Consider the following 123,644-nt stretch of genomic DNA (forward strand, 5'->3'; position numbering starts at 1 on the left):
TTAACACTCCAGCTGGCGATACTTGGCATTACTTAGACTCAGTGGGTTATGGGGGGGGGGGTGTTTCATGAAGGCTGGAGGGGGATTCCTGGTGGTACCTGCGGGAAGTGGGTAGAGCTGGGGTGAATATGGTCAAGATAACAGTGTATGCTGCCAAAGAACAAATTACGTGTGCGAGGATGTGTGTGTGTGTGTGTGTGTGACAGAGAGAGAGAGAGAGAGAGAGAGAGAGAGAGAGAGAGAGAGAGAGAGAGAGAGAGAGGCAGGAGCTTGAAAACTGCTTGTGTTTAGGAGGCTGTCCTTTCCTGCTGCTTGCAGGCACCTTTGGACCACCATCACTGAATGAGCATTATTCCAAGAGGATTTGAGGCGGTTGGCAGAACGGGTAAGTAAGCACGGATAAGACTCGTAGTGGTGAGTGAACACGTTTTTCTGTTTGTTTTTGTTTTTTTTACAGTAATGAATTTTATTGAGCTGCTCCCCACTTCCTCTCCCTCCCCTTCTACCCTCTCCCGTGTCCCCCACACTCCCAATTTACTGGGTAGATCTTTACTTTTTCTCCTTCCTATGTAGTTTAAGTATGTCTCTCTTAAGGTCCTTTTTGTTGTCTAGATGTAGACACTAATTTGTTTTTAAAGAAATGCTCACATACATCTCAAGGACCATAGCTAAAGATTGTTTTTAATCTAAAATTAGAAAATATAGGTTTTATATGATTGGGGCTGAGAAACACTACCAACACATCTAAACAACAAAATGTTTGAGCTATCCTAAGTTTTTTCTAAACTCCTTTGTAAGCAGAGAAGTTGGAAAATCAGGCAGTGGAGAGGGTAATGTGTAAACCCAGCAGCATCCGGGTGAATCTGCTATTTTCCCTCATCCCAGATTGGTGTGTGAGCACCGAAAACAAGCCACGGTCCACAGAGCAGCATGCTTCTTCTCACCGTTTGAACGAATCTATTTTAAGCAGAAACTCTATTTCAGTGCCCCGGCAAAGAAAACAGTCCTCACATGAAACCCAAAGCGTTTCAGTAACCAAATACCTCAGAGAGGTCTGAGGAGCCGTGACTTAAGAGGAGGGGCATGTCGAAGGCCCATATGCTTTTCTGCATAGGTTTCTAACTTCAGCGAGAACTCCCCAGACCCTGGGCCCTACTAGAGGCAAAAGGAATTCTAAATTGCTCTTCGGTAATTCTCAACCTTGAGTGTACACCAAAGTCGTCTAAAAAGATCTTTTTTCACTTTTAATACCATTGCCTGGACCTCACCCAAGGTCAATTAAACCAGAATCCCTGGTATGTAGCCCAGGCATTAGCTCTTTCTGAAGCCCCCTAAGGGTCTACTGTGCAGCAAGGGGGGTGACCTGCTAAATAACCTTAAACATTGCTCGGAAAGGCAAACGGTGACTATAATTGCTGTGTGTGTGAATTTCAGTGGTGACAGAAAAGACTAGTGGAGGAAGGTAAATTTTTGTTTGAGAATATAATAAATGCATTTGTAATGTTTTGAAAGTCTGCCCCCCACCCCATTTCATCTCCAGTTCCTTCCCCACTGGGCCAACCAGTCTCTCTCAATCCCTGTGTTTCTGTTGTTTTAAACCCACTGGTCCACTTAGTGTTGCTCTGTCCACTGAGTGCAGGCAGCCTCTTGGGGACCGCATCCTTGAAGAAAACTGATTCTTGCTCTCCCAGCAACCATCAACTGCCAACAGCTCCACAGCTACGGTGGCCTTTGTGTCCACCACTCCCCTCCATGCTGGGATTTTGTCTGGCTTTATTTTGCACACGTCTTGCACATGCAGTAGTCACAACCACTGTGAGTTCATTTGTGTGAATGCCTCGCCCTGTCTGGAACACACCATTTCACTTTGGTCGTCCACTGCAGCAGACTCTTAGAATCTTTCCACCCTCTGCTCCGTGATGACCCCTAAACCTTCGAAAGAGGAGGTATGATACAGGTATTAGGGAGATAAGAGGGATACCATTTACTGCACACCCATCCGGCACCACGTACTGTGTTGGGCAATGCCTGCTTGGCCCAACCCTGTTGTAAGGAGGCTGATTATTGGTTCCCGGATGCTCAGCCCCCAAATAACCACACAGAAACTATATTATTTAAATCACTGCTTGGCCAATTACTTAAGTGTATTGCTAGCTACTCTTACATCTAGAATTAACCTATCTCCATTATTTTATAGTTTACCATGAGGCTAGTGGCCTACCAGAAAGGTTTCAGCATGTCTGTCTCTGGTGGGGCTCCATGGCTTCTCCCTGACTCTGCTTCCTTTCTCCCAGCATTCAGTTTAGCTTTCCTTGCCTACCTAAGTTCTGCCCTATCAACAGGTCAAGGCAGTTTCTTTAATCACCAACGGTATTCACAGCATACAGAGGGGAATCCCATATCACAACCCCCAATACTTACCACCCCAACAAATGCATTATCACAAATCATTTATTCTTCAAAAATAATTATTAAATGTATTAACTCAAGGCAACTGACAAAAACTGGCTCATTTACCTATCACAGAACCAGCAGGTATGGGAACAAGAATTAAACCTAATTACAAAGCTTTTTATTTATTTATTTATTTATTTATTTTTTGAGACAGGGTTTCTCTGCAGCTTTGGAGCCTGTCCTGGAACTAGCTCTTGCAGACCAGGATGACCTCAAACTCACACAGATCTGCCTCTGCCTTCCAAGTGCAGCGATTAAAGGTGTGTGCCACCACCGCCTGGCACTTTTTCACTCTCTTTTAGTTGTGCACCGATGTTTTGAAAGATAACAGCACAGGAGTAACCAAGTTTGAACAGTATAAAGGTGCACAGAGCAGACGTAAGGCACACACAGAACAGCTTCATTTACCATTACTTTTCCTGCGGTGGATGAAGCACACCTATGGTCATCCTTGACTCCTGCTTCTTAGCCATCAGTCACTTCCCCTGGAGACAAAAATGAGTAGTTTTCCTATTCCAGAAAGATCTGAGGTGGATGGCAGAACAATGCATAGGAGTAAACCTGGACAGAACTACTTACAACGCGGTTGTGGTGGACAGACATCAATTTTTATAGAGATGCCTAAGTACATCATAAGAACCGTTAAGACTTTATTTTTATTCAAAAATTAGAAAAACGTAGGTTTCTCCTTTTGAGAGGAATTCCATATCAATATACACACATCTGAAAATTCTTTTTAGAACTACATTGCACAATATGCAAATGTGTCATCACTTCATCTAGGCCCTGGTGGACAGACATTAAATTACCCTGAATTGCTATAAAAATGTTAGGATGGATAACCTTGGACTTTGTAAGTTTACAGACAATCACACCTACAAGATAAATTCTCAGAGTCAAAAGCTATGCTCTTTTAACTGTTCCATGCTACCCCTGGCTTCTGAGAAACAACTCGTAGCCAGACTCAGTGAATTACATTTACTTTATTCAAAAGCCTTACCAAATATTTAAAGAACACTTTCATTTTAATAAAATATTAGAAATTTTTTTCTCCAAAAAAATATGCTCAAAGGCAAACCAAGAGTCTAGGTGAATGATCTGAAGCAAAGTGACGTGTGTTCATCAACGCTGTGCTGGCTCCCTCCTGCTCAGAAGGTATCTGTCCCCGAGGACTCCTCGTCGCCCTGTACAATGCTGGTGCTCGGGGACTGAGAGCAATTGTCAAGGTTCGCAGAGGGCAGAGTCACAGACATCTTGGCAGGTGACGTGTGCGCAGTGAAGAGTGGGACTGTCTCACCACCTGCACAAAGGAAAAAGGCATTCAGCAACACCAGCACTCTGTGACCACAGATGGTGTTCTCTTTCCAAACAGAACAGGAGACAGGAAAATAAGGACTGCCCACAGGAAATGTCTCTTCTCATGTTGTTCAAAATGTCAGCGATAAAACATGCTTTTCCTTTTACTGTGGATCTCTTAGACGCAATATTTTACAAAAGAAATAGGCACTAAAAATTGTGGTACCATACATAAGATTGAGATTTTTTTTTCCCCACTAAGTTTAAATAGGGGGATGAGCTGGGAAGAAGAAAGTGGTCAGCAGGAATGAAAAAGAGATAAAAGGGTGATGGGTGTATTGTCACAAATCTATGTGTGAAATTGTCAAAAAGTTAATAAAATATTGTAGTACTAAGTCAGATTGCTACTTGTTGACCTTGCCATTTGTGGTGAGTCACCTGACCACTCTAAAATTCAGTGTCTTCATGTAAAATAGAGGGGCAGAGAGCAATGGAAGAACAGCCGCAACAACAGAGTTCAGCACTGCTGGCATCATTCCAAACCGCTACATCCCACTATGGTGAGTGCTAAGACAGCCACTGTCTCCGTAACAGCCTGTTGTCCCTACTGAGCCCATAACAGAGCCTGCTGTCCCTGTTGACGATGAGTGACTGGAAGCCACTGTCACAGCTTGCAGTAAGATGGACTTCAAAAGAAGCATTTGAACCCAGGTGTCATGGCAGTGGCCTATAACCCTAGCTCTTGGGAAAGCTGAAGGAAGAGGGTGGTGAATTTGAAGCACCAAATCCAAGTCCATCTTTGTCAAAGTTCTTTGCTTTTCCTCTTTCTTCTATCAACCGACTCTCGGCTCAGGATGTACTGTAAGCGACTGCTTACTGACGGTGCCAGCAGTGCTACACTATTAGTTACCATTTGCACACGCTGTCCAAGAGATATGCTGAGTGGTCATTCAAATAGTAGTGACATTTGACTAGTAAGCACTCATTCTGTAAAGTGATTCTCCCCTTCTCTGTATATCTAATTAAATATGGGGGAAAGCAGTCTACTCGATGGATTGCAAACAGTATTAGACCTATAAGAATAGAACATCAAAATGAAGAAATGTTAAAAATTGCATTTAAAACCATTTATAGGGGCCAGGTGGTGGTGGCACACTCCTTTAATCCCAGAACTTGGAAGGCAAAGGCAGGTGAATTCCTGTGAGTTCGAGGCCAGCCTGGTCTACAAGGGCTAGTTCTAGGACAGCTAGGACTGTTACACAGGGAAACCAACTTATATATCCGGTAGCACAGTGTAGTGACGTCACAAGTTAGCACAGCACTGACGAGTCTACAGCTCTACTGCTCCACTCAACCTTAGTTCCCCAAGCAGCCTGAAGAGGAACTCCATTCCTTGAATCACTCAGCTATCCCAAACTATAGTTTGTTATCTTGAATAAAACCGCTTTATATGCATACCTTGTTCTTATCTATATGCTTAAAATTGCTTGTTAAATTGTTCAATAATGACTTTTTAAAAATTCTAAATTGCCAAGTGACAAGTCATGTTTCTTGCAGTTGTGGCTTTATACTTAAATACCAACACAGAATTTTCTAAGAACCTTTCTCTCATCATCTGATTCTAACAAAGATTCTGTGGGACAAACAAGATGAACAAGACAGACGTTAAGCTGACCTTGTCATATGTGTATGCTGACCTAAACAGCTGTATGACCCTGCTGCATATACGGAACTAAGATGGCAAAGGGCGGATGCAAGGATGAAAAGATAACTCCCGTTCTCAAAATGCTCCTAACGTCATGGTAGAGATAGGGGCTTAGTTAAAATGATGTGCGAGCTGGTGGTGGTGGCGCACACCTTTAATCCCAGCACTCAGGAGGCAGAGACAGGCGGATCTCTGTGAGTTCAAGGCCAGCCTGGTCTACAGAGTGAGTTCCAGAACAGCCAGGGCTACACAGAGAAACCCTGTCTTAAAAAAAAATAAAAATAAGAAAACAAAACATCATGTGCAAGGGGCAGCTGAGCTGGGACTTAAGAGAAGCTGGGAAGGCAATAAAACAAAGGAGAAGAAAAGAACAGATTTAAGTTTGTGTCCAAGGGGCACTGTGTGTGTGTCCTGGGGTCAACTATAGACTGGGCTGAAAGAATGGTGAACTCTGAAGTCCTGCAGAGGGCAGGGTCAACTCCTGTTTAAAAAAAGAGCCGGGGAATTGTGGTGCAGGCCACCTTTAATCCCAGTACTCAGGAGGTGGAGGCAGGCAGATCTGAGCTCCGGGCCAGTCTTGTTTACAGAGTGTCCCAGGACAGCCAAGGCTGCACAGAGAGACCCTGTCTTAAAAACAAAACAAAACAAAATTACTCAGCTATCCCAAACTAATGCCAAATAGTTTGTTATCTGAACAAAACTGCTTTATATACACATCAATTTTCTGACCCTAGCTCTTAACTATGACAGAGCCTCAAAGAGTTTGGTGAGCATTAAGCAGGGTTATCTCAGGTGTTATATATGCTAATGGAACATAGAAACCACATTCAGTTAAGTTAGTTTACTCCTGGGTAACTGACCAGGGGCCATTCCAACAGACACTAGTCCCATGGGGAGGGCTATAGAAGGAACTCTGCGTTAGGGAAAATGATAGGAATGTCACATGGAAACTAGTGAGAAAACAAAACAGAGGATTGGGGCGGTCGCTCAGTCTGGTACAGTGCTTGTCCAGCACGCACAGATCCTGGGTTTCACACACTGGCTATGCTGCTGAACCCTGTAATCCTAGCACTCAGGAGCTGGGGCTGGGGCTAGAGTGCAGCCTGGGCTACGAGACCCTGCGTGAAAAGTACTCTGGGACACCATCACTTTAAATAAAGATTGCATCAATAAAATGTGCCATTTTATTTGTTAATAAACATCTTCAGAAGATTATTTCAAGTTCATAAGTTTTTAAATAATCACTTTTTAGGACTTTAAAAGAGAACTTTAAATTGGAATGTTTTTAAAAGCACCACTTGATTATTGCTAACAGACAAAAGGTTAACATTCAACCCCGGTAACGGCGGTCAGAGAGCCTACTACATCACCATTAGAGCACATGCCCATGTTCTACCGATATTACCTGTAGTTTGGTGCTTTCAAGTTTAACTTAAAGCTTCCAGCTGTGTCATTATTACACTATGATGTCACTGTTTCAACAGCTGTTTCTAGGCCTGACTACAAGATGACTCCTTGATCCCAGGACTAGGCAGTGTCTCATTAGGGCCAGGCGTGCATCTGAGCTCAAGATGCCAGAATCAGACCTTAGATTTGACACATCCAGAGACATAATTTAATATACTTATAAAATTCAAAATACTAAAATTTTGCTTTGAAATATTAAAAATTCATAAATATTTTCCATTCTCTGTTGCTGGATTTTTAGGACTAATGAACACAAAAATAACTATTTATTTGTTTGTTTTTTCAGAACAGGGTTTCTCTGTGTAGCCCTGGCTGTTTTGGAACTCGCTATGCAGATCAGGCTGGCCTCGAACTCAGAGATTCATCTGCCTCCCAGGTACTGGGTGTGTGCCACCCACCCGGGCTCAATACAGGATTTTTAATGCATATTAGATATACATGTATCTAGTGCATGTACTTCTGGGTAGAGAACCCACTTCATCAACAGGTCGTGGATGATGGGTCTAAATGTTAGCGCTTTGGTGACCCATTATTAGATCTTTCCTGAAAGCTAGGAGGACCCCAAACAAAGCACTGCCTTCACAAACAACTGAGGTAAAGAGCCTTTTTCTTGGCAGTTCAAAGAGGACAACAGCCTCACGGACGCCTCATCCTGGCACGTTTATGAATGATGGTCACCTACAAGACGACTGTGCCATGGAAGATTCTGACTGCCACCATCTGGGCTTTTTCTAGTTGTGAATAAAGACTAGTTTCTTATAAACTGGCCATTAAAAATAAAGTTTAAAAGAAGCAACTGTAAGAATCTTTAATCCAGGTCCACGGAGGATCCTAATTAGCCCAGGGGAATGAACACCATATAACTATGAAAATTATTTCACCTAGGCACTGTTTGGGGAGGAGAAAGGCACAGTGTTCAGTATCTTAAAAGGGTCTGTGACCACCCAATTAAAAGGTCTTTTTTATTAATTCTTTGAACATTTCATATAATGTATTTTGACCATAGTCACCCCAAAATTCTCCCAGATCTCCCTACCTCCTATAACTTCAACTTCACGTTTTTCTTTTTCCGTTTTATTTTATTCCTTTAAGCCATTCATTCACTGCCCCCATGCAGGAGCAACTGAATCCACCCTCTGCACTTTTCCCAGCACGAATGGTAAAACCTCAGGAGCTGTCTCTCTGATCAATACTGGGTGCAACTTGACTGCACCATTTACCAGCTGTACTGTCATTAGTCCTTATGTGTCTGTCACCTCCTCAAGAGCTAGGAGAGGGACTAAGAGTCCTTGTTGCCTGAGTGACTAGCACAGCAGGTTCACAAGCTTCTTTTGTTTTTTGGGCATTTGAGACAGGGTCTTTCTACATAGCCCTGGCTGTCCTGGGGCTCACTATATAGATCAGGCTGGCCTTAAACTCACAGAGATCGCCTGCCTCTGCCTCCCCAGTGCGCCACTACACCCAGACCAACTAGCTTTTGAGTCTACCATTCTATTAAATGCGTGCTCCACTGGGCCAAGGGCTGCCGCATTTGGGTCTGCTTTCTACTAAGTTCTAGCATGATGCTAGACATATACTGGATCTTGAAATCAAGTAGACTTCTTCCTCGAGGACCTATGGGCTCTTCTAGCAGTGTTTTTGCATTCATACTCCAGATCTTGTTTTCAAAATTAGCAACTATTCCCAGCAACGCAGTGGCTTCCCAGTTGTCTGAAAATGTTACAGCATTTGAGCAGTGTTTTATTAGGCTCTGGAAGCATTTTCCTGTTCACCTTGGTCTCAACTGCTCCTCCTTCAATCCCTTGTGTAAAGCAGCTGCTAAACTCTCCTGCTGCATTAAATTCTCCTCACATACTTAACCCAGCCTGCAGGTTTTACAACGCCCTATCAGTGCTTGAGAACAAATGTTACATGTGCTGACGGGCTGGCTGGTTATATGACACTCCGTGTCATGGCTAATGTTTGCTTTGCTCTCACTATCCAGAATCACTAGTCACATTTTATCTCTCACCCTTAAAGGGGTATTTTAATAGTTATGATATCTTATTGTGTCTACTTGGTTGTGAGCCTCAGCCTCTAAAGGCTGAGCTACCTGACTAGCATTCAGTATCTTATTCTAAAGTATGTTTCAGACATACAAGCTCTACTATTCTTGAATTTATTACTGCTTCTGTTTTTCAAATGAATTGACAAATGCTTATCCCAAAATTTATAATGTGAGATAAAATAAGGTAGCTCAGATAGGAAAAATGAACGCCCAGGCACCTGTGGAAACAACTCCGATCCCTTTTCTGACAGCAACAGTTAACGTGAAGGGTTTGTTTCTTCTTATGCCAGCTTCCAGCTGCTTCATGTTGTTTAAAACTGACTTCAAAGTTTAAACACTATCCTGTCCCAACAAATAACCTGCCCCAGATGGAATTCTCCTGAGCACTGCCCTCACTGCTCTGGCCACCACACCTGCGGCTTTGAATTCAGCATTTTACAAACTTTCAAACGGATAAAGGCTTCCTTCCCTGTCCCCTAATGTACCTCAGAGAGCTAAGGTTCCTAATTCTGGGTGACTCTGCACACACCGTAGAAGAGTAAAAAACGGGCGCCAGCATTTCTACTGTGTTCATTATGAGAGAGAAGCCTTGGTAAGAAAGTGGAAAAAGCCTTAAGAGCCCCAAATTGTAGGCTTTTAGCATAGCAATCTCACCCGTACATACAGAGACAAGACACAAACTGGGCCCACCCTGTGGCCTGCCTGCAGCGTCCGTGAAGCTATGTTAAAACACCGTTTTAACCTTTTTCCCAGTAAAAAACCAGCTAAGCATAGAAATAACCACAATTCCTACTCATAAAAAAAGAATTCAGGCCAAATCATTCATTCCCATAGTTCCTTTCATAAAACTGGGTCAACAGAAGCCTGATCAGGTGCCCTCAAAGTAAAGAAGGAAGTCAAACACATGAATGTAATGACTGTCAGCAGATAGGGCCTTGCCTGACAGATGTTTATCTTTATAAAAGGACGGAAGAGGAAGCAGAGAGCCACGCATCAAACTGTAGTCACACACAAAATTAACCCAATTTTTAAAAAAGGAAAGAAACTCATGAGCTGTTTCTTAGGAGGTTATAGTTCACATTCCCTTACCTAAAGACTTCACAAAAAAAAGTTTAGACTCTCCCCTTGCCCTAGCCAGCTTAGGCCACCCTGCTAGAAACAACCTGTTCTAAGACAGCAAAGGGAAACAGTACCATTGAGCCAAGGGAAGAGCAATTCAAAAAATCCACGGGGTCTCTTTTCATGGTAAGGAAGGAAAGCAGAGAAAAGTGAAACAATTTGGATTTCCTAATCCAAGCTCTGAAAACCAAAATGCTCCAAAAATAAGCAAAATCTGACAGCATGTCGTGACCAAGGCCATGGTACATGTGCACTAAAAATATTGTGTAAAATAATCTCCAATCTCTGAGGTAAGTAAGGTACGTGAGAAATACAAGTGAATTTCATTTCAAAATACAGCCAGTCGACAACCACCAACTGTTGCTTCAAACAAACCCTTGGAACTGAGCAGTAACGAAGAAAATGTGTCATAGAGTACAATCAGTATTCCTTTCATCATCTCCTCTAGGATTCAAAAAAGCTGCCACTCAGCCGGGCGGTGGTGGCGCACGCCTTTAATCCCAGCACTTGGGAGGCAGAGGCAGGTGGATCTCTGTGAGTTCGAGGCCAGCCTGGTCTACAAGAGCTAGTTCCAGGACAGGAACCAAAAAGCTACGGAGAAACCCTGTCTCGAAAAACCAAAAAAAAAAAAAAAAAAAAAAGCTGCCACTCAAGCTTCTTTGAAAATTTTGGCGTGTGTGTGTGTGTTGGGGGCATGTGTGGAGGTCAGAGGACAGCTTTTGGTAGTCATTTCTCTCCTTCCTCCCCATGGTCCCGGAGACTGAACTCAGGTCACCAGCAGGGAGCAGCCTCAGTCACTAAGCCATCCTGCTGCTGCTTAAGCTTTCAGTCCACACGAATTCCAGGTGGACGTTATGCACACCACCATACTCCCCGCCATGATGATAATGGAATGAACCTCTGAAACTGTAAATGGGCCCCCTCAATGAAATACTTTCTTTATAAGAGTTGTCACGGTCATGGCGTCTCTTCACAGCAATAAAAACCCAAACTATGACAGAAGTTGGTACCAGGGACTGGAATATTGCTGTAATAGGCCTGACCATTTGTTTGTTTAGAAGAATTTAGATTTTGATACTTTGGATTTGGAAAGCGGCAAATGCGTTAGGCACTGATAGATGGGCTATGCTAGTAGGAGCATGAAGACAGTGGGGTTAAGAGTTATTTGAACTATGGTGGGCTGACTCAAGAAGTTTCAGAGGAGAAGAATTTTAGTATGTTCCTAGAGATCATTCTTGTAATATTTTGGTGAAGAAAGTGGTTGCTTTTTGCTCGTGTCCAAAGAGTCTGCCTGAGGCAGAAGAGTTTTGGATTAATTCTGTTAATATAGGAAACCTTAAAACAGCCTAGTAGAGACTCTGTTATGTGGTTATTAGCCGTAACTCTAATGAAGATTCATAATGAAAAGAAGCAAGCTGCTGGGCGGTGGTGGCGCATGCCTTTAATCCCAGCACTTGGGAGGCAGAGGCAGGCGGATCTCTGTTAGTTCGAGACCAGCCTGTTCTACAAGAGATAGTTCCAGGACAGGAACCAAAAAGCTACGGAGAAACCCTGTCTTGAAAAATCAAAAAAATAAAAAAAAAAAAAAAAGAAAGAAAAGAAAAGAAGCAAGCTGAGCAGGGTAAATTCCAGAGAGTAACTTTTGAGGAGAAAAGAGCACCAGGAGGGGAATGGGGCTAAATCCTGTGTTCAGGGAGAAAAATGGATTAAGAAATGGAATAAAGGGAGTGGTGATATCAGGCCAATTGCCCATCCAGCTAAGTTTTCAACTTGTGGAAAGGAATTAAAGAAAAGCTAGGAGCTGCGTGTGGTGGGGCACACCTTTAATCCCAGCACTGGCAAGGCAGAAGCTGGTGGATCTCTGGGTCTGAGGCCAGCCTGGTCTATAGAGCAAGTTTCAGGACAGCCAAGTTTAGAGAGAGAAGGAAAGAAAGCTCGTGAAGATGTAACCGAATGAAGGGGCCATGTTCACAAGCAGCAGGACTTGGACATTTTGGCCACAGTACTCTGACTTTAGGGGTAAGGACAGAAGAAAGGAGTTATGGAATAAAGCTGCTGTATAGGGGTAGGGGTGTCCCTGAATGGAGGCCCAGTAGAGAGGTCACTGTGTGAAGCTGTGAAATTGAAGTCTGGACTGCCTTACAGAACCCAAGATGTTAGAGATGCATGGGATACCTGCCAAGGAGAGCTGCTAACAGGGAGTGGAACCAGCTTAAGAGAAAGAAGTGTGTTGCAGTCAACAAAGCTGAAGCACATTCTGACGTCATACCTGGAGATGCGGAGTTTAGAGCTTGCCCATTTGGTTTTCGGTCCTGTTTTGGTCCACTATTTTCTTGTTATGCTCCCCTCCCAGAATTATAGAATGGTAGTGCAAATCCTGTGACATATATGTTGGAAGTATGTGATCTGCCTTTTGATTTTGATTTTATAGGGGATTACAGTTAAGAGATTGCCAGGTGTCTCAGAAGAGACTGGACTTTGAAACAAGTTTGTGACTGTTATAGACTATGGGGACTTTTGAAGTTGAACTGCATACATTTTTTTTTTCTTACACTGTGATATGGTTATAAGCCTTTAGGGAATTTAGTGGAATGTAGTGGTTTAAAAAAAAAAAAAAAAGACCCCCAAATGGAGTGGCACTATTAGGAGGTGTGGCCTTGTTGGAGGAAGTGTGTCGCTATGGAGGCAGGCTTTGAGGTCTCTTTTGCTCAAGCTTCCCTTGGTGTCATAGTCAGTTGATTTCCTGTTGTCTCTAAGTAAAGGAGGACTCTCAGTTCCAGCATGTCTGCCTGCATGCCACCACGCTCTCCACTATGATGATAATGGATGAACTAAATCTCTGAAACTGTGATCCCCCTCAACTAAATGTGTTTCCTTATCAGAGTTGCCGTGGTCATGGTGTCTCTTTGAAGCAATAAACACAAACTAAGACATACGGTTAAGAGCACTTGCTACACATGACCTTCAAAGGGTCTCCTACTACACCTCATGAGGCTCAACAAACATCTGCAACTCTTCTTCCAGGAGCTCTGGCACCCTCTCTGGCCTCTGAGGGCACCAGGCATATACACTGCACTTACACATACTGACAAAATACACATACACATAAAATATAAAAATAAATAAAAAACTTTAATATTAGAAAGAATGAGAGAATTCTTTTTTAAAAAAATACAAAATACCTCTCCACTCAAACTAAGGAAGAATCCATTAAATAATAATGATAATAATAATAATACCACCAACAATAAGATAATCCATCGTGTCAGTGCTGGAGTTGACTGCAATCTATTCTGACAAGTAGTTTTACAGCTCTTATGTGTTAGGAGCTGGCATCCTGGAGAGATTACTGTGCTTTACAGCTCAAGATTACAAGAGGAAAGATAACCTAACAGTCAGGTCTGTGCAATCTGAGAGCCAGTGCCAGGCTTGTAGGCGCCTTATCTTGCTGCTCAAAATGGAAAAAAATCAACATGTCCTGGTATTGTAGTCAAAGGATGAATGACATGTTTATTTGATCCATACATTTCTATAGGAATTTTCAGTGGGTAGTACTGACTGGAAAGTGAGTTATATAATGCATAAGTGCATCTATACCGTGAGTATAACTTGGAACAGACTTGCTAGCTTCTATATAGAGGACTGAAGCTAGCATGGAATAGAGCTAGTGACCTTACATTGGGAAATGGAACTCTGGGCTAGGGAAGCCAGCATCTTGTTGAAGTGCTTCATCAAGGCACACAGGGGTCTCCTGGGATGGACCACTTGTCTGTACTTGGCTTCTCCCAAACACCTTATTTCAGAACTTTAGTCTTTTAAGTAATCAGTCAGTCTTGTAGCCTTACAATATTAATTAAAAGTAAGGTAAAGTATGAGGTACAAATATGTATAGTTCAGTAGTATGGGGCTTGCCTACCACATTTCCAGCATCACAAGACCCACCCACCAACTCTCTCTCTCTCTTTCTTTAAAAATTAAAAGGAGCTGGAAAGGTGGCTCAGTCGTTAAAAGCACTTGCTGCTCTTGGAGAGCAGCCAGGTTTGATTCCCCGCACCACATGGTGGTTTACAACTATCCACAACTCCAATTCCAGGGGACCTAATGTCTTCTGGACAGCCAACAGGCACATGGTGCACACACATATATATGGGCAAAACAACCACACAAAAACAGTTTTTAAAACCTAAAACAAAACAATCTATCATACAATACTGTTAAACAAAATTGCAGGGCTGTGTGTTGTGGAACAATCTTTTTGTACACCGTGAAGATGTGCTGCTCTCATTGATTTAATAAAGAGCTAAATGGCCAATAACTGGGCAGGAAGAGGTTAAGTGGGACTTGTGGACGGGGGGGGGGGGGGGCGGGAGTGCAGGGATGGAAAAGGGCAGAATCAACAGAAGCCGCAGGGAGAAGCAAGATGAACACGCAGTGTTGGGAAAAAAAAAAGGTACTTTGTGAGCCATGTGGTAGAACTTAGATAAGAAATAAGGGCTAATTTAAGTTGTAAGAGCTAGTCAGTAACCAGAGTAAGCTACAGATTAAGCATTTATAACTGATAAGTCCTTGTGTGGTTATTTGGTTCACAGGACAAAAATTACGCCTACAAGTCTTAACTATATAACAGGGATATATGGAAGAAGCCTCTCAAAACACAAACTTTTTCATTCCTAAAACAAAGCATGGATTTTGAAATGAATGTTCAGAATTTAAAACAAATAAGGAGACAAAATTAAAGACACTCAAGAAAGATTAATTTTTAATACAAATTTGAGTTTGCACACACACAAAAAATCTAAGACTATTAATACGGTATTTAAAAATACATTAAAAATGTTAGTGTTTTAAAACAAGCAATCTTTTGAATTAAGTTGCTTGCTGGCTCTGTGTCTAAGTAGGTACATCTGGTAACACAAAAGCTTTTATCCAACTGCCAAGAAGTCGCTGGTTAATTCAGGAAATTGACGACTCACCATCTACTCTCAATACAGACCATGATTTACTTTAATAATGTACATTTAATTATTGGAACTCATTAAAAAGTAGTTAAGTACGTAAATACATTACTCTGCATTGTTATGACACGGTCTGCCTGCCTTTTAGGGGCAAGAATGTCTAGAGGGACATTCCATCATTAAAATCTGGTTGGGAACTGAGAAACCATGTTTTAGTAGACAGCTTTATCTACGGCGGACTTCCTGTTGGCTCAAGAGCCTGTGAGACAGCTCCTAAAACAAATTCCTCCTAGACAACTCTTTAGAAAAAAAGCATGCCATAACAGTTTTAAAAAGAAAAGACTCTTTAAAAGTTTACAATAGATTTGCCTATGTGTTGGGGAATATTATTTTCAGGTGTGTGACTTTTGTTTACGCTGCATTTGTTTAACTCTGTGAAGCTGTGTTACTGTGCCTGTCTAAAACACCTGATGGTTTAATAAAGAGCTGAACGACCAATAACGAGGCAGGAGCAAGGGTAGTCAGGGCTGACAGGCAGAGAGGATAAATAGAAGAACTCTGAGAAAACAAGGAGAGAAGGATGCCAGGGGCCAGTCACCCAGCTACACCACAAGCTACAGAGAAAGAAGCAAAGGAAAGGTATACAGAAATAGAGGAAGATAAAAGCCCACAGGCAAAAGGTAGACGGAATAATTAAAGTTAAGAAAAGTGGTCAAGAAACAAGCCGAGCTAAGGCCACAAGTCTTTAACTGAGAGAAGTATTCGCATGGGATGTGTCTGGGAGCCGGGTAGTGGCCCAAAGAAAACCAAGAGTAGAACATCACATAACACCCGTGAAAGATGCCACCCACACTGTGTTATTTCATTTACATAAAGTGCAAAATCAAAAAAGTAACAGAAGTCAGAACAGTGGTTGCATCCTTGTGGGTGGAAGATACGACAGAGAGGGAACTAAGGACCCTGGGGCCATACGCGGCTCTCTGCAGTGGGACCCTGGCTGCGCAAGTGTGGTCTGCTGGGCTGTTTTCTCGAGCTACAGTACTCTTTCTCTGTGCATATATGTCATTCATACAGAAAAAATTAAAACTGGGAAAAACCAAGAGGTTAGCTTCAGCAATTAGGGGGAATACAATTGCGTTTTTAACTGTTTCTAATGATGACTTAACATTGTTACTGCTAAACTGAATACAAACAGGAGCTTCTGCCAGGCAGTGGTGCACGCCTTTGATCCCAGCACTCAGGAGGCAGAGGGATGTGGATCTCTGAGTTCGAGGCCAGCCTGGTGTACAGTGCGAGTTCCGGGATAGATACTGCTACACAGAGAAACCCTGTTTAAAAACAACAAACCAACCAACCAACCAAATGCTCCCTTAAACTCTAACGTAGTATGCACAAGCCCTTCAGAAGCAAAGAGGAGTTATTACTTTTGCCATATTGATTCTCACACAATTTACTATCCATTAAACTTTGACAACTAGCTACTTGACGTAATTAAAAACAAACTATAAAAGAAAAAAGACAAGAAGGAAATAAAAACAAACTAATTTTAACTAATCCAGAAATATTTCTGAAATCTTAATATGTTCTGTACACATGCTTTACTTTTTGTGCAAAACATTTTGCTGGGGGATGATACTGTAACTACACTCGAACATAACTGTCACTGTTACTCTACACTAATTCCTGTGATTTCAACTGACAATACTAAACCCGGTCACAGACTGCAGGAAAACGTCTCTATTGCAATGTTCTTTTTTTTTTTTTAATATTTATCTCTTTATTATGTATACAATATTCTTTCTGTGTGTATGCCTGCAGGCCAGAAGAGGGCACCAGACCTCATTACAGATGGTTGTGAGCCACCATATGGTTGCTGGGAATTGAACTCAGGACCTTTGGAAGAGCAGGCAATGCTCTTACCCTCTGAGCCATCTCTCCAGCCCCAATTGCAATGTTCTTATAAGTGACATTTGGCAGCTACAGGGGCTGAAGGCAAAATGACTAACATTTACAAAGCAAAGTTAGAGCTAAAGCTTATATAATCTACAGACAGAAAACCTATTTTCTGAGATGCAGCCCCTTCCTAAATATGAAAATTTCTCACCAACTATGGCTTGCGATTATCACTAAAACTCCATGGCATCATCTGTGCTGTCTTAATGGTGATTTCTGCGACACTAACCACTTCTCACTAAATTTGAGAACAAAAATTAAATCTGACACCGTGACCAGTATCTCCTCCCTAGGGCTGGACCTGGTAACTTTTAGAGGAGTCAAAGAATGAAAAATGAGCTTTCACACACAGGAAGCCACTAGAAAATAAGAACAACATTCCACGTCCTAAAACGGGAGCTTGCCATTGTTGTAAGCTTCAGGCACGGGGAAGGAGGCTGAGTTTCTGCTCCTGCACATGACACCAATGGGAATAAGGCCCGTCCAGGCTCTGCATCACCAGTCCTCTGATAACAGCTCCAAGCTGTGAGGCCCCGCTGCACGGGCCCTGCTGGCACGGCTGTCCGCCGCACACAGCCCCAGAGTGCAGGGTAAGGGAAGGCAGCACTTGCTGGCCGTGAAAACAGTCTGATACAAACCAGATGGGCACTTACAAGATGGGCAACACAAAGGAAAACAATCGGCTCATTCAACAAAGCCAGACCCCTGCCCCAGAGAATTCACAGAAAGCAGACACAGTCACCCTCAGTTGACACAAACAAGAAGCTGTGTGGATACAGTTGAGAGAATGGTTTTTCCTCACACTAAACAAAGTTTTCATTTCCAAATTCTTATATTCATTAATTGCAGTTTGAAGTGGTGTTGACCTTGGTGGGGGATTTGTTGTTGTTTGGCAAAAATAAATATTTCAATTGCAGAATATACATATTTTGCAGTACCACAGAAATAATGGGTATACAGAAACTAATTCTGTGCTCTTCTTTAAGAGGAATACAAACTACACTCTCTCAGGAAACTGGCACAGTCAGATGATTGAGCACGCTGACACAGTAATTAGAAAATACCCAACACAGACTTCCAGGGCCGCCTAAGTTAGGATGGCATGAAAGGCTCCCGAGAGAACTAACCTGCTACCTAAGTACTTTCCTGGGTTCATAGATAATAAAGCATCACTGCAATTACAGTAACAGGAAGACGTGCTCGTGTCCCCCCTGTGGCTTCTGAGCTGACAATCGGACTTAGTGTAACCTTGGGTGGTTCAGCTCCCTCCCACCCTTCTGCTCGCATAGTCCCACCCCACATGTGTACACATATGCACGCACTTGCACCCCACCCCACGCGTGTACACATATGCACGCACTCAGTTTCACTGCTCTAGTATGAATTTTACAAGCAACTGGTGCTCCAGCTTAAAGTAATTTACGTATAACTGTGGTTCCATGCTAACATCTTTTAAGAAAGAACTTTTTATTAAAGACATTTCCTGTGTTGCCTTTTGTCATTAGAACTTTGAGGTGGTTTTTCTGAGAAATGTCGTAGTTCTTCAATGTTTTCCTGTGTACTCACCTGCAGTCTGAAACAGGGCGCACTCACCTGCGGTCTGAACCAGGGTGCCACAGTCTACACATGCCTGCTCAGCCTTGAATGATCCCTTTCTCTTTGGATTTAAAAACCTGAGAGTTGGGACTAGAGGATGGCTCAGTTCTCGCTGCACACGCTGAGTTCCCAGCACCTACAGAAAGGCTGGATGTGGCCAATGATGCCAGAGACAGGGTGGAGATGGGCGGATCCTGAGAGCTCTCTAACCAGTTAGCCTAGCTGAAGTAAGGACACCTGAGGGCATTTTCTAGTCTCCCCATGGAGCCTCCCTCATGCACTCACGTGTATAAAATATGTACACACAGGAGAATTGCTGACAGAATACAATTTACTAAAAATAGTGCCTGCCAACAGATATGATTATAGCATGAAAGGCATCCTTGCTAGTCAACTTTGCGAGATCTAACTATACACTGTACAAGTCAAAGGGGAACTGTGAAGAATCCAGTATGTATATATAGCAATATAAATTTAAACATGCTAGCCATGACTTAAAATCACTCATGAAGAACAAATGTGCCATGGAAAGTCAATGTACCTGCCTAAAGTCACACAGAACACAGATCCTGCTGGCACTCTGGCACCAACATTAGAGCTCAGAACTAGCACAGGTTCAATTCCGACCTGTTAAAGGAGCAGCTGACATTGTAAGTGGGGAAAAGAGGAGCAATTTCCTCCACACAGTCATGCTAATTATAGCTACTACTTCCTTAGTTCCTAATATGTGTCTTCTATATTGTCTTATAACAAGAGAATCTGTTCTCTAATGACCATACCAACCTAATGAAGCATGTATGATACTCTAGATCAGAAAAGCAGAGAGGTTAAGCTGTGGTGTGAACCTAGGTGGCCTGACTCCTGACTGCACTGCCTCTATTCTGTGTCTACAACAGAAGCACAGAAGTCACAGAAACCAACGGAGTCAGTCAGCTGCTCCACTTCTGAATCAGAACTGGGAGCACCAGCAAAGCTGGCCTCCACATTAGGCAGTGTCAAGGTGAAGCCTGGAATCTGTGTTTTAAATAATTAGAAAAGTTCACATCTGTTCAGATTAGAAGCACTGTCCTCAGACACCAAAGACCAACCCAGAAGTGCCTAGCACTGCAAGCAGAGTCCACGCCCACTGCTGCCTTGCTGCTCTGCTGCTGAACTGAAGGAAACAACCCTCCTGGTTCCCAGTGTGCAAACAGGCAGTCATGGACTGCTATCCTGGCTGAAGTGCAGACTGTTATCCAGGACAGCCAGAGATGTTAACAAAGAGAAATCCTGTCTCAAAAATCCAGAAAACTAAAGAAGCATTGGTAACATGTTAAATTGTAACTGTAGTTAATCTCTGTGGAGGAAGGCTATGCTGTGTAAGAGACCCTGACACACTTGGAGAGTAGTTACCAGCAGTGACAATTCCAACCCTTGGTTTAGGTGCCCTAGAGACAGTTTTCTCTAGGGCTGTTTACTTCGTTAATTACACACACACACACACAGAGAGAGAGAGAGAGAGAGAGAGAGAGAGAGAGAGAGAGAGAGAGAGAGAGAGAGAGAGAGAGAGAGAGGAGAGAGAGAGAGATGCTGTCAATCTATACACAGTTACGTCAGTGGTTTTGGAGAGCTTGCAAGATGGCTCCGCAGGGAAAGGTTCTTGCCGTCAAACTGCTGACCAGAGTCTAATCCTGGGACCACACAGTAGGAGAAAACTGATTTCTGAAAACTGTCCTCTGACCTCCACCTGCATGGCTTATTATATTCTCATGTAATCCTTTATGCACTCTGTCCATTTTAAAGGACATAATCATGCTCACTTCTATCCTAGATAATATATTATGCATGCTCTCCACCCCTCCTTAAATCTTTTTATTATACACTCATTTGCTGTGTGTGTGCAAACAACACACACATATTGAGGGCAAAGGACAAATTTCGGGAGTTGGTTCTCTCCTTCCACCATGCAGGTCCTGAGGACTGAACTCAAGAGGCCAGGCTTAGTGATGGCTGGGCCATCTCTCTGGCCTTCTATTTAGTTCATTCTTTAAAGAACTGACTTACTGTATATTTTTTCCCTAGATGATCTGTATTTCCCCCTCTTTAAATCAAAGGCATAAATTTTCATACAGAAACTGAAGTTAAAATAATCGTCTATGGGCTAGAGAGATAGTTCAGCACTGGGCTGCTCTTCCAGAGGTCCTGAGTTCAATTCCCAGCAACCACATGGTGGCTCACAACCATCTGTAATGAGACCTGGTGTTTTCTTCTTGTCTGCAGGCATACTGCAGAACACTATATACATAATAAATAAATCTTTAACTTCCTTTAAAAACAAAACAAAAAAAATCATCTGTTTTAAAACCGATGAATGTTCCAGAGAAGAGTGTCTTTCCTCATAAGGCTACACTCCAGCTTGTATGCAGATATCCTCACATAAACTGAAACACAAAGATGATGTGGTGGTTTGAATAGGAATGACTCCATAAGAGCATAGTCATGGGGGAGTAACACTATTAGGAGGGGTGTCCTTTTCTGGGGTAGGTGTGGCCTTGGAGGAAGTGTGTCACTGGGGATGGACTTTGAGATTTCAAATGTTTAAGTAAAATACATGGTAACTCCACTGTTAAATAGCCATAATTAGGATTTGAGTAATCTAAGAAACATTTACTGCCAGAAAAGATGTGGTTTTGATTCCTTTGTGATGGGGCAAATTCCTTGTCTTCAAGACTTCTGTGCACAAGAGGTAGGACTGAATTCCTTCAAGGTCACAAGGTTGTAAGGGCCCCAGGGAATATTTTGGCCCTCTGCCTCTCCTATTCTCTGAAATGTCTGGAAATGTTTTAGAATTTCAGAAGAGGGGGAAAATAAACCAAGTGCACACATTTTATGGGAAAAGGTTCTGACTATGTGCCAAGACAATGATGTTCACTCAAGAATACTCTGTACAGAGATAGATATCAACTGTGGAGTGATACTTTATATCTATGGAAATGACTTACTTAAAGCCTACTGGGTTTTGTCTTAGTCAAAGTTCAAACAGACCTATTTACCTAACCTTTTCTTTCCTTCTTTTTTTTTTCTTCCAAGACGGGGTCCTACTATGTATCTCCGAATGTCTTAGAAGTCACTATATAGACCAGGCTGGCCTCAAACTCACAGAGATCTCCCTGTCTCTACCTCCTGAATACTGGAATTAAAGGCATGCACCACTGCGTCTGGCTATCTTTTCTTATTAGATATAAAGTTTGATGCAAAAACACTAAGCTCACCTTTGGTAACTTCTAAGTAAAACTTCTTCCTGGCCTGGGCATGGTGGCAGACTCCTTTAATCCCAGCACTCAGAAGATAGACACAGGTGCATCTCCACTAGTTCAAAGCCAGCCTGGTCTACATAGCAACTTCCAGGCCAGCCAGGGATATAAAGTGAAACTGTATTGTAAAACAACAGTTTCCTATTAGCAAATATTTTGGTTTCTCTTGTTTTTATAGTGAAATTTACTGACATATTAAATGTCAGCTAGTTATTACTGAATAACATAGCAATAAGTCAACAAAAATATAACTGCTATGCTCTGGTCACACACATACATTGTAGTTGAAAACAATGTCACATTACCTGGGATGCAGGCCCAAAATCTTACCAAAGACATTTCCCTATGGAAATGATTGCTTGTTATAGATAAGATCCATCAAGAAAACAAAATTTTCAATTTTAAGACATTAAAAATTAAAAAAAAAACTTGCTGCATTATATTGACCACAAATGATCACAATATGCAATAGGGCTCTGAGTCAGTCTTTTTTTTTTTAATATTTATTTATTTATTTATTTATTATGTATACAATATTCTGTCTGTGTGTATGCCTGCAGGCCAGAAGAGGGCACCAGACCCCATTACAGATGGTTGTGAGCCACCATATGGTTGCTCAGGACCTTTGGAAAAGCAGGCAGTGCTCTTAACCACTGAGCCATCTCTCCAGCCCGTGAGTCAAGTCTTACTATCTTAGGAATGTTTATTTGCTCATATCTATAAATGCCATAATTTTAAAATCATCATCAGAAGAGTTTTATTAACAACATTTTGTTGTTGTGTTTTGAGACAGGATCTTGCTATATGGCTTAACCAAACCTTAAATTCTTCATGTAACCCCAGGTTGGCTTTAAATTTATGATCTTCCAAAATAGGTCACTTTTCATTAGATTCTAAAATATAATTTAACACTAGTGTGGTACATAAAAAAAATATTCAATGGGATTAGAGAGATAGCTCAGTAGTTAAGAGACTTGCTTTCTTCCAGCAGATCTAGGTTTGATTCTTAATACCAATACTGCAGCTCAATGATTTGTAACTCCAGTTCCAGGGGATTAACACCCTGATGCCCTCTTCTGGGCTCAAGGGGTCACCAGGCACAAACATGATACACAGATTTACATGTAGGTAAAACATTCATAACATAAAAAAAATTCAAAATGTAAATATATATACACATACTGTGGTGGTTTGAATGTGAATGGTCCCTGTAGGCCCCTAAGTTTAAAATGTTTGAGCCCCTATTAGTGGAACTATTTAAAAAGGATTAGGGGTGTAACCTTATTGGAGGAGGTGTGTCACTAGGGTAAGCTTTGAGGTTTCAGAAGCTCAGGCCAGCCCAGTGTCTTCCTCTCTGCCTGTGGATCAGAAGGCAGCTCTCAGTTCCTTCCCCAGGACCACACCTGCTCTCCTGCTCTCCTGCTGCCAAGCCTCCTGCCATGATGATAACGGGCTAACTCCAATTAAGTGCTTTCTTCTGTGAGTTGTCTTGGTCATGGTGTCTTTTTACAGCAATACAACAGTAATTGAGACATATATAAAATCGTGATCTATGCAAGTGCACCGCTCGCCTGCACTGCGTGACAGTACAGCACTACTCCTGTATTGCAGCATCTGCACTACAGCACCATTCGCGAGCTGGGCAAGGGCTTGGAGATTGAAACACACCAAGACTCACAGACAGAGACACAGGTCATCCTTGAAACAGGAATGCCTCCCGATATTGTGTACCAGAGCTGCTTATATAGAGATCCTTAACAGATAGCCACGCCCCAACCAAACACACCAGAAACCATTCCCCTGCCATCAGGAACTCCTGAGGGTCTCCTGCTCAGAGCAGCTGCAAGCATAACACGTTGTTTACAAGAAATTCAGGATCTGGGGGTTCACAGCTCCCAACATGGGAGAAAACATAGAGTATGTGTCTGGGTCACTTCATTTAGTAAGGTCCAGCTCTGTCCACTCTGCTGCAAACGTCATGATTTCATTTTTCTCTGTAGTGTGTGTAGGACAGGGAGTGAGTGTGCTGGTGTGAACTGGTGTGTATTTGTGGGGAAGGCCAGAAACTGACATGGTCAGAATGTTTTCCTTAAATCTCTCCTCTGCCTTATTTTCTGAGGCTGGGCCGTCTAGGGTGACTTGCTAATGAGTCCCCAGGATTCTCCTATCTCTGCCACTCAGTGCTAGAGTCAGCATTCATTGGCCCATCTGGCTGCACTGCGGAGGGGAGGTCAAACTCCAGTCCTGACGCTCCTGCAGCAAGCATCTCAACCGGGCGGGCGTCTCCCCGGCCTCCACCCTGCATTCCAGCCGGATGTGAGGCCGCACTGTGTAAGTACTGTTCTCACAGCCGCTCATCTGCTAGTGGACAAATGCGCTGGCGCACTCTCCTAGCTACAGTGAACGCTGAGGGCATACACAGGGAGGGGTAAGTATCTCCCTGATGTGCTGACTTCAAGGTCCTTTTCGTGTAAGGACAAAAATGGTATGGCTCAGCCACACGGTAAGTTGCATATTTGGTTTTGTGAGAGACCTCACACTGATTTCCAAGTGGTAGGTAAGGGTGGTTCTTCCCTTGCATTCCTGCCAGTCTGCTGCTTACTCATCTTCTCGGTAACTGTTCTGTGAAGTGAGACGGAAGCTCAAGAAGTAGTTACAATTGGCATTTCCCTGACGTCTAAGGACGCTGAACATTAAGTCTCATAGGAGAGGAGGAGGTAGAAAAGAGACAACAAGAAGATAACAGAATGCATTTGCTATGAAGGCACATAGCGAGTTACTGGGAGGAGGAAGGAGACCAACATGGAGAAAAGGGGAATAGGGAAGGGGGTTAAAAAGCCCAAACAGACAAACAAGACAGTATGTGTGAAGATGCTATACATAATGAAACCTATTACTCTGCATGCTGATTTAAGAAAATGATCAGGGAGTAGAGTCCTGAGAGGCTGGAGCAACAGAACAGAGGGAGACATAAGTGTGAGAGCCCAAACTACATGCAGAGCAATCTTAGGACCTCTCACTTAGGTGCAGAGTGACCTACACTTCAGAACCTAGGTTACTTGAAACGTGAACAACAAGCAGGTAGGGACATGAAACTTAAGGCCAACAGCCTCGCAGAAACAGAAAGAAAACACCAAACGCCTTACTGCTGACAAGAGCACGGGAAACTTCACAGAGCGGCATGCAATGTGAGAACCACTTGTTTTTAAGCTCCAGAGCTGGTCCACGTCACTATATAACACTAAACGGCCTTAACAGGGCATATTAATAGCAGTAACTTTGAAAGGAAAAACAGTGCCTAACAGTTTTAAAACCCACTTAGGAATACTGGCTGCTGGTTAAATATAAAAGCTACAAATCTCAGAGTCAAGTACTAGGTTCTCCATCTAAATACACTAAATGAGAGAAAAATAAAAGAAATAACTCCCAGAGACAAGGGTGAGATTCATATAAAAATATTTTCATTATATATTTATATGCTCATTTTCAGGACAAGTTTAATCTGATAAATATATTTAATAAATATTAAATAAAGTATCACTATTTGTTACAATAGCTTACCTTGCCGCTGTGAAAGTGAACTGTCCAATTTATTTCTTATACTGGTTAGATGTCTTTGTACTGGCTTGTGTTCCACTTGTTTAATGTCTGTGTCTTGCTTTTGCTGATACTAAAGAATTTAAGAAATAAAGCCATAATATTATTTTTAAGTTAAAAATGTGTTGAGTTAAATTGGTTATATTATATAAACATCTAATAATTTGGCTTGCTTTCAAAGAGCTGATTTGTCATCTGACTTAACGCACAGCGAGCGTGTGAAGAGGGCCACACCTCCTGGAAGCATCCTCAGTGAATGCAGAGATGCTGCGGCCATGGCACACATGGTTCCGAGTGGCAAATGCAGCGAGAGTGGGTTCAGCAGAGGCAGCCATCCATCCTCTCCCACCATTCAAAGCCAACCCCTGGGACATTTTCTGTTACAGAGTAGATTGATTTCTAGTTTTTCTCTTTCTTTTTCTTTTTTTCTTTTTTAATTCCCCTCTTCCTTTGGGACATGGTCTCATTGTGCGGCCCACACAGGCCTCAAATCTGTGATCCACTGACTCAACCTCATGAGTGCTAGAATTACAAGTGTTCATTCCTGTATTTGGCTAGTTTTATTAAATGGAATCATTGAGGATATATTTTTGTGGGGAGAAGGCTCTAGCTTTTACTCAACATAATTTTTGTCAAAAAAAAAAAATCAAGTAAAGTATTGTCCATCTCAAGAGTCCCTACACTCACAGCGCACTAGGAGTCGTGTTCTAGAGTACAGAACCTAACACACTTTGTCCAGTCACCATTTGAGAAACACTGTATGGCTTCCAATTTGGGGCTACTACAAATATAAAGTTTCTATGGGCACTCATCTGTTCTAAATTCTCTAGGGAAGTAAAATGCGTAGGCCACGTGTTAGCTCTATGTCTGTATCATTTCGTGTTCCCAGCCAGCAATGGACTAGAGCTCAGTTGCTCCACGTCCTTGCCAATAAATGCACGGCAGCCCCGGGACGTGGGCTTTCTAATGAGTACAGCAGCAGCTTGCTGTGGTTTGACCTGCATTTCTAGTCTCTGATGCACGCTCATTTACTGCTCGTACATCTTTTGTTCATTTTAAATTACACTGTTCACTATTTAATTCTTTAGTTCATTTTTATTCTCTGGATTTGCCTTTTTCTCCCACTCTACCACTTGTGTTTTTATTTTCTTAATACTGTATTTGGGGGAGAAATTCTTATTCTGGGGAATAGAAATTCTTACTTTTGGTAAACTAATTTTTTAATTCTCTTTTTTATAAGCAGTGCTTTTGCTTTCACATCCAGCAAGTTCTTGCCTCTTAATCAAAAAATATTTTCTTTGATACAGACACTATTAGCATATTTATTAGCTTTTTCTGATCTTTACTTGAACACAGATTAGCAACAACAAACCCTATATGTTTTATTCCATAAGCAATCTTTATAATATATTTTAATTTTCTTCCTTGATACCATGCAATATTGTAAAACACCATGCAATGAATACTGATTGAATAAATTAATTCACAATGAAGAATGAATTGCTAATCATGAATACAAAATCGTATTTATTACCATGAGCTTTTATTTAGATTAAGATTTTCAAGAACAATCATCATAATTTTTTAATATAGAAGATTTCATGGGCAATTGGTTTCACTCATTATGAAACTGTTATGCTTTCACGGATTATACTTTATATATTTTAAAGCTATAAACATCAAACACTTAATAGGTTTAAGTTACTGAGCTGGGTTTTATACAGTCACAAAGATATAAATGATAACAGCAACTTAACTAGGTGTCAGACATTTTCCTCCTTCAAGAATGTTCTAGAAGATGGTGACCATGTTGAGGCACACCTTTAATCCTTTAATCCCAGCAGTCGGTATACAGAGATAGGATTTCTCTGAGTTTGCAGCCAGCCTGGTCTTCACAGGGAGCTTCATGCCAGTCAAGATTACATAGTAAGACCCTGTCTCCTTCTGCCACGCCTATCCCCCTAAAAATGTTCTAGAGATTGAACTCAGTCTGGTTTTTTTGTTTGCCTTGAACTTGCTATGTAGACCAGGCTGGCCTTGAACTCACAGAGTTACAATTCTCATTTTAAGTAAAGCAAAAACCGCTCTTGCTTTGGTACCTGAGAAAAGTCTTCAGCTGCTCCTGAATCGGCATCATTGCCTTTTGCTCTTGTGTGTGTTACGGGCAGAACAAAGCTAGGACAGGGCTGCAACTCCAAGTCCCGTATATTCATTGGACCATGACTGGCATGTGAATCTTCACAAACATTAACTAAAACAAACATGGAAACAAAAGTTAAACTGTCAGAGTTATCTTAGTAAAATAACAAGCAACAAACTACAGTTACCAGTATTCCTAAGCGTTACTCAGAAACAGCAGTAAACCTCACTGCATGCCTGGTATTAAGTTTGTATTTATATTAAAGCCAAAACCCACAGAGAATGTAAAAATGAGCTATGTTCAAACAGATCTATGGAGTATTCCAAGTAAGAGCCAATCAACATCACCCATGCAGTCCATCCCTCCCCCACAGCTCACAACATTCCCACTTACCTTTTCTATCACTAAAAAGTCAGACTCAACATGACACTTTTCATTTAAAAGGTGGTCTTGCCCAGAACGGGATAACAGGAGGAAGGGTGACAAAGGGAGGACAGAGGGCGTCCTAGCTTCATTTCCTGCTGCTGTGAAAAAGGCAACTTAAGGGAGAAAGGGCTTACTTGGCTCACAGTGCCAGGCAGCAGTCAGTCCCTGTGGGGAGGTCAGGGGGCAGGAATGGGAAGCACGAGTCACAGGACGCACAGTCAAGAGCAATGAACAGCTTGCCTTCTCCATTCTCACACCACCCAGAAGGACCCATCCAGAGACTGGGGTCTCCCACAGTGGGTGGGCCTTCCAGTGACCCAGATAAGCGCCCACAGCCACATCTAATCTAGATAATCTTTCACTGAGACTCCCTCCTCAGATAATTCTAGACTGTGTCAAACTGACAAAAACTACATTATATAGTATAATAATTTTATATAGTTATAAAAATGTTCTTATGAAAGTCAGGTGGTGGCGGCACAGGCCTGTAATCCCAGCTCTTGGGAGCAGAGGCAGGTGGATCTCTGCGAGTTTGAGGCCAGCCTGGTTTACAAACGGGACAGCTAGATGGGTTACACAGAGAACCTTGTCTTGAAAAACCAAAACAAACAAACAAACAAAAAAAGTTCTTACAAAATCTAATAGTATGTATAATGAATACATGTCACTGGAAAAACAGCAATACTAAAGTACTAGGCAATTCCTGGCTAGAAAAGGCTATCAATCAGCTCTGTTTTGTAGTATTTTTCTTCAAATGACCACATTCCTCTTTTCTAATCTAAATGTCACCTCAATCAAATCAGTAAAAAGAACAGAAAAATCTCTAAAAAGTGACACCACTGTAGCCTGTGTTGTCCTTTATATGCCAAGGGTCTCACATACAGCACTTCTTCAATGAGTTATCTAGAAGCTAAGAAGCAACAAAGATTTAAAGATAGCAACTTCTAATTTTAGACTTCATATTTCATATTCTTCCCAAAATATTTTTAATACATATATGCTCATGTCTACACAGGTGCATATGTGTATAATGATCACATACTCGTGTGTGCTTGACTGTGTAGAAGCTGGAGGACCACTTCAGGTCTCCATCCTTGAAATGCTGTCAGTCTCCTATAAGATTCCCTTTGGTCTGAAGAATTATGCTACTTTAGCTGATCAACAAGTCGGAAGAGATCCTGCTATTGCCCCAATATTGAGATTACAAGTGCATCCCACCATCCTTGGCATCATACTTCCCCCACAAAAAAAAAAAAAAAGAAAAAAAGAAAAAAAAGAAAAAAGTTTTTAAAATTTTATGTGCATTCACAGAGGCCTGCATGTATGTAGTGCTCCATGTGCATATCTGGTACCCAGAGGCAAGAATGCTGGGAAGCAAACCCAGGTCTTCTGCAAGAGCAGCAAGTAGCTTGGACACTAAGCCATCTCTCTAGCCTCATGCTAGTTTTCTGTGTGTGCTCATCCCAGCTCTCATGCTTTCAGGGCAAGCATTTCACAGACTGAGCCAGCCAGCTCCTTCCACAAATATTTCTAAGAAAATTTTGTTTTTCTTATTAATGCCTATCTTTTAAATATAGCATAATTCATTTAATCAATATGAAAGACTTTAAGAGTTATTCATGAACTAAATTGTTTAAAATGAAATATTCTAATGACAGCATAGACATTTTCATGTTAAAGGCAATCACCTTCACTGGAATTAAACAGCTGACAATTTCCTAGACATAACAGATAATCACTCTCTGATTGATGTTTTATGTTAATTCAAGTTTTTATGTTAAATCAAGTTTTTAATGGGCTTTGCACAAAGCAAAATATAACTGAGAATTAGCATATTTAATGCTGAAAGAAAAATATTAAAAATGGCTTTTCTGCTGATGATATAATAAATACCAAAGATTCTAGTCTACTAGACTAACAGAACAAAAAGTATTGGTATTCCTAAAATAACTATGAGAATTAATAAGAGTCTTTGGTGCCATGACTGGACACTATAAATATTCAAAGCCATTAGCTTTTCTTTTCATTATAACATTATACTATCATTATCAAAACTATAAAATATTAACAAAATTAGTAGAATCTATATGAAGACAACTATGAAATCTTACTGAAAGTCAAAAATTCCACGAGGCCAGATGTGGAATTTCCACTTATAATAAATCTATGATATTCATAAAGAGGCTACAAACAAGTAGAAAAATCCAACCCAAAATCTAAACTGGAAAGTCAGCAACACAAAGGAAAAAAAGGTCGGTAAATCAGAGGAGAAAATTGGCAATACAAAACTTCAGCAAGGAAAATGAGATGTTAAAAAAAAAAAAAATCAACCAAACAACCAAACAACAACAAAAACCAGAAATGTTAAAAATGAACACACACAGCCAGGCCCAGGAACTGGAGAGATGGTTCAGTGGTTAAGAGCACTGGCTGCTCTTCCAGAGTCCTGAGTTCAATTCCTAGCACCCATATGGTGGCTCATAACTACTTATAATGGGATCTGATGCCCTCTACAGGCATTCAGGTGTACATGCAGACAGAGTATTCATGTAAATAAACAAATTTTCTGGGGGGCAGGGTGAACCAATGAATCTAATGAAAAGCCCAGTAGAAAGCATTACTGAACCAAGCATATGGAAACAGTATCAGGATGGAGAACTCAAGAAATTACCGTGTTCAAATATCAATAAGGGGAAACCCTGTAGGAGCACTGCATCTAAGAACTCTGGGGTCTGAGCAAGAGAGCAAACTTACAGATTCAGAGGACACACTAGAGAATGTGGTCAGTGACATTTCCCCAAAGCTGAGGAAATGTAAATCCAAACCCAAAAGGCATTAAAATACTAAAAAGACATGACCAGAAAAGAACTTCTCTACAATATATTATACTCAAAATGCCAAAAACACATAGCGCACGTGCAAGAGAAGAGGTGGGGAGGGGGGAAGAGAGAGGAGGTATTAAGAGAAAAACACCAACCCACCTACAAAGGCAGAAACATCAGAACATTGGCTCTTTCATCAGCGACCCTAACACCCGGAGAGCTCTTCTTTCTTTTTAAAACACGTATTTACTTATTTAGTGTGTGTTGGGGGGAGGGGAATCCATGCCCTGGTGCCTGTGTGAGGCCAGGGGACCACTGAGGGAACTGGCTCCTTCTTTCCACGAGGTGAGTTTTGAGGTACAGATCATCAGGCTGGGCTGCAAGTATCTTTTACCTGCCAAACTGTCTCAACAAACTTAATCTGATAGCTCGTAAGTCCTGAAACTAAATAACTGCCAACCATGATGCTATATGTAGCAAGTTTATTTTTTAAAACTGATAGAGGAAAAGAAAAGGGGGGGTTATTTCAAGATGAGCACAAACTAAGATAGCTCATGACCACCAAGCCAGTACTATAGGATTCTTAAAGGAATGCTATGTACAGAAAAGATAGCAATCTCAATCACAGAAGCACAGGGGAGAATCAATTATGAGAGGAATAGTTGTTTGTACCTTCTTGATTTAATTTTGATGTCATAGTTACCTAGGAATCTATTCATTTCTTTTAGTTTTCAGTTGGAGGGCAGGGTCTTTCACTGCATAGCTCTGGCTGTCCTGGAACTCATGATATAGACCAGGCTGGACTCAAAGTCATAGCAATCCACCTGCCTCTGCCTCCTGAGAGCTGGTATCAAAAGTGTGCACTACCATGCCCAGCTGGGGGATACATTTTTTAAATTATTCCCTATGAGTCACAGGACTTGCTGGAATTTGTTGGACATTCTCATCTCACCTCTAATATTTACTAGTGTGGGTCTTCTTGCTCTCTTTTGGTTAGTCTGGCTAGGGTACTACCAATCTTGTTTATTCTGCCAAATAGCCAACTTTCTGTTCAATTCTATATATTGTTCATTGAGCTAATCTCTGCCCTGGCTCACATTAGCAACAAAAACTGACATGCGCTTTTCCACAATAGTTTGTCACTAGAATGCAAGTGTTATGAAAATCCCATTGAATTGAGCATAAAATAGAAAAGGAACAGAAAAAAAGAAAAGAAAAGGAACAGAACATCATCATCATTATCACTGGGCACATGCCAAGCAAGATTGCCATGACTGGCCATTGACCTATAAATGAGACGAGAAACAAAAGAACCACTAAAAGAACTGAGGGGTGTGCTACCAAGCAGAAAGAGCTCCTTTAAGATTACCTGGGTCTTGAAAGTGAATCATGAGTACCATCTCCCTGGGACTTAGCCCAGCAAGGATCATATCCATGCGCCATGACACAGCCTTTATAGGCCTTTCTGGGCTGACCATGCTGGCAGATGACTGCTGTGGATATTGCTGAATTTGAAGTTGGCTCTCCAAAAATGGAAAATTCATGAGCATGCCCTTTGGTTTAAATGCTGGTATAAAAGAAATAATTGTTGCTACTAATAAAATGGATTCCATTGAGCCACCCTATAGTCAGAAGAGATATGAAAAAAATGTTAAGAAGTCAGTACCTATATTAATAAACTTGGCTATGGGCTGGAAAGATGGCTCAGTGGTTAAGAGCACTGACTGCTCTTGCAGAGGTCCTGAGTTCAATTCTCAGCACCTACATGATGGCTCACAACTATTTATAACTCCAGTGGTAGAGGATCTGACACCCATGTCAAAACACCAATGTATATAAAATAAAAATAAAATAAAATTTAAAAAAATGAAGCTTGGCTATGATGGCTTGGAGAGATGGCTCAGTTGTTAACGACCTAGAACCCAATGGCAGCTCACAACCATCCATAACTCCAGTTCCAGGGAATGTGATGCCCTCTTCTGGCCACTGTAGGCAACAAGCACACATATGGTACACTGACATATATGTTGCAAAACACCTATACACATAAAACAATGAAAACAAGTTTTAAAGAGAACTGTTTATGAACCTGGCATGGCAGCATCTGTGTAAAAAGTGCTAACATGCCGTAAGTCAAGGATGCAAAGTCACTCATAAAGACAGCAATGACCAGGGCTGGAGAGATGGCTCAGCAGTTCAGAGCACACTGGCTGTTCTTCCAGAGAACCTGGGTTCAATTCCCAGTACCCACATGGCAGGTCACAACTGTTTATAACTCCAGTTCCAGGGTACTAAACACCCTCATACAGATATATGTGTGTGTGCGCACACGCACGCGCACACAAGCACTTTGGGATGTTTCCTACCATCAATTTGCCCAAATGACAAGCCTTTGCACCTGCCTCGCTCTCCTAGCTGTCTATAACATTGGTGGTATTGGTACTGCTGCCGTGGGCCAAGTGGAGACGAGTGTTATCATACCTGTTTGGTGGTTAACCTTGCTCTAGTCAATGTCACAATTAAAATATAAAGTCTACGGAAATGTACCTGAGGCTCTTCCTGGTAGGTGTCAATGTCAAGAATATGTCTGTCCAAGATGTTCCTCTGTAGCAACAGCAAAAATGTCCCACAATGGACGCAGCTGGCTTCACTGCTCAGGTGATTATCCTGAATGATTCAGGCCAAATCAAAGCTGGCAATGCCCCTGAACTAGACGGTCGCAGACTTACACAGCAGGCTGATTTGCTAAGCCGCAAGGAAGACTGATGATCTTCCAGCAGGACGTCAGAAGATACCCTCACTATCCTATTCGGTGAAGCTGCCACGGCGAATATAGTTCCAGGACAGCATTGTGTTTTCAGAGTGTCTCTGACTTCCTCTTTTGGCTCATTTTGCTACTCATATGAATCAGATGTTGTGTTTATCAAGGTCACAGGGAAGGAAGAGAAGAAGGCTCCTGAAGGTTTCAAAGTCACCACATCTTCCCAGAATGCTCAAAAAACTAAATGAGTTTTATCATTACACCTGCATGGATGGTCTCAGGACTATTTGTCTCAGTTGGCCATTTAAGTTCAGTATTAGGTTAATAATAAGGCATAGTAAAATCCCACACTCAAAAGGGAGAATGTTTTGTTTTATGGCCCTCCAAGTTATTAATTTTTATAACTAGTACATTTTAATAGAAGCAACTTGACCAAACACGTGTCTGAGGATTTTAAGAGCCATTAAAATAAAGTTTAGTGAGGCGGGGTATAGACTGTGATGGTTAACACTGTCGATTAAATAAGGCATAGAATCACCCAGGAGACAGCCTTTGGGCATGTAGGTGAGGAATCACGATTACCTGCAGCGGGAAGACACACATGAGAGGGCCACTACCATCCACGCTGCAGTTCTGGACTCACTGAAAAGGACAAAGCAAGCTAAGCAGCATCACCCATCACTCTCTGCTTCCTGACTGTGGATCCCAGGGGTCAGTAGCTTCATGCACACTGTCAGGCCTTCCCTTCTATGACGTCTGTGCCCTTGATCTCTGAGCCGAAACAAATGTGGTCTCTCTCACATCCCTGCTGTCTGTCATGCCCTCCCTCTATGATGTCTATGGTAACACATGATAACATGCCCAAAATAAATGCTTTCTCCCTTAAGTTGCTTCTGTCACAGCAACAGGATGGTACTGAGAAGTGGGCTGATCACGTGGTTCTTGGGGCTCTGGAATTGCTCTAAGGGAAGATGGTGGAAGGGTTGCCAGTGGTGGGTGGGCTATCACAGCCTAGAGTACTGTAAGCAGAGGGGTAACAGGCCATTCTGGTAGGCCCAGAAGACACGCTAACAAGAGAAACACAAACAGCGGAAGTTTATGAGGCTTCAGAGAGGAATGGGGACTCTTGCTGGAAACTGGGTTAACAGCACTCCTGTCCCGCTCTGGCAAAGACTTTGGCTGCATCTGGATCCTAAGGACCTGAGTGGGGTTGAATTTAAATGTAAAGGACTCATTTGTTTGGCATAGGAAATTCCAAGACATTCAGGCTGTGGTGTGGCAACTATTTTAACTGCTCTCACCTAGGTCTATGTGAGGGATCCAAGAGCTAAGCGGAAAGTGTGTGTTTCACAAGGAAACTAGTAGGAGCAAGTGAACCTGACAGACAAAGATTTGAAAGCAGCTCTAACTGCTCAAATGATAGCAGCCTTAAGGAAGCCTGCAATTTTGTTCTACCACAACAGAAAAGGTGTCCTGAGGGCAAGACTCCAGTCAGTGAAAGCTCCCTTTGTGAGCAATGCTAATTCATTGAAAGAGGAGCGCCTAACCTGAAGCAGACTGCTGCTGCGGCAGTTCCTTTGCTCCTTGAAAGCCTAGAAGTGTTTCCCCAGGGTCCACACACAGGAGCTGGTGTAACTGAGGTCTGAGGGCTCAGCCTCCTCCCAAGCTGGCAGCACAAGTTGGTAGCAGCATCACTGGTTTTGCAGGCAGGAAAAACTAGATTAAGAGGCTCGTGGAGGCCTGACTTGAGTCGGAAAGCCCTGAGACAAAGCAGCGTGTGGCGAAAGTCTGATATAAAACTGCAAAAGTAAAACCCAATTTTCAATGGAGAACCCAGGATGTTGGAAATACCAGGACCAAAATCCACTAGGACCAAGGGATACCTGACAAGGAAAACTCCAGACACTGAATAAAGTTGACCTGAGGAAAGGATATGGTATGCTGCAGTTAACAGAGATGGAGGAGTAGGGAAGGGGCTACCTAAGTCCTTTGGAGCCCCCAAAATTGTATCACAGGTCACCAAAGCTGGACATGGAGCTGCAGTACTTGATACTTTCCCTGCTGGGTTTTGGTCTTGCTTTGGTCTGATCATTACTTACTATTGTCCCAATTATTCCCTCCTGGATTTTTAAACAAGGTTGTAATTACTAAAAACAACGAAGACTTTCCATAGTAAATAAATTTATTATAAAATGGTCACGCATCTATGGTGACAAAGGGGGAAAGTCATTGCTAAAGGTAACTGAAGTGGGATCAAGTTCATACAATGAAGAACTGTGACAGCCAACACTGTCAGCTTGGCAGGATCTAAAGTTACTCAGAAAACGAGCCTCTGAGCATGCCTGAGGAACTATCTAGACAGGTGAACCCAGACGAGGAGCGGCCTTAAGCATCCCATGGGCAGAGGTCCCAGACTGATTCAAAGAAGAAAGCAAGCTGCACCCCAGCATTCATCGTCCTGTCTACTGGGCTCTCTGTCAGCATCTACCTCCCACTCCTCCCACCTACAGATGGGACCCTCCCCTTTGAACTGTAAGCAAAATCAACGCCTTCTTCCTTAGGTTGCTTTGGGAAGATATTTTATCGCAGCAGCAAGACACACGACTAAGACACTGACCAATGAAATAAAGAGAACTCGGAAATAAAGCCACACAACTACAACCACCTAATCCTTGACAAAAACAATCATTAGAAAAAAGATAGTCTCTTTAACAAAGTGTTGGAAAAACTGGGTATCTACTTGTAAAAGAATGAAACTGTATCCATGTTCCTGTACAAAAGTCAATTACAAACGGATGAAACACTCTACTATAAGGCCTGAATCTCTTCAACTGCTAGAGGGAACCATGCCTTTAATAGTCACAGGCACAAACTTTGTAGACAGAATTCCTATGGCAACAGAGGAAATCATTATGAGAATAAACAAATGAGATTACATGACTCAAACAGTTTCTACACAATGAAGAAACCACCAACAGAACGAGGAGGCAGCTTACAAAATGGGAAAAATATCTACCTACATATCAAACAGAAGATTAATACCTAAAATATAAAAAACTGCACAAATAAAATGCTAAAAATTTAATAATTTTATTATTATTAATTATAATGTTATTGTTATAACAATAACGAAGTAATCAACAGGCAGCTCTTAAAAGAAGAGGCACCAGGGCTGGGAGATGGCTCAGTAGGGACAATGCTCGCTATGCAAGCAGGAGGAACTGTGTGCAGATCTTCAGCACACATGTAAAATCCAGGCATGCCACTGTGTCTGTACCCACAGTGCTGCCAAGATAGAGACAGGCAAATCCTAAGGACTTTTGGACAGTCAAGCCAGTTGGTGAGCGCCAAGCTCAGTAAGAGGCATGATCTCAACAAACAGGTGAAGACTGATAACAGATGACATCAGCATCAACCTCAGGTCTCCACACAGACACTTCCGTTGGGGGAGCACATGGCATACACACATACACATCTCTCTATACACACAGATAACAATTTTTAAACAGAACCACAAAGTCAATAAATATTCAAAATAGTGTTTAATATTCCTACCTTCTAGGAAAACGCAATTAAAAACTGCTTGAGATTTTACCCCAATCAGCCTGGCTATTATTAGAGAGAAAGACAACAAATGCTAGAAAATGTGAAGAAAATCCTTAGTCGCTGTGAAGTCAGGAGGAGCTTTCTCAGAAGCTAAAGACAAAATTCCTACAGGACCGCAGAAACCACAAAAGACTCTTAAGTAGCACGGCCACAGGACACACGCACATCCCCGTTTACTGATGTACTGTTTATAAGTCAAGACAAGCAACCCTAAATATCTATTGAGAGATGGATAGATTAAAAGGAATGTACAGAGACACGACAGAATTTTATTCAGCTGTAGAGAAAAAAAGTGACATTTGTAGGAAAATGGATGGAACTTGAGATCACTGTGCTAAGGAAAATAAGCTAACCAAGACTCAGACAGACAGATATCTCATTTCACTTCTGTGCGCATGTGTGACTAGAGCAGAGGTGTCTGGAGACAGGACAGGAGGAAGAAGGGGAAACGGGATGCACGTGACGGGAAGAAAAGGCAACTATCTGGCGGGGCAGAAGGACACCATCAGGAATTAGGAAGATGGGAAAAGGTGAGTGGGTGGGGAGGGACGAATAAGAACACTGCACGATCTGTGTGTGGAAACACAAAAGTGAAATCTACTACTTTGTATGCTAAAATTAAATTTTAAAATGGGAAAAAATCAGAGGCATTAAGTTACTTGAACAAGGACCACAGAGTTGAATTAAAATCCATTTCTGAAATTCTAAAAACCCAAGCTCTCAACCACTCAGCTATACTGCCTCTTCCAAATATACTCACATATGTAAGTATGTTTGTATGCACACACACAAGCACACATTCACACATACACACATATTCAACCTTATGCAACATTGCTTGCTATGGTTAAAACAATACAATAAACCTACTGTTGAAAATCAGAAGCTAAAGAAATTGTTCAGTGGTTAAGAACATGTACTGCTCTTCCAGAGGACTCTGGCTTAGCTTCTAGCACCCACATCAGGAGCTTAACCAAGTGTAACTCCAGTTTGAGAGGATCAGACAATCTTTTCTGGTAACTGTGTATACATCACCTCTCTCTCTCCATATATATATGGAAAAAGAAATTTAAATTTTGTTTTAAAATGGTATAATGAAACCTAATTCTTTGCAAACTAATAAAAGTTTTAAATAAATAAAAAAGATTTTCTAACACACTAGTCATTATTAAAAATTGTCCTTATGAACTGCCAATAAAGGAGCATTCTGATGTTATGATTTCTGAAATATATTCAAAATATTTTCTAAAGCAATGTTTATATTTTATGGATGATAGCAAGGATAAAGTATGTGTACTATTTTCAGTTCCTGCATGCTTCAGAAGACTGTATATCCAGAACAGTCTGTTCAATCATACTAAACGGCCACTGAGATAGTTTAGTGGATGAAGGCACTGGGTGGCAATTCTGATGATCTAAGTTCAATTCCTGAGACCCACATGATAGGAGAGAATCAAGCCTGGAAGTCGTCATCTAAAGGTGTGAACACATGCTCATGTACACACACATGAACACATACACATATAGATAAACAATAAAATTTTAATCATACTAACAAATATTCAAGTTATACACAATCCATCCTATTCTTAAGTTTGCCTTTTGATAATAATTACCTCTGTCTCAAAAAGATAATTTAATCATTATCAAATGACTAGGATTTTTCTAAAAACATGTTTTCATTAATACAAAAATTATTTACTATACCACAGGTGACCCTTTGGTCATTACTACAGAGATAAAGAAGGGCTGTAAACCCATAGATTTTAGTCTACAAGAGCGGGCTTCCTAGTGTCTCAGGTGATCTATGAGCGCCCCCTAGAGTCCACTCTGTTACTACACTCCGCACAGTGAACTCCGCGTCACATTTATGCTGTATACTGACCTGAAAGTGTGTAGTGTAATACTCTCACCATATGCACAAAATGGTAAACAGCTGCAATTTTATGCGTATCCTGCTAGAAATTTCAGCCTTGACTCTCCTTCACTTCTGAACAACGAAGGCTCTTACTCAGTATGACGCCAACTCTAAACACTCACAAACGCTCTCATGTAAGCTCAGCAAGGCTGTACTCCTAGTGCTGCATTTAAGTTGGCATAAAGAGTAAAATTTTTTGTATTGATGAGATCTCTCTTTGATACTGAAATACATTCTTAAATATGGTCATGTTCTACATCATTTTAATGCTTATACTTGTGAGTCATACCTTTTTTGCTGCCTACTTTATATTTATTTTATAATGTAAAAATCATTTTGGAAAAGAGGCAAATTGAAGTAATTTCCTTACTCTGCTTCAGAACAGGTGACAAAGCAGTGTAGAGAACTACCAGCGTTAACACTGTGTTTGGCCCAGGAACTGCTAATCAGCATATAAGGCAGAGGTGTGTCAAGATGTTCTTCAGGTGAGGGGCCTGAAGATGAGGAGGGGAGGGGCCTGGTCATGGGAATCTGACAATGATTAATTACCAAAGCTGATGTAATGTTCTTACAACTAGACTAGAAGTTGGCAAGAATTCCATGTAGACTAAATGGTCACTGAGCATTGAGTTGGAAAGGTGAAAAAACTCAGCGAAGCAGGCCCTCCTCAGATGGCTAAAGGCTTAGTTAACAACCACACGTCCCAGCTTCCACCCGTCACCCCACGCAGCACTAACAACCATTTCTTGACTGGACTGTGACATGAAACAAAAGCTGGGCTGTATATGAAACCGTCAACTCAATGGTTGGACTGAGAAGCCCAAACGCTTCCCAAAGCTAACCTTGCACGTAAACAGGGATCCTGAGTACTGTCTGCTGCCAATCTACCCATGACCGCGTTCTGAATCCCAGGAAACCATTACATCTGAGAAGTATGCTCAGCAAACAGAGATGCGGAAAACCGTGAGATGCCTGAGAGCAGTGTTGTCAGAGAGGTCCAATTCTTCCATCAGTGTGTTCTCCATGACCACATCCAACCGCCAGCCCTACAGCCGGTGCTTCAAAAGGTGAACAAACTGGGTTTGATGAAATTAGCTACCAAGTTTTGCCTCAAGACCAAACTCACCTCTTTCTCACTAGCTAACATGCCCACAGAACTGTTAGCAGGATAAGTACTTCCAGTGGAACGCAGAAAATAGTTTCCAAGATTTTGTCAAACTGTGAAGCATACATTTTTTTATAGCAATAAGCAAATCTATTTTTTGTTGACAAAAATTGTACTGACTATAATGATCCCTATTTGATAAGTTTGAGTCCAGTTACAGTGGCTTAAAATTCAACCTGAAACCTCAATTCATTCTGCACCAACCTTACACAGAATGTAGTAATGAGCCTGAAAAAGTCAGAAACAAAGAACATACAGAGCTCAATTAAGTGGCCAATTTCCATCTGCAAAGTTACCCATTTACAGAAACATATTTCTAATTAAAGATTAATATTTATAGAAACTTTATGGTCGATTTGTGGTAAAAAGCTGACCCAACCCAGCATCCAGTTCCCCACTCTGCCTAGGCACTTTCGCTCTGGCACTGTAAAAGGTGACCTTGGCAGTCAGTTTAATGCCAAGTGTTCACATTCTCTGTTCACTCTCTCTCCTCTCCATCTCTCCTCCATCCCCATTCATGTGTGTGTGCGTGTGAGAGAGACAGGCACACAAACACAGATACACACACGCGCGCGCACACACACACACACACACACACACACACACAGCTACTTAGAATGGCACCCAAGCCATTTTAAAAAATAATTACTGTCCAATGTTCCTGAGCATAATGAGGTTCTGTCATGCCTATGGAGATGTGTGTGTTAGAGATACTTCCTTCAGGCATGAGTTACTGTGCTACTGGCTGTGATGTAAGGAATCAACAACATAAATGAAATACAATGTCTTCGAACAGAAATATACATGAAACCAGGTTATGCAAGAGGCTTGCTAGAATCCAACCCTCTATTTCTCCTAGGAGCAAAGGTTCAGTGTTTGCTAAAATATACATGTTTACTTTATAGGCTACAGCTACCACAGACAATAGAAATTAACTAAGGCTAGTAATTTCCAAAGGGCTAAAAACAGAAATTCCAGTTACTCTCTAAGATAGCGCAAATGCACTGAACACTGCATCTGGAAACTCACACAGCATAAAGAGTAATTTCTACAGCAGTATGATCTCATTCAACTTTGTCCTACACAGGACTGCTGGTTCTGAGGGGCTGCTTACATTTTCTATTATACATTAAAATAGTACACCTGGCCCGGCGGTCATGGCGCACGCCTTTAATCCCAGCACTCGGGAGGCAGAGGCAGGCGGATCTCTGGGAGTTCGAGGCCAGCCTGGTCTACAAGAGCTAGTTCCGAGACGGGCAACAATGCTACAGAGAAACCCTGTCTCAAAAAACCAAAAAAAAAAAAAAAAAAAAAAATAGTACACCTGCATTAAATTTTTTTAAGCATTTGTATATATATAAAAACTATCTCATATCCTTCCCAATGGTGCATATACTAACAAAAACATATAAATCATGTTCAGGAAAATGTGTATCATAGAAAAGTTACTACCTTTAATAAATAAATCTTCAAGCCTCCATTAAAAAAAAGCTGAATTTCTCAATTCAGATAAAGGACATGACTATAGATTATAATGTAAAACACACTATAGCCATCAGCATGAGAAGAAGAACCTGAAACAGGATTCAAGGTAAAAGTTACAGAAGCATTAAGAAAGAACTCTGTCGTGTGTACCTGCGGCCATGTCAGGCTGCAGTAACATCCCAGGGTCTGCTCGCCGATCGGAAGGCTCTGCAGTTGGAGTGGGCTGCAGCACACAGACAGACGCTCCCGCTAAGATGTCCTCCGCGGCTGTCAACACGAGCCTTTGTCCCTCACTAAGCTCGCCCACACTGTTATCCAAGTCCTTACAAAATGAGAAAAATTGCTAAAGCCATTGTATTAAACAGTCAAAGAAGGAAATACTTTTAAAATATCATGATACAAAATACATAAGTGCTTATAATGTCACATTTAAGGTACATGAAAGGGAAGTCTAAGAAGGTGGTTTAAGGAGCGGTAAGATGGCTCAGCAAGTAAGAATGATTGCAAGTCTGATGACCTCAATTTCGAGCCCTGGGTCCACAGGCTCACATATACAATAAATAAATGTAAACATTTTTTCAAACAAAAGTTTAATCAGGCATACAGTACTGTGTGTGTGTGTTTCCCCATGTGTGTATATGTAGATGGGGTGGGGTGGGGCTGCACACACACATATATGCCTGTGTGTGTAGAGGCCAGAAGTCAACAGCATGTGTCTTTCTTAAACATTTAATCTCTCATTGAACCCATAGTTCACCCCATTGTGTAGAGTGGCTGACCAGGAAGCCCCAGGGATCCTCTTGTGTCTGCATTTCCAGAGCTGGTATTGAGGTGCACGCCACCATCCCCATCCCACCTTTTTACTGGCTGTGGGAAATCTAAGTTCAGGCCCTCATGCTTGTGTGGCAAGCACTGACTATTATTATTGGTTTTCAAGCTCCAATTAAACAGAAATAATATCTAAGAAAACTTAAAATATTAAATACTGGTACCCATTATACATTGTTTGAACAGCTTAAATTGGAATAAAAAGTATACTTCTCATTTCTTTTGAATTAAAATTGCTTAAAACTGCTAGTGGGGACTTTATGTTACTTGACGGGAATAATATGCCTCAACTACCAAAAAGATTCTATCTATATCTATACAAATAACTATTTTTCTTTCTTTTTGAGGTAGGGTCTTGCTATGTATTCTATTCTATTCTCAGACCCCAAATCATCCTGCCTTAGCTTTCTGAGAGCTAAGACTATAGTCACATGCCTGGTCGTGGCTGGCTCAACATGCTGAAAAGTGAGAAAACATTAGCAGAGCAGTGGTGGTGCACACCTTTAATCCCAGCACTCAGGAGGCAGAGGCAGGAGGAGCTCTGTGAGTTCAAGGCCAGCCTGCTCTACCAAGTGAGTTCCAGGACAGCCAGGGCTGTTACCAGAGAAACCCTGTTTCCAAAAATTTTTTTTTTAATTTAGGTATTTAATTTCCCCCTATATTTATATCTAGGCAAACGAACCAACACCTTTATGGCTGAACATTACCTCTGCTTGCTGTGAAACTAGTAACTCCTGCTCTCGCTTAGTAAAAAGCCAAAGAATCGCATTTGGATGAAGCCTTTGGTGGGGCCTCCTAATCACCTGTCCTTCGCTGGGAGGGTCGTCTTCCTAGAGCAAACACAAGGACATCAGAAGAGGCTATTAAACAGTTATACTTTTCTCAATTATGACTAATAAAACTGTAGGAAGAAATGACACCAGTATCTTTCAAAAGATGATCTTATTTTCACATAGCCACCGAGAGCACAGCTGCAGTCAGTTCTTCCTTACCATGTCAAGGGCATCGTGCAGAGTGCTGGATAGGCTGTCGTTTACATTCATCAGGTGCAAGTCCCCATTTCCTAAGACTTGAAGCAAAGCAGAGTGATTTAGAAAAACAGAAGACATTTACTAAGTAATCTGGCCAGAAAGCACAGAACGTTATATTTGAACTTATAGTTCAGCAGAAAAACTGGTAAAATTCATATTTAGGTCATTATTAAATAAATTACTCACCTACACATCTTTTTATTTCACCTACTCTGTCAAAGTTGTTTTTGTTTTTGTTGGGGGTTTTTGTTTGTTTGTTTGTCTATTTTTAAGACAGGGCTTCTCTGGCTGTCCTGGAACTCACTCTGTGGACTAGGTTGGCCTTGAACTCAGCCTCCCACATGCTGGAATTAAAGGCGTGTGCCACCATGCCTGGCTCAGAATTGTTTTTTAATTTAATTTTTAGTTATCATTTTATGTGTATGAGTGTTCTCCCTGCATGTAGGCCTGTGCATCGTGTACATGGTTGGTACCATGAAGGCCAGAAGACGGCATCTGAGCCCCTGGAACTAGAGTTACAAACTAGGTGTGAGCCAGCATATGGGTGCTGGGAACTGAACAGAGATCCTCCAGCAGGGCAGCAAGTGCTCTCAGGCACTGAGCCCCAGGCCAGAATTTTAAAGTGACTGCAAGCAGCACAGCAGCTATGACACTGAGAAATAGGCACCTCGACAGGCTGTTAAACACACTGAATAGTGAATAACACTAAAAGCGGTTAATCTTTCCAGGAAGCACACTGACAGCGCATTGCTAACTTGAAGGAGGCAATCCTGCCTCAGCAATTCCACTTGCAGACATGGGTTACGGAAGCTACGTGCAACAGCGGCCATTACAGCCTGGTATGTAGTCCAGAACACGGAAGCTATCCATATGAACCCCTTCACTAAAGCATTACTTGGATAGATCACACCCCACTGGAAAAAGACATGACCCATGTGCTGATGTTGAGATATGCTTACCACACATTACTTGGTAAAAAGTTCAGGTTTTATAATAATATACACAGCATGATCCTATATAAAGGTACATATACACACATAAGTATGTATTTGTGTGTCTACGTATGCAGAGAAAAAAACAGGCTGATAGAATATATCTCAAGCTATTTTCAAATTAATTCTAAAAGGAAAGAATTCTGAGGAAGATTTTATTCTTCAAAGTCAGAGCCCAGAAAAGTTAACCAAGCTCAAAGAGCAGTTCTTCTTTCTACTATGCCATGCTAAAACTTGAAAGTTAAGAAAAACATTTTTAACAGAAGTTATCACTAGGGAAATTACTATAATGTAACCAACAAAATCAATTACTGTATGTTAACTTACTCTTGTTAGCCAAGTTCTGGCCACAGTTAAGTAAGATCTCCCCTTCAGAGATATGTCTGTCCAGAGTTTCTGTCTCAGTGGCACTAATGCTCAAAGAGTTCTCCAGTGTTGATGAGCCAGAACTCGGTATCTGCCGAGGAGAAGGGGCCTTGGTGCCCTCAGGAAGTGGGGTTAAGGGAGCAGGCTCTAGTGGTGCAGGCTGAGCAGGGAAGTCGACACTCCCAGGTTCTTCATCTTTGGCCACAGACATTACACTAACAAGATAAAGGCACGTTTTCAATTACAAGTTCACTGAATGTCTACATCCATTCACATATACAAAAACAGACTTAACTGTTTCTTTTAGCAAAGTATTTATACGATCTACACTATTATAACTAATCAACAAGTTATTTTTCCGAAGGTGTTGTGCTTTAATTAGGGGCCACCTTGAAAGCTGCACTAGCCACAAAGGAAATTTATGTGATATTTAGTAATATAAACATTAATTGATGATCTACACTAGAGAAATTATTTTGTATTTCATTAGTAATCTGACAGTTTACTCTTACTTACCTAAGCCTTTTGCAAAGATGAGACAGTATGAATAAATTTAAATTTTTTTTTTTTTTTTTTAGGTTTTTCGAGACAGGGTTTCTCTGTAGCTTTGGAGCCTGTCCTGGAACTCCCTTTGTAGACCAGGCTGGCCTTGAACTCACAGAGATCCACCTGCCTCGAATAAATTTAATTTAAAAATATTTATATTCTATACAATTTGTTTTTTTCCTAAAGAATAGATGAAAACCATGAATGGTGGCAACAGCCTGTCTTCCCAGCACTAAGAAGGCCAAACCAGGAGGATTAGCAATTTAGTAACAACCTCAGTTGTTCCAGAAAATTCCAGACCAGCCTGGATTTCCTAACAAGCCATCCCCCAGGCCTTCTTATCCACTTTACATGCAGGAGTTGAGTGTGCAGAGAGGACTGGCAGGGCTGCAGAACAACAAGGGTGTGCTGGCGCTTACATAGCTCTCGGGTGAACAAGTTCTTCAACAGAGTTGGGATTCTCTTCATCCAGCGGCAGGTCTCCACTGTCCCATGGCTTGGGAAGTTCAGGGCTTGATAACTTCAACTTGTCAATCGAAATTTCAGACAAAGTTGGGGTAAGTGCTGCTGCTGGGGGAGGTGTGGTAACCGGGGTAACCACTGGGGTACTAACAAGTGTGACGGCAGGTACATCACTTCCTGAAGATAAAAAAGAAACAACTCAGTAAGCAGCTTTCTAGTAAGGTGACTTATTGTTCCAGATAACCTCTGGCATTGAAATAATGGCAATCATAACAATGACAACAATAATGGCCTTTAATAAAATTTCTAAAATTGTTAAGGTATAAAAAGTAAAACCTTGAAAGGATGGCATTTTTAGAACTGCCATACACTGAAAGCAGTCTAAGCAGTTATTAGATTACATATTTTCAGAAACAATAGAGAGGAATGAATGCCTCCCCTGCAAATTCAAGTTAGAAACTTAATCCTCAATCCACACGTTGCGGTGTGCAGCAAGACCCCTTGTGAGCTACCCAGGAGTATATGAGCCCGACATGGGATTAGCAGTTCCATGAGAAATAAGACCTCAGCTTGCAGGCTCTCTGGCTGCTATTAGAATGCTTTTTTGCCATTCATGATATAGCAAGGGGGCTCTCATCAGAGGCAGCCCCTTGGCCTGACTTCACAGACTCCTAAATTTTAAGAAAACAAACAAAAAAAACCTCTTTAACGTATAAATTCCCTAGTGTATGGCATTCTGTGACAGCTACATAGATAGTCAAGTGACAACCAATTCCTTAGTTTCCTTGCAAGAAACAGTATTTCCTAATCAAAAACTATAGTTGCCAAAAGTAAAACTGAATTACAGAATTTTTAGGTGCAGACAAGATGCTTCAGCAAGTGAAGCACCTGGCTGACACCCAGAGTTCTTTAGTCATGGTCCCATATAACGGTGAGTGAGAAAACCAGCTTCACAAAGTTCTCCCCTGACCTCCACACACGTACCATGGTGTGCGTGTGTGCACACACACACAAACCAATGTTTTTTAAGGAAACAAGGTTTCTACCTTTTTCAGCACATATCTCTTTAAGAGGGGAAGTCACATCCTGATCTGAGTCACAGGGAGAAGAATCTGGAGTCTTTACTAACACGGGCTCCTGAGGAGGCGGTGGTGAGCATGGAGGAGTAGGCTGTGGTGTAGCTGCTGGAGTGCAAACTCTTACCTAAGATAATTTAGTGAGACAAGACACACTATGTTTATAATCACCCAAGCAATAACATGAACTCAATCATAGACCACACAGAATTTAAGCGATGGGTAAAGTAACAATAACATAGGAGCTTAAAAGTTCTCTGGTTCTTAAGTATTTAGTTGCCAGTGTAATACTCTTGGGCAATTGAAGTAACTCTGCCCTGAAAGAAACAAGGAGGATTAACCAGATTCAAGAGTCAGAGGCCAGCCTGGGCAATATAATAAAACCTCATCTCCTAAAAAATAAAAAACTCCTAAAACTAAAATTAAAAATTTAGGGGATTTTTAAACTCTAAAAGTATCTCTATTGTATAGGAAAGGCTAAATAAAATACAGAGTTGAGGTGTCAGTTCAAGTTTTCCCAAAAGCCTTTATTCTCAACAACTATACACTCCCTGTTTATACTTGTTTTTCCAAACTGTCTTAATCACTGCCATGAAAACATGTGCAGCGCAGTGAAGGAAGGGAGGTGCACGGGGACCGGGCTAGAAAGTCTCACTCTGAGCATCGAGTTACTACAGCGCATACATCTATCACCTATCACACGCTGTGTAAGAGAGGAGGACAAAGAGAGGAAGGGAGGCAGAGGACATGAGAGAAGCAAACAACATATGTGTGAAATGTTATAACCCATTATTTTTGTATGTTTACTGAAATAATAAAAAAACAAAGAAACTTTCTTAGTAAATACTGCCAGTGGTTTTAAGGTAGAGTCATATATCCTCAACTTCTGAATGTTTTTAAATATAATAGGGGGCTGGAGAGATGACTTAGCAGTTCGCCCAGCACCCACATGGAAGCTCAAAACTGTCCGTTTCCAGGAGATCTGATGCCACCTTCTGGTTTCTGTGGGAACTTCACACAAGTGGCAGACATACGTGCAGAAAAAAACACTCATACATTTAAAATAATAAAATAATTTTTTAATATAGGGCAGATATAGAGACAGATTTTAGAAATATGTTCAACTGCCATCAACTGTGAAATGTAAGTAAAGACAGGGGAAAAAATGGTTACTGTATCACACATGTAACTTTTCTGCAGATTTTAAAATTTCTTAAAAAAAAAAATGTTGAGTGTGATTGCTCATTCCTAAACCCAGTTCAAGGTCATCTTAAGCTGCATAGAGACTTTAAGGCCAGCTTGGGCTAAAAGAAACCCAATCTCAAAAATAAAATAATTATATGCTAGGGGAAATGTTAATTACACAAACAAGGAATAAGATTTTATTGCATTCCATGATCTCTTTTTATTTTTGCGTTGTTTTCTGAGATAGGGTTTCTTTGTGTAGCCTTAGCTGTACTATAATTCACTCGGTAGACCAGGCTGGCCTCAAACTCAGGGATCTACCTGCTTCTGCTGAGTGCTGCGATTAAAGGTGTGCATCACAACTACCCAGCTACAATTTACGATCTTACAACAGGAAGTTTAAAACGTATCTTTTTATGCAGTTGAAATGGCTCCCACGTATAATACTAGCATTTAGGAGGCTGAAGTAGGAGAATAATCATGATCTTGTGGCCACCCCGGAATACAGAGCTCCAAGCCAGCTTGGACTATAGGGTAAGACCCTATCTCAAGCAGATACACACATATACACTTGCTCTTAAATAATGTCTAAAAAATTTCCCCACAATTCTTAAGTCACAAAAGGAGGTAAAGTCGTTCCTACCGGCCCGTTAGTTTCATTTGTTGAAGGATCACCAGAAACACTTGTGGCAACAGGCCCTTGCTTCTTTGCCTCTCTGTCACCTAACATGACAGCAATGGTCTCAGCAAGTGCTTCATCCACAAAATGGCTGATCATGTCTGAATTCACAGGAACCCCGGCATCAACAAAAAGCTGGAGTGCTCCACTGCTTGTCCCTACAACTGAGAAACAAGAACTTCAAATAACGCCAAGAAACATGGCTTACCAGCCAAACCTTCATTCTTACAGTTTAGAGACGCTGATCTATGGGTGATGAGGACAGGAGGAAAAGCAAAGATAAGAAGAGAAGCAAGTCTACTTGCCTCAGAAGGACAGATAACAGCGTAAATAAGCATCCTCTTTCAACAAAGCAACAAACTTGGTTTAATAAACAAGTAAGTTTAATATGACTTCTTCCCCCACTGCAGAAATTAATGAAGGTCACATCTGTGCTAACGTCCTCAGCTGAAAACAATGAAAAAGCACAAGAAACACACACACTAAAACAAAATCCATAAAAACACAAAGTCAGAAATCATGATATACAAATAAAAGATCAGTAAGACCAAAAAGCTCAAACCAAGCAATATAACACAGAAAGTCTATAGAAGTACCATTGAGTTCTTTTTGTATTAGTCCTCTACTGCTGGGGTTGGAGTCTCCCCTAAAGTGTGGTTTGTGTACTCAGTGAGACTCCACTAGAGGAAACTCATTTTTCTTTTGCACACTTGTAGATAGCTTCTTGGTTAGGGCTGAGAGTTTGTGTTGACTTTCCCTTCTCATTCGGGATCTGGTCTGGCTTGAATCTGCAGGCCCTGTGTATGCTATCATGGCTTTTGTGAGTTTAAATGTTCTCTGAGCCCTGAGAGTTTGATGAATGTGTCTCACTTAGGACTGAGTATTCCAGTCTCTCACTCTGCACATTGTCCAGTATGGGTCTCTGTGTTAGCAGGTTCAGCTTTAAAGCCTTTGGTAGGCATGCTATAATCCATGTCATTGCAGAGGTTAGTATAGTAAAGGGTTAGGGAGGAGGGGAGGGTCTCCTGAGGAAGGGGAAATAGAAAATACGGTGTGGAGAAGCAGCAGGAGGATTAAACAGGAGCGGGGAGGGAAGAAGGGGTAGTAGGAGAGGGAATATGGGGAGGGACAACTAACACTGAGTGCATTTGAGGGGTCAAATGAAAATACACTACTTTAGAAGCCTCTTTAAAAGAAAAAATACACACACACACACACATATAAAATGAAGACATCAGTCTTTGTAAATGGTAATTTAGTTGCCTTAGAGTCGCCAGTTCTACATATGCAGTTTGACGAGTTTTAAAGTAGCTATGCGTTTCTGTCAATACCAAAATATCCTTGAGCTGCTTTGCAGACAGTTCCCAGGCTCTACCCATGCGCAGTGGCCCCAACAACTGTGATTTGCCTTTCTGTTACTGGATTTTAATCTCTTGAAGACTTTCATACATGAGTATTACATAACATTTTTGTTGTTGTTGGCTGACTTTTATTTAGCTTGACATTATGTTAACTTTTAAAATGTATAGTGTGTTTGTCCACCTTAATTTGTGTGCAGCAGGTGTTCTTTTTAAAAACATTTTTTTTATTCCTGTTTTTCCAATCTTGGATTAGCCGATTCTTCCTTTACAGCCTGCCCTTTAACTCCCAGGCACTGTTAGAGAAGCTTGAGGAACAGCGTGCAGTTTTGTGATCCCGCACCTGAACTAGAGGTTTTCTTTTTATTCCCTCCCCGCCCCCAATTCTGGTTTGTTTGTTTGCCTGTCTGTGTTCTAAAGAGAGAAAGAAAGGACAGAGAGTTGAGTGGGTGGGGGGTAGGGAGGGAAAAAAAGACAAATTGTGGGGTAGAAGGAAAGTGGAAAAGAAGAATCAGAAGAGTCAAAGAGATGCAAGAGGGAGAGGCAGAGGAATGGCATGAGCTTAAAGAAAGGCTCACTGAGCCATTCAGTGAATGCTTAAGCCCTTATGGGGTTACCAGTAAAGACAAGGCACTGAAGAAGCAGCGTCTATAATACTGAATGGTTTATAGTCTAGTGAGTGAGGACGGTATGTAAGACTAGAATAAACTCTGATACCTATTATAAATGGATTTTGATGATTAATCTTGTCAACTTGGTGCATTTTGGAATCACCTAGGAGACACACCTCTAGACATGTCTGTGAGGACATTTCCAGAGAGGCTTGAGTAGGAGAAAAACACTCACTTAATGGGCAGCACCATCCCATGGACTAGGGCTCTGGACTGCATTCAAAAGACGAAGGAACTGAGTATGACGCATTTACGTCTCCTATGCTTCCTGAGGATGTAACGTGACCGGTCACTTCATGTTCCCATTGCATGTCTTTACCACCACAAGGAACTTCTACCCTCTCAAACCACCAGCCAAAACAAATCCTGCCTCTCTAAGTTTCCCTCTGTTAGGTACTTGACTGCAGCAATGAGAAAAATAAAATAGGGGCCGGAAAGAAAGGAACTGCCCCTGAAGCTGATGACCTGAGTTACTCCTAGAACTTACTGTGCAAGAGAGAACTGAATTGCAAAAGCTATCTCTGGCCTGGGCATGCATACACTCATGCACTCACACAGTATTCTATTGTTTCTCCACAAAAATATATAATGACTATATTTACATAATATATTTATATAACTTACACATATATATATATATATATATATATATATATGGAGAATGGTTTAGCAACCCAAAAGCTGCAATATGTAATAAGAGGAGAAAGACATACTAATGTCATCCACAGAGAAGCAGAAAATAAGACAGCAAGGATCCAGGTGACCACCAGGACACAGAAATCCACAAAAAAATAAATAAAGGCTTTATCTTTTAATAGCAACAATGACAACAGGTCCATTTCACGTACCAATGTCAGAAGCTGATGGCTCGCTTGCCTCACTAATGGAAACACTGGCATCAAGTCTGGCTTGCTGCTGCAGCGGAAAGAGCCCAGAGATAATTCTTGACATTATTTCTTGTTCTACCCTAGAAGTATAAAGTTAAATACACCTAAATTGGTTAAAAGTATAAAATGTTAGCTATCGTCCCCTTTAAGAATAAGCTGTGCTCACAGCACAGCCACGGGAAAGCAGCCATCTGATAGTTACACCTGGAAGGAAAAAAACAAGCATGGGAAGCCCTCCTGGGGGACAGACTATGAAACAGACTTAGAGCTTTCATACTAGCCTGACAGAAAGCTACCTGCAAGCCCCAAGTTAACTCTAAGATTTGGGTCGATGATCATCCAGTGTACTTTGCACTTGAAAGTGTGCGTCTCACCCAGAGAACACACATACAGTCACACCAGATCAAAGCTCCATGAAGTTCACTGAGCAGAGTTTGGGACGGGGCAAGGGCTTACACAGCATCCTTAAACTAGCCATGGAATGTTTCTACTTGTGAGTTAATTAGAATGAAGTGATTTTATCTTAAAAATGCTAGAAAAAGTCCTGTTCTCTTCTCAATGAAACACAAACAGATCGCAAGGCAGGGCAGAAACTTTTCCAGGAGGGTTCTTTTCCTTGAAAAAGAAGAAAAATGTTATTTCCAAGGTCACTGGTAGGAAGAGGGAAAGAAAAGGGAAAACTAGGAGATTCCTTCCAATTCATTGCTTAGGACCATTAACAGGCACAGTAAAAATTATTGTTATAGAAATGATTGATTTCATTGTGGAAAATTCAGAAAATGAATTGTTTTTAAAAATTGGTAAGGTTCACTCATAATACTAGATTCAGAGATAAGTACACTTAATAACCTGATATATATTTCAAACACTTGTTTGGTGCAAACTTATATTAAGGTGTGATACACTAGGTTTATACTGTGTCTCTTGCTTTATTTACACACCAGTACCCCATCTTTCATTCTTACTGAGTACTCCTCTAAGCCACGTCCATTTATATCTGCTATTCTGATTCTATGAGTGCCAATAGGATTAGAAACTTACCACTGAATTAAACTATTTTCCAATGTTTCTTTCCTCTCAATTACTTTATCCAAAATATCAGTAGTGGGATGAAAAGTAGAGACCACCGGAGGAAATGAAGGACCATTGTATTCTGTAGGAACGACCTTAACGCTTCTGTTAAACTCCAGCACCGGGGCAGAGCACTCGGGAATTTCATCACGCTGTTCCTCTTCCTGGTAACATCATAAAAACCAAGTATTATATTCATACATCTGCTCAACATGAGTGCCAAGCATAGGCAAAGAACTCAGCTGTATGAATTAACCAACATTCACAAACCAGCCAATGACCTTTCCACTTAAGTGATAAGACGTTAAATATAGCATACACACTACACAGCACAGACATCAATCATACATGACACTGGAGAAAATGCATTCACATGGTTTGTGTTTTTTAAACTGTGTTCAGGCTCTGGGTGTAGTTCAGGGGTGGAACAGCTGCCTACCATGTATAAAGCCCTGGGTTTGATTCCACATCACCATACACACAACATAAAAAATAAAATTCAGGCCAGGCAGTGGTGGCACACGCCTTTAATCCCAGCACTCGGGAGGCAGAGGCAGGCGGATCTCTGTGAGTTCGAGGCCAGCCTGGTCTACAAGAGCTAGTTCCAGGACAGGTTCCAAAGCCACAAAGAAACCCTGTCTCAAAATAAATAAATAAAATTTAATATTCATTCTATATAAACTCAATAGCTAAAAAACTTGGGGATTCTAGCATTAAACATTATGAAATATCCAGAAATTTATGAACTTAATTATCACAAAAAACCTGATAATCCCAAATATTTCTTCATTCTATCAGAACCTGAAATTTACATTTAAATATACAGTTAATCTTATGCATTACTTTCATTACCGTATCACATCCGAAAGTCATCTCTGTGAATTTTTCAACTTTTCCTTATGAAAAATGCCATATCTTTAAAAGTTTATAAAATAATGCCTAATTATTACACGTTATACGTAGATGATATGAATTACATGTCTCTGATCACCAGCTTCAACAACTATTAACTCCTGGTCAACCTTGCCACTTGAACCTTCTACCCCATCCACTTTCTCTTTCACACATCATTCTGACCCAAATCACACATATAATTTTCTCTATAATTAATTAAGCATCTCAAAAATGCCCATTCTCTTTATATATCACAGTTCATCAATATTCTACTGAGGAATAAAGCCCTCAGACAGTGAGAGAAAGAGCTGGAGTAGGAGACTCTTGTCACTTAACCCAAAAGTACTGGTAAGTCTACAACCGCTTCTTCTACTTGCACCTTGACAAACAAGTCAGGCAGACAGAGCATGCTAGACGTTAGGAACATAAAGACAAATAAGGCTCCTAGCTTCAAAACACTTGTGTAGAATTCACATGGGAAAATGGGAAAACACCTTGGGTACAAAACTACAACGCACACCCATGCATAATCTAAAATAAGATTTCATTGAACTATGTATTTATTTTGTGTGTATGCGCCTGAGTCTAAGCACGTGAAGCACATGTGTGCAGGAGGCAGCAGAGGGCAGGAGTCGGATCCTCTGCAGCTGGAGTTATGGGCAGCTGTGAGTCGCCATGCTGGGCACTGAGAACTGAACGCAGGGGCTCTACAAGGGCAACAAATGCTCACCCCTGGAGTCATTTCTCCAGCCCTCAGTTTTCACAAACAAAATAATCTTAGTTTCAAAGTCAAGGAAATGTGAATGACTTATTGCTAATGCTAAATGATTTAATATAATACTAAATGGCTTATTAACAATACTAAAATAATCTTAATCTTATGTCCCCTTTTTCACCTATTTTACTTTTTCCTGTCTTTCTCTCCTATTTTACTATTGCCATCAATTTCATAACTTTGACATCCATCCTTGGGTTTTAGACTATAAGTTTTTTTCTCAAAATAAACCTAGCATTGCCTCCAGAAATCAAGGCTAAATGTAATAAAAATGGAGAAAGCCAGAGAAATGAAGGCAGCAGGTAATGTTCCAGGTGGGAAATGGTGGGCTGTCATTAAGTTTATGAAGACAAAATTATACTACAGAAAAACACCTCATAATTTTAAAAGAAATTTAAATAATCATATTTAAAAGTTAAAGTCTATTTAAATCAAAGTAAAAACATGTTTCTTAAAGCCATGCAACATAGTTATGACAGCCAGAAGGCATTCAACTACCTGGAAAAGTATTTGTATGAAAAACGACTTCTGTGTCTCTAAGCTTTGTTTACCTGAATAACATCAATTACTTCATCAAAGTTAGTTCCTGGAAGCTTTGCCTCTTCTTCATCCACCTTCATAAATTCTGGGGTCTAAGGAAATATTAGAAAGTTTTAGTGCTTTCAATCTTAAAATATGTCCATATAATTTATCAGATTTTCACATATACTATAACCTTCATACAGCCTTATTATTTTAATATTCTACTCAGAACTGATTTAATTAGTAAATAAAACCCAGGTTAGTCCTCAACCCATTATCTCATCATTTCAAGAACTATAGAAAATTATTTTCAATAAAAATATTTTTAAAAAAATGATCAGGAGGCCATGGCAGAAGGGTTACTGTGAGTTCCGGTTGGGCTAGTTGATAAGTTCTAAGATAGTCCGGACTACGGTGTAGACCCTGGTTCAAAAGACAAAATAAACAAAAGTGCCAGTTTGACATTTAAGCTGAATGAATAAATACAAATTTTAAAAATTTACATTTGTTTATTTTGTGTGTGCCCATGATAATATCAAACCATCATGTAGAGGGTCAAAGGAAAAGTACAGGAATCAGTTTTCTCCTTCTATCATGTGGGTCTTGGGGACCAAACTCTCGTCCTCAAGCTTAGCCACAAGCACTGTTACCCACTGAGCCATCTCCCCCACACTCCATGGAAACGTTAAAGCACCTATCAACAGGCTAAGGAAAGTACTTAAAAGTGCAGCTATGCGCCGGGCGATGGTGGCGCACGCCTTTAATCCCAGCACTCGGGAGGCAAAGGCAGGCGGATCTCTGTGAGTTCGAGACCAGCCTGGTCTACAGAGCTAGTTCCAGGACAGGCTCCAAAGCCACAGGGAAACCCTGTCTCGAAAAACCAAAAAAAAAAAAAAAAAAAAAAAAGTGCAGCTATGCTAGTGTCCACATTCGCAGACTCAGAAACAACAGAAACAGATTACACTGGTGTTAAAGTAAAAAAAAACGGGACTAGCAAGATGGCTCAGCAGGTCTGTACCTGTGCTTGTCCCCAAACTGGACAACCAGTGCTTCATTTCTGGGGCCCACATACCGGAAGGAGAGAAACAACTCCGGATGGAGTAACAGTTACAATAGAAGAACCCTGACACCTACCTGGATCCAGGTGTGCAATGGCGGAAGAGAGGCTTCTTTGGGACTTGGCGGAGAGGAAAGCCTGTCAACGCTGCTGTATGAAATGCTATCAATGTCCACACTAGGCAGTATCTACAACAGAACAGAACATCAGCTTTCTGTTTACCTCTAGGACTTAAGTGACTGTCAAAAAGGACAGCAAAACACGCCCTCTAAATTGTTATTGTGGTTAACTGTTACTTTGAATTATGAAAGCATATTATACAAAACAAAGAGAAAAACACAAAATTCTCTCTTAAGATAATTTCACTTTGACGACCCACACCCTTTCTGTTTATTACCCATTTAAGCAAGATTTAGTGTTCTCGGTCCTGATTGTTTTCGTTGTTATTAGGCCATAAATACCTTATCCTGCTTCTCTGTAGAGTTCATATCTTAAATAACTGCATAATATTTTAAGGATCATACATCCTTATTGCCAGTTTTTCCCACTGTTACACATAGGTCACTACCACAACAAAATAAACCCCAGTATCTTCATACATGCAGTGCTTTCTCCCCAAACTTTGAATTACTGCTTCATGTTAGATCAATTTTGATGAATTTTTTTGGGCCACAGAGCAAGGATATTCAATATGCTTTGTAATTATTGGCAAAGTACTATCCAATCCTTGTTTATACCACTAAAAACATACCTCTTTAAGTTTTATCCAACACTCAACTAAAATGAGCAGTTTTGCAAAACAAAAATTAAATGGGAGTATATTATCATTATTTTAATTATTATTATCTTAGCTACAAGCAAGACTTACATCTAATTTCCTTGTTATTAATCCATACTTGATCCTCTTGTAGACTCTCATTCATGGATTGGACTCCAAATGGATTTAGGTCTATGTTTTCTTATAACTTACAGAAGTCTTTGTATTTAAAAACAAAGTCTTCATCAGAACCTTTCTTTCATATGCTGTCACTATACACTGCTTTCATTGTCAGTTAAATTTCTTTGACATATGTAACTTTTAGACTTTAAATTCAAATCTCTCTTCCCTATTATATCTAAAGTATTTGCTTTATTCAAATCCAATACCCAGAATTGTTTCAGTTTTAATTAAAGTCCAATGAAATTGTCTTCAAATTTTTATGACTTTGTATTTTAAAATTTAGAGTCCCAAATTGGAGCTTATTTGGTATATAGTAAGAATTTGGAGTCTATGTTGAATGGTGGTGGTACATGCCCTTAATCCCAGCACTTGGGAGTCAGAGGCAGGAGGGTCTTTGTGAGTGCAAGGCCAGCCTGGTCTACAAAATGAGTTCCAAGACAATTAGGGTGGTTAGACAGATAAACCCTGTCCTGAAAAACAAAAAAACAAACAAAAGAATTGGCGTTTAAAATTACTTTTTTCTTATGTCATTAAGCTGAATATAATATACATTTTTTCACTTATATAAATTCTACTCTCTTTAACATAACAAGTCTCTATCATGTTTTACATTCTTTTTAAATAATAAAGTTAATTCTGAAATCCTACTACACTGGTCTAGTAACCCTGCTGCTTGGCTTTGAACTTGCTCTGTAGCTGAGGATAACCTTGAACTCCTGATCTTTCAGCCTCTACCTTTCAAATGTTGCCCCAAATAAGTCAACAAACTATTTATTTTTCTAAACCCTTTATTCTTTCAGATATCAAAATTATCCTAAAGTTCAAGAAAACAAAATCTCATGATATTTTTTAAAAATTAGCATTTCACTAAAATTTCACATTAAATTGGGAAGAAGAGTTAACCCGAATGTTTTTGGTGTATAAAAATGAGTTCTTTGTACTTTCATTCATGTCTTATGATTGGATAAAATTGGAAGTATTGATTATATTAATCAATTCATGAACTCAACTGTTTCTTTTATTGTATGTTTTGGTTTATTTAGTTATTTATTTACTTATTTATTACTGAGGCATGGACTCTCTGCACAGACCTAGCTGAATAGCTAGCTAGAAACTTGCTAAATAGATCAGGCTGGCCTTGAACCTGCGGCAGTGCTACAATGGTTGCCCCCTTGGCTTGGACAACAGGAATGTACCACCATGCCTAGCACGGTAATTCTTAAAAGTTAATCACAGCACACTATCAACACCCTTTAGAATACTGTCCTGTCGCTTTGCTGTGGACCCTGACTGAGAAGAGGAGCTGCAGAACAAGGACAGAGGCATCACAGCCTGACAGTAATAAAGGAACCTTAATGAAAGCGAAGTCTTAAGAAAATTATGTAATCAGTTTTAGGTACTAATGGCTGACATGGGTTACCGTGGCTGTGACAGGGTCTGCTCGCGCACCCTGGCACACCTGTACAGAGAGCTGAGGGGGATCCTTCTTCTCTGATTTCATGTCCACAACTGCTATGTTAGGTTTCTTGACTCCGGCTTCTAGTTTTCGAGATGTGGGAGGAATGGAAGTAGTCACAGTTACAGGATGTGGCTTGTTTATCAGTACTCCAGCAGGTGGTGCAGAGTCACTATTACTCTGGGTTTGCCCTGTGAAATTTAGGGTAGAGAATGAGAACTATTTCTAACAAAAGGAAAAAATCAAAATGTCTGGATCTTTGTGACTGCTCTTGCACACAAAAGGAAAGGCCGTCTCCTAAGCACCTCTCCATCACCACGGTCTACACGTGCTCATCACGCCAGCCTGTGAGCAGCTATCAGCAGTGCTGAACTACTAGCTACTGTATGTCATTCCCATTCCATACACTATCTTAATTCTTAAAGTAAAGGTTAGCATCTACATATTAGAAGATGCTCCATACTGCCAGCTTTCACGTCAGAAAACCTGCTTGTTTTTTACACTTCAGAGTAAAGCTGAAGGAGCCAGGCACAGCAGCCGCGAGGAAGCCCTGGGTGAGAAAGCCCTGGGTGAATGTGCTACTGACATGGGCACAGGCATTTCAAGGACCTCAAAGCCTCAGCACCACCGGAAAATGGCAACCCTTTGCCCTGGCTCAGGGTATGGCAAGACTGCCTTCCTCAGTCAAGCAAATATAGACAGTGTGTGGAGAAAATATCCACCGTAATCCTCCCCTCTCATGACCCCTGGGTATTTCCTCCCCTGGAGACTGAACCAATCAATCAAGATTACCTAACCCTGTCTCCTTGTTTATCTGTAGGCATCTTGTTCAGCTGTATTCAATAATCCCAGGCTCTCAGTTCAACTGTATGAACAGTGAGCTTCCCAGGAGTAAAGGTTTCTTCACCAGAGAGCCCAGTTCACTGGACCCCAGTTTTTCTGTATGCCATCTGTGTGTTTTTCTTGCCTTCATTCTCTTGCTGACCCAGTCAGGTCCAAGACCCCGAGACTGTGCACAGCAAATGCCCACAATCCCAGCTCCTAGATGTCTAAGGCAGGAGGGTTACTGTAAGTTTGAGGCCAGCCTAGACTACATAATGAATTCAAAGTCAGCATGGGCTAGTGTGAGACCCTGTCTCAAAAAATAAAATGTAGGCCTCATTTATAATTACAGTGTACTCTCAGAGAAGAAATCAGGAAAAATATTTTCACTCAAAATAACTCCAAAACTTTATGCGTTTAGGAATATATCTAACCAAAGAAGTAAAAGACCTCTGCAACAAATGCTTCCAGGTATTAAAAGGAAATTACAGAAGATACAGATGATAGAAACACATTCCATGCTCCTGGATTGGCAGAATTAATATTGTGAAAATGGCAATACTACCAAAATTCATTTTCAGATTTAATGCAATATCTAACCAAATTCTAGTGCAATATTTCACAAGTTTAGAAAAGACAATACAAGAATGTATTTGTAACTACAAAACACCATGAATCAACAAAGCAATCCTATAAAGTAAGAACACTGTGTAGATATTACAATACCCAATCTTAAATTATACTACAGAGCCAAAGTGACACAGACAGCCTGGTCCTGGCGTAAAAATTGACAGGCAGACCAATGGAACAGAGAGAAACCAGAAATAAAATCACTATGCTCACTTAATTTTTAACAAAGGAGGCAAAACTGTACACTGGAAAAAAAGCCAGTTCAACAAAGGTGCTAGCAGAGAAGGGTTTCTATCTGCAGAAGAATGAAATCAAATTCATCTTTTGCACCTTATACTAAAATAAATTTCAAAATGGATCAAAGACTTCACTTAAAACCTGAAACACTACAACTTCTAGTTCCAGGTGACTGAGTGCCCTCAGGCCTTCACTGGAATATGCACATACATGGTGCACATAAACTCATACAGGCACACACAAAACACACACAAAAAATATAAATCTGTTTTTTAATGAAATTAGGGTTGAAGAGATGGCTCAGTGGTTGAGCACTTGCAGCTTACAGAGTATCTGGGGGTTCTGTTCTCAGCACCCACAGATGTGCAGTTTCCATGCCTTTTGTTCCTGAGTAAAAGTATGTGATGTCACACCAGCAGATCTGTCCAGTTTTTAGCGGGATGACTCATAAAGACCTCATATAAGGAAATAACCAACTATTCACCCAGAATATATGACCACCTAGCTTTTACTTATCATAACCTGGCTCAAAAGTATATAAAAATGCTTTAAAGTATCTCTCCTAACACAATATTAAAACAAACTGGACTTCTTGAATTATTATGCAGGCCAATGACATGTTAGTCGTATTACCTACACCAGCAACACACAAAGAGAATATTTCCTGGGAGAGAGATTCTGGCGAGAACTCATTGCTGAAGAGATCACTGTCGCTGCATAAGCTACATCTGAGGCTCTCCCCAGACATAAGAAAGGAGGTGGCCCCCTGCAACTGATCCTAAGCAACGAGTCCCTTCCCGTTCTCCGTTGCCACATATTCGTCTTTTCTTTTTTTTTTTTTTTTTTGGTTTTTCGAGACAGGGTTTCTCTGTGGTTTTGGAGCCTGTCCTGGAACTAGCTCTTGTAGACCAGGCTGGTCTCGAACTCACAGAGATCCACCTGCCTCTGCCTCCCAAGTGCTGGGATTAAAGGTGTGCGCCACCACCGCCTGGCTCGTCTTTTCTTACCTAAAAGAATTGCCATTGGGATTAGATGACCTTCCAGGGTCCCTGAAACAGTAGGCATTTCTCTGCTGGGGCTGAACAGATATTGCTGGTCACCATGAGGTAGCGTGGTGATGGGATGTGGCAGTTTAGAATCCATTTTCATAGGTTTTGTTGCATAGAAGTCAGTCTGTGTTCTTGCCGACTTGACTTTAGTGCCTACAATGACCATCAGTAGCAGACATTTAAAAATATGACAAGTATCTACTAACTGTGAAATACAACTCTTTTTCAGCCAGATTTCATTCAATTTAATAAGTTTACAGGGTCTCCAGTAGAAATAATACATAGACCAGAGGCTAGCAAACTTATTAAGTGGTCAGACAGGAATGACTTATCTCAATTGCAACCATCCAACTTTGGTGATGTAACAAGCAGCCATGGATTATAAATGAGCATGGCTATATTCAAATAAAAATTATCTTCAAACAAAAGCCAGGCAGACTAGTTTGCCTGTTACACGTGAGTAGAGCTATTGGAATACAATAATGTTTAAAAAGTTGAATAAAGACTCTGAAGAACTTATCTTCAAACTCATTAATTTTCCTTCACAATATAAGAAACTAATGACCATTTGTTAGGACTGTCCCCCATTTTCTCATTACACCTTCACTCATTATATAATTCTGAATAACCAGCTTTTATCCTTTGAAATTATGTAGTTAATGTAAGTCTACACTTATTTAAAACTTAAATAAGTTAATGTTATTGTATATATTTCTAATTCTATTATGTAGATTTATACAGATACTACATTCTAAATTATCAAGATCTTGTAAGTTTGTCAGACATAGTGGCACAGCACCAGGAAGATGAGGCAGGAGGCTGCCAGAAGTTTGAGGAGAGCCATGGCTAAAATATCAAGAGCCCTACCTTAAAAAACAATTGATCCACATCTTTACTCCCAACACAGAGGAGGCAGAGGCAGGTGGATCTCTAAAGTTCAATGCCAGCCTGGTCTATAGAGTGGTTCCAAGGCAGCCAGGGCTACACCAAAAAACCTTGTCTCTCGAAAGAAAAAAAAAAAACATAAACAAACAAGGGATGGAGAGATAGTTCAGTGGCTGAGTAATTGCTGCTCTTTCAATGGACCAGAGTTCAGTTCCCAGCATACACATTGGGTGGCTCACTACCCAACCACCTGTAATTCCAGTTCCAGGGGATCTGGCGCCCTCTTCTGACTTCTGGGAACACCAAACACAAACATAAATAAAAACAATTTTTTTTTTTTTTGGTTTGTTGAGACAGGGTTTCTCTGTGGTTTTGGAGCCTGTCCTGGAACTAGCTCTTGTAGACCAGGCTGGTCTCGAACTCACAGAGATCCGCCTCCCTCTGCCTCCCAAGTGCTTGGATTAAAGAATAAAAACAATTCTTAAAAAAAAAAAAAAAAAAGTCTGCTGGGCAGTGGTGGCACACGCCTTTAATCCCAGCACTTGGGAGGCAGAGGCAGGCAGATCTCTATGAGTTCGAGGCCAGCCTGGTCTACAGAGCTAGTGCCAGGACAGTCTCCAAAGCTACAGAGAAACCCTGTCTCGAAAAACTAAAAAAAAAAAAAAAAAGTCAGATCTGAGAGAACACACCTTTAACCCCAGCACTTGGGCATCAGAGGCAGGTGATCTCTGTGAGTTCAAAGTCAAGTAGTCTACCTAGTGAGTTTTAGGACAGCCAGGGCTGCACAGGGACCGGTCTCAACAAACAAACAACAAAATCACATAAACATAAACAGAAAAAAAAACTTAAAGTTTTTATTATCTGTCTCTTTAGAGAATTTGAATTTCTTTTTCCATGTCAAAGAGGAAAACCAGCAAGCAACAAGGCCAAGGATGTGCACTGTGTCCAGAGCTGTCACTCACTTTTACCTTAAAGGGTTTAGTGAAAAAGCTATTTGAGAGGCTGGTGAGGTGGCTTAGGGGTTAAGAGCACTGGCTGCTCTTCCAGAGGACCTTAGTTCAATTCCCAGAACCCACATGGCAGCTTACAACTGTCTGTAATCTCAGTTCCAGAGATTTGGCATAGACATACATGCAGGTAAAATACCAATTCACATAAAATAAAAATAAAGATTTCCACCTATTTCCTCTTTTAAAAAAAAAGCTATCCGAGGATCTGAAGTGTTTTAAAACCTTAAGCTATTGTTTTAGAAGGGCTTTCAAAACTCCAAATATAATTTTAACAATAAAATTCCAATATTTAAGAGAAATATTAGGGTAAATATAAGTTGCAAGCCTTTAAAAATAATATCTGTAGGATTCATATGTAAGTGGATCACCAATTTGTTCAGCCAGCATTAACAAAGGGAAGAGAGCTGAGCAACTGCCACAGCTCCAACTCTAGAGTGGGCTAACCTCCACTAACTACACTATTGGTAAAGCTTACTAATGTCTAAGATGTAAGAAGAGACACTTCAAAATGTAATCAAAATTAACAGAGTCAATATTTAACTAAGTCACATTCAAATATGCAAATGAAATGGCTGACACGAGTCAAAACACATATTAATAAATGAAAATGTTCTTATTTAATTAAAAGTCAGTAAGAAATCAATCATCTTTGTTGGCTACGAGTTTTTGGTAACAAAACCACCAAAGTGCCCACACACATGCTTCACTAGGAAGCAGCAGGTGCCGCAGCAGATTGGAGCTTTGCTGTTTCTCCCTCCCCTTCTCCGGGACGGTGGACCTTGAGCTATGTGCGTAGCTAACAAATAAAGAGCAATGTTAAGAATTAAGCTTATTCTGTAAACAATGCAGTAAAACACAACAGATGAGCGTCCTCACCTTTTACTAGCTCTATTACTCTTGGTCTCTGGGGTTTGGCCTTAGGAGATGGAGAACTGAATCTGAGATATGGTCCCTTTTTAAGAGTGCTGCGATGGCCCTGATAAACTGGCTTCCCATATATTTGTAACATATAATCCTCATCTTGTAATACTGTGGTTGACTTCACGAGTCCCTATGAATGCAAAAAATGTTAGCATTACTATAAAAATAGCAATGTCTTCCACCTAGCAAACATAAAAGGTTTTACATTTCTGCGTATACTTTCAGGTACTAATGGTTAAACATATTTTACATAGCTATTATGTTTAAATAAACTAAACTGCCTTTAAATGATTTTATACACTCCCAGCTCCACTTTCAACCATAATCAAAATGCCACAGAAATGGACTGGAGAGGATAGAGAGCACAGGCTGCTCTTCCAGAGGACCCGGGTTCAACTCCCGGTAACTTACAACCATCTATGACTGTAGTCCTATGGGATCTGAAGTCCTCTTCTGGTATATAGACAAACACGCAGGCAAAATACCCATATAACATAAAATACATAAAGAAATATCAAAATGCCACAGAAACGCAGCATTTATTAAGCATTACAGCCAAGCATTTAATTGCATTTCTCTGTTCAATAATCCATGCTTAGCACAAAAACATTAATGGCCAGCTAGAGCAGTAAGGAAAAACTCTCCAAGCAACTAGTACCCTGTCTTGCACTCATCAGGCATTACAAGTGATTTTTTAAGTTTAAAATAGAGCACACACAAGAAGATGGAACAAGCCTTTCCGTGACATGGATCTGACTAGTAAGAGGCAGCTGAATAATCTCTAGAAATACCTGCTATGTACTGTGATTCTGGGTATGAGCTCCACAGCTGGGCATGGCGCTATGTGCCTGTCTTCCCAGCCTGGGCAACATAGAAGACCCTGTCTCTTGAGAAACAAAAAGCAAAAAAGCAAAAAACAATGGAGCTAGAGAGATGGCTCCGTAGTTAAGAATATTGGAAGCTCGTCCAGAGGACCAGTTCAATTCCCAGCACCCACACAGGAGTTCTCAGCTGTCTGTAACTTCAATTCCAGAGGATCTGACACCCTCACACAGACATACATGCAGGCAAAACATTAATGAATGCTCATAAAATAAGAATAAATTATTTTTAAAAATAAATAGAAGAAAGGACAGATTTTATGTGGTCTTCCACATTACAGGTCCAAAGTCTTATGTAGGCAATGGTACAAATCTGCTCTAGGTTTGTACAGCTCTTCAGAGTTTAAAATTTTTCATATCCATGCCATTACTTCTATCTCTAAGGAAATGACCAGGAACAATGTGGCATCTAAACACAAACTCAGATTAGAAGCTCACTTCTTTCCTCTCTCTCTGTGAACCTGAGGCAGGCCGGCTCCTTCCGGATGCATCCCTAAATTGCTCCTGTATTTGTTTTTGACAATGTCTTCTTGGAATTGCTGATCTGCTCACTGGTTTGTCTCGGGTGTTGGTTTTAATATCTCTACTCATATTCAGAGCTTGCTTGTTCCGTTGATTCTTCGGATCAAATCTCTTTTGCTCATAATCTTTTCTCATAAGTTCATCCTACGACAAAGAAAATTAAAATTACTTAAGTCAAAGAAAATAGTAATGCTTTCACACTAAAATTATTGGAATTTATTTGTTGTACAAACATTGTTTAGAAATTCTAAATGCTTTAAAAATAAAGAATAATAACTTACATATAAAAAGTAACTTTCTGGAAAAACGAACAAAACCTAAGAAGAAGCACAGCAGCGCATGCCTGCAGCTCCTGCACCAGAAGACAGGAACAAAACCTAAGAAGAAGCACAGCAGTGCATGCCTGCAGCTCCTGCACCAGAAGACAGGAACAAAACCTAAGAAGAAGCACAGCAGCGCATGCTGGCAGCTCCTGCACCAGAAGACAGGAACGTCCAGCTGGAGGCCAGCCTGGGCTACACAAAAAGATCTGTATCATAAAACGAAAGTAAACAAAACAATCCTAAAACTAAAAGGCTATCGAGTTATGAGACATGGGGAGGAGGCAACAGAAGCACGGGAAGAGGGCATTGCAAAGTTTTTACCCTTCAGATGCTTGAATCACATGACGCTAATACTTTAGAAGAACAAACTTAGGCATATGATTTATAATATAACTAAGATGCTATATATAAATTTATTTGATTTACATAGGATTAACAGTGATAGCAACATATTCTGCTCATTGGAATACAGCCAGGGGTCACTTCATCTTTTTATCTGGTGAGTTTATACAATTAAATAAACATACATATATTTGTATACACATATATATGTGTGTGTTTACATATGTATTTGTATGTATGCATGTATGTATATTATATATATATATATATTTGTTTACAAATAACAAAGGTTTTACTGCCCTAGTTACCACCGAGAGTAAACATGCAAGCACACTGGATGAAAACCATCAATTGCCTTGCATCCCAAAATAAAAGTAATGGTTACCTTGTCTAGTTCTACACTTCAAATACACAAAACTTAGAGACTTTATGTCTGAAGACATGCTGTGTCCTTCATGGGTGTGAGGAAGATTCCCCTTAGAACTGACTTTTCTGTGCTTTAGTAACTTTGGTATGTTTACCTTAGTGCATCAATGCTAGTCAATCTGCTGTCTTGAAACATCTTTTGCAAGTAGAATTTCATTTTCTGTTTTTGTCAATTTTTCTTTCGAATTTCTCATATTTCATTTATTGTCTAATATTGGCATAGAGGAGCCAAATAAAATTTATAAGAATAAAGAGTTTCCTAGACGAGTGGTGGTGGCGCACGCCTTTAATCCCAGCACTTGGGAGGCAGAGGCAGGAGGATCTCTGTGAGTTCAAGGCCAGCCTGGTCTACAAGAGCTAGTTCCAGGACAGGAACCAAAGCCACAGAGAAACCCTGTCTCAAAAAAAACCAAAAAAAAAAAAAAAAAGAGTTTCCTAAATAATATTATACTTCTTACTGATAAACAAAGGTAAAGAATGTTACTGAAATGAAGAAGTATAAACCAGGTCAGGGGTGGTGACAACACCTTTAACCCAGCCCTCAGGAGGCAGAAGTGGTGGGTTTTATGAGCAGAGCATGAGACTGACTTAGTCTACACAGTGAGCACGAGGACAGCCAGAGATATAGTGAGATCAATTCTCAAAAACCAAATAACAACAAACAAAAAAATCATAAGCCAGACCTGGTGGTACATGACTTATCTTCATGGAGGAAGCTAGACAAAAGGATCTCAAGCTAAAGGCCTTCCCAGGCTCCTGTGAGTTCAAGCCTGGGAAACTTAGTCGCCATCTCAGAAAGTCCCGAGTGGAGGTTAGAGATATGGTTCAGTGGTTAAGAGCCGCTGATAGGCTTCTAAAGAACCTGAGTTCAGTTCCTAGCACCCAAACTGGGCAGCTCATGATCACCTGTTACTCCAGCTCCAAGGCACCCAGTGCCTTCTTCTGGCCTCTCTGGGCCCTGCACACATTTGTCATATAATCACATGGACACAAACACATACACACATGAATGAAAATAAATCTTTTCTTTAAAAAATGATTGAGGGATGTGGCTCAATGGTACAGTGCATGCCTAGCATGAGCCAGGATCTAGGTTCAGGTCTCAGTATTGCAAAAAGAACAAAAGAAGTGGACGCACATCAATGACCTGGAATTTATACTATATTCAGAGAACTGACTTGATTTTCACTTTTTTCCATGACATACCTGGATTTCTGCTGAAATGATTTTAATCCAGTCATCTACTTTCTTTCTGATCCTAATTTTCTCTGAGATCTCTCTACAAACGAAAAAAGAAATGTTCTTAAATCAGTCTTAATATATCGATGACTGAACCAGGATCGGATGAGTCTAGTCAAGTTTTGAAGCTACCCTGTAGCCCAATACTCTTCCTGAGAAAACAATCAGTGACGGTATTAGCCTTTGTTAAATGTTAGAAGGAAATGTTTATGAAGAACTCAAGGAAAGCAATATCAGGCAGAGCGAAAGCGGGAATGGAAAATCACAGCCGGGAAAACACGGCACCTCCATGTCTATCCACAGCAGGACCCACATCTTCAGAGGCGTTAGCGGCCTTTCCCAAACATGAAAACACAGTAGCTAAGTGAGTGCTTGGGAAAGAAATTCAGAAAGTGAGGCTGTGGGGCTGTGGGGGTGGAGAGACAGCTCAGTAGGTGAGAGCACTCAGGTTCAGTTCCCAGCTCCAGTGGACCCCTCTCCTGAACTCTATGGGCACTGGGCACACACATGATGCATGCACATACATGCAGGTGGAAGGTTAGCAAGCAGATCTGGCAGTTTTGTAAATAGCGCTGTGATGCTCACATCCTGTCTCACCTATTGGAGGAGAAAGCACTGATAAAGGAATACACAGCAGCTCCGTCCTTTGCACGGATAATAGCTTCCAGGTTTTCTTCTAGCACTTTTTTATTGTTCTGTACGCCTTTCAAAATCTTCTCAGCATCTTTCAAGACAGATCTTGTACTGGTTGTCTGAAGCTTAGCAGAATTCTGTGGAAGATCTGAAAACCTCAAGATAAGTGGAGACTGTTTTACCTTAAAAAAAAAAAAAGGCAGAAAATTTAGTACATTAAACTTACATTGATTTTACTCTAAAAAAGAAAGGTTGGGAAATGGCGACAGTTATAAGTGCACACCGCTCTTCCAGAGGACTGGAGTGCATTTCCCAGCACTCACATTGGGTGGCTCAGTTCCAGGAGGACACACTCTTTTGGCTTCCTTGGGTACTCACATACATTTGGCATATATGCCCCCGCCACACACATACATACAATACACAAAAGTAAGTGTGTAATGCAAAGAAGAGCTAGCTAGTTCACTACTGCAACCATACACTAGAATCAATATAGTCTAACTAGGGCTCAGTTTGTCCAAATGAAAAGTTACTGAATACCTGGCATTCTTTGGTTTGTTTTCCACTTAAAAAAATTATTACAGTGGTGGCGCACGCCTTTAATCCCAGCACTCGGGAGGCAGAGGCAGGCGGATCTCTGTGAGTTCGAGACCAGCCTGGTCTACAAGAGCTAGCTCCAGGACCGGCTTCAAAACCACAGAGAAACCCTGTCTTGAAAAACCAAAAAAAAAAAAAAAAAAAAAAAATTATTACAAATATTATCTGCAATAGAGACAGGACATCCAGAGCAGTGCTAGATCATCTGGTCATCAATGAAACCTCCACTGGTGAAGAAAGCAAGGCAAAATAAAGAGCAAGTTGCTCTAGACACTGTGGACTGGACAGACCTTTCACTCCTCTATTAGCCAGAAAGGCAAGGACAGGTATGGTGGCACACTGCTGTGATCCCTGCACTCAGGGGACAAAGAGAAGAGGATCACTAAGTTTGAAGTCAATCTGGTTTAAGAGAAACTCCTAGGTCTTCAAGGGCTATATACTAAAGTCTTCAAGGGCTATATACTAAAGTCTTCAAGGGCTATATACTAAAGTCTTCAAGGGCTATATACTAAAGTCTTCAAGGGCTATATACTAAAGTCTTCAAGGGCTATATACTAAAGTCTTCAAGGGCTATATACTAAAGTCTTCAAGGGCTATATACTAAAGTAGCCTCAAAAAGAAAAAAAAGATGTTGGAAAGTGGGAAACGTCAGTGGCACAGGTCTGGCCAGAATGCTAGGAAGAAATCATTTAGTAGAGACTGCTGAAATTTTTTTTTTGTAAAGGGAACAGATCTGACTGTCATGTTTCTAGAACTTTATTTTCACCCTTCCTTCTGATTTCTGGTTTACTGACTTTTTTATTCCATTTTACTAGGCATATATTTATACACACTATAGTACACATCTGTTTTTGAGGCAGAGTCTGATGTAGCACAAGCTAGCCTCAAACAAAAGGATGACCTTGAACTTCTGATTCTCCTGCATCCACCTCCACAGTGCTGGGATTGCAAGTGTGTGCCAACATGCCTGATGTCATACACGTATGCCAGGCAACCATTCTGCTTAACTAAGCTACATCCCAGGCTCTTCCTAATTTTTACCTTATAACCATGGATTTTAATACTGTTCCCACTTTACCTGGAGCATGTCATTTGTTTGTTTCTTCCTCTGGCCATGATCATGAACATCATCATCATACTTTCTCAAAGTTACTTTAGTTGTCCCTAGCTCTTCAGGGGAAGGACATCTCTGTGAATGTAGAGTTTCAATGCTACAAAAGATAAGAAGAAATGCCTAAGCTGTCAGAAACTCAGTAAGCATTTTATACATACGGGCTTTCTGCCTGCATGGATACCTATGCACCATGGTGTGTCTGATGCCTCAGGAGGAGCTACATACAGGCAGCTATGAGCTACCATGTGGGTGCTTGGAACTGAACTCAGGTCCTCTGAGAACAGCCAGTGCTCTTAACCACTAATGTAACTCTCTAATACAGAGTCTCTCTCTCTCTCTCTCTCTCTCTCTCTCTCTCTCTCTCTCTGTGTGTGTGTGTGTGTGTGTGTGTGTGTGTGTGTAAATAGAAAGGGAAACATTAGAGGAAGGAAAAGAACTTAATCATGTAGTAGGAGGCCTAGGAGGCCGCTTGTTCATTCCTGGCTATCCAGACTAGAAATCATTACTCAGAACTATATAACTTAAATCACTGCTTGGCTAATCACTTAAGCGTACTGCTAGCTAGCTCTTATATCTTTGGTTAACCCATTTCTATTATTTTACATTTTACCGCGAGGCTTGTGGACTACCGGCAAGGTTCCAGCTGGCAGCTCACGTCTTTCCCCCCTGGCAGCTCCATGGCACCTCACTGACTCCACCTCCTTTCCCCCAGTCTCCCCTGCCTACCTCTACTCTCCCCTATCACAGGCCAAAGCAGTTTTTTTTTATTCATTAACCAATAAAAGCAACACATAAACAGAAGGACTTCCCACACCATAAGTGCAGGCAAAGGGAGAGACAGTAATAGAATAATGAAAACACAAGGGAGGACTATTCAGAGGACGATGGGCAGCCAGTTAAGGGAAACAGGGGCATGGGGTTAGGAATTAGGGAAAGAAAAGTCTCGAGGAAGGGAATAGCTAAGAACAAACTATACTGATATTTTCATAAATGTATGAAAATGCCATAATGACACCCATTGCTCTATAAGCTAACTTAAAAAGAAATCATAAAAACCACATTATAGTCAAATTGTCAAAAATCCACAGTAAAGAGAGAATCTTCACAGTTGCAAAAGAAGAGTGGTTGGAACTATGTAGGGAGTCCTCACCAAGAGTGTTCCTGGTTTGAGGAGTTTGAGGCCAGCCAGGTCTACATAGAGTTCTAGGTCAGCCAGGGTTACATAGTGAGACACTGTCTCAAAAAACAAACAAACAAACCTGTATTTCTGTAACTTTTCTTCAGTTTTAAAAGTCAGGTGTATAGGGACGAGAGAACTACCTCAGCAGTTAAGAGTATTTGCTGCTTTTGCAAAGGATACAGGTTTGGCCCCAAGAACCCACATCAGGTGGCCCAAGCCTGCCTTTAACTTGAGCTCCAATGAATCTGCTGCCCTCTTCTGGCAAAAAAAAAAAGCTGAACCAAGTACAGTTACCAGGTTTCATAAAAATAAATGTTTCTGATCACACAGTAGAAGGGAAGAAATTTTCACTATGCAGAAATTAAATGGGTATGAAGATGAATGAGGTAATTTTTTAAAAAATATTTATTTATTTATTTATTTATTTATTTATTTATTTATTTATTTATTATGTATACAATATTCTGTCTGTGTGCATGTCTGCAGGCCAGAATGGTTGTGAGCCACCATGTGGTTGCCGGGAATTGAACTCAGGACCTTTGGAAGAGCAGGCAATGCTCTTAACCACTGAGTCATCTCTCCAGCTGAATGAGGTAATTTTAAATTAGTGTGTCAATTACAGTCTCTAGGGTAATCACTAAGTAACGACAAAAGTAGCAAAGGAAACAAATGAAAACGTTACACTAAGGTATCCAATAGAAAAGAAGGTGCTCACGGAGGAGCAGTGCAGTAGGACTGAGACACACGACAGGCGCACAGCAATGAGCCACACAAAAAGACATTAAACAAGATAAAACTATGCAATATTTCCAAATAAAATCATTCAGATTGCAGATTTTCAAGGTTTTTCCTTACAGTTTTTATCATGTTAAAGTTAATATAATGATTACGGTTTAGATTTACCTGATCTTAACCTTTTTAAACTATTTTGCAGGGCAGGAGATGAACCCCAGGGACTCACGCATTCTGAACAAGTCCTCTACTGTCACTAAGTTGGACCTCAAGCCTCAAAGCAAGCTGCATGCACAATTTCAAATATACCCAAGCAGAGAAAAAATACAATGAACTCTTTATGAGCCATTATTCTCAAAGTTACCTTCATTTCTTCTACACCCCCAACCCACTTTCTCCTCTCTACCATCACAATAAGAGTACATATCACACCACCTGAATCTGCCTTTGTTAGAAATTAATAACCTATATTTCTAAATCAAACACTTGAAAAAGCAGTAATGTATACACATTTCTAAAGAAAATGCAGAATTCTGAATAAAGCTCTCTCTAGTCCAACTAGTTCCAATCTCTTGTTTTTACCTGTCTCCTTTCTCAGAATTCCATCCCATTTTTGACCTAGTTAGTGAGGTTATATCTGATGATTCACTTTTTCTTGTCAAAGAATCATTATTATTCAATATTTGTTCCAACAATCTTACATTTCCTAAAACAGAAAAAAAAAATGTCATTTTCCAAATTAGTTCACTTCTCCTTTGTATTCCACCTTGTGTGTACCAGCACTCTAGCCTAAACTAAGACCTTACGAGGGTTATCCGCTCAGCTCACTCTGTGCCCACTGTACTTCTTCTGCACGCATTCCCTAAATTCTATGAGTTGGAAACTCAGTACTCAGGGTTACATAGTAATGGTATTTGAAACGTGGATCTTCCTGATGTGACGAGGTCATGCGGGTTCTGTGCTCATGAGTGGAGTAGTGGTTATCAAAGGAGGAAATCTGTTATGAAACAAAGCTTTCTCTGGCTAGCTTGTGCTCTTGCCCCCCACCATAGCAACCCACTACAAGAAGATCACTGCAAGAGGATCACTGTCTACTTTTAAGTTCTGGAATAGTAGCTAAATAAACCTCTTTCCTTTATAAATTACCTAACCTGTGGGACTCAGTTATTGCACCTGAAAATAAAACCAAGACAACAATATAGACATAAGTACACTCATCAAGTAAGACAAAATATTTTCTTTCACCTTATTAAAAGCTAGAGTTTTAAAAATTGGATTAATATAAGTAAAAAGACAAAACTTACCTCTATCAGAGAGTAAGATTTTTGTTTTGTTTTGGTTTTTTTTTCAAGACAAGCCTTCTCTGTGTAGCCCTGACTGTCCTGGAACTCGCCCCACAGACGAGGCTGGCCTCGAACTCAGAGTGAAAGGATTATAGGGGTGCGCCACCCTGGCCTTTAAAAGACAACGCCTAGCTGGAAGGGATACGGCACTGGGGACAGGCTGAGGTTTCACAGCTTGGACTCATTTCTGGCTGCGGTCAGCACTGTCAGCTCTCTGACTATGGAGTCAACCTGACCACCATCTAAGCAACCACACCACCCTCCTCCTACCATGCTTTCCCATGACAAAATGCACCCCTTCTCAACCATGAGCTAAAGCAAACACTGCCTTCCTTAAGTGGCTCCGCGTCAGGGATTTGGTCGCAGGATTAAGAAAAATGACTAACATCAAGGCGGCCACGCATCCTGATTGGGGTCCTACCTTTAGGACTTGACATTTCCATATTTTCTTTTTCTTCTACAGGGTTTTCCCTCTTTGATATTTTTCCATCTCTTGAAACAGGCACAGGAGCAAACCTGCGCGGTGCTGGTGTCTCTAAAGGAGATTTCTGTCCGACAAAATCTGTATCTTCGACTTCTCTTAAAGGCACTTTAACAGAAAGGGAGGAAATAATGAACAAAGGCTTGTGGTGTCTCTGGTGATAGAGTGCTTCCTACCATCCATGAGACCCTGGGTTCAACACCTTAGACCACACATACTTATACACAAAAGTAATGATAACAATAATAAAGATAAATTAGCTTCAAAAACCATTTTTATTTGATTATAGAGTTTGAGACCAGCCTGTTCTATGTAAAGACTTCTGGATAGCCAGGGATACACAGTAAGACACTATTCCAGAAATTTCAATTAATTAAAAAAATAACTTTTTGAACACAACTGATACGGTACTTGCCTTACAAGCATGGTGACCTGAATTCAAATCTCCAGAACCCACATTTTTTTAAAAAAAAAAAAGGTGTGGTGGCATGTGCTTGGGAGGCAGAAATGATGGGACCCCTGGAACCCCAAAACAACCATGCCACCCTTCTTTTCAAGTGGCAGGTCATGAGAAAGCCCGTTTCAAAAAGGGTAGAGCTGGGCACGGTGGTGCTGCCTTTACTGCCAGCACTCTGAAGCAGTGGACCTCTCTAAATTCAAGGCCAGCCTTGTTTACATAGCAGACTCCAGGACAGTCAGGAAGACTACACTGAGAGACCCTGTCTCAACGAAAGAAAGAAAAACTTCATCCTCACTAGAAATCAAGTAAATGAAAACTATAAATGTTTTATAGATAAAGCTAGTAAATTAAGAACTGGTGTAATAATATACATGAGTATTGTCAAAGCTGTGGTGAAAATGGCATCGCTAGACATTTTTCAAAAAAATACTTATTTGTGTATGAGTGTTTAGCCTGTAAGTACACTGTGTGTGTGGCCTGGTACCTGTGAGGGCCAGAAAAGAGCATTGGGTCTCCTAGTACTGAATGAAGCTAGGAATAGATGTGAGCCACCATGTGGGTGTTGGGAGTTGAACTTGGTCCTCTGCAAGAGCAAGGAGGTGCTGTGTGTGTGTGTGTGTGTGTAATCTTTTACTTTTTAAAATTTTTTAAAAATATTTATCTATTTATTGTGTATATAGCGTTCTGTCTGCATATATGCCTACACGCCAGAAGAGGCACCAGATCTCAATACAGATGGTTGTGAGCCACCATGCAGTAGCTGGGAATTGAACTCAGGACCTCTGGAAGAGCAGTCACTGCTCTTAACCACTGAGCCATCTCTCCAGCCCCTGTAATCTTTTTCTTAATGTGTATTGATGTTTGGGTTGATGTACGGCTGTGCATCACAAGCTTGCAATGCCTGTGGAGACCAGAAGAGGGCACTGGATTCCTCATTGCTCTGAAATGAACCTGAGTCTTCTAAGAGCAGCCAGTGCTCTCAATCACCTAGTCATAGCTCTGGCCCCAGTAGACACTTTCAATGGCAATAAAAACTAAAAAAGTATCTGGCAATATCTTTTGACCTAATAATCTCACTCTTAGGAATTTACCCTAAAGAAGTAAGATTAAGAAAGAAAATGCTACCCCAGCATGCTGGCACACTCCAGAGGTCCCAGCACTTGTGAGGCTCAGGCAGGAGGAGCACCACCAGCTCAAGCCAGTCCGCGCTACAATATTAAACCCTGATTCAAGAACAAGATCACTTAGAGAACCACCTAACTACCCACCACCACAGTGGGTAAGGGTTCACAGTATTTAACTGTACTCATCTGACAAAATCAAGAAAATCAGTAAATACACAGCTTCTTAGAGGACGAGAGAATTATTACAAGCATTCCAGATTCTAAATAAGTGATTTTTTTCTATTATTTATCTATTTGTTTTTTGGGTTTTTTGTTTGTTTGTTTTTTGACAGGGCTTCTCTGTGTAACAGCTCTAGCTGTCCTGGAGCTCACTCTGTAGACCAGGCTGGCCTCGAACTCACAGAGATCCGCCTGCGTCTGCATCCTGAGTGCTGGGATTAAAGACATACATCACCACCACCCAGAAATAAGTAGATATTTTTTTCTAAATTTCTAAAAATCTGATGATTTTTCCAGTGATCAATTAGAACCATAAATAAGGAAGTATTATGATCATAATTTAAACAACCTTTGAAATAAGTTCAAGTTTATTTGAGTCAAAAAAAAGATATAAAACCAAGACTTCCAAAAATAAATTATACCAAAGAAAAGTGTCCTACCACTTTATTAGTAAATTTTCACCTTCTACAAATGACGAACATTCATAGCTGACACATTTTAGTCACAAGAAACAAGTATTTCACCTTGTTTACAGACAAATGTGTTCTGTGAAGAAGCACTGCTCCCAGAATGAGGCTGGCCTGGCTTCCCAGAGTGCTTTTCCACCGCTCTGGAAGGGGGCGTGCCAACAGGCTGACTATTAGCCCTGAGTGCAGCGCCAATGAACTGGGTCTAGAAGAAAGACAATTATTTTATATCTCAGATTATGTTACATATAATTTGATGATATCAAGTGACAAGATAGATTGAAATTTATTAGCAGAATTGAAAATTGATTATATTTAATATACAATGAAAACGTGGTACACTTACATATGTGCAGGCATAACACTCATATACATTAAAAATAAAAATAAACTTTAAGATATATGTGAAATGTATATTTTAACAAATAAAGCTGATTTCAGAAGAAAGTTTTATGGCCTGTTAAAAATACTAATACAGTTTTATAGAACTCATAAAAGTGGGGCTGGAGAGATGGCTCAGAGGTTAAGAGCACGGACTACTATTCCAGAGGTCCTGAGTTCAATTCCCAGCAACCACATGGTGGCTCACAACCATCTGTAATGAGATCTGGTGCCCTCTTCTGGCCTGAGGGCATACATGGAGGCTGAACACTGTGTATACAATAAATAAATAAATCTTTAAAAAAAAAAAAAAGAACTCATAAAAGTGTACTGAGATCCCTCTAAACAAAGCAGATGGGGGATATCCTCAATTACGTAGTTTCATTAGGCGTTTATGTACCTCATAGGCCATCAAGACTTCAACTTTATCTAGAATTGCAAGCTACAGAGACAGACATAGGAAGTTCAAGGCCAGACAGTACTATATAGTTGAGACTGTCTTTAAAAATCAGAAAAAACAACAACAAAAATGAATGCCTTTTTCTTTTTTGATGAGAGGGAGAAACTGTTTTTAAGCAAAGAGGTCGAGGCGCAGAGAGGTAAAGCTATTCACAGAAAAGGGACCAGCAGGCTGAGTCAGCCGGCGTCCCAATAGCTAATGTACTACACACTCAGTCCACACACAGGGGAGCAGGCTAAGTTTTGAATAATGGAAATATAGAAACAAATAAAAATCTTCAAAACAAAACCATTTAAGTGTGTTCTTTGTGACAATATATTAATAAACTTACTTTTGTACATTCTTCTAAGTGTTACATTTTAATATAATTATTAAAACTTCAAAATTGTGCAATTAAAAAGAAATGTAGGGCTGGGGAGATGGTTCAGTGGTTAGCGCTTCCCTACACGCATGAGGACAAATGTTTGGATTACCACCTAAAAGGTGGAAATAAAAGGTTCCCAGAACAGCATGGCTAAAAAGACCAGTTGTATCAATGAGCTCTGAGTTTTATTTTTGATACTACGCCTTAAAGGATCAGGAAGAATATTGAGGATTATCCCCATTATCAACCTCTGTGTATGCACACACTCCCACACATGTACACATGCACGCACACCCACATACTCACATGCACATACACCCCCACACAAGTACACCCACATGCACATGCACACACTCACACACCCACATGCACAAATACCCACATGCACATAAACCCATACATGTGCCCTCACACATACAAACATGAATACACACATGCAACACATAAACAAACATATAAAAGGAAATGTAAATGTACAATGGTTATAAATTCCTGTTTTAAAAATGTTTTGGGAGTAGTGTTCTAAAACTTGGAACCAAAATAAATAATAGCTATTTATAAAGATAGTTCATTTTTTTACAATACCTTTTTAACATATTCAAAAGGCATTGAGATATTTATTCTTTTAATAAATTAAATTCAGAAACAAATACACACAGTAGTTAGTTCTGTCATCGGGAGCATCAGAACCATGAGGAAGCTTTCAACAAGCCCCAAGCAGCACCACAGATCTACTCTCCCAGAATCCCCAGATGTCCAAATAGCTATGATTTTATCAAGCTCTCCAAGTGACTCCAGTGCATACTCGCAAGCTAGGAACTGCTGATGTAAACAATCACTGCCTTGAAAATAAGGCTACTGGGCTGGGGAGATGGCTCAGTGGGCAAAGGGCTTGCCTTGCAAGCACGAGGACCTGAGTTCAGAGTCCTAGCCCCATGTGAAAAGCTGGGCACAGTGGTCAGGGCTGCAGACTCAGTACTAGGAGGGAAGGGCGCAGACGGGCATCCCGGAAGCTTGCTGACCATCCACTCCAACCAAATGGGGGAGATCGGGATTTGAGACTGTCTCAAAAAAGAAGGCAGAGGGTAACTAAGGAAGACATCACGTTGACCTCTGGCCTCCACATGAACACATACATACATACATACATACATACATACATACATACCTACATACATACATCCGATACTTCAAAAGGAAGAAAAGCCAACTATCTCCCAGCACCAATGACAAACAACCTAGAACATGCGAAGCATCCACATGCAGTAAAGACTGACGAGCAAGCAAACCATGATTTAAGAAATCAGACTGTCACGACCTAGTCAGCTATCACAGCTATCAGTTGATATTAACTTAGAGATGTAAAAGCTAAAGGACTGTGGAACGTGCACTGGCTTTGTCATAGATACCTGAATATCTATTTGTTGTTGCTGTAATTTTTCAAGGTGTCTGATGTGCTGCTCCATAAACACATTTAGTTGCTTCTCATGATCATGACAATGTAATTTCTCTTGCTTATTCTGAATGCTTGCTTGGTGCTCTGCCACACGCTGTAATTGTTTATCAGTCTTTTGTAACTTATTAAGTAATTCTGCAACAGAATTAACCTTTGCTTCCAAGTCACTCTGTACCTAAAACAAAAATATCAATAGAATTTCTCATTATAGAAAGACATAAGAGCCGGGAGGTGGTGGCGCACGCCTTTAATCCCAGCACTCAGGAGGCAGAGGCAGGTGGATCTCTGTGAGTTCGAGGCCAGCCTGGTCTAGAAGAGCTAGTTCCAGGACAGGAACCAAAAGCCACAGAGAAACCCTGTCTCGAAAAATCCAAAAAGAAAGAAAGAAAGAAAGAAAGAAAGAAAGAAAGAAAGAAAGAAAGAAAGAAAGAAAGAAAGAAAGAAAGAAAGAAAGAAAGAAAGACATAAGAGATGTGCTCAAATCCTGAAAAGGTTATCAACAGCAACTGTACTGAGACAGTGTTAAACCTGAGCCTTAACTCAGAATTTCTCATGATCTTTGTTTTTAGATTCACAAAATTAAAAGGCAAAAATGGAGCAGCCTGGTCTACAGAGTAAGTTACAAAACAACCAGAGCTTTGTAGAGAAACCCTATCTTGAAAAACAAAAACAAAAGACTAGCAACTGTGGTGTCCTCCTCTAGGTGTTCACAGTTTGAGACTGCGGTCCTACAAATACCAGCTACTGAGACGAGCTAACCCCTCCTCCTGTGCTGTGTAGAGTTGATATGCTGAGGTTCCAGAATGCACACACCCCACCAGACCCCCAGCTTTTCTGCCTGTCTATATGCCTGTCCTTAAACCAGGGCTCCAGACCCAAGCTGTGCAATGCATGTCCTATGATCACAGAAGGATCTCAAGTTCAAGTCCAGATAGGAAGATCCTGTCTCAAAAAACAATGTAGGGATGCAACTCAGCGAGTGTGCTTGCCTAACATGCCTGAAGCTTTGGTTCCATCACTAGCACTGCATACACCAGGTGTGATGGTGCACATCTGTAATGCCAGAACTTGAAGGGTGGAGGAGATCAGACATGGCAAAGCAAAGATCAGCCTGGGATACATGAAACTGTCTAAAACAAACTAACAAACACCAGAACAGCTTTCGATAGTTCTCTAATATAAGGCTGGGGTAGGCCACAGCTTCAAACCTGAGTCTTGACTCTGTTGTCCATTAGCTCTAAAATGTTATGCCTATCCTGACCTATTTCATTTCCCTATTACAAACGGACAGGCTTGTCACATACGATATGATAAGATCATATATAATCCTATGGTTCATTCAGGACAACAGGTCTATCAGTACAGCTCAGTGGACAACAATTGCCTATCACTGCATAAGGGCCCTGGGCTTGATTCTCAGAGAATGAGCATCCAGAAAGTAGACTTTCAGTGCTACAACAAAAAAAGGCTTGGTTTCTGAAACCAACACATTCACAAGGAGGTGATTTTCACAGATTGAGAAATAATTCATAACCACAAATACAACAGTCTTTCAAAGTGGGACCAACTAGAATGTCCCTAAGTCTACCGTCAGACACAACCATCTGAATCAGGTCCAAACATACAACCGTGTATCTCGGTGTCCAGGGATGTGGGGGGGGGGGGAGGTACCTTTATCAAAGGAGCTGCTGTGGCAATGGCAGCAGCTGTTGCCGCAGCCACAGTTGTAGCGGAATCAATCCTATTGGGCGAAGTTTCAGTCTCCTGAGCAACAGTATTCTTTTCTGTATTTGAGTCTTCTAAAAGATGTACCTTCACCTCTTTAAAAACAGGCATGCTCTGAGCTCTTTAAATACAAAGAAACAAAAGTTTTTCAGGAATCTACATTGAGTCATTTGAAGAAATGCTGACTTGTCATAGCCTGGTAATATCCCAAAAGTGGGTTCGTGACTTTTCTTTTAAATGTTTATTTGCAGTCAGGTGCAGTGTCTGTTGGAGAAGATGTGTATGTACATGTGAGTCAAGGGCCTTTGAAAGCTGGAGGCATCAAACGCCCTGGAACTTGCACTGTGGAACATTGAGTTGCCTGATGTGGGTGCTATGAACCAAACTCAGTCTTCTCAAGTGCAGCAAGCATTCTTAGCCACTGAGCCATCTCTCCAGCTCCATTTTCTTGATTTCTTTTTTTAATTTTTTTTTTTTTTTTTTTTTTTTTTGGTTTTTCGAGACAGGGTTTCTCTGTGGTTTTGGAGCCTGTCCTGGAACTAGCTCTTGTAGACCAGGCAGGTCTCGAACTCACAGAGATCCACCTGCCTCTGCCTCCCGAGTGCTGGGATTAAAGGCGTGCGCCACCACCGCCCGGCTTGATTTCTTTTTTTAAATCAAGGACTAGTGAGCAGTCTCCATAGTTCTTCCCAAGACCCAGTTTCAATTCCTAGCACCACCACATGGGGGCTCACAACCGTCTGTGCCGGACACAGAAACGCCTGGCTACTGACTTCATGTCATCTCCAACCTTTCCACTCAGACCTCCACACTCCCGTCTTAGAACAGGAAACATCTTAGGCAACCCAGTCCCCTCTGCCCACTGTACTGTATTCCACCCAAGTCACTTCCAACCCATTCCCACATTCTCTCTTCTCTCCCACCCTGATCCATCCATAGCAAATTTAAAATGAACTTAAAGAAAGCCCACGTGTCCAGATCTCGTTGAGAGAATGAATACCAACAATATGAAACACCAAGTCAGTTCTCTCCAAAACCTACCAGCCCTTAAAAAGGCTTGCCAACGCAAGTGACCTAGACAACAGCAGGACACTGAATTTGCAAGAGCAATCATAAACTGCATCAAGACATTCAAGTTTAGCCAGGCAGTGATGGTGCACGCCTTTAATCCCAGCACTAGGGAGGCAGGGACAGGTGGAGCTCTGTGAGTTCGAGGCCATTCTGGTCTACAAAATGAGTTCCAGGACAGTCAGAACTGTTATACAGAAGACACTCTGTCTTGAAAAAAAACAAAACACACACACACACACACACGATAAGAATAAGAGCAGTTCCACCAGCGCAAGAAATCCAATTAGGTCAAATCAAACCAAATCAAAATTCCCATCGTTTTATTAAGAATAAAGCTCTCAGGGAGCCCATGCAGAGCACATGTTTCTCCTCTAGGAGGCCACTAAAATACCCTGTGGGAGTGGCATGCTGGGATTTGGAGTCCAGAGCAATACAACTCCCAGGCCAGGGGCTGGGGCTAAGCTCCCAACTTAACAACACAGAGGAAATGTGGGACTATGAGAAACACCAAACCTTCTAATTACAAGTACAAGTGAGAGAGAAGAAACTAAAATCAACAACACAGACCAGAACTTCAACAAAATCATAGAAGAAAACTTCCCCCAAGTAAGGAAAGTGTGGTGGCTCAAATAAGAATGGCCTGCAAAGTCAGGCAGTGGTGGCACAGGCCCTTAAACCTGGCATTTGGAAGGCAGAGACAGGTGGATCTCTATGAGTTCAAGGTCAGCCTGGTCAAAAGAGTGAGTTCCAGGACAATTAGGACTGTTAAATGGAGAAAAGCTGTCTCAAAAAACAAAACAGAAGGGCCCTTGCAGGCTCGTATATTTGAATGATTAGTCACTAGGTAGTGACACCTTTTGAAGGGATTAAAAGGATTAGGAGGTGTGGCCTTAGTTACCTTAATAATGGTATCTCTTCACAAAACAGAACAGTGACTGAGACAGAAAGACACACCCAAACAACTACAAGAAACACCTAGAACACCAAATAGACAAGACCAGAAAAGAAAATCCCCACAGCATAGCACAGTTAAAACACTGAGTACCCACAACAAAGAAGTGTATTCAAAGCTGCGAGAGAAAAGAATGTAAGTCAACACAAAGGAAAAACGTCAGAACACAGTTGATTTCTCAGAGGGATTTTTAAAGCCAGAACGGCCTGGAGCAATGCATTCCAAGTGTTAAAAGACAGATGGCCAACTTAGACTAGTAAATTCAGTTAAACTGTCTGCCATAACTGAAGGAAAAGAAAAATTTTCCATGACATAAACAGCCCCAAAAAATTATAACCAAGCCGGGTGGTGGTGGCACACGCCTTTAATCCCAGCACTCGGGAGGCAGAGGCAGGCGGATCTCTGTGAGTTCGAGGCCAGCCTGGTCTATAAGAGCTAGTTCCAGGACAGGAACCAAAAAGCTACGGAGAAACCCTGTCTTGAAAAATCCAAAAAAAAAAATTATAACCAACAAATGAAACCTAAAGAAAATACAAGAAGCTTTATTCTGGGCTGAAGAGAGGAGTGAACAAAGCCGAGAGACGTGAAAAGAGATATAAAAGCATTTCACTAAAACACAAAATACCAAAAAAAAAAAAAAAAAAAAAAAAAAAAAAAGCCAGAAATAATGGCATATGCCTTTAATCCCAGTTCTTGGGAGACAGAGACAGGCAGATCTCTGTGAGTTCAAAGCCAGTCAGGTCTACAGAGTGAATCATAGAGAAGCCAGACCACTCAGAGAAACTGTCACAAAAAAATCAATGGAAAAAAAATTAAAACTGAGAACAAAGAAAAACCTCGAGTAAAAACTCATAGAAATTAAACAACAAAGCACTGAATGGGTCAAAGAATGAAAAGCTTCTTAGAACTAAATAAAAATTAAAATACAATACAATAAACCCTCTGGGACATATTGAAAGCAGTCTTATGGGGTTAATTTTAGCTCTAAGTACCTATATTAAAAAAATCAGAAAGAGCACAAATAAATGTCATAATAAAGCAACTCAAAAATATGGAAAAACAAGAACAAACCAAATCTAAACCTGACAGAAAGAATTAATAAAAACCAGAGCAGAAATCATTTAAATGGAAACAAATCCAAGAGCTGGTTCTCTGAGAGATAAACACATTGGCAGACCAATAGACCAACTAACCAAAAAAAGAGAGGACCTAATTAACAGAATCAAAATGAACAGGGAAACAGTACAACAGCAGAACAAATTCAGAATATTGTAAGGTCAGCATGTTTTGCTCCTTTCTTTGTAATTTGGAGGATGCTGATTCAAGCCTACGTGACAGCTAGCATACAGAGCAGACAGACAGCTATGGACATGAAAAGCCATGTCTCCTGGTTACCTAGGAGAAAGAATGCTAATGTATTTCCCCAAAGTTAAGTTTTGGTATAAAGGCTGTTTGGAGAATAAACGAAGGAATTCTTCAGGATGTGAACTCAGGAATACATGAGGGACCACTGAGAAAGAATCTCCCTCCCTATGAAACCATGTGAGTCGTGTCTTTATTCCTGTCTCCTCCATGCCGGTCCAGAGAGAGATAGTTTATGTTGGGGTCTGGTCGAGAGAAATAATTGAGGGTCCAGGCTAGCATCAGACCCCGACACTTGGTATATGTCCAAAGGCCTCAATATCTACTCCAGACAGTTGGTCAGCCATGTTCATTCCTGTTCTAGTCACAATATGGAAGCAATCTAAAAGTCCCACAACTGATGAGTAGATAGTGAAAATATGGTAAATATACATTACAGAATATTATTCAGTGGTAAGAAAAAATGAAATCATAAACTTTGCAGGTAAATGGATAGAACTAGAAAGATCATACTGAGTGAGGCAACTTGGGCCCAAAAGACGACAAATGTCGCACATTCTCTCTAATTGGAGGCCCCTAGCCCTAAATCTTCAGTTGTGAATACATAGCCAATAGTAACTACAAAAACCAGGAAAGTAAAATAGAACCACTGCTACAACAGGTGGTTTGGGGAGCAAAGGAGAGGGGAATGGCAGGGGAGAGTAACCTGATCAGGGAAAGGGAGACCGCGCCCACTCCTTAGGGAAGAGAAGGAAGCTGGGTACAGAAGAGGCAGGGATGGAGTAAGAGGAAAGCAGAGTACAAATAATCTGGTATGAGGAATGGGGGGAGGGGCTCCTAGAGAGCGGGAGGAAGGGAAACACAGAAGCAGGTGGTGAAGGAGAGAGTAAGGATGGGGAAACAACAAGGTGGGGCTCCCTAGGGAAGGGGAGGGAGGGGGAAATAACAATATGGATGGCTGAAAAGGCACAAGGGATACTTTTAACTATCTGCCTTAAAAAACCTGTAATGCAGATAATTCAGTGTATAAATATAATACATAGCTTTAATGAACTTTATTTGGGCTAACAACACTCCCTCTAAAAAACAAAGACCACGAAAAAAAACAACAACACAATATCAGACCTGAGAAGCCATTGTTGTTAGCCAGTATTACCAGTGCTATCTAAGAGATTTCCATAACACACAATAGGCTTATTGATTTTACCCTTGGTTAGCCCCCGAGCTGTGCAAGGTGAATCCCTATCATTCAAGACACTATGTTTATCAGAAACAGGGCTCAGAAGCCCTGAGATGAAGCTGACCTTAATGTCTCTTCCCTGAGGTCTAACTTTTGAAAGACCCCGGTAGGGACCTTCCCTCAGGTGGAGACCCCTGGACCCAAAGACCAGGCCGAGACCACAGGTCGGATGCAAACTGCAAGAGGTTTATTAGGTAGACACAGGTACCTGCGGGCGGCAAAGTCTTTCGGAGGACTTGCGCACCTGCAGACTGGGAGGAGGTCTTTTTATAGGAAAGAGGGCAGCAAAAGCAAGTTTTACAGAAGCAGAAGCGTGGTTATCGGAATGAGGTGGGGAGCATGAATGGTTTTTCTTCTCCCAGCATGGATGTTTGGCAGCAGACATCCTGTTCTTATCTTATAGATATCCTACTTTGCAGTCATCCTGCTTTGTAGATGTCCTGTCTTATAGATATCCTGTTTTCCTCTCACGAGAGCAGGCTAGCTGCTGATCCTGAGAATCTTTCAAGCAAACAGGACATTCTCCCCGTGAGAATCTTTCAAGCAAACAGGACGTTCTCCCGGGAGCCTGCTAGCTGCAGGTTCTGAGGAGGGGGTCTGTAGGGTCTTTCAGTTTCATGGTACCAGGAGGTGCCATAGTCTTCCAAAGGAGGGAAGCAACCAACAATCCCACCCAGTTGTGATACCCGTAACCATATCAACAACCAGCATGGCAAGATAACCTTACAGGTGCACAAGTGGCACATATATCTTGCTGGCAACCTAGCTCTCTCAAAGGACTTAGGACTTGCTCAACAAAAGGGAATCCTGTCTGGTACTAGAAACCAATCTAATCAGTACTAGTGAGATCATGGTTACTGGAGGAGAATTTACAACTAATAATTTACTAAACCAGCATGATCCCTAAGAATAAACAAACATTTGTCCCTATACCCACAAAGAAGTGCAGTATTCGCCTTCATCAAGGAAACTTTCCTTTGCAATGGATGGAGACCACTACAAAAAACCACAGCCAATAAATACGCAGAGTTGTGGAGTCAGTCCTAATGGATACAACTACAAAACTCTAAAGCTCAGAGAAGACTGTGGAAGAGAGCAGACAGACTGTAAGAGTCAGAGGGTCGGAGACTTTGCTGTGACATTCTGTCTCCTAGTAATAACAAAAGCTACACCCATAAAGTCTCACCAACATGATCACCCAAACATGAGCTGAACAAGGAGGAGACCAATGAACATGCCAAATTGCATTCAGAAAAGCCCAAGGGGCCTCAGCCCTACACAAAGAACCACCGTCAACTGAGTAAAGCCAGGAGAGGTGGCTCTTCCTGGGAAGATCACACCAACTGGTCCTCCAGTGCCAAGTGGTCAGCCCTGAGAAGAGACTAGGAGTAACATATGGACTCATCAGGTCTTATCTGGGAAGTTATATGTATATGCAAATACAACTCTGCATACAATAACGACTGATAAAAAAAGAGACCATGAATTTGGAGAAGCATGAGGAGGGTTATGTGGGAGGTTTGAAGGGAAGAGAGAAATGTTTAAATTAAAATACAACCTCAAAAACAAAAAATAAAAGGCCAGAAAAGCAAAAAATTATAACATTAATAATACATACTACTATTTTTCACAGACTAAAGTACTATCGACAAATTTAAATTATGTATGTGCAGTATATAATGTGATTTTTTGATACATATATGCAGTGTAAAAATAGCACTATCAAGCTAATCAATATATCCATTATCTTACATAACTACCTATTCTATGGTGTGAACACTTTAGATCTACTTTCTCAGTAATTGTAGTTGTCATGCTGCATAAAAGTTTTCTAAATTCTAGCTTCTTCAATAAATGTCACCTAGCCTATTTAATGGCCGCCAAACACACCATTAGGTGGTATGCACCACAAGAGTACAGCAGGACGGGCCTGTCTTAGTGGCTAATCCTAGCATGTGCAACACCTTGAATTCAATCCCTTACCACAGAAAAAGACAAACAGATACACAATCTCAGAAATACATCTGACTTCATTTCTCTTTTAAAGTTGGTCCACTGCACTCTCTGTTTAGACTCAGCGAGTGGTTAAAGGACACCGACAGAACCTAGAAATCCCACGTGAGTCTACGTGGTGTCAACAGGAATGCCCACGAACAGCACTGGGCCCCTCGGCTTCCTTCTGAGCACAGCACGGTGTTCTTGTACTTACTGCTCTTTGATGCCGCTTCACAACGAAGAGAGTAGTTGTTCCCTGAGCACCTCAAGCGTGTGAATTCCTCCAGGTCCTCCATCTGATGACCTATCAGACCCTACTGAGCCACCAAGTTTTCTCAATTATTTCATCATAATTACATGACAGCTGCCATAGGTAGAATGGGGAGATGGGGGATCTTATTTAAGATCATCTATCCTTATTTCTTAATTTCACGTAACGAAACTCAAGTCCAAGGGAATGGATTACTCGACCAAAGCCAAAGGTCTGATGAAGGGCAGACAGAGCTAATCAAGGACTCAGCCTCCATAGCTTTTCTCATGGTGCTTCATTTCCTCAGATTAGCCCATCTCCCCGCACCTCATGAACCCCATTCTTCTAGCTGCCCTACTTTACGACATATTACGCGGCAAACAATGTCACATGGACTCACAAGGCTCTTCTTCTTGAAGACACAAAACCACGAGGCCCACAACTAATTGCGAGCTTTCCGCTCTGTACTCTCAGCCTTCTACCCAATTCACTACTTTCCTCTTCGGATGCAACACGGTCGCTGCCTTTTCAACACACCTGTCTTTGCACACCTGTCAGTCTCTCCCTCTCCCTCTGAGTTGCTGCATGGTTTACATGGCTGCACGGCGCAGTAATCCACTGAATACACCGCTCTTTCCTATCCCAGCACTAGCCACTCACGCCGGCGTCTGCGTCCATCACTAGATACGCTGAGCTTTGTAATTATCAGGGTGAGCAGCACTGCAGAAGGCAGAGTGGGAACTGCATTAGAATTTGCTGTTATCCAGCTACATTCGCACTCCCAGCCCATGCACACTGGCAAGGGCTGCACCGCTAAGTGAGCTACATCCCTAGCCCTGGACGTCATTACGGTGAATCTTAAAACACTGCTGTGTTCTCATCTCTTAACATAGGCTAAAGCAGTTTCCTTCAGACTTACGAGTGTGTCAGTAAACAAAACTTACTTTTGCTTTAGAACAGTTCTCAAAGCATCTTTCTGTCCCATGGCGTACTGCGAAATAAAGATGTCATTGGCTGAAAAATCAAGACACAAAGATATATTTCAGATTCTGGGGGGAAAAAAGCCAAGATTGAGGGCTAAGGATGTAAGTTCAGTGGCAAAACACTTGCTTAGTATGTATGAGGTCATAGGTTCGATCCCTGGTACTCTTTTAAAAAAGAAAGAGCCGGGCAGTGGTGGTTCACGCCTTTAATACCACTACTCGGGAGGCAGAGGCAGGAAGATCCCTGTGAGTTTGGTACCAGCCTGGTCTACAAGAGCTAGTTCCAGGACAGCCAGGGCTGTTACAAAGAGAAACCCTGTCTCAAAAAACAAAAAACAAGCCGGGCGGTGGTGGCGCATGCCTTTAATCCCAGCACTCGGGAGGTAGAGGCAGGCGGATCTCTGTGAGTTCGAGACCAGCCTGGTCTACAAGACCTAGTTCCAGGACAGGCTCCAAAACCACAGAGAAACCCTGTCTCGAAAAACCAAAAAAAAAAATAACAACAACAACAAAACAAACCAAAAAAAAAAAAAAAAAAAAGAAAGGAAGGAAGGAAGGAAGAAAGAAAGAAATGCAATTTGCTGCTCATGTCTAGCACTTTCAGAATGCAGAGGCATGAAATTCCCCTCAAGTCTGAGGCTAGCCTATCTACCATAGCAAGTTCTAGGCCAGCCAGGGCTACACAGCAAAACCTGTCTCTAAAACAAAACAAAAACTAAAAGGCTGCTAGTTCCAGGACAGGCTCCAAAACCACAGAGAAATCCTGTCTCGAAAAACCAAAAAAAAAAAAAAAAAAAAAAAAAAAAAAAAAAAAAATTAAAAGGCTGATGAGATAGCTCTATTGGTAACCTGCTCGTTACACAAGCGTGAGGACCTGAATCTCAACCCTAGTACCAACATAAAAAAAAAACACTCCAGTGTTTTAATCCCCGTGCACAGAGAAAGAGTGCCAGATGAGCTGAATTAGTGAATTCCAGGCTCATAAGAGACCATGTCTTAACAGACTACAGGGAGAGAGTAAGCCAGACACTTGATATCAGTTCTGGCCTCTATTCATGCAAACACACACAAGACCCTACACAAGTACACATGAACATGTATGCATGCACAAATATATACAAAAAGAAAAAACATTTCCAAGTAAAAGAAATGTTTAGGGATTTAGTAATAGAATTTATCAATTTTAATGATTTATTTTTATTGTATGTGTATTGGTGTTTTGACTACATGTCTCTCTGTGTGAGAGTGTTGGATCTACTGAACTGAAGTTACAGACAGTTGTGAACGGCCATGTGGGCCCTGAGAATTAAACCCAGGGCCTCTGGAAGAACAACCAATGCTCACAACCACTGAGTCATCTCTCCAGTCCTGGATTTATCAAGAAAGGTAAGGAACAGATTAAATAACTAAGCAAAAATGTAACAATCATGATCCTAAATACTACAAAATTATATAAAAATAAAAATGAGCAGAAACAAAAGCAGAATTTGTTCTAACTCTAAAGGAAAAACCACTTAGAATAAAACAAATTGCTTTAAAATTTGTCAATAAGTAAAAATTTTCAAGACTAGCAGGATGGCTCAGTGGGTAAAACGCTTGCTGCACAAACCTCATGACCCGACTTCTATATATGGGACCATCCACAGCACAAGAACTGACTCTTAAGGCTGTCCTCTGTCTGCAAGAGAGCAAGGAGGATAGCTGAGAGGGTTGCAGGGAGGACAGAGGGAAAGATAAAGATATATTATAATCTCAAAAATAGAGATATAACCTCAAAAGTAAAGAGAAAATAAGAAAGATAATGTATGTCTAAGACACAGGTTGTCCTCTGTGAGCACGAGAGCGTCCGTACTCACCCCCACAGAGAGACAAAAGCACAAATAAAAAACTAAACAACAAACTTTTCACAGCACATTTTTATCTGCTACCATATCACAGATGACTTGAAGTTTAAATTCAGAATGCGTAAGTAAATATCCAACATACAGTTCTACATGGCATCCTCCCTTAATTCCAGCACTCAGAAGCCAGAGAAGCAGGCAGATCCCCCAGTACTGAGAGGAAGAGTGGACACAAGCTCCTGTCCCTAATTCAGAAGCTATCTTTGATTGATAACCACTTGCAAATAAAAAATTAGTTTTCTTCAACAGAATCTGTAAATTCAAAGCCAGCCTAGTCTACATAGGGAGTTCTAAGCTAGCCAGGGCTGTAGAGTAAGACATAGTCTCAAAAACGGAACAAAAAATAAATATTCCATACCAAACCTTTACAATGAGTTCAAAATAGCAAAATAGACTTCTGTGCAAATCCTTTAAAGGATTTTAGATTCTATTAGTAAGCTAACTTGGAAGGCAGAGGCAGGCAGATCTCTGTGAGTTCAAGACCAGCCTGGTCTACAAGAGCTAGTTCCAGGACAGGCTCCAAAACCACAGAGAAACCCTGTCTCGAAAAACCAAAAAAAAAAGAAAAACTAAAATTAAAATAGCAGGAGCTCAGCCGGGCGGTGGTGGCGCACACCTTTAATCCCAGCGCTTGGGAGGCAGAGGCAGGTGGATCTCCGTGAGTTCGAGACCAGCCTGGTCTACAAGAGCTAGTTCCAGGACAGGCTCCAAAAAAAAAAAAAAAAAAATAGCAGGAGCTCAGGATATAGACAGAAGTAGATTTTCCTAGCGTGCATGAGGCACTGGATTTGATGCCTCACACAAAATAAAGAAATAAGACAATTCTGGGCTGGAAAGATGGTTCAGCAATTATGAGCACTGGCTGCTCTTACAGAGAACCTGGGTTCAATTCCCAGCACCTACACGGTGACTCACAACCCTCTATAACTTCAGTCCCAGGTACTCTGACCCCCTCTTTTGGTCTTTTGGGCACTGCATAAGTATTGTATACAGACAAACAAACAGGCAGGCAAAAGACCCAAATACACAAAATAAATACATTAGGTTAAATTTAAAAAATAAACCCAATTCTATCCTTACAAAGAAAATGCTGACACGAACTACAATATGGATAAGCGTAAAACAGACACAAATGTTAAAGACTATGCGATGCCACTTCTATGAGGCCCGTGAGGGGTCAAATTCAGAGGCAAATGTGAGGAGTTCAGGGACACAGAGCTTAGCTGGGGAGAGGAGAAAGTTCCAGAGGTGAGAGACAGTGACGGTCGAACAACAGCATGGATGTGCTTAATGTCACATAACTACGCATTCAAAATCAACAAAACAAAGTCTGTCAATATATTTTAATTCAGTTGTAAAAGTCAACTATATTAATTTACCTTTTCCTGTGCTGTTCACTTCTGTTTTATTCAAAGGCAGCCTCGGAACTACAGCGGCTTTAGGAAAGTCCTTCAGGCAGAAAAGAAAAGAGAAGACTAAATGAGCTTTACAGCCACCACTCATGAAATCACAGTGGCAGCCCTCTGACCACCGCCATCTAGCCAGGCGGGTCTGCACGTTTTGTTCACTCCACTCCAACACTACAGGATGCGTAAGTCTGAAGCCACTCGGAGATTTCTCAATGACCAAGCAATGGGATATCAGAACAGTGAATGAAAAAAATAAGCAAACAGAAATGGCACAGGATTCTGATTCAAATCCACATCTGAACATCTCAGTTGCTTCGGCTCAGTGTGATAACCTGACTCCAGGATGAGTCAGAGGGAGTAGACAGCACGGCTGTTTAACAGTACAACACTGCAGACTAACCCAGCCTTCAGGCACTGAGCTCATCTGTCTTAGGAAGCTCCGCTAAGTAGGTCCCATCTACTCTTCAACAGCTTTCTGCTCATGGGTGCCATCCTAGAGGGCATCTCTAAGACTGGTCGGTGCCAAGTGAGACGCGAACTCTTAAGGCACTAGGTCGATTCCATGCCGCTCTTCACCTTCCTTTTCTCTGCCAAGGCATAAACGGGAAGGACACAAACAGGGCTGGGACGTGGCGCAGCAGTTAGAGCACTAACTACTAACACGAGCAGGAAGACCAGAGCCTGGATCCCCAGAACCAAAGGCTGAGGCAGGGATCCCCAGGAGCAGGTGGTCAGCGAGCTCCGGGATGAGAGACTCTGCCTCAATGAACTAAGGTGGAAGGACAGTGGAGGATGCTTCCTGGCAGCAACCTCGAGCCATAACATGTACACACACCCTTGACCCCTACACATACATATGAGCACACACATGAAAATGGAATAAAACTTAATTTTAAAAAGTAATTAATGTTAATTTTCTAAGCACCAATAAGACTAGCATCACAATAGATATATTTAACGTTCTATTCTTCAAATACAGTCCAAAAAGCATGTCTGGAGGCTGGGCAGTGGCAGTGGTGGCACACGCCTTTAAATCCCAGCATTTGGGAGGCAGAGGCAGGTGGATCTCTGTGAGTTCAAGGCCAGCCTGGTCTACTAAGAGCTAGTTCCAGGACAGGCTCCAAAGGTAAAGTGAAATCCTGCCTCAAAATAAATAAATAAATAAATAAATAAATAAATAAATAAATAAATAAATAAATAAATTCAAAAAAAATGTCTTGAGCTGAAAAGCTGGCTCAGCAGAGGAAGGTGCTTGCTGCCAAGCCTAAAGACTCAAATTTGATTACTGGGACTCACATGATAAGAGAGAATAAACTCTTGAAATTTGTTCTCTGACCTCCACACACAAGAATGATCTATGCATGCCCACATACCTATATCTACACAAAATAAACAGATAAAAATGTGATAAAAATAAAATGAACAAATGAAAAACAAAACACCTCTTCATATGAAGTACCTAAATAAAATATGTTGTTAACAAAACATAATTTAAGAATTTAATAGTGCTGAAGTTTTACTATGACTTAGCATCCCTTTACTTACACTTTTACTGGATACAGTGGGATTTCCTGACAGAAACTGGGAATGTTTTCTGGCAGAAGTTAAATCCAGTGAGCCTAAGAAGACAAAGAAAGCAGTGAGTGTTGCTTTGTTCTTTTCACCACGCACTGAGACCGAGGCCTCCATCTCTCACGTGAGCTCTAGCATGGAGCAACAGGTCCAATCTGAATGACTTTTAAATCACAACCTGACCTGCAGCACCTGTACAGACAGGTATGATACAAGAACTGAAAGTTCTGTAGTAATTTAAAAACCAAATGTGAAGACACTTCCCTGTAAAAGAAACTGAGAAAATATATTTAAATATATTACAATGAAAGACTTTATGGCTGATATTTAGGAAAATAAGGATCAGTCAAAGAAATGAAGTAGGTGAGATCTAAAATGTTGTAGGAGCAGACACCGGGTTGAACACCTTTTATTGCAGTACTTTAACGTGAATTTCTGTGTTGAGGTTACAGAGTTACACAATGAGACCCTCTCTTGACAATTTGTTCCAGGGCTGGAGAGGCGGCAAAGCAGAAAAGAATATTTGATGCTCTTGCAGAGGACTAAAGTTTCATACCTCCAATAGCCCACTATCGGCCTATAAATCTAGCTCTAGGTAGACCCAACTACTCTGGCCTCCATGGGCACATGAACTCCTGTGTGCGCGTGCGCGTACACACACACACACACACACACACACACACTTGAAAATATACTTTTTCTGAAAATTCTAAAGGGTATTTATTCAACATGGAAAAAAATATGTGATTCACCAGAACAAACCCATATATAGCGAGGCACAGTACTTCATGCCTTTAATCCCACCATTTGGGAGGCGAATTTCTGTGAGTTCCAGACCAGCCTGGTCTACAGTGAGTTCGAAGCCAGTCAGGCCTCTACAGTAAAACCCCATCTCCAAAGAAACAAATGAAAACACCAGACAGACACAAAAACTTGGCCTGACAGAAGGCCAGCTATAGCGGCTCTCCAAAAAGCATCGAGTATATTGTTGTTCTTGCACACACATTCATTAATATGACCCTTAAACTCACAGGTCTAAACAGCACCGCTGAACTGTAAATACAGAAGTCACCAAAGACTGAGTTATGCATTTCTCCTACGCCACATCGCATAGCACGGCCCGAAAGGAAGCTAGAACATTCGGTAAATGTTAAGTAGGTTATCCACGCTCGCTGTATCTATCATGGGTGTGAACAAGAACGGGATGCAGAGTCCACACCACAAAGAAGTACAACAGGAAATATTCAAGCTTCACTCATACATACATTTTGTAGACTGTCTGGCTATTCCTCCAGTAACCAAGTTACTTTTCAAACATCCGTACAAACCAGATTTGTATCTTACACTTGAGAAGGTAAACACTCACGCCTTTAAATTTGGAGGCTCACACAACACCAGCTAGAGATGAAATCAAAGCCTAACAGTTTACAGAAACATAAACTGGTTGGAAAACGGCAACGCTTGGAATCACGTACCATTTAACGTTCCATTTGAGCCAGTCCTCATTCCAAGAGCAAGACGTTTATTTGCAGACAATGCTGGAGGAACACGGGGAAGCTCATCTTCCAGCACAGCCAAGTTGGCCCCTTGCTTTGGGGAAACCACCTCTCGCAGTCTCCTCGCTGGCATTTTAACCCTTCTCCCCCTTTCCTGGCTAAACTCAAAGTTTTTCATATGGCTAGTCACAAAACAAGTCCCGTGGATCTCGTAACAGAGGGACTTTCTTCTGGGTTCACAGATTTGAAGATACAGTTTCGCCTCTTTAAAGGAAAAGAAAGGGTGGAAGTGGATTTGATGAGGAATATTGGAATTCCAAAAATGATTGTGAACTTAAAGATATAGACAACGTATCCACAAAGCTGTAAATTTCAATTTTGACGTGCAACCCAGGACTAAACACGACAGGAATGTCTTATTTACCTATTAATCTCGACGAGTCTGTTAATGCACCAAGGCAATAAATCTAAAAGGAACTGTGCCAAAACACGAGAAGACGCTATGGGAGCCGTACTAGCTGAGCCCCCGACACCCTGGGCTGAGGCAGAAAACCCAAACGGAAGCGGGCTTGAGATGTGCGCCAAGACAGCGCGCAGGGGACGTTAAATAAAATCCTGTCTGAAATGTCACCCTCGTGCGAGCTGAGTAGCTTTCTTCCTACGAGTCCGGATGCGATTTCGGACAGCTCGATTTAGCCCACCGCGGCCCACAAACACGCCGCCCCGTCCTTTCGGGTGACAACAAATTCGGTTGCCCGCGCGTCAAAACCCTCTGTCCCCCCAAAACCCGCCCTTGAGACTCAGCACGCCTGCGCGCAGAGATCACGCCCTCCCACCGGAAGTGAGCGCCCTGGAGCTGTCTGGTGCTCTGCCGTAGGTGCCCGGGTGGAAACAAATTCCCCAAACGTAAAAGACTTCAAAAAGATATGATTTTATTTTTATTTTAAAGGCAGCATATCGCGTTTATTTTTGGATACGATATCAGGTCTTCCCCGAGGACTGAAGAACTCTCGAGCAGACCATAAACACGTTTTGTTTATCTAGGGTTATTTACACTGTAGTAACTGTAGACCGTTAGAAACCTAGGTTTAAGTATATTGGGCTTCCTAGAACATTCGACAGATTCGGTTGCCGTGGAAAAGGAAATGAACAATACGGAGCACCGTCTAACACATCGTCACACAAGTTAATTCTCGGGTAATTTTAGAATTCACTTGGGGTCCTGGCTTTTCCTCCTACATCTTCCTTCCCCCAAATGTAACGAATCTGCGAATCTGCGTCAGCGGGTCTAAGCGCTCCTTGACATCATTGCCCCCACGTGTTCTCTGCTGCCCAGCGGCGCGGCGCCCTCCTCACGCTGACCCTCGGATCTCAGACCGCATCGCAGCTCCTCAGCCCGGTACCGGAGTCGGATGCGAGAGCCTGTGGCTAAGTACGGTCGTTTTCCCCGTGCCCTCCGGGTTAGCGGGCGGCGGGCTTCGCTCGGGGAAGGGGGCCGCCGCGTGCACGCGGGGCGTGGGGCTGCGCAACCGGCGGGCGACACGGCGAGAGGCTGGACCTCTCCGGGGGGCCTTGTCACCCGAGGCCCCGGGACTGGAGGGCTCGGGGCTCGCCTCGATGACCTTGAGCTGTCAGACAGGGCTCCCTGTCCCGAGAATCCCAGACTCCCTCGGTTCTGACCGTGTCTAGAATACAGGGGCTCGCACCCTTTCCTGATCTCATTTTGGAGGACGCTCAGGTTAGAGCCATTGCACCTTGCTAGAGGCATTTAAAATAGATGAAGCAAAGTCAAAACAGTGTAAGATGTCAACGTAAGAAACAAATTTTATCTCTTGTATTTCGGCTGCGTACGTTCCTCCGAGGCTAGAGTAAAAAGCCGCCTTCTAGTCTCATCTTTGAAGAACCTGTTATTTTGTTCTTGGTTGTTGCTACTTAATGAGTTTTGTGACTAATCATTTTTGTCTGTTACATTTTCTCTTGTCCCTTAGATTTAATATGTTGGTTCTCGATTGTATAAGACAGAATGACAAGTGTCAGATCTGCAAGAGACCTTAGAGATGAATTAACTTCCATAATCTATGTAAAGCTTAGATATGAAAAAAATATGACCTTTCCCCTCTAATTTCAAAACGCTGAGCAACAGCAATCAGTAAACTGACTTGATTTGAAATTGAATGTCAAACCTGGGCTAACCCAGGAAGTCTTGTTCTCGTCCTTCAGTATTTCAGGGTTCTTATCTTGAAGCCAGACTTTGGATCAGGAAAGCAATATGAATTCTTTCTCAAGTGCTTCTAACTCTGATTAATACTGAGTTAAAAGTTACCTACTATTAACACTGGGTGTAGTGGCAACCTTTGATCCCAGCACTCTGAAGGCAGAGGCAGGCTAATCTCTGAGTTCCAGGCCAGCCTGAAATAGAGTTTTCCGGGAGAGCCAAGGCTACACAGAGAAAACCTATCTCCAAAGATACAAGCCGGGCGGTGGTGGCGCACGCCTTTAATCCCAGCACTTGGGAGGCAGAGGCAGGTGGATCTCTGTGAGTTCGAGACCAGCCTGGTCTACAAGAGCTAGTTCCAGGACAGGCTCCAAAACCACAGAGAAACCCTGTCTCGAAAAACCCAAAAAAAAAAAAAAAAAAAAAAAAGCCAATGCAAACAAACAAAAAAGTTGCCAGTTAATCCCACAATTTATCTAACTAAACCTCCTGCCTGCAAATAATCTAAAGGGACACGTGGAAGATAAAATAATTTAGATACTTGGACTCTCAAAGTAGACACTGATCGCCTTTGGACAAGAAGTAGCTGGGGGGCCGGGCGGTGGTGGCGCACGCCTTTAATCCCAGCACTTGGGAGGCAGAGGCAGGCGGATCTCTGTGAGTTCTAGGCCAGCCTGGTCTACAAGAGCTAGTTCCAGGACAGGCTCCAAAACCACAGAGAAACCCTGTCTCGAAAAACCAAAAAAAAAAAAAAAAAAAGAAGTAGCTGGGGAGGGGTATGGGTTTTTGTGTACTTTTTTTATAAGCTAAATTCCCCACCCTATTCTCCCCCTGCCTTGCTCTCCCCTCCCGTACATGTATAGATATATTTTGCAAATAACTTGGACATCATAAATTTTAGCCCTAATTGTTTCATTCTGTGCCTCTTTAAGGACATTACACAGAGCCAGGCGGTGGTGGCGCACGCCTTTAATCCCAGCACTCGGGAGGCAGAGCCAGGCGGCTCACTGTGAGTTCGAGGCCAGCCTGGTCTACAAGAACAAGTTCCAGAACAGGCTCCATAGCTACAGAGAAACCCTGTCTTTTAAAAAAAAAAAAAAAAGCATTACACAGTCTCAGAAGACACCTAAGATGACATTTAGATTTAAAAATTCCTTTGTTGTTAGAATAGGCGCCTGCGGCCTTAAGCCTTTAAAAGGCCAGATCCCACGCTGGAAGTGATCTGCTGTCTCTGTCTCCCTTCTCTGCTGGATATGATAGTCATCCCGCCCCCATCTCTCCCTCTCTCCATCTCAGCATGTAGCTGTCCTGGAACACAAAGAGTGAATACCTCTCCCAAGGTGCTGGGATTAAAGATGTGAGCCAGCACACCAGGCAGGCCCCATTTTTGTAATAAACCTCATTCCTGAAGGGAATTGTGTATCGGCTTTCTTTTCAGGGACTGATTACTTCCCCATAAAGAAAATCTCCTTTACCGATTCAGGTCTACACATGCTTCATTGTAGCGGCTCTTACATCTCGGTCTACATCAGCTATCCACTCTTGACAGCATTTTAAAAATAAGGCTTCTTTTTATGGGCGTGAATGTTTGTATGTATGTGTGTATGTGTTTCAGGTGTTTGCCTGGTGCCTGAGGAGGCCAGAGCAGAGTGTAGAATTTCTTGGAACTGGTGCTGCCAGTTGTGAGCTCTGTGGTACTGGAACCACCTTGCTGCAAGAGCAACAAGTACTCTTAACCACTGAGCATCTCTCTAGCCCCTCCTAGCATTTTTGAAGGTTAGTCCAGTTGTCTTCAGTTATTCTGCAATATGGATTCTCCTGATTATTCTCTTGTGATCAGAGGAAGAGCCTGTATTTTTAGGCCAGAATGCCACTAGAATGATGCTGTGTGCCTTAGGGCATCCTGACAGGAAATTCTGCCTATTTTGTGTGATGGTAGGTTGACCCATTTAATTATGGTGTTGACTGTCTGTCTTACCAGTGAAAAAGAGACCATTTTTTCTTAAATAATTATAGAGGTATATCTTGTTCCCTGGCATATTCCTTGGTTTTGTCCATTTATGAGCTTCGACTGAACCCCGGGGATGTGCATCACAGTCCCCGTTAGTCAGGGACTAGGAACAATTACAGCAGCCCAGAACAGCAGAAGAATCACTTGCCGTTAATTAAATATAAGCATTATTAAGATTTAGTTTCAGTTTGTACAAAGGTGCCTATAAGAAGTAGAGTAATCATATCCCTATTGGGCCCTTATTAATTATTTTGTTTGTTTGTTTTGTTTTTAAGGATGGTTTCTCTGTGTAGCCCTGGCTGTCCTGGTACTCTGTAAACCAGGCTGGCCTTGAACTCAAAGATACACCTGCCTCTGAGAAGAAAATTAATTTAGGAAAAACAAGGTGTATTAGGGAAGAAATAAGTAACAAGCTGGGCATAGTGGTGCAAACCTATGCTCTCAGCACTTGTGACTGTCCCAAGTTCAAGTCCAGCCTGTACTACATAGAAAATTTTAGGTCTTGTGAGACCGTGTCTCAAAAAACATAACACAATTATGATGTTGTTATTATTATTTTTTTTTTTTTTTTGGTTTTTCGAGACAGGGTTTCTCTGTGGTTTTGGAGCCTGTCCTGGAACTAGCTCTGTAGACCAGGCTGGTCTCGAACTCACAGAGATCCGCCTGCCTCTGCCTCCCGAGTGCTGGGATTAAAGGCGTGCGCCACCACCGCCCGGCTGATGTTGTTATTATTATATTATATAACTATGATTAATTATTATATTAATTATAGATATACTTAATAAATGTGACGATGTAGCCAAAGTCAAAAGAACTTATAACACGGGGCTATTTGCAGAATATTGTAGTTTATTTGCCATTTCATACAGGTGTGCAAATGTAATGGGAGAAGTCCTGAATTTTACAGACTAAATGACTCAGGTGGTCCTGTGTTGTCAATCTCGAAGTGATCCCCTGTAAATATACTGTTTGAACTGTTATCTTTCTAAGAGTTTTCAAAGAATCAGAAGAAAAGTTTAAGGTTAGCATGACTTTTTTAAAATAGCTAATCTATAAACTTCAGACTGTATAAATTTCCCTTAGTAAAAAGATAAAGTGGCCTGCAGATATAACCCGGTGATGAAACTCTTGTCTAGCATGCACGCTGCTCTGGTTTGACTCCTATGCCCACGGAAAACCTGATGTATCCTTTTATTCAGTTTAGTAATAAAAAAGGGGGGGCTTTAAAGTAAATTCACTGTAGGGTGTGTGGTGCACACTTTTGATTTTAGCATTCACACAGTGGAAGGAGAGAACCAGCTCAGCTCCAAGAGTTGTCCTCCTGTTTGTGTACTGAGATAAATGAAGGCAAGCTTAAAAATATTTTTAAGCCATGTAGCAATTGAGCAGGTAAAGGTGTTTTTTGCACTAGGGAGGCAGAGGCAAGCAGGTCCCTGAGTACAAGGCTAGCCTGGTCTACATTGATAGACTTTCTCTCGATAAACAACACCAAACAAGCAAAATTAGCTAGCCAACCGAAATTCAGATTTCATTAAAAAGAAGAGCCTTCGCAGTCATATAATACTGCATTCAATTTTCAGGTAAGAAATCCAGCCTCACTGAAGACATTCAAGCAAAAGGCGGGGCACTTGCTTTTCCAGAGCAGAAAAGAAACTCATGCATCAGAAAAGGTTTGCGCTTGTTGGCTGATAAAGTCTACCTTTACTCTTAAGTTCTCTACTTCTCTGAGATGTTGATTAACCGCAAAACTAACGCTGTTGCCATTGTCATTCTCAGACTTAAGTGAAAGCTGTCCATTGTCTCCAAATGACGGGGTAACCAGAAAGTCACCCTGTCTTAATGTTTGCCTCTGTAATAACAAGCCAACAGAAGTGATCTCTGGAAGTGAGGATCGAATATAAAAGGATAACCAGGTCTTCAAAAGGTTAAACATGATACTTAAAAGAGAAAAGTAGACACAAATTTCTAGTAAAGATTGCATTAACATACTAAGTCTCAGCGAGAGCAAATGTTATCTGAGTAGCAAATAAATGTAAGGTGGAAAGTGAGGGTTTGGACTCTTCCTGAATGAGAGAAAAAGACAGAACAGAGCCCTCAGCAATGCAAAATAAATCTAATTTAATAACTGCTTTTTTTTTTTTTTTTTGGTTTTTCGAGACAGGGTTTCTCTGTGGTTTTGGAGCCTGTCCTGGAACTAGCTCTTGTAGACCAGGCTGGTCTCGAACTCACAGAGATCCGCCTACCTCTGCCTCCCGAGTGCTGGGATTAAAGGCGTGCGCCACCACTGCCCGGCAATAACTGCTTTTTCTAAAAAAAAAGGGATAACCAGAACTGGAGAGATGGCTCAACAGTTAAGCGCACTTGCTGCACTTCCAGAGGTGTCTGTAACTTCAGCTCCGAGGGTCTCACATCCTCTTGTAGCCTCTGAAGGCACCTGCACTCACATGCACATGTCCGCACAGGCAAAGAAGGAGATTGCTAAAGACATACTAAGAGACATTAACAAAATCACTTAGCTGGGCACTTAGCAAAATCATCCTTGGCTACAAAACAGCCTGGGCGATATGAGACTTATTGTCACCAGTAGTGACAGAGGAGTGTGAGAGGATTGAGACCTCCCAGTGTACCAGTCCCTGACAAAACATTTAAAATGTGCTGTATCATGCTTCTCACTTATTGCTGAAAAAGTCAAGAATTTTAACCTGAGGAAGCACAAGGTTAGACATAGGGAAAACAACCAAATTTTGGTTATTAGTTATCATATAAGTTTCTAAGGAAATCAGATGTGTCATTTTCAGCTTCAACTGTCGAGTCTGGTTTATAATGAGCCTTACAGTTGGCAGTGTGTTCTGGATAAAGCAAGCATGTTTTATTCTCAAATTTTAAAGCTCTCGTCAAACAGTCGCTTTGTTTACTGCTTAATTCTATGCAAATTATATTACCAAATCTTAGGCCTCTTTAGGATACTTTCCTTTCTTTATGTAGCTTAAAAAGTGTGTATGTCTGCCTCATGTTTGAAAGTGCTTTTGGCAGCCAGAGGAAGATACCTGATCCTCTGGGGCTGGAGTTACAGGTCCCAGTGAGCAGCCTGATGGCATGGGTGTTAGGAACTGAGCTCTGCTTATCTGGAGGGCCAGCAAGCACTCTTGACTTATGAGCATTTCTCTAGCCTCTTTATTCGGAGGGTATTACTGCCTCACATAGAGTTGTGACATTAGAAGTCACATATGCCTTTATCCAGCTTTGCACAAGAGTAACATCTTGCAAAGCTAGAGTGTGGGGTCTTGCCTAGGATACAGATGCCAATATAGTCAAGATACAGTACATTTCTATTTCATAGGTTTCTCTTGTAGCAGCACCCTCTCCTATTCAGTACTCTCTTCCTTCTATAGCCAACTGCAACTACTCCTATGCTCTGCATTCATGTAATTCTCTCATTCCAAGACTATTTCAGCCAGGCATAGTGGTGCACACCTTTAATCCCAGAACTCAGGGTCAGAAATAGGAGAATCTCTGAGCTTGAGGCCAGCCTGCTCTAGATAATGAGTTCCAATTCAGTCAGCACTGCATAGTGAGACTCTGTCTCCAAACAAAGAAAAAAAGAGAGTATTTCATAAAATCATACCTCATCTAATCTTTTAGAATTGACTTTTTTTCTTTCCATTGATTATTTTTAAATCAGGTAAATTGATTCCTCCCAGCTTAGTCTTTATTTAGCTACTCTAGTCCTTTTCATTAACATCATCTTACCTATATAAGAAATCTTGCTGAGATCTTAGTAAGAATTGCATTGTGTATGTTAGTTTTGGGGAAATTGACATTCTTATTATATTGAGTCTTTTAGTCTATGAACATAAAATGCCTCTTTTTTTTTTTAATTAAAAATTTTTGGCCAGGTGGTGGTGGCACATGTCTTTAATCCCAGCACTCAGAAGGCAGAAGCAGGCAGATCTCTGTGAGTTCAAAGCCAGCCTGGTATACTGAGTGAGTTCCAGGACAGGCTCCAAAACTATACAGAGAAACTGTCTCCAAAAAAAAAAAAATTGTTTTTATATAATATAGTTTGACCATTTTCTCTCCCCCAACTACTCCCAATACCAGGAGGCAGGGGCAGGAGGATCTCTGAATTCCAGGACAGCCAGAGCTCTAACAAAGAGAAACCCTGGCTTGAAAAAACAAACTAAGAGAAAGAGAGAAACAAAAAAGCCCCTAGAGAAACGAAAATCAAAACGAAGAGGCAAAACATGAATAAAACAAAAAACTATTCCAAAACTAAGCAAAAAGAAGCAAAAACCCCACAGAAATGGTATTGAGTTCACCCTACTGTTGTCCAATCACTGCCTCTCCATTTTCAGGGTTCTGATGTTTGTCTGTAGTTTTCAAGATCTGAATGTTGTACATGTTTTGAGAGGGTGACCTCTGAGTATGTCTGGAAGGGAATCGCGGTGATTAGAATTGCATTGTGCATGTGCTTGTTGCTAGGTGTAGAAGTAAGTTTGGCTTTTGTGTGTCACCAAAACCTTGCTGGGCTCCCATATTGGTTGTTTGGGAGTTGGTGTCATCTCAGACCGGGCTAGATCTGTGCCCCTTCCAGCCTTTATGTGTTGTGTTTCCCATTTTTGCTTCACTGTACTTAGTGATATTTTCCTTGTACCTCCTAGCAGATGTCTTTGTCTGCAGCCTTTTGAAATAGAGTCTCAAGAAGCCCAGGCTAGGGGCTAGAGAGATACCTCAGCAGTTAAGAGCACTGGCTGCTCTCCCAGAGGACCCAGGTTCAGTTCCCAGCACCCACATGGTAGCTCACACCTGTCTGTAACTCCAGATCCAGGGAATCTGACACATTTGTGATACAAAATGCACATAAAATAAAAAATAAAGTTAAATATTTAAAAAAGAGAAGAAGTCCAGGCTGGCCTGATCTTACACTTTACAAAGCTGATCCTCCTGCCTCCACTCCACAGTCCAAATACTGGGATTACTCATGCATGACACTCAGCCGCTTGCTTACAGTCTTACTAACAAGTATTGTCTTCCAATGGGAATGTGGGTTGAATCCCATAATCCCCAGCACTCAGGAAGCCAAAGCAGGAGGAACATGGGTTTGAGACAAGCCAAGGTACACAGTGAAACCATGTCTCAAGGGGAAACAAATATCTCAACAAGGAAAAACAAACAAACAAACAAAAAACTTTTCCGGGGGGTGGAGGACTATAATATTATATTAATGTGGAGTTCATTGAGTCTGTGCTGTTTAAGGTTCACTCACCTGCTTGAATTTGTAAGTTTATGCCTTTGGCCAAATTAGGAGACCTATCAGTCATTATGTATCTCGCTGGCTGAGAGGAGCTAACATGCCTCATTACCACTCCCTATGTGGCCTCTCCTATTCACCACGGGGAGAAGGGTTGGGAATGCAACCCTGAACCTCAGCCAGGCCTTGTGATAGTGCCGCAGAGAAGACAGGTGCTTTAGTCCTGCCAGTCTCTTATAAGGTTTCCACTGATGTGTTGTTGTCTTGTCCTGCTGTTGGGAATAAAATCTTGTTCTTTTATTAGCCTTCTCTTGACACCACCCTAGTACAAGAGTAGCTCATTGAAGCCTCTGGAGGGTAAAGTCTAGGCTTCCCATTTGGCTTAAGCTAATGATATGATGGCAGGGATGTGGACCATTGGAAGTTTTGTCGTTTTCTCGTTTCACTTTTAACGATAGTGTTTGCTAGTACAGTAGTTCAGATAGATATTATATGTATGTGTGTGTATGTATATATATACATATATATATACAGGTATATACTTTTTTTTTTTTTTTTTTTTTTTGGTTTTTCGAAACAGGGTTTCTCTGTGGCTTTGGAGCCTGTCCTAGAACTAGCTCTTGTAGACCAGGCTGGTCTCGAACTCACAGAGATCCGAGTGCTGGGATTAAAGGAATGTGCCACCTTCGCCCGGCGGATATATACATTTCTTTTGCTGATTTTGTTGTTGATGTTTTGATTATACTAGGTTTTGAGGGCATCTTGTTTTTGATTGGTCACATTTGGAGGTTGCCAGCTTCTCCAGTTTGAAATCTAAAACAGAAAGCACACAAAGGATTTATCCCTGTGTTTCTTAGATCCCAAGGCCCCTAGCTGATCTGCTGCTTGCTCGCTGCCTCTTCTTTTCTTAGATTTCCTTTGTATATGATGCCTAGCTTCCTAGCTCTGTGTAGAGAGTGGATAAAGAAAATGCACATCTGCACCGTCCCCTGAAGACAGTGCATGGTGTTTCTAGAGGCCGGCTTCTTTGACCGGTCAGTGGTACTTAACACCCATGAAGTTGCAGTACTGTTGTTCCTGGCACACATAAAAAGAATAACGTTTCCCATTACTATTAAAGCATCCTCTTAAGTAAACACAGTTATGTGTTTCATTAGTCATTACTTCAGAGAAAACTGGGCTGTAATGTGTAGAATGAGACCAGAATAGCACGTGCAGAAGACCTAATGCTTTCCCTTATGTATGGCTTTGAAAAAATGTCAGTAGTCATCACTAACATCTTAGGAAGGAAAAAAAAGGATCAAAAACTGAGTGGGGGTGGGGTAGTGCACTTATAGTCGTGAGTGGAATTGTGTGTTACATGATTTAATCAAAATGAGACTTCTGGGGCTAAAGAGACAGTTCAGGGGCTAAGAGCACTCGCTGCTCTTAGGGAGACCCGAGTTCAATTCCCAGCACCCATATGGCAACTCACAACTCCATGTGACTGTCCTATTTACTGTCAACTCCATATAAGAATATATAACTCTTAGGCCAGGCAGTGGGAGCTCACGTCTGTAATGCCAGTGTTGTAGGGAGAGGCTGCTTGTTCATCCCAGCTGTCCGGCTAGCTTAGCCCTGAAATAACCACACAGGAACTGTATTCATTAAAACACTGCTTGGCCCATTAGCTCTAGTTTCTTGCTGGCTAATTCTTACATCTTAATATAACCCATTTCTATTAATCTGTGTATCGCCACGTGATTGTGGCTTACTGGCAGGTATCTGTCTCAGGCAGAGGATCCATGGTGTCTCCCTGACTCTGCCTTCTTCCTCCCAGCATTCCGTTTTATTCCCCCCCTCACCTAAGTTCTGCCCTATTAAGTAGGCCAAGGCAGTTTCTTTATTCATTAACCAATGAAAGCAACACATAACAGAACTCTACACCATCCTAGCTCTCGGGAGATAGAGGCAGGCAGATCTCTATCAGTTCAAGGTAAGCCTAGTCTATGGAGTGAGTTCCAGGACAGCCAGGGCTACACAGAGAAACCCTGTCTCAAAAAAATAAAAAAAGAAGAATGTAAAACTCCTGTAACTTTGAGAACTCTGAGTATCTCTCATGAGCCAGTGTTGATTTAATTATAAATAACATTTGTTAAAAATAAAGGGTGTTTGTCAGCAATTGGTAGATTACATAGTAGATTAGTAACCAGAATTGATAACCAATAGGATAGTTATGAAAATTTAGGAAGAATTTAAGAATTTCCTTGGTTTTCCTTAAATCCCTGCTATGAAGGGGGCTTTAGTAAGTAGCTTTGCTAGACAGTAGGATGCTGTCTTATTGTTGGAGATTTGACTAAGTCAGGGCCTGTGAGTTCCACAGCTGGCATTAAAAAATAACCTGTCATTAAAATCTGTGAGATTATGAATGGTTTATGATTATATACAATTAGAAATTTATAAAATAGCCGGGCGATGGTGGCGCACGCCTTTAATCCCAGCACTCGGGAGGCAGAGGCAGGCGGATCTCTGTGAGTTCGAGACCAGCCTGGTCTACAGAGCTAGTTCCAGGACAGGCTCCAAAGCCACAGAGAAACCCTGTCTCGAAAAACCAAAAAAAAAAAAGAAATTTATAAAATATAAACAGCTATCTCTTTGGGTGTCTTAAAAATACACTTATAAATTGACACGTATTTTTTTTTTAACTTTGAAATTAGGTGATTAATAAACATACTGAAAGAATATGGCTGCACAGATACCAGAATCTGACCAGATAAAACAGGTAAGATACTATAATTAAGGGGAAAGGATCTTGGCTAGATGTGGTGTTACCCACCTTTAATCCCAGCACTCAGGAGGCAGAGGCAAGCTCATCTCTCAGAGTTCAAAGATAGCCTGGTGTACACGGTGACTTCTAGGACAGCAGGGCTCTGTAGAGATGCTATCTCCAAGGGCAGTAGAGATGAGCCATCCTGAGCTACATGCTTGTGGGTGGAATTATCATGAGTTAAATTCTTACTCAAAACAAATAATACATTCCCTCAAACCATATTTTAAAACATTAAAATGTATGTTAGGTGGCAAAGCATTTTCTGCTTTGTTTTTGAGGCCACAAAAGCAACCTGTTATGTTGTCTTTTGGGCTTCTAGGCCTTTAGACTCAGGTGATCCTTATCCTCAGCCCCTTAAGTAGCCAGGATATCAGACATCACTCCTCTGTAGCTGGCTGTAAAACTGAGTTGGACAACAGGTGAGGAGAAAAGTACAACTAGAAAGTAAGACCGTATGTTGTGCATTAAAGCTGCTTAAGTCAGCAGAAGACTCCGGATGAGGGAAGGGGTGGAAGAAACCGTGTGCCGGGCTAGTTGTCTGAGTATGCGAAGTCTCCAGTCATCTTGGCTGGAAAGCTGGGTCTTAAAACACTTCTTGTTTCCAGTTTAAGGAGTTCCTGGGAACCTACAACAGACTCACGGAAAGCTGCTTTCTGGACTGTGTCAAAGACTTCACCACGAGAGAGGTGAAACCTGAGGAGGTATGCAAAGGTCGCTCACTGAGACTTCCCCCGGCTTGGTTCCTACTGACCGGGATGCCATTGCCTAGAAGAGCCAGTCAGTCATCACCAAGTTAGTGATACAAGATGACAGTGCTAGAGAAGCTTGGCACGGCTCTGATCTGGCCCTGAGAATCTAGATTGGCTTTAGAAAAGGGAGTGTGAATGTGGTGGCACATAGCTCATGTGTGGACCACCGAAGCCCAGTCTAATCGGCATCTCAGCTTTTAGTGTCCTTAAAAGATGTTTGTGTATCTGCTGAGAGTGACAAACTTCTTCCAGTCGAGAAGTCAGTAAACATTCATGCCAAAATCTAATTTGTTAGATAATTTAACTTACAAAGTTTAGGAGATACCAAGTATGATATTCGTTTTTTAAAGGAATATGTTTTGGCTATTCCTTGCCAATTTTATACTTGTGGACAATGGAGTTAATCATGTGATACTTTTGTTTTAAAAAACCATACTTTATCTATAGCAATAAAATTTACATATAAAGTAACACTAAGTAGAATGTTTTGATATAATTTTAAGCAGGAAAAAAGGGTGAAAATTAATTTTAAAGCCCCTCTCCATAACAAAATTTTTTAAAGTCCCTTTTTCAAAAGGCGGTAGATCTACTCAGTGACCAGTCATGTCAAGTTCCCACTGCACAGATGGTCAGTGGGACTGAAAAACAAACCCAACTTTCAGTCCCTACCTCAGAGGAACAGCACATGCCAAATTCTTTCCCAGGCAAAAGTGATTCTTGCTATCTGGATATCCAGAAACTTGAACTCAGATCTACCATGAAAAAAATAAAAATTTTGACAGGTTAAAATTGGGGGGGAAAAAATAGCTTTATTACCCTATTCATGACTGAGATGTGTCTTTTTGCCCACAATCGATCCATTCTTTTTTTTTCTTTTTTTTCTCAAGCAACACTAAATGGATTATCCATCCATTCTTACCACCTAACGTTACCTTCTCTTGTGAAGCTTTGTATTACCTGCATTTATACCCATTTACATATATATACACATATAGGCTATGCTCTAGGGTCTGCATGTGAGGCAGAGCCTGGAAGACTCATTCTTTCTGAGTCTGGGCCACCGGGTTGATGGTGGTGAGGTCAAGCATGCATGGAACCCTAGCATTTGGGAGGCTGAGGCAGAAGATTCTGGTATTCCAGACCAGTCCTGGCTGCATGACAAGACCTTGCTCAAGAGAAAAGTAAAGGTTGTGAATTAAGAATATGCAGAAACAAGTTTCTCATTAACAAAGGAAGAAACCTTCTACTGGGTATACATTTGGACCTTGAGTTTGTAGAAAATCTGGTCCAGACCTTTCATGAAGGCAGAGCACACCATTGCTTCTGTGCCTGCAGACTAATAGGGAATTCATAAACTTTAATTCTAGCCGGTGGATGAAAGCATAAACAGTTTAAAGCTATGATTATTACAAGCCAATGATAGCATTTAATTTGCAGATCTACCTAAAGAAAAGCAAAGTTCCCAGTGGTGGCTCCTTCAGAATACAAGAATGTTTATTTTTGTGTTGCCTTTTGGACCTTCCCCTTGTATTTCTAGGTTACCTGTTCAGAACATTGCTTACAGAAATATTTAAAAATGACACAGAGAATATCCATGAGATTTCAGGAATATCATATTCAGCAGAATGAAGCCCTGGCAGCCAAAGCAGGACTCCTGGGCCAGCCCCGGTAGAAAAGTGCCAAGGCACAGATGTGCACTGAAAGATTTCCAGCAGCTGCTGCGCTGGAAGTGAGGATTCGTCTGGGAGAATCCCCTGAAGCACAGCAGGAGTGGTGGTCAGCCATCTGTCGTGACTACCTGACCAATGGAAACCACCGAAGAAACCAAAATCACTGTTCACCAGAAAGAATCAAAACAGAAGGCCTTACTGTTGAGTGAAATGGTAAGATGATGCAGTGTTGTTGAGCCTTAAGACTCAGCTGCGTGGTCACCTTGATACAAAAATAAACCAGTTTCTTTCTTTGTGACTGTTAATTTTAAAAGCAAAACGTGTCCAATCATGTATGAGATAGAAAAAGTTTATTACCAGAAGTAAAATAAATGAAAGTATCACTGAGCGGTTGTTTTTACTGTACAGAACACACTATTCTGTCTGGGCTGTGATGCGTTGAGATGCTTCAGTCAGGATAATCCTTCAAGTACTTCTGTTCATACATGTCTGCCTCAAGTTGCTGGTAGATACATAAACAGTTAACGTGCTAGTCATTCCAAGGCATGGCTACTCTTTTTTGCTGCTTTTGTCACATTAGATAGTGCACATTTTATCCTGGCTGCACTTTAAAGACCCTTAGGCAACATCCCTTTTGAGGCTAGCTCAGAAATGTTTATGACTGTTATGTTCTAATACAGCCTTACAATTTGTTTAAAAACGGAGTCCAGGCTAGTGAGGGACTAGTCCAGGCTCCGCAACTAAAGGCATTGGTACCAAGCCTGACAGCCTGAGTCCTATCAGCAGCAACCACGTGGTGCAAGGAGAACTGATTACCCAGTTAGCTCCTGCCCTCACCCATATGCCATGATGCCTGTGTGCGTGCACACACACACCCCAACATGAATAGTTTGAGTGTAAATAATAACATGCAGCTAATGTGACCAATTGAGTAAAATGAATCAGAGTTGAATTTGTATCTTATGGCTAATAAATTCTGAAGCAGATTTAACATTTGCAGAAAATTCTAACGAGTAAGTCTAAGTACTTTGTTTTTGTTTATTTTTACCCAAACTGGCAAAAGGAAGAGCTTCTAAATGGACTTTATCTGCTACCAATCTAAAGTCACATAGCAGTGCACTGTTAGCCCTGTGTGATAGGTTTACAAAGGTATTTCTCTGTTTTGTCAGCATTAGTGACAAATACCATTCTGCTTTAAAATTGAAATGTTGAAACACATACAAAGAACATAATTCGCTATAATAGAACACGGAAAATAAGCTAGTCTTACCTTAATGAAAGTAGAACCAGAACTAGATATTACTTAGAACCTTGGAGTCCACAACCATAGTCATTATTTCTCTGTAATCAAGTTCACTGGGTTATATAATGTTTCACAGGATAATTAAGTATGTGCTCACCTGGCAGATAAGGGGAATTTTGTACAGTAGCATCTGAAATACTTCAGGAGGGAGTGTGTGTTTGTAAAACGTCAGAAGTTCCTTGGGTTGCCCACACACTAAAAGGGCATTGGTGAGATGTTCAACCCCCATTCCGTGCTCTCCTGAAACAGATTGGTACAGGTTAAAGAAATTGAAAACAAAAAAAGAAAAAAATTGAAAGGGTTATTGTTTTTAATAATTACGGGGAGTGGTCTGTGCATGTGTGTGTGTGTGTGTGTACACGAGTACAAAGCCTGTAGTGGCCAGAAAAGAAGCCTGATTTCCTGGAACTAGTTTTGTTTAGAAGTGGGGTCTTTATGTAGTCCTGGCTTGCTATGTAGATCAGGCTGACCTCAAACTCACAGAGATCCTCCTGCCTCTGCCTCCTGAGTGTTGGGATAAAAGATGTGCACCGCCACACCCGACCTTCTGGAACTGGAGTTACAGATGGTTGTGAGGCACCTGATGTAAATGTTGGTTGGGACTAGAACTCTTAGGGGCTAACTAGTGTTCTGTTTGTAACAGAACAATAGGCGCTCCAACTGCTGATCATCTCTCCAGACTTTAGGCAAAATTTTAATACTCTTTAAAATGTATATTCTACAAATTACGAAGAAAGCAGCAAGCATTAAAACGTAAATACGTATCAGCCAAGTGGTGGCACACTTCTTTATTCCCAGCACTCGGGAGGCAGAGGCAGACGGATCTCTGTGGGTTCGAGGCCAGCCTGGCCTACAAGAGCTAGTTCGAGGACAGGCTCCAAAGCTTAAAAAAAAAAAAAAAACTAATGGCTATGATGAGTAAAGAGCACTGGTGGGGGCACTAGACATCTGAATAATTTATTAGATTACACAGGTGACTCAGTTCAGATGTACACACTTGCACTGGGAATGCTCTGTCTGGGGCATGGAGGGTGGCCATGCAAGCTTTTTAATCTTGTAGTCTTCATTAGTATGAGGTAGACCATCCATGTCTGGTAAAGTATGAGAGATGGAACATCTGGTGTTTATTTTTTTTCTTTTTAATTTATTTATTTATTAAAGATTTCTGCCTTCTCCCCGCCACCACCTCCCATTTGCCTCCCCCTCCCCCACTCAAGTCCCCCTCCCTCGTCAGCCCGAAGAGCAATCAGGGTTCCCTGCCCTGTGGGAAGTCCAAGGACCACCCACCTCCATCCCGGTCTAGTAAGGTGAGCATCCAAACTGCCTAGGCTCCCACAAAGCCAGTACGTGCAGTAGGATCAAAAACCCATTGCCATTGTTCTTGAGTTCTCAGTAGTCCTGGTGTGTTTATTTTTTAAATGTATTTGATGTGTACAGGTGTTGTCTGTATGTGTGATAGCTCCTTGGGAATAAAATGTGATAAAAATATGTAGTTTTGTGATAGCACCATAGAAGTTCTACAATAATTCATCAGTTCTGAGGCATCATTATTAGAGAATGTCATTGTTGTCACATGAACACTGAAGAGTACTTGGTATAGTCTACTGCATGCCTAGGCCTAGCATGTACATACAGTGTACGCTCGTGCAGTAAGCTCTTAACAGAAACAACCTGACATTTTCCCCCTTTGACTTAAAATTACAATTCAAATTATAACTCCTCACATCTTCAATAAAAGCTAAACTTGGGAGGTTTTGTCCGTTTTAATTTCCCCATGTCCAGGAAGAATCCAGGTGGTTCTATGTGAATGTCTCACCTTCGTGCAGTAGCGGGATTTGAACTTAAGTTCACCACTTAGCTACACTCAGTGCACAGTTAGCAAGTGCCCTAACTTATGCACCCCTAGTTTATACAGTTTGAGGACTCCTATTTAGGAAAAGAACATAGAATTATGAATAAAAAGATTGCAGGGGCTGGAGAGATGGCTCAGTGGTTAAGAGCATTGGTTGTTCTTCCAGAGGTTATGGGTTTAATTCCCAGCACCCACATGGCAACTCACACATATACACATGCAGGCAAAATGCCAGTGCACATTAAATCTTTTTTTTTTTTTTTTTTTTCCGAGACAGGGTTTCTCTGTAGCTTTTGGTGCCTGTCCCGGAACTAGCTCTTGTAGACCAGGCTGGCCTCGAACTCACACAGATCCGCCTGCCTCTGCCTCCCAAGTGCTGGGATTAAAGGCGTGCGCCACCACCGCCCGGCTCGAGACAGGCTTTCTCTGTGGAGATGTTTAGCATAACTTCCACTAGCTTATGTAGATTTACTCTTGTTATATCATCATGTCAGTTCTGACTTCATTAAAGTTGAATTTTAGTTTATTTAAAAATGACTATCTGAGGGCTGGAGAGGTGGCTCAGAGGTTAAGCACACTGGCTGCTCTTCCAGAGGTCCTGAGTTCAATTCCCAGCAACCATATAATGGCTCGTAACCATCTGTAATGAGATCTGGTGCCCTCTTCTGGTGTGGAGGTGTACATGCAGGAGGAATATTGTATACATAATAAATCTTTGAAAAAAAATGACTATCCGAGGCCAGGCGGTGGTGGCTGGCGCACGCCTTTAATCCCAGCACTTGGGAGGCAGAGACGGGTGGATCTCTGTGAGTTCAAAGCCAACCTGGTCTACAAGAGCTAGTTCCAGCTCCAAAGCTACAGAGAAACCCTGTCTCATAAAATGAAAAAAAAAAAAAAATGACTATCTGGAGGCTGGAGAAATGGTGGTTAAGAGCAGTGGCTTCTCTTCCAGAGGACCTCGGTTGAATTCCCAGCACCCACACAGTGACTCAGCCTTTGGTAACTCCAGTTCAGATCCGACTCCCCTTCTGTCCTTCGAGGTGTGGCGCGTGCAGATATAAGTAAATTAAAAAGAAAAAAACAGGTGATGTGATACGCAGAGAGGTTGCAAAACTTGAGGAAAATAACGTACTGATAGTTTGTGATCTAACAGAGCTTGCCTGAAGCTCAGAGTTTAGAGCTAAGCCAACAGTTACCCATAGAGGCCAGACAGTGGTGGCATACACCTTTAATCCCAGAGCTCAGGAGAAAGAGGGATCTCTGTGAGTTCAAGGCCACACTGAGCTACAGGAGATTGAATCTGTCTAAAAGAGACTGAGTTCACACAAAAGTGATCCCAGCCATGAGATTGACTCTGTCTAAAAGAGAAACAGAACTAACACAAAGGTGATCCCAGCACTTGGGATCCCACACCTTTAATTCGGGCTGAGCATTGGTAGAAGTAAGTACTCTAGTGATTGGCTACTCTGCTGCTCTGATTGTTCAGCATTAACCCTGTATCTGATTCCAGGTTTTTATTATTAAGAACAATTAGAATTCATGCTACAGAAAATACATTTTACTTAATAAATGTAAAGCTTACCCTCCATCACTATCAGTTATCCATTATCTATGACTCAGCACCAAAATTAAGAAAGCATTGCTACATACACTGTTAGTATAGAGCACATATCACCTACCGTCACTAACAATATTGAGATCTCAGGTGCTTCCAGAATTAGGGAAAAGTTAAAGCAAGTGGTCATGAAGTATAGGTGCCTCTTGGCTCCACACTAAGTATAAAGCTTGACTATCCTGTAGCTCACTAGGTAGGTCAAGTTGTCCTTGAACTCAGAGAAATCCTCCTGCCTCTCCCTGCCAAACTCAGGATTAAAAGCACGCATCACCATCCCTGGTGGGAAAGTTTTTATAATGTCTTTTAGGTGATCTTTTGGAGACACTAGCCCAATCTAGCCTCAAATTCACTGGTATTCCAGCTCTGCCTCTGGAGTTCTGAGATTACAAGTGTGTTCTACCATACTCAGCTTAAGTTTTGATTCTCAGTATTTGATAATTTAGGAATTTCATTTACTGAGAGTTTTTTAAAAAGATTTATTGTGTATACAGTTCCACTTGCATGTATGCCTGAAGATCAGAAGAGGGCACCAGATTATATTACAGATGATTGTGAGCCACTATGTAATTGCTGAGAATTAAACTCAGGACCTTTGGAAGAGCAGCCAGTGCTCTTAACCACTGAACCGTCTCGCCAGTCCCCTCATTTACTGAGATATTTAAATGAAGTTAAGCTTTTTGATATTTGTCTTGGTTTCCCTATTGACATACTTTTCAGGTTCAACATAGCAATGCTAATTCTAACATGGAGGTGGGGACAGTAACGCCAAGACAAGATTCGGAGACAACTTCTTACAACTGCAGTGAGTTGGTTACCACGTCTAGCCAGTTTACTTGATACTAGATACTAACCAGTGTTTCCTTCTTACTCTCCCTTTCTATGTAATAGTCCAGGCTAGCCTCAAACTCAATCCTCCTGCCTCTGCCTCTCAAGTACTGGGTTTGTAAGCATATGCCACCATGCCTAGCTAATTAAATAGTTTTCTGAAGAAAAATGATTTTAAAATTTACAAACTACCTGGATGTGGTGGCACATGTCTTTAATCCCAGCTCTTGAGAGGCAAGTAGATCTCTGAGTTTGAGGCTAGCATGATCTACAAAATGAGTTCCAGAACAGACAGGGCTACATAGTGAGACCCTGGTGGAAAAACAACGAACAAAAAAACTTAGAATGTTTTTATTCTTACCTCTAGCTAAACAAAGTTTTCCCATTTGCACCTCTTGCAAAAAAAATTCTTGTAGTTTCTCCTTCTTTGCTGGATCCCATAACTAAAGGATTTATAAAATATATAACGATGAGTAATGAATGTAAGGTACATAGTTACTGTAAAATTAATCTTTAAAGTATCTCTTAACAAATAAAACACACATTTAAAAAAGAAGTGCCTCTTAGGCCAGGCTGGTGGACATATCTCAGCACTTGGGAGGCTGAGGCAGGTGATGGAACTTTGTGTTCAGAATGTTCCAGACCAGCCAACAGTACAAGATGAGGTTCTATCTTAAAGATAAAGAACATAAAAGACACCTCTGATCTCTAAATCCCATGGGTGACAAATGTTTCTCTAATCAATTTCTCAAAAGGAGTTGCACAACTTCAGGCAGCAAGAAAAAAGCGCAGCATCAGTTAGGTTGAGATGCCCACCTTTTAGTAGCCCTGCCTTTAATAGCAGACCTTGATATTGACACAATGTAGGGTTGTTTTGTTTTGTTTTGTCTTTTTTGGGGGGTTGTTGTTTTGTTTTTTGAGACAGAGTTTCTCTGTTTAGCTCTGGCTGTCTTAAACCTATAGACCAGGCTGGCCTCGAGCTGAGTGCTGGGATAAAGGCATGCACACCATTGCTGAACTCCCACGTTGCTTTTTCAGACAGGGATTCGCCTATCTCTACTTCCCCAAGCACTGGCATTTTAGGTACATGCCACCACAACCATTTCTATTGTTCTTGATTTTTTTGTTTGTCAGTGTAGGTTTTGGGGCTCCAACTTGGGTCCTCACACTTCCTCGGTGAACTCTACTGAGTGTTCTCCCTGCCCTTTTCAGGCAGACCTTGAACTCACAACCCTCCTGCCTAAGATCCCTAAGTGCGGTAAGTGCGATAGGATTGCAGACATGCCCACCGCATACAGCTGACCTCTGTCTGCACTCTCCTTTCTCCTGGCCATAGGTAAGTCTAACGAGCTGGGCCAGTGGAGCATGGGCAGGAAAGCAAGGTCCTGGTGTGAGGGGAAAGGAAACTCCAGCAGAGAGAGGGGCGAAGAGAGAGTATTTCTTTTGGTTTATGCATCTACACAATGAAAAGGTTATTTTAACAATTATGTGAAAAAAATCTGAAAGTCCTGCTTCTTCATCTATCGTACTTCAAGTCATTTGGGTTTTCATTATTTCTAATGCAGACTTGCTTTTCTGTCTCTAACCCTCCACCTGCCCATCTCATCTCCCATATTGACACCATAGTTGTCTTTTTAAAAAAGAAATCAGCCAAGCAATGGTGGTGCACGCCTTTAATCCCAGCATTCAGGAGGCAGGGGCAGGTGGATCTCAGTGGGTTTGAGGCCAGCCTGGTCTACAGAACTAGTTCCAGGACCGCTAGGGCTGTTGCACAGAGAACCCTGTCTTGAAAAACAAAACAAAAGGGTAATTATGGGGCTGCAGAGATGGCTCAGCAGTTAACACTGACTGCTCTTCCAGAGGACTCGGGTTCAATTCCCAGCACCCACATGGCAGCTCACAACTGTATCTCCAGAATCCAACACCCTCACAGACATGCAAGCAGGTAAAACATCAATGCACACAAAATAAAAGTAAATGTTTTTTTTAAAATGTAATCATGCCAGGTGGTGGTGGCGCACGCCTTTAATCCCAACACTCGGGAGACAGAGGCAGGTGGATCTCTGAGTTTGAGGCCAGCCTGGTCTACAAGAGCTAGTTCCAGGACAGGCTTCAAAGCTACAAGGAAACCCTGTCTCGAAAAAAAACAAAATAAAATAAAAAGGTTATCACAATAATTCTCTGAAATAAGTTACCACCACAACTGTTTCCCAAAAGAAAAATGTATGGACTTTTCAGTTAGTCATTCAAAGTCTTCCAAGATGACACCAGAATTCCACTCAGCTGTTTCTCCCTACAGCATGCCGTGGGTACTGCCGCTTCCCATTTGTCTTACTGTACTCGTACAAGTGGACAAATACAATGTGCCAGATGCTGTTCTGGATACAAGTCAATGAAGGATAAACACAGACAAGGCTGTGAGAAGCCTACTCTAATAATAAGAATCTAAGGGTTTGCCGGGCGGTGGTGGCGCACGCCTTTAATCCCAGCACTCGGGAGGCAGAGGCAGGCGGATTGCTGTGAGTTCGAGGCCAGCCTGGTCTACAAGAGCTAGTTCCAGGACAGGAACCAAAAACTACGGAGAAACCCTGTCTCGAAAAATCCAAAAAAAAAAAAAAAAAAAAAAAAAAAAAAAAAAAAAAAAGAATCTAAGGGTTTTGTTTCTCTGGATTTTTCTTTCTTTTATTCTTTAAAAATGCCTAGAAATCAGCACTGGCTTCCTACTAAGTCTGGATCCGTAGCCTGGGCTTCAGAGCAAGTCCTCTCAGGTTCTGTTCTACTTAGCCCAGCTTTACCAGACAGTTCTGCATGGTGATCCCTTTCCAAGCTGACTTAGTGATCAGGCCTGGCATATTCCCTGTTTTGCATCGTTATGTGTGTGTAGCACCTTCAGTCCTAAAGGCATCCCTGATACCATGCTCCGGATTCAGTATCATTCCAGACTCGGCAACAACCCCAAAGCTTTATGCAGAAAAATTTCATTTTCCAAAACAGCCAGTCACAACAATATTCCCAATCTTAGCATCTCCTTTCAGAACGCTGTCTTTCTGTCATGTGCTGGAGTCTATTCCTCCCTGCTTGAAACGGAGCCGTCCTCGGGGCCGTGAGAAGAGGCATTACGTGGCAGCTCTCCTAACTGCATGCTCTCCAGCACACCGCTGTTCTGTGTTCAATGCATGTCGAGTATCTGTGCCTGCCTGCTTACCCCCGACAACCCAAACCACTTGCCCTAAGTAAACACCCAGCATCAACTGACAAACAAGGACGACTGGCTCACCACATCGCCCTGGAGCCCGCCTCGCCACAGCCGAGTAGAGCAAAGGTGTCATCCCCCCACCAAACCTGCTCAAACTGCAGATCCAGAAGCCAAGGATCATTTTACAGACACTAAGCTTAACCAAACCGAATAGCGCTGTACTGATTCCACACTGAGAAAGCTGTCTTTCTCTAGGATCCTGTTACATGCGCTGGCTTTGTCCACTGCCTTGCTTTGGGGTTCTTACACCGCTGTTATTATCTCTGCCAGTCCTACCTTAGTGTCTCATAATTGGACCTTAAATAGGTTCCAGGCCTGAAAGATGATTAGGTATTCTTGCAATTTTGGGTTCATGGGAGTTAACTAAAGCTAAGTCAATAACCAACATGACCGAATTCTTTTTAGAAATTATCAGTGGGGGTGGGACTGAAGAGATGGCTCCGTGGTTAAGAGCACCGGCTGCTCTTCTTAGGACCAAAGTTCATTTCCTGGCATCGACATGGCAGCTCACAACCTTCTGTGACTCCAGCCCCAGGGGATCAGATGCCTTCTTCTGACCCCTATAGGCACCAGGTATGTATGTAATGTATAGACATACGTGGCCGGAAAAGCATCCATACATATGAAAGTTAAAAAGAGAAATATAAGATGACCAATCCAGGAGAGTGAACCGGCTCCGCAGTAAAAGCACTGTCAGCCAAACCTGGCCCCGAGTAGACGCCTGGGACCCAATGGACCCCTCAAGCTGTGTTCTGACTTTCATATGTGGGTCACCCTCTCCCTCTGTCAACAAAAAACAAAAAACTAGTCAGTCATATTCCTTGTTGACTGGCTGTGAGGATATGGGAAGGTCCAAGTCTCTCTTCTTTCTTTCAAGTAAAAAGAAGAAACATTTATTTTACAGATGCCTTTCTGTTGTGGTGGTGGTTTGTTGGCCCAGGCTAACCTCGAACTCCTTTTTCCAGTCTCAGCCTCCCAAGCACACGTGTGCACCAGGCCCTGTTCATACTTTAAAAAACAAAACAAATGTACAAAAAAACTACGTTGTTTTGTTTGTGTATGGGTATTTTGCCAGCACGTATATCATTGATCATGCGCATTCCTGGTGCCTCTTGGGGGTCAGAAGAGGGTGTTGGATCCGCTGGACTGGGTTACAGATGGCGTCTGTGAGCCATCATGTAGGCGGTAGGAATCAAATTCGGACCCTCTGCAAAGGCAGCCAGCGCTCTCAACCACTGAGCCGTCTCTCCAGTCCCTCATACTGTGTCCTTATCAGACCCACTTTGCCCTCCTTTGCTTCCACTTTGTAAATAAATAAATAAATAAATAAATAAATAAATAAATAATAAAATAGAATAAAACGATTAAAACTTTGGAAAGTAGGTGTCCGGCACTGGCAGGACTCTCCCTGGGCTTCTAGAAGGCTCTTTGGCGGGTCTGTTGCACTTCACCTGCCTGGCCTGCGCCTGGGTCTTGGGCTGTCCAGCTCTTCTCTCTGCAAACACAGGCATGAGCTGGCTGGGAGCCGAGAGGCATAGGTTGGAGTGCCCGGGACGCCGGCTTGGGGACCTCCCCGGGCTCGGCCGCCCGCCCTCGGTCCCGCAGTCACTCACGGTCCCGCTGGCAGCGCCGGATCGCCAGGTCTCTGCGCCGCCTTCGGTCTAGGTAGACGCAGTAGCTGAGCAGGGCGACAACACCACCCGCTGCCAGGGCCGCCAGGAGGCCGAAGCCAAGGCGGACGCTGGGCATTGGGCTGCCCGGCGAGCGTTGGGCGCGGGCCGGCCACGCAAGAGCAAACCCGGGGTCCCGAACCCAGGGCCGCATGACTTGGAATTCCGAGACTTCTCCAGACAAGACCCATTTCCGCGGCAGGGGCATACCCACGTACTTTAGCTGCTTGAGTTTCCCTTGTGCTTCAATTGGTCCCAGGACAGCGCGGGTTATCTCAGGCCAGCCCTAGTCAGTGCTAGCCAGTCTGGTCTCCTGGATGCCTGGAGCACTGGCAATCCAAGTTCTCCATCCACCGTAAGTCAGGAGGGAAAAGATTCAGAATCAATAGTCTAGGAGACAACAAGCAAGCAAACAAAATTGTTATTCTGCTCGTGCTTTTTTATATATTTGTTTTATTTAGTAAACATAACAAAATAGTCAGATTTTGCCCCAAATATCATAACCCAGATAAAGACAAAAAACTAAATTTTGTTTTTTCTTTTTACAAATATGAATGGGTGCTTTGCCTGAATGTATGTGTGCCATGATCCCAATAACAGTCTGGTCATCTTCAAACTAAGATTGTATAACTAGTAGATCCCAAAGCATGGTTCTACACTGCATACTAGCTGTCCCGTTCAACAGCTCCAAAGAAACGGCTGATACACAAGGAACTACACATATCTAAAGTATACAACTAGGTAAGTTCTGACATCCATCTACAGCCTGAAACTATCACTAAAACCAAGAGAGCAGTCACATCCACTGCTTGCATGGTGCCACCTCCTTCAGTCCTGATATTCTGTAATTTGTGGCAGCCGCTAGTTCAGTGGTTCTCAACCTGTGGGTCGCGAACCCTTTGGGAGTTGAACGACCCTTTCACAGGGTCACCTAAGACCATTGGAAAGCACAGATATTTACATTACAATTCATAACAGCAGCAAAACAATAGTTATAAAGGAGCCACAAAAATAAATTACGGGGGCTGGAGAGATGGCTCAGTGGTTAAGAGCACTGCCTGCTCTTCCAAAGGTCCTGAGTTCAATTCCCAGCAACCACATGGTGGCTCACAGCCATCTGTAATGAGATCTGGTGCCCTCTTCTGGCCTGCAGGAATGCATACAGGCAGAACACTGTAAATAAATAAATAAAATCTTAAAAATAAATAAATAAATTACGGTTGGACTTTTTTACCAACGCTTGAGTAAGATTAGCTATAATCCAAATAACAAATACTTCGCCGTGGTGGCCAGTATGATAAGCTACAGCATTCATTGGTTACAAACAGTGCTACAACTTGTCCGTGTCCTTTTCGATATACAATGATAATTACTACAGAATTCCTAAAAGTGGGCTACTTTGATAAAGGTCTATGTGCACTTGAAGTGTCAGCAAGATAATTACCCAAATCCCTACCAAATACTTACATGCTCTCGTCATCATGGAAAAGATTTCAGGAAATGCCAACTAGAATTCTGCATACCCTTTGACCTATACATTCCAGTTTCATAAATTTATGCTACCAGATTTTTTGTAATTGATGAAGTTGGAAACAAGAATCTCAAAATTGTGAAGTAACTACCAACCAACAGGAAATGCTGTTTGCCCACAGCAGATGATCCAGTGAAAACAGGTAGCATTAGATCAGTGACCAGAGCGATGAGGTGACACCGCCAGCAGGGGGCACTGTCCACACATCTGGGTCCCTTCTGGTGGCTGCTGGCTCCTGGGCAGTTGGCAGGTGTCTCTCTTCATCAGCACCTTCAAAGTTCTATGACAGGCTGAATGTTGGTCTACTCATGGGCACCGCTGTCTCCATCTTCCTGTGGCCCCACTCCATCAAACAACATAATGATGTTGTACAGTATGATGGAAGAAATGGATTGGAAGCAGCTTCGGAAGCAGTAACGGAGTGTGCCGTGTATAGTGACCAGAGCAGTTCCTCTGCAGCCACTGACCCACCAAGCTGTGAATGGAAAGTTGGATGCGAATATATTAGAACAAGTCAGGCCTTCTGTCATCTTCACTAATGATAAAAACAACGTAAAAACACTATCTATTGATGTTTACTTATTTTTGTATGTGTGTGTGCACATGATTGTGCCAAGGTGTTGGTGTGAAGGTCAGAGCTGTTGGGTCTCTCCTTCACCCTGTGAATCCCAGGATCCAGCTCAGGTTGTCAGCCTTGGTGGCAAGCATGTTTACCTACTGAGCCATGGCCGTGGACCTTACTGGTGTTTTTCAAAAGTTACTGTGTTTTTTATTTCAACTTTGGTATATTTTTATTCACAACGCAAAAGACATGAAAGTAAATCCATCAAGATGTGAAGAGTGGTGATTTCTGGACCAGCGAGGCAAGCTAGCACAGTGAGTCGGTGTACCATTCAAAACACCATGAAAACGTTAACAGATGATCTAAATTTTACCCTCCCCATCAATCAAGTTTTGATGTCATCATATTTTAGCATTTGACAGTTTAAAAGGAAAACTATCTATTCTATAACTTCCTATATAAATAATAGGAAGTAACAAGAAATTAAAAGATAAAAATTGGCTGTGCTTAGTGATTCATGCTTGTAATCCCAGCATTTGCAAAGATGAGGCAGGAATTTGAGTTTAAAACTACAGGGCTACACAGTGAAGACCTGTCTCAAGAAAGAAAGATGGCTCAAAGGGTAAGAATCCTTGCTGTGGAAGTGGGAAGACCTGAGTTGGGATCGTAGTGCCCACAGAGAAAGCTGGACAGGGTAGCGTGTGCATCCGTAGCACCATGTAGGGGCAGAAGGCAGGAATGATTGCTAGGGCTTGCTGGCCACCAACCTAGGTTCAGGCCGAGAGACCAGGTGTCAAAGGAAGAAAGCAGACACAGCAGGACCCAGGAGGATCTTCTCTGGCCTCTGTACACATATACACACAAGGACACACATATGCATACACTACACATACACACAGAAGAAAACAAAGCCAACGAGCCCCAAACAACGAACCTAACTAGCACCTAATGATAGCATGGCAATTCTTCCTGCACCTCAAGAGCTCAGGCTGCCGACATTCTGATGCATAGAGGGTCCTGGTCTAGCAAACTGTCTTTCCTAAGAAAGGAAGCCAAAGAGCAGGGGGGAGGAATGAATGTATTTAAGCCCAGCAGTCAGAAGGCAGAGGCAAGAGGATGTCTGTCAGTTCAAGACCAGCCCTGGCCTCCATAGTGAGTTCCAGGATAGTAGGGCTATGTAGAGAGGTCCTACCTCAAAAAACTAAAAAGTAACGCTAGCCACTGGGAACAAATAATGAATTTGGAAGTCAGGAGAAATGGCTTGAGCTCAGTTCTGTTATTTATTACTGTCTGGACAACTTGGAACCTGTTTTCTCATCTTTCAAAACAAAACAGCAATGCTCTCATATAACTGAGATAGTATAGCATGTCTCTCCACTGGGAATTGCGCATCAGGCAAGCACTCTACCTCTGAGCGAGTGCGTGTGGACTTTGACTCGCCGGCTGCATTCACTCCCCTCCAGTTATTTT

General features: G+C 41.6%; 3 protein-coding genes across 6 annotated transcripts; 1 reads left to right on the forward strand and 2 right to left on the reverse strand.

Annotated features, from left to right (window-relative positions):
* Window positions 1-3,104: 3,104 nt before the first annotated feature.
* Kiaa0586 (KIAA0586 ortholog) lies at window positions 3,105-95,609 on the reverse strand. 2 transcript variants are annotated; one of them, XM_057782985.1, is made up of 31 exons: window positions 95,280-95,609; window positions 94,835-95,119; window positions 93,333-93,406; window positions 91,758-91,827; window positions 88,439-88,508; window positions 80,571-80,745; window positions 78,853-79,074; window positions 76,296-76,443; window positions 73,909-74,076; window positions 72,727-72,850; window positions 70,197-70,329; window positions 68,486-68,703; window positions 67,856-67,928; window positions 65,475-65,702; window positions 64,111-64,285; window positions 61,298-61,492; window positions 58,605-58,792; window positions 56,283-56,393; window positions 55,178-55,258; window positions 52,928-53,121; window positions 51,848-51,966; window positions 48,935-49,134; window positions 47,077-47,233; window positions 45,988-46,207; window positions 44,984-45,237; window positions 43,626-43,702; window positions 43,341-43,463; window positions 41,956-42,127; window positions 27,582-27,733; window positions 25,447-25,555; window positions 3,105-3,754 (listed from the first exon to the last, which is right to left on the reverse strand). In XM_057782985.1, the coding sequence occupies exons 2-31, from the start codon at window positions 95,031-95,033 to the stop codon at window positions 3,603-3,605; spliced, it is 4,581 nt and encodes a 1,526-aa protein (XP_057638968.1). In that variant the 5' UTR covers window positions 95,034-95,119; window positions 95,280-95,609; the 3' UTR covers window positions 3,105-3,602. The 2 variants fall into 2 exon arrangements, with proteins under 2 accessions (XP_057638968.1, XP_057638967.1); XM_057782984.1 differs by lacking the exons at window positions 80,571-80,745; window positions 88,439-88,508; window positions 91,758-91,827; ... (1 more) ...; window positions 94,835-95,119; window positions 95,280-95,609 and adding an exon at window positions 25,717-25,859 and having other exon boundaries at window positions 3,625-3,754; window positions 78,853-79,039.
* Window positions 95,610-95,767: 158 nt separating this feature from the next.
* Timm9 (translocase of inner mitochondrial membrane 9) lies at window positions 95,768-110,914 on the forward strand. 3 transcript variants are annotated; one of them, XM_057783376.1, is made up of 5 exons: window positions 95,768-96,287; window positions 100,662-100,751; window positions 107,029-107,093; window positions 107,747-107,842; window positions 109,497-110,914. In XM_057783376.1, the coding sequence occupies exons 3-5, from the start codon at window positions 107,055-107,057 to the stop codon at window positions 109,560-109,562; spliced, it is 201 nt and encodes a 66-aa protein (XP_057639359.1). In that variant the 5' UTR covers window positions 95,768-96,287; window positions 100,662-100,751; window positions 107,029-107,054; the 3' UTR covers window positions 109,563-110,914. The 3 variants fall into 3 exon arrangements, with proteins under 3 accessions (XP_057639359.1, XP_057639357.1, XP_057639358.1); XM_057783374.1 differs by having other exon boundaries at window positions 95,785-96,287; window positions 109,428-110,216; XM_057783375.1 differs by lacking the exon at window positions 100,662-100,751 and having other exon boundaries at window positions 95,785-96,287; window positions 109,428-110,216.
* A 19-nt stretch (window positions 110,915-110,933) lies between these two features.
* Tomm20l (translocase of outer mitochondrial membrane 20 like) lies at window positions 110,934-120,160 on the reverse strand. Its single transcript, XM_057783373.1, has 4 exons — window positions 120,025-120,160; window positions 119,863-119,906; window positions 115,517-115,598; window positions 110,934-111,103 (listed from the first exon to the last, which is right to left on the reverse strand). Exons 1-4 carry the CDS (start codon window positions 120,158-120,160, stop codon window positions 110,934-110,936), a joined length of 432 nt encoding a protein of 143 aa, XP_057639356.1.
* Between the last annotated feature and the right edge of the window lie 3,484 nt (window positions 120,161-123,644).

This window comes from Chionomys nivalis, chromosome 10 (genome assembly GCF_950005125.1).
Source record: "Chionomys nivalis chromosome 10, mChiNiv1.1, whole genome shotgun sequence".
Classification (NCBI taxonomy): Eukaryota; Metazoa; Chordata; class Mammalia; order Rodentia; family Cricetidae; genus Chionomys; species Chionomys nivalis.

Excerpts from the sequence above, each read along its gene's own strand:
- Kiaa0586 (XM_057782985.1), bottom strand. The coding sequence starts at position 95,033 with ATGAAAAACTTTGAGTTTAGCCAGGAAAGGGGGAGAAGGGTTAAAATG. Across the intron at positions 67,929-68,485 it reads AGTGCTTTCTCCTCCAATAG|AGAGATCTCAGAGAAAATTA; the intron begins GTGAGACAGGAT and ends TTTCGTTTGTAG. Across the intron at positions 43,703-44,983 it reads CCAGAACTTGGCTAACAAGA|TCTTAGGAAATGGGGACTTG; the intron begins GTAAGTTAACAT and ends CTTTGCTTCAAG.
- Timm9 (XM_057783374.1), top strand. The coding sequence starts at position 107,055 with ATGGCTGCACAGATACCAGAATCTGACCAGATAAAACAG. Across the intron at positions 107,094-107,746 it reads AATCTGACCAGATAAAACAG|TTTAAGGAGTTCCTGGGAAC; the intron begins GTAAGATACTAT and ends TCTTGTTTCCAG. Across the intron at positions 107,843-109,427 it reads GAGAGGTGAAACCTGAGGAG|GTTACCTGTTCAGAACATTG; the intron begins GTATGCAAAGGT and ends TTGTATTTCTAG.
- Tomm20l (XM_057783373.1), bottom strand. The coding sequence starts at position 120,160 with ATGCCCAGCGTCCGCCTTGGCTTCGGCCTCCTGGCGGCCCTGGCAGCG. Across the intron at positions 115,599-119,862 it reads CCCAGGCGCAGGCCAGGCAG|TTATGGGATCCAGCAAAGAA; the intron begins GTGAAGTGCAAC and ends TAAATCCTTTAG. Across the intron at positions 111,104-115,516 it reads AAAACTTTGTTTAGCTAGAG|GAGAGCACGGAATGGGGGTT; the intron begins GTAAGAATAAAA and ends AATCTGTTTCAG.